Source organism: Nelumbo lutea, chromosome 2 (genome assembly GCF_056320005.1).
Source record: "Nelumbo lutea isolate HS-2025 chromosome 2, American lotus-T2T, whole genome shotgun sequence".
Classification (NCBI taxonomy): Eukaryota; Viridiplantae; Streptophyta; class Magnoliopsida; order Proteales; family Nelumbonaceae; genus Nelumbo; species Nelumbo lutea.
This window is the reverse complement of record NC_142685.1, coordinates 23612239-23730969: the sequence shown is the minus strand read 5'-3', so window position 1 is coordinate 23730969 and position 118731 is coordinate 23612239. Positions and strand designations below refer to the sequence as shown.

Genomic DNA, 118731 nt, shown 5'->3' with positions numbered 1-118731 from the left:
AAACTAATCTAATAAGCAAAAAACCACCAAATTTTGAATTAGGAGCTAAGTAGATCTTGAAAGTATAAGAAATAGTTTTTGCTCCGCGCCTGCAAGTCGGGTTTACTTTTTGACCCAACCCATTGACATCCCTAATCATTGTTTTAAAAAGCATAATCATAACTCACAAACACTTCAATTCCAAAAACATAGCCCAAAATCGAGGATTTGTTCTCTTAGGCTACAAGATAAACAAGTGAGGATGCATTTGTATATCATCTCATTTTGAGATCTCTCTTTAAAAGAGCTGTTAGGGGATGATCATATTATTATTCATGGTTTTGAAAACCGGGCCAGATCGGATGGTTGGACTGATTGACCCGGGAACCGTTGATTTGGTCAATAACCCGCTGGTCTTAGCAGTTGTAACATCAGCCCGTTGACCTGAACAACAATTTTTGACTTTTTTTATTTTATTTATCTTAGTTTTTTAAAATTAAAATGGACCATCCATTCGAATCGGATAGTTGGACCATTTGGAACTGGTCTCCAAAATGGTTTCATGTCCGATTTAGTTTTTAAAACCTTATTATTATGTTTGTAAAGGATAGAGTGATTGTCATCATCATCATCATCATCATTATGTATAAGATTAGGATGGAATATGCCAATTCTCTCTTTTTTTCCTTTATCATATAATAGATGAAATTAGTTTTTTTAGAATAAAATATTTTAACTCTACCTTGCCTCATTTATGGAAATTTTTGTTTCCTATGATCAATTTACATGAAAACAAATCAAATGGGGCAGAAAATTAAGTTTTCACCTTAAAAAAAGGAAGAGATAATAGCTAAAAATATATCAATATCACCAAATGCATGTCATCCCTTCTACTGTTCTATATGACTTGCTAATCCAACCACACACTCTTTCAAGGTTAATGAATTATTAAAATATAAAATTTCAGATAATATCTGAAATTCACCCAAAATGTTGAATTACTATATTATGGTCACGCCATCAGATTATTAGAGAGCTCAAGATCATGTTTGGGAGGGGTTCTGCAGTAAATGAGCTATGATGATAGAGCCACTTCTGCAGCAAAATGGCTGCGTGAAAGCCAACCAAACAGGTACCAATTATGTCAAATGAAATCTACGATAACTATAAAAAATATACATCACTTTTGATAATGGCACTCGAATTGATTGATTACTGTTTAGTTAATCTACATAATTAATAAAAAATATACACCCTAAACCTGTTGATTTGGGCGGTCGTACTGTTTATTTTACTTATTTTCTTTTATTAAAATGAGCCGTTTATTCGAACTGAACGATTGAATCGTCAATCCAGAAACCAATGGCCAAAATAGTTCTGATTCTGAATCAGTTTTTAAAACATTGCTGACTAAGGACTTTAGCCTTGGTGGAACACTTGAGTATTGATCTATGGTGTTGCTGTTCTATTTTCTATCCATGAAATCTCAGGGCTGATGGGTAGGGGTGCAACCTGAGCGGATTGGGTTAAGTATTTGTTAAATTTTGAATGGACTAGAACCTTGAGGCTTGAGACGAGCCCAATATAGCTTTTTCTGGGTCTCAAGCCCAATGTATTTGAAGTTTCTCAATTTGGGCCACTGGACTTGCACCCCAACAGATGGGAGGTGCATATATAAGGGGGGCAAATCTGCTCAAAATACTTTTCCAACAACTACCAACATGATCGGTATCCACACATCATGGGAAGATTTGTGAACACACATCATGTTGGAACTTATTGGAAAAGTATTCTGTTGTAAGCAAATCCTAGCTCATATATAAGCTCTCATTCCTCTGCCTGTTCAAATAATTTCATTCCTTCCATGAAGTATGTATTTCCGCTTTTCATGGTAGATGACAAGGCCATGTCAAGAAAACGTTGATGTTGGATAAGATGGCTTTTAACATCCACTGTGATAAAACGGAATGGAAGGAGCCAAGTAAAGCTCCTACCTTTTGTTAGGGGCATTCAGCTGATCGGGTTTGGCTTTGATCAATCGGGGCAATGCCCATTTGAACAGTTTTTACAGTCTTGCATTGGATATATTTCTGTATTTATATATTTTAGTTCATGGAGATATATTCCTGATGCAAGGTTGTAAGAGGTTGTTGAGACGGTGTGAGCACTATCTTATCCTGACCGAAGCTGATCTTTGTTTTGCGTTCACCTTAGTTAAGTAAGTTTGACATGTTCAAATGATCGAATTTGCTCCCAACAAGATTTTCCAAGTTCCAACTATCCTTAAGATGTTCCCAATATGCGGCTGTAGCGTCTTGTTAGAAGCATTTGTTAGGAGTATATCCGGTTTCCAAAAATTGTCGAAATAGAAGTTGGTTGGGCATGAACCCTGGTTTGGCCTTGTCTTTTTGGTGCTTGCTTTTACTGTGAATATTGTAAGTGGTTGTTCAATTGAAGAATTTCAGTTGCATCAGATCGGGTCGATTAAAAATGACAAATTTAAAACCCGACCCGACCAATGTCACCCCTACCTCCAAGAAGGCCAAAGTTTTAGTTTATCTACCTTCACCCATCATAAGGAGGCCTAGATTGGTGAATGAGATTGAATTTGGACCATCTTAGTATAGAAGTTGTGAAGATCTATAGGCATGTTCGAAGGGAAGGATTATTGATCAAGGGTGCAAAGCCTTAAATACTCCCCTCTCAGTGTTGAATTCCATAGTTACTGGTTCACAGCTTATCCTTCAGCAAAAGGACAAACTCATAGGCAATTCAGCGCAGCCATTATCAAATGGCCCCTCAACTGTAGTAGTTGAACTGAAAGACTTACTCCCATTTGGTGCATCTTTTTACGTGAATTGTCAGATTTTTAGAAATCTGGTAGTTTGCGGTTTTGTTTTTTTTCATTTGGTTGGGAAAAAATCTAATCATCGAAAGATGTAGTCTCAAAAAAATGTGAGAAGCCCGTTTTGGAATATTTTCAGGAAGCTTCAAATGGAGCTTTTCGACTTATTTCATCTCGTTTTCACATGGAATGATGTGGCTCCAACCAAACAGGCCGTGGGCTGCCAAGATCTTTGTGTAAAAGGCCACTACATCTTTTGACTGCTACATTTTCCAAAAAATCTTTCAAAAAAGACTTACCAAACAACACCTTAATGCTTTGTCATTTGGTATATAAGTTTTTAAGGAGATTACCTCCTTAGTGGTGGAAGATGCAGTTGGGTTGATTACTATATCTTTAATTATTTATTATTTAATAGTTTATCCACTAAAAGATAAAATAATAAGTCATTCAGTTCAGCGAATTCAGCTGCTATAAAACTGCCCCTAATCTTCGACTTGGTATTCTAATGAAAATCCTATATATATACGAGACTTGTCCTTAACTTATAAGGCTTTTCAACTACTAAGCCGGCCTTGTCCTTAATTTACTTACTTGGACATGAACCTCAAAGTTGAGCTTTTAACACGCTTTCTTTTAGCCTCACTTAGGCGTGAGTAGACCTGTTCATGGGCTAGGTAGTCCGACGGGTTGGCCCATCTTGACCCGTAATAAGTCAGGCTTGGTCATAATTTTAGGCTTACAAGCTCAAACTTGGTCCTAAAGCATTGGGCCCGACTTGATACTATATATTAAATAATAAAAATATATTTTATTTAATAAAAAATATATATACAATATTATTTCTTTGTTCTTCTTTTGTTTTTTCTAAATAATAGTGAGATATTTATTAACTTTGAGTTTTGAAGGTTTCTAATATAAATAAAACACTTTTTTATTGAATAAAAAAAGAAAAAAAATCTTTTTAAATTTCTGGCCGGGCTCAAGCTCGGGCCTGAACTTTGGGCTTTATATGAGGGCCGGGCTCGGGCCTGAGTGTATTCTATTGATACATATACAAAACCTAGCCCGAACCCGGCCCAGTACTGCCCATGAACAGGTCTAGGCATAAGCCTCAAGGCCTAGTCACACAGACCTTTTGGAACACTGATTACTAGTAAAGGTCAGCCCAGCTTCTATATATAAAATTCCTTTTGTTTGCACTACAAAATTTGCATTGGTGTAAATGCATGAGTATAAATGGGTTGAGTGTAAGATTTTGTTTATTTTTACTTTAGGGTTGACTTTATTTTGTTTATTTATGAAAGTAAAATGCTATTTTTGTAATGGATATGACATTAAACAAAATGGAATGGCGAAATAGGATTCTTATAGATGATGACGAAAATGAGAAGTGAAATGATGTTATCCTTACAACAAAGGCAGGAAGAAGATTGTTTGTTTTGGAGTAGAGTAAAAATTAAAACAATGTGGCCTCCATTTTATATGAGAAAGAAGTAAGGTAGGAAGAAGATAATGCAAATTTTGGAATTTGGACTAGCAACTTAAGCTTTGGAAAAAAAAACTCATGTTGTTAAAGCTCGGGGTGTTGATTGGACTGGATTTAGTCCAATCCGATTTAGTCCAATGTGAGTCCATTACAAATGGATTAGGTCCAATCCAATCCAATGAATAATTTGGACCATTTTGGACGGTCATTCGGACCGTCCAATTTGGTCAAATTCATTTTAATCCAAACCCGGTCCATTGACACCTATATTCTTATCTTATATCAATGGACCAGATATTGATTTAATCCAACCAAATCCAATATAAATTTATTATGGACGGATTAGGTCCAGTCCAATCTAATCAATATTTTGGACCAGATTGGTCCAATCCACTGTCTTTTTGGTCCGTTCAATCCATTCAAATTGATTTTGGACTGGACGGGGTCCAGTCCAAAAACTGGTCCATTGACACCCTTAGCTAAAGCACTGCGCGATTAGTATTATTTCTAAGGCCAATCCATGAATGACAATGGAAAAGGTTTGGGGTGAGAATCATATTTCTCATCCCCGATCCCAGGGAGAAAAATGAATTTCCATCCCCAATCCTTGATGGAGATGGGTTTCTCATTAGGGACTTGAATCCCCGAATTATTTTTGTTTTTAATTAAAAGCTTGCTTTGGGCTTAAAGGGCATAGGAACCCATATATAATTGTGAAAAATATTTACTTAAAAGAAAGAAAAAAAATCATTAATCTAAATTGGTTTACAACTTAACTTACATCATTAATTACCAAGATAATACAGAAATTGAAATTTGCTCACTATACATGGTGGTATTATTGTAATTATACAAAACTATTTTCAAATTTAAAATATGAATAATATCTTAAAAACATTAAATATTACATTCCGGACTGGGGTGGGGCAGGGGCTTCACTCCCCATCCTCACCCTGTCTCCATCAGAGTAATCTCCACCATCTAGGTTGGGGAGGGTGGGTAATGAGCAGAGATGAGGAAAATTGTCAGATGGGTTTTGTTTCTAAAGCTTTGTAGTAGATTTGTAATCAAATGCAAAATTTGTATTATTAAAGAGTGCAAATGAAATAAAATGGCAAATTTTGCACCAGGTAGGAGTGCAAATTGAGATCGGATTAGTATGCGACCAATCATTTTTTCCCATGACGTCCATAAATGCAAGTTAGAGATTGAATGGTTGTATGCCATATACACTTTATAGATGACGTGGGGCAAAATTATTAGTTCCACAGCCCATAAAATAGAGCTAATCTGTTTTTGTTTAAATGATGATTACAAGCAAATGGATGCAAACCTGAATTGAATATAAAAAATTTATATTACAAACAAACAAAACCTAAATGAACTGAATGCCAACAGGAGCATCATTTCAAAATCATCATTAGTGAATTCACCATTGGTTAGAGAAAACTTTAAAATACATAATTATTATAATGTAACCCCAACTATTGTTCTACATCACTTCGCACGAAACGCGTTACAACAGCTTCGAATTTGATAGAAAATTCAACACATTATATGTACTACCATACTTAATGCAAAAATTAGTGAGGGCCAATAACTAGAGACATAAGTGGGTAAACTAGGAATAAGATAGAAATCATTTTCCTTCCTTTTTATAATGACTTGACACCAACAAACATTCATGATTAAGATAACTGAGCTGGCATGTTGGAACCTATTGAACTTTAACCCATTTTTGTGTGAAAACTGATATTTGATGGGCCCAAAATTAGAGAGTTAAATGCTCTTAATAAAGACACTTGGGCTATGTTTTTGATTTGATAGGAGAAACAGAAAGTTGGGGAAAGAACTTGCATAAAATTCCTTAGTGTGAATCTGAATAATGATAGAAATTTTGCACATGCTTCAGTTTTGTAGTCATTTTGTTTGAAATTATCATTTATACTCCTAATTGATGCAAAATTTGTATTTTTTGTCTCATTTGTACTCATGGCAATGCAAATTTTGCATTACCACCTTCTTCATTCTCTCCCATATAAAATGGGGACCACATCATCTTGCTTCTTGTCTCACCTCAAGCAATTCTATTCTACTTTATATAAGGTGGGAACTACATCATTCTATTTCCTATTTTACTTCTAACAAACAAACAAGACAGTCAAATCTGAAGCAAAAGTAAATCAGAATTTACACTCTACCTATTTGAATACCCACGTGTTTACACCAGTACAAATGAAATTCAACCTTTAAGAACTTTCCCACATCTTTCTATTTCTCTCTTATCTTCTATCAAACTAAAAACAGCGTTAGAAAACTCAAATTATGAATGAAAGTAAGAGGTGGGTAAGCTAAAATAAACATCATCTCCCATCTTTTTAGATTACAAACTAAGATCCAACAATCAGTAATAAGACGATGAAAAACCCGGTATGAACATGATGAAGAGACATTTAGGATCAGTTTGGTAGTACAAATATAAATATGTACAGTGCAAATACATATTTATATTTGTATTTCTTCCAAACAGAGTCTGAATAATACAAAATACTAGGTTTTGCACTCTACATGTTTGTATTTAAACTCCTTGGAAACTAAGCCTAAATAACATCCGGTAACATACCAAACTGTTGGGAAAACGAAGTAAGCTGAGCACCGGGACTGCACCTAGAGTGAGAAGAAAGACCACCATGTAAGCTTAATTTACTGGATTTGTGAATCTGATAATCCTGAATGTAAGCATCTTGTTTATTTGGTCCTAGAAAGTCGATTGGTTGATCAGAGTATGTCAAGTGAAATCTACCTTACATAAAAAAATTAGAACTAATGTTCATATAAAGAGGGAAATGTTGTACCTGCCCCAGAACCTGGACAATGTACAGTAGCAAGGGTCCCTCCTAATCTACCAAAATCAGCATCAGCATAACTAAATTATTCTTCACTTTAATAGAGTCTTTTTCACTGCCCAGTGGATCATTTTAAATTTTAAGCACACTTCTGCAATCATTTCATCTTGTTAATTTTCTATGCAAGTGTGAATGATACTTCCCAATATCCCTGATGATCACTGCACCTCCATTGGAGAGAACTTATCTAAAAATGTACATATCCGATCACTCTTTGTTGTTTATATAATCTATATGAAAAAACACTGATATAGGAGATATGGAGAATATAAGATTTCCCAAAGCACAAACAATGGCATATAATTTTCTTTTTCTCCAACAGGTTCCCTTCGCTATAAGTAATTAAGAAATTAATACGATCTATCTACTTTCATTCATATTCTGCAAGACTGCAACAGTACTGTTTTATGCAAAATGGATAACCAAATAACCACTTGCCATGTCAAGGAACCAACAGAAACTCAGCATCGGAAACCACCCATGATTCTCCAGCATCTAATTTTCTTTCCAAGGTGAAAAACAACCTTGTTTTCCAGAACTCGAAATGGTTGGAGTTGAATGGAGCCATGGGAACATACAAATTCCTATAGTCATGGCCTTGGCACTAGCCAAGAACCTTGACCTTGGTGTAACACTAGTTTTCACTGGTATCTACAACATTGTCACCGGTGTGATCTATGGTGTTCCTATGCCCGTGCAACCCATGAAATCAATCGCAGCTGTTGCTATTTCGAATGGTTCATACTTTGGTATCCCAGGGATTTTCGCAGCACGCGGCAATGCTTCTCCTTGTGGGTGTCACGGGTTTGATGGAACTTGTGTATAAACTCATTCCTCTGCCTGTTGTTAGAGGAGTTCAGCTCTCACAAGATCTGTCATTTGCCTTCACTGCAGTGAAGTATGTCCGGGATGAACAGAACTTTGTGAAGGGGAAGTCTGCCGGGGTTAGGCCCTGGTTAGGATTGGATGGTTTGGTTTTGTCTCCTGTCTGTGCCTGCTTTATTGTGATTGTAAGTGGTGCAGGCGAGGAACAGAAAACAGAAGCTGAAGTTGATGATGCTTTGGCCAGTGAATCAAGGCTTCCCCTGCAGCCCCAACCCCAAGAAGGAGAGGACGACTATGGAGAACTTTAGTATCTCTACCTTCAGCTTTGATTGTTTTTCTGTTGGGTGGGTGTGGTCTTGGCCATAATAGGGAGGCCTAGATTGGTGGATCGGTTCAAATTTGGGCCATCTAGAGTAGGAGTTGTCAGGATATCTGGGCATTCATGGAAGCAAGGACTGATTAAGGGTGCAATCCCTCAAATACCACTCTCAGTGTTGAATTCAGTAATTGCAGTCTGTAAGCTTTCGTCGGATCTCTTCCCGGGGAAGCACTTCTCGGTGACTTCAGTTTCTGTAAGCATGGATTTGATGAACCTGGTGGGATGTTGGGTGCTATATCTATTGTTAAATTATGAGTCTTGAGCCTTTAAATCATTTCAACCCATTAATTTACTGTTGGGTCTAGTCTACGCCTAGCTCTTCTAACCCTTTTCAACTTGTAGATATAATGGTCATTTTCTATGTGCGATCAAACCATCTTAGCTTATTCTCCATTAAAAACATTCAAAGGACAAAGTAACCTACCTACGTCATCTTTAGCCATTAAGGGATTGGCAGCCTTCTTAAAAACTTGTTCACTAAAAGCAAATCAAATAAGTTTTTCAGTTCAACAACTTCAGTTTTCTCAAGAGAGGCAAATTAAACAAGTTCATTATAAAGAAAAATAAATAAAACAAATAAAACAAAATCATCATAGAATGACTATTGAATCTCATATTGCCATCCAAATTAACAGCAAGCAAACAAAAATGATAGCTTGATAAGAGATTATCAGAGATGTAATTAGCCTTCACAGATTAACGTTGTTGGACTGTGTGATTAGAGGTAAAATTGGAAAGTTCATCGGCTGATAGGTTCACAAACCAATGTTTATGATCATGTAGTCAATTGGTAGTGAACATGTAGTCATTTGAACGAGTTATAATAGGCAATTTAATAGTGGGTACAAATTTAGGAATAATTTCTGTCTAACGGAACAAAAATGTTTGGATGAAAGACACATTAATTGGGACATGTGTCACATTGTTTTTACGTGCTTACTCATTGTGCTTACCTAACGTGCCTACTACATCTAGACCCGTCTACTACTTTCTATTCATTTACTAAAACACCCCTATAATTTGCAAATTGTAACCAATTTACTTAATCAACCTTCTATTGGATGAAAGTGGAAAATGACAATTGTAACACTAGCATACATTAAACAAATTTAATCAAAAGAAACTAAAAACTAAAATGACATTTTTGCCTTTGGTAAAACACAGACAACCAATATTTTTCTCTATTTGGTCAATTCTGTTTTTCACACAAAAAAGTGCTAGGGATACTTTTGGAATAAACAACTATGGACCCATACCCTTGAACATTTTTCACTTAGTTTAGGTGATCATGTTACTATTTTCATGTGTCAAAACAAATAGTTCTTAATGAAAGGTCAATTAAATATCTAGGTTGCAAACTATAAGAGGTGTTTTAGTAAAATGCAAACTATAGGATAGGTTTAAGTAAATCTGTCAAACTATAGGGGGTATTTTAGTAAATGACCCAATTGTTTATTAACCATCTCAATTCTCAATTGAATTCACACCTAATTTGCAGTTCGGATCAGGTAGGCACAATGTTGTGAGCACGTTTAATTAGTACTTGAAATTTTTTTTTGACACCTGTCCTTTAAAATACCCTCAGCCCACTCTTGAAAAAGATTGAAACCCACTTTTGACAGTTGTCAAAATATTTATCAAGTTACTTATATCCAGCTTACCCTCAAGTCAAGAAAGAAGTACTCATCTCATATGCTTACCCTCGAGTCAAGAAAGAATTTGACTGGATTAGATGCTTTATTGCCAAACTTCTGTCGGAGTAATGATCCGTTGTCAATGAAACCAGTTTTAAAAGAAGTAGTGTCTTAGTGCCCGTTTGGAAGAACTTTCGCGTAGCAGCTTCTGCCGTTGCATGAGCCAGAAATATCTGGAAAGCCCTAAGCTATGTTTGGTAAATATTCAAAGAGTCTAGAATAAGGCTTATATGAGCCAAAAATTTCACTTTTCCATGAAGCTATCATTTTTTAGAAGCGGCTCAGTCGATGCAACCAATGTTTGAAGTATTGATACATCTGATATCATGGTTTTAAAACCAGAATGGATCTAGGAATCAGTCAAGCAGCCAGTTCTGTTTCACCCTAAAACAATTCTTGGGCCAAAAACCGTTGGCTTGGTTAGCGACCTGCTGACCCAGGTTTTTGGTCCTTTTATATATATATATATATATATATATATATATATATATATATATATATATGTATATATGTTTTTAAATCAAAACAGATTATCTGTTAGAGTCAGACAGTGGGACGTTTGACTCAAAAACTGATGGCCAAAATGGTTCCATGTCCTGTCCAATACACACAAAAGAGTTAAGTAATCAAAGATGAAGCAACTTACTGTTAAATGACATATTGTATAAAAAATTCAAGGGTTTAATACATGGCGCATGTGGAATATCGGAGTATTTATGTAATTCCACTTGTCTTGGACAATGTTAGTTGGTTTTCCAAGTATATTAATTATGCATACATTACTTGTCCATAATCTCCTGATGTTTCTTTAGTGTATAATCTTGGTTCTAAATTCACATAAACTATTAAAATATACTTTTCTTGTGCTTTTATACTTCATTTATGATCATTTAAGACTTATTGTTATTGATGATTGTGTAAAATTTTATATCACATATATTCTCATCACTCCGCCATATCCATGCATTTCCTAAACATATCCTAATATGCTTAAAATTGTCTTTCCGATACTGAGAAGAGTGCAAATACAAATATGCACCGTTTGTGTTCGACAATATGTGTATTTGTATTGAATGTATTTTTTGCAATTTTTTCAAATGGAGCTTTTGAGCCTTACTTGAATGCTTGTAGTTATCAATATGGAAAAAAAGAACTTTTGCTAGAAATGTTGTATAATTAGCAATGTAATGTTGCACCTCATCAGAAGTGCAATGTTAGAGCATCAATATTGCAAATTACATGAGGTGTGACATCACAATGCTCATGTTGCAACAGTTGTAGCTCGAGATGCATATACCAAGCTTATGGTTGTACTGCAGAATTCACAAATATTTATTATATTTTACATATCTAGTCTATATATATTATTTATTGTTAACCTAAAAGCTTAAGTTATTAGGTGTGAAGTTCCTGAATAAGTTTTTATTCTCTAACACGCCCCTTCATAGAAAAGCCTATTGGACCTGAAGAGCGGACAGGCATAGACCCATCCACACCTTGTTCTGAAATTTAATTAATTATAATGGGGGAGATGAGGGTTAAACACTAGGCCACTCCATTAAATAGATTTGTTAATTAAGTTGTTAGGTGAAATCTCCTGAATAAGTTTTTATTTTCTAACAATCATATATGTAATTTTGTTTTTTTCAATGTAGAGTTTCATAAACAAAATGTATTGACAATGAACAAAAAAATTGACTGAAATCGAACTGAAAATCCGGTTAACCGAACCGGTCGTTTGGTATTTCTAAAAAATTGAAGGTATCAGTTTAGTTTTGGTTAACCAATGTAGAAAACCAGTGGTTAACCAAACCAGCTAGTATACATATATTTCTTTATATATTATAAATTAATAGATATGCATTATATATAAAGGTATATATTTAAAATATATAATACATTATTTATTATTTATATTATAAATATAAAAAACTGATGAACCGAACCAATGGTTAACCAAGCCGTTCAATCGGTTAACCAATCGACTTGAATTCGGTTTTGATTACCGGTTTTCCATAAACCGATAAAACCGATTTGATTTCAAAAATAAGCCCACGGTTCGATTACTAGAACTTTGTCTTTGTATGATATTTTCTGATCACATTTGCTTCATAGTGATTTTTTTTTTACTCTTGTTCTCGCCCAAAAGGCAGGTGGTCTATAGGGCATATTTCATACAAATTGGATTTGTTGATTTTTTTTTTTTTTTCTCCCTGAAAGTTCTAAGCTGATTCCAACAAATCAGTTACATCACCCTTCTAATAGTATTCTCAAGAAAATGATAAAAAGGGAAGACCAAGGAATTGTGTGATTACAAGAAGTAGCAAACTTAGCAACAGCATGTGCAGCAATATTGAAATTTCTTGGAGCAAAACTGACAGTAGTGCATGATAATTGAACGACGAATGAGATCTCTGCAGAGTGCAAACATCATTCTGATGTACCACCATGGTGGTTCTAGCTGCTCCACCAATAGAAATCAATAATGATTTTTGCATCACCCTCAATCATGGTTTTCAAACCATATGGTCAATTAGTTCTGTTTCACCCTTTAATCTGTTCTTTGGTAAAAAATTATTGATTTTGTCAGCAACCAGTCTGATTCAGGTGGTTGAATCGTCAGCCCATTTACCTCAAATAATGATTTTTGGTTATTTTTATTTTTTTCTAAATTAAAACGGGCCATTCATTCAAACAGGATGGTTGAATGCTGATTCAAAAACTGATGACTAAAACAGTTCCGATTCCGAGTCAGTTTTTAAGACATTGCCCTCAATTATAATTTGACGAAGACCAATATCTAAAGACATTCTAAGGCCTTCATAAAAAGTTCTTGTGTCAGAAACAATGGCCCAGAATCAAAAGTAATTGGATTTGGACCAGAAAAAAAAAATAAAAGAAGAAGAGAACCGAGCTCATCTCCAATAACCACTCCAACTCCAGAATTGAGATTAGATAGAGTCCCATCAACAATCGCCTTTACAATCCATGGCTGGGATTTTTCCATCTATTTTGGATGGTATTCTTGTTCAAAAGAAGAGGGAAAGCTAAACTTGATAAATTAATTAACACTTGGTTGGTGCATTACATGATAAACATTGTATTAGTATGACTAAGACTGTCGGTGGACTTGCTTCACAATGGGCCACCTCTACAGGAGCCCATGAAATTAGTTGCCGTTATATATTCCTTCACATACATAATTCCATGTTGTACCTAGTGTCTTGTTTCTATATGTTTGTCTTCTTGTTGGATCAATCCTTCAAAATCTGAATAGTCTTTGATAGAAATTTCTAAGAACCCATTTGGGAGTGCTTTTGCGTTGATTGAGCTGAGTTGACTGAATGGTTTCTGAGAAGCTACCAAAACTAGTTTTACTAGAAAGTCAATTTCTCAACTCATCAATTGTATATTTTGGCTTTCCAGGGTTTTCACCAAATGGCTTTCCGTGTGGAGCCCATCCTGCAATGTCAGCCGTCGTCGCTGCAGGAAAGTCCTCCCAAACAGGCACTAAGGTTTTAATATGCCTTAATGGGGTCAATGTCATTTCTACCTTTAATACTGTATATGCTTTTAATATGATTGACCTCAGTAAAGGATTTGATTTGGGCCTCTAACAAATGATATGCTTTGGTTCCTATTCACACTAATAAAAGCAAGTCAACTTCCTGCATTAAAATCTATAATGAAAATAATATAAACCCTAACAGCCCATGTGGGTGCAGTTAGTAAGGGTCCACACTCTTACATCATTGTCTTGTTTGCTTGGTAATGATATAGGCCTTGGTATCAAATCATTCATCAAAGAGAAGCAAGAAGAAAAAAAGACAAGTCGAGAGTATGTGAATGAAAAACGAGAATTACAAAAAAGGTTTATCAAGTCTAGAATTTTAAGAACTCTAACCAGTTTCTGTAAGTTTAAAAAAGAAACACAAAGAGAACAACTTTATAAGCTTTACATTTTCTTTTTGAATGAAGCTGACTCAAATTGTGGTACAAGGTTTCAATTTCTATCATATGGAGTTATCCTTCTTACAAGCATCTGATGTTATTTTTCCCACATTACAAGTAGATAGACCACTAGTTTTGAAAACTTGGGTGTTATTATGTGCCTATTTTCTAAATCTTATTAATATTTTATCTCTTTTGCTTTACACATAAGCAAACTAAAAGTTTAGGGTTTATGTATTCTATTCTACCTTATATTTTAGCTTGGATCTTTTACCACAAGCATCTTTTCATGAATGACAAGAGACATTTTCAATGCATGAATGTAGTGCAGCAGTAATGTCTTGTGGGTATAAATGTGGGAACAGGTAATGGGTAGGAGATCCACAGTGTCATGTATTGACATTGAGATGCCATTTGATAACAGCTGAAATGGCTGAACTGAATGACTTATTGTTTTGTCTTTTAAGGAATAAATAAAGGTTGTAAGCTCCTTAATGGCTACAGCTGAAGTTGTATTGATTACTACACCCTACAATATTTTATAATTTGATTTTTTTATTCATGAAAAGACAGAGCAATAAGTCATTCAATTTAGCTACTTTAGACATTATATATGAGCTAAATTTTGGCTTTATTTTTGGAAGGGGAAAAACACGTTTGAGCCTAGGATTTAAGATGGACAAAATTGTAAATATCTCTTTGATGTTTGATGTTTGATGATTGATTATTGATGATCATATAATTCTAATTAACTGATTAGTGTTGACACATGAGAATGCCCTCCACACAATAGCTCCCTTATATATCAGTCATTGGCTCAAAATTTAAGAAGTTAATTATATTTTATATAGTTAAATTTTCATAGATACAAATTGCTCAGAGATAATCATTCTCATCTGATCATCATTCTGGTATTTCATTCTTCCTTTTGGTTGCATGTGAAGAGGAGTAGAATTTAGAAATTTAACCTAAAAGTTTCTTCACCCTTTTACAATTAGAGGCTGTGTTGGTCTCACATAAAATGAAGGAAAGCAATGTTTTTCCTCAAAATTGATGTTTTTTCATGCTTGATTGCTCACAAATTATTCATAAAAAATGAATGTTGTTAAAAAAAAGAGTAGGAGTAGGGAAAATAACATTCAAAATTTTGATTTTTGGTGAACCATTTTCCCAACAGAGAGGTGGTCCTGGTCCTTTGTTTTCTAAGTTACATCAAATGTCAGAAAAATCAGAAAAAAAAATATTCATTTTGCAATTGAATGTCATTGTCTTTTTCTTTCTTTCTTTTACATGTACTCCTACAGACTGAAACAATGGACCCCTTGACAAACAACTTAGTTGTTTGGTCTGGAGGTTTAGAACCACAAATCATTCTGACTTTCAATATTCATTATTTTGGGAAAACAGCATAGTCCTTCATCAAAGTGACAGTGATTTGGGAAACAAAAATTGGAAGAGCCAAAAAGCAAAAGATTAATGAGAACTTGTTATATGTTTTCAAGACAAGTAGTTAATGTCTTTCAGTCTTTAGGTCAAGTTAAGTTTGGTTTATTCAAATAAAATATTTTGATCTTTTGAAGTAAAGAATCAAGAACCGACCAGATTTGCTATTGTTTAATTAAGCTTTGAGAGAAGCTAAATGACTTAGCTTTTGGACAGTGTGTGAACCTTCTATGAGGATTCTTGCTAATATGGATTTGCACGCAACATAGTTTCACTTTCACAAGTATAAGAAAGAGGCAAAATCTTCTCAAGTCCACGCCAGCAGATTGCCAACTATCACTCTATCAGGGCTGAAACAGAAAGCTGAGAAGTGTGTTTGGATCAGGGTGGAATTAGAATTGGGGGCAGATTTGTGGTGAAGCCAATTCAGCAAGCTTCCTCATTCTGCTCTTGGGTTCAATTCCATAGTGGAGCAGAATTCATGATTTTATCAATTGGCTGGTCCATTAAATCATTCAGCCTGTAGGGAACCATCAAATAATCAGGACCCAGAAAGCTTACTTGTTCACCGGTTCAACCTTCTGGTCTGATCCAAGTCTGACAACACTGCTTCAATTATGCCCTTTTATCAGATTCAGATTTTGTAAGCTAGTGGGGCTAGTCATCTGATAGATGATTCATTTCCACTACCACATCAGAATGACTGATGAATTTTTTTTCTCTCTTCCTAGTGAGAGAAAGAAATGGCCTTAGTTGGAGAGGATGCATACTTGAACATTATTTTTTTTTTCAGTTTTTTTTCTCAAATCAATACTCAGTGGAACAAGAAAAAGAAAAGATTTCTTAATTGGGTCTATTTCTGGCCCATCCATGCCCTAATCAATTATTTGACAAGACTTTGAGGCCAAAATTTGTTTGTTGCATTAACACAAGGCTGAGAGACAAACATGTGAGACCCCGTTATCACAAACATTGCCACGTGGAAGATTTCTGGGTGGTTAGAACTCTAACCCTAAACAAGTAAAGAAAGGCACCGACTGAAAACACCATACAATCTCTCTCTCTCTCTCCACTACATGCAATTGAGAACCAAGGGTTGTGATCAACCACTGTGTAGGTCCCACATATATTAGATTGCGTTACAGTCAAAACCAACATGAGCAGGTCAGCAGCTGCATATTTCCAGTGTACTACTATACTCTATTTGGGCTGGGGTGGGAGTGGGGGTATAAAATTATCTATAGACCGAGTCAAATTCTACGGCTCTCTGGAGTTGGACTCGTTTAAACAGTGGGCCCCACTCCAGTGTGCATTAGACACGTGGCATAAGAAGAAACTACCAGAGCTCTTAGTTGGAGGGTACGCCTAAATTGCCACGTCACTCAATATGAGAAGATTCGACCCATCCAGAGCAGCCCTTCAGGCTTTCAACCGGTCCCGTTAGGATGGGCATGGCTGATATAAGATAGGGGGATGTATGTGTCAACTGGATTCCAATCTAACGGCAACAAGGCAACATGCAGGCACCATGCACCACACACCATCATGGAATCAAAGTCCAGTAAATAGTAAAAACGTGAATATGGGTGGGGCATGGTGTGTCTCACAAAAGAAAAGCAATAAAGTGGGAGAAGCCAACTTTTGTCAGAGGCAGGTTTAGGGTTGTGAACAACTTGTGATTCTTGTGAATGGATGGATCACCTATGACCTATCAGGGCCAAGAAGCGTGGGACTGCTGACCCAGGAAACTAGCCACGTGGCACGGTCAAATAATTTTCACAACTTAATTTAATCCATCACCAGTACGTAGCCTTGAACGTGATAGGGGCTCTCGTTACCCTATGCAGTCATGCTTGGCACAGATAGCAGCCACAAAGCATGTATTCTGTGAGTTGTGAACCCTCGGTTGGAATCCAAGTGTTCACCGAGTCCTTACGGTTACGAAGGCTTGTTTTGTATATTGTAAGGCCGTGTTAATGATCAAGATTCAACAATGAATGGCTATTTATGGCAGGGGTGGTATGGTAGGTTGCAATTCAAGGTACACTTTGGTGTATGAAATTGGTGAGGGACATAGGGGCAGGTTTAGAATTGATGTTTAACACTGCACGGCACACCCCCACATCTTCAATTCAATTGCTCTAATTAAACAACGTGGCAAGTTATTGGTTGGATGTGGACACATTCCACGTGGCAAATTTAAAATAAAGCGCTTCAGGTATTAACGTTATCGCCACTCACTCAGCAATGCCTCAATGGGTCCATCTCAATCAGCAATTGATCGATCTAATTCCACTACCGAGTGGTCTCATTTCAAAGAAAGTGATATTGAGTTTAGGAAATTTGGCCCTAGCAGTGTATTACTGTATTTGTCAAACGTTTGGTTGGAGACTTAGAGATGAGCGTGGTTTACATCCCTGATATCCCCATCCCCAGCGTGGGTTCTTCTATTATTTTAAACTTAAAGTGATGGGCTGATTGTTCAATGAACAAATTCTCCTCGTGTGCTACCCCAATCTTCTTCTTTAAAATAACAATAAACAAACCCCCAGAAAGCAAAAGCAATGAATAGGCTTTTAGTTTTATATACAAGTATAAAACTAAATGGTTCATCTTCATCATCATCATCATCACAAAGAGATTGGATCTTCTGCTGATTGATGACTTGAAATTAAAGAAATCTAAAGAGGTTTAATTTCAAGGGTTGACCGTCTTTATCATGTATATTTTCTACTTTACCAGAGGAAGCAGTCAGATTATTCATGACCAAACAACCCCGTTGATCTTAACTTCAATATATATTGAAGTCAAGACTATATGTAAGCACGCATAAATTAACAAATGGGTTACATACAAACAAAGAAAAACTTGCCTCCAGGCTCAAATATATATAACTGAGATTAGATATGAAACTTTTAAGGTCGCTTGACTGAAATTGAAATACATTTTCCAGAGAATCGGTTGAAGGAACAGAAATAACATGTCCCAAGCATGCAAGTGCAAGCATCCGCTAGATGTAGATGATGCCATCTCTCCCCACCAAACCAGAAAATCCCGACTGAGGTGTCATGGTTTGATGACAGGAGTATGTAGCTTGTACAAGATTTTAATTTAAAGGTATGACCAACCCACACCAAATCACACAAAATACAGACACCTACTTATGTAGTATGTAGTATGTAGTTTGTACAGGAGTATGTAGTTTGTAGAGTCTTCTTAAATCTTAATTTGGTGTATTTGAAACACAAACACAAAGATGATGAACAAACAACAGTTATTAAGAAGAAAGAATGATCTGAAAATCAAATAATATATCAAGTAAATGTTCCTGATCATACTATAACAATGGAAAAAGAAAAAGAAGCCAGGTGTGATGAAAGAGAGACAATAATAACAATAAACCCACAAAGCAGCAGCAAGCAGGCAGGTAACAGAGATGCAACCGGCTCTCAGACCTGCTGCTTATAATTATAATCACCATTCATCCATTACTTCTTTTTCATGAAATCTCATCCCTATACATTACCTTTCCCTGCAACCTACTCTTTTTCTCTTATCTCTAACAATTTATTCACAACTCAAATTATCCATAACAATTCAAATAAATATGGAGACTTTCTCCTCTGCTCTTCTGTTCTCTTCTCTGTCTCTTCTTTGTTACAAACGAATTCCCCCAATCAAGAACGCACCCATTGCTGCAACCCATGGAACACTGCACCCAATTTTCTGTTTCTGTTCTTTGTTCGTTGTTCTTCCTCCGAAAACGAGGATCGTCCAGAGAGAAATTACAAGAATTGACAGAAAAGGAGTAAAAGAAGAGGAAGAAGACGCAACGGTAGCTAAGATAAATGAAAAGTTCGAAATGTTTCTTTTTTGTCTACATGAGGGGAAGGAGGAAAATGCTCAAAAGAATCAATAGAAAGGAGGCGGCGGCGGAGATGCGTATGGTACCCCAAAAATTGGCGGCATTGGGCCCTCATATACCGGTGGTGGGCTCTCATAAACAGGTGGTAATGGAGGAAGTGACGGAGGATTTTCACATGCAACTGGAGGAGGTGGCGGCGGTGGTGGTGGTGGTGAAGGAGAGTTTTCACAAGGAACCGGAGGTGGTGACGAAGGTGGTGGAGAATGATAAACCGGTGGGGGAGGAGGAGGGGGAGACTCGTAGTGAACAGGAGGTGAAGGTGAAGGTGAAGGTGGAGGTGGAGAAGGTGGAGGTGGGGATGCATAATAAACTGGAGAAGGTGGTGGTGGTGAAGGCGGGGGCGGAGAATTATAAACTGGCGGGGGTGGTGGTGATGGTGATGGGGGAGGAAGGTAAGGAATTGATGGAGGAGAGTACTCCGGAGGAGGTTCTATGCATGGGGGTGGTGATGGCGGTGGAGGTGGTTCTATACATGGAGGTGGTGGTGGTGAACCGGGTGGTGGTGGTGGAGAATAGACAGGGGGTGGTGGTGGTGGAGAAGCATAGTGTGGTGGAGGCGGTGAATGATGCGGCGGAGGTGGTGAATGATGCGGCGGAGGTGGTGAGTGATGCGGCGGAGGTGGTGAGTGATGCGGCGGTGGAGGTGAATTATAAACCGGTGGTGGTGGAGAATACGTGGGCGGTGGTGGTGAATTAGGTGGAGGTGAAGGCGGAGTTCTAACACAATAAATTGGAGGTGGCGGGGATGGTGGGGGTGGTGACGGTGGTGGTGGGGATGGAGACGGGGGTGGGGGAGAAGGTGGTGGTGGGGAGGGTGGCGGAGGCGGGGGTGAGTAAACTGGTGGAGGTGGGGGAGGCGAATAAACTGGTGGAGGTGGCGAGTAAACTGGAGGGGGTGGCGGAGGTGAATAAACTGGGGGTGGTGGTGAGTAAACTGGAGGGGGTGGTGGTGAGTAAACCGGAGGGGGTGGTGGAGGCGAGTAAACTGGTGGTGGTGGTGGTGAGTAAACTGGAGGGGGTGGTGGAGGCGAGTATACCGGTGGTGGAGGTGATGATACAACAACAGGAGGAGAGGGCACCGGGATGGGAGGTGAAGGTGGAGGTGGAGCTGGCAGAGATGGAACAAAAGGTGTACATCTGAAAGCACTACAATGCACAGGGCGAGACAAGAACGACTTACATTGCGACGCTGACCTCTGTGCTGGCCTCTCCGGTAAACAATTCTTCTGATCATCGAAATCCGGAAGACTCAAGCACACTGGCGGCTCGCCTGTGAAGTAATTATACGAATAAGTGAAGTTCTTCAAGTTGGGAAGCGAACAGATCTTGGCTGGTATCGTTCCCGAGAGCATGTTGCGAGCCACATTCAGCTGTTCCAAGCTCAGCATCCCTCCAATAGTATCAGGCAATGGCCCCATTAGCTGGTTGAAACTCAAATCCAACACGGTCAGTTCCTTCAATAATCCGATCTCCGTCGGCACGCAGGACCGGAACCGGTTGTTCATCAAAATGATTTCGTTGAGCGTCTTGGACATGTTACCCAAGCTGGCGGGAACACATCCGTGGAACTTATTGTTCGCCAGAACAATCACCGAAACAGGCGAGTTCCCCAAATTATCCGGCAGATCGAAGGCAAACCAATTGTGGTTTATGAAAATGGCATCAAGATCCTTATCAAAGAGTTCTCTAGGAACCTTACCTTCGAACTCATTAAAACGAATGTCCAGATACTTCAGCTTAGGCAACCGGAGAACAACATCCGGGAACTTCCCGGCGAACCGATTATTACTGAGATCCAACTCGAACAACAACTTGAGGTTCACGAACTTGTGAGGCACGGTGCCGCAGAACCGGTTGGAGTTGATGTGGAACAATGCAATGTCGGTAAGCAACCCTAGCTCCTCCGGCAGGTAACCGGCGATATCGCCATGATTGAGATCAATGCCGGCGACGGTCTTGATGGACGGATCATCGAGCGCACTAGTGCAGAAAACGCCAGTGTAGTTACAGACATTAGATCCGACCCAGTTACTAGTCAGATTCAGCGGATCGGAGATGATAGCTTGTTTCCAAGCTTGCAACGCAATGTAGGCGTTCTTTTGTCTAGGGTTTTCGAAGACGAGGGAAGGATCAATTCTCGCATGCTCTCCCCTGTCACAGAACTCGTCTCTGTAGTACAAGAGCTGCCTCTGTCGAATGTACCTAGCTTCGGCGTCCGTGAGGCCGCCATTGCTAGAAATGACTACTCTCTCGGAAGAGCTAGACTGAACAAGCGAAGAAAGAGCAAGAAAAGTAGAGAAGAAGAGGAGAAAATCCAGAGGCAGATGACAAAGATGGAGGTAGCTCTTCTCCTTCATCTCACCACATTGAGCATTTGATGATCTTTTTCTCCTTTTTCCTTTTCCTGATTTTTGTCTTTCTTGCTTCACAAATGCAGAGAGAGAGAGAGAACAGGAGGATGAGAAGAGGAGGAAGAGAGACGGTGTGCGCGTTGAGCTTGAGGAGAGAGAGAGGGGAGAGGGAGGGTTTTTTCTAGGGATTTTGGGGAAAGTGAAATAACATCAAAACAGCTAAATCACAGCTCAAAGCCGACGAGATTCTTTCTTTCTCTTTCCCTCATTATCCCTATCTATTTGTTTTCTATTATTTTCTTTTCGTTTCTCTCTCCCTCTCTCCTCTCGGAATCCAACTTTTTTTATTCTCCCTCTCTCCTCTCGGAATCCAACTTTTTTTATTCTCCCTCTCTTTGAATCGCCTTCCCACCCGGCCCAACTATCTAAAGCTTCGAGCATTAAACCAGTATTATCCTAATTAATCTTTCTTTAATGAAACTCCGAACTGGTCGGACCGAAATCGTGAGATTTTGGAATCGTTTTTCACTTTTTGTTTTTTCTTTTACTCGATAATTTGAAATTTTCCGGCAAGAGAGAGAGAGATGGACGTCTTTTAAGACCACTGGAGTTGTTTTGTCTCTTTGTAACGGGTGTCGGTCCGGATGACTTCGAACAGTAAATGCAGCGCGGTTTAAAATACCGATATTGTCCTCCGATCGTATTTTGTTTCTTTCTTACCGTAGTCGGGATAAGCGGGGATATTCCCGCGGTTGTAGGCGTGACAGCGTGAGGAATTGTGATTAGGAATTGTGATTGACGTGGGTAGAGTTTTCTTGTGGACAGGAGATCTCGAGTTAAATAAAGGGTAAATCGGTCAATTAGGAGGACGGAACAGGGTAGGATGTGGGTAAGGGTAGACAGTGATTAACGAAGTAAAGGGTCTAGGTTTTGGGTCGGGTACAGTAGTACCGGAGGGAGCATGTATGGGTCGCTACATGCAATGCGATGCATGGGATAGGACATTGAAATTTATGATGACGTTGATGTCTCGGTTCGAGCCGGGGTGGGTCCCGCCCAATCACTCCTCTCCTCAGAGAATGCGACATCATGCATGCATGTGAGTGGGCCCACGTGTCACGTCATGCCCGGCTGGATCGTCGGCGCAATGGCCCGAGGGTCTATCCTATTGGTCAGATACATCGCGTCCCGTGACCGCCACGACCTCCTGCCACGTCACCATAACGGATTTGCATACGATCGGACGACACGGTTTGTTTATTTCTTTTGATGATGCTTTCAGTGCTCTGTATGCCTCAGAGTTCACACACAGTTCAGCGTTACCAAACGCGTTTCGTGTTTCGTAGCTATCACGGATGGACTGAATTGCCCTTTCGCTTTCAACTGGATCTTCACAACCATCGTCGGGTTAGTTACGTAATTTAGCCATGGGAATGCTGAGGGGATGTCTTTTTCCCTTGCCACGTGGCTACTATGAAGTCACAGTCAGGCAATATAGCTGTATTCCTTATTGCATTCCACGTGGCTCTCCTCTATGGGAACGAGCCAATAGTAACCGACGACTCGTCCGAAGTCTCGACTATGACTGGTTGGAAGTTTCAACAGATCACCACGTGTTAATTCCTGTCATATGGCATGAGGAATTCATTCTGAGTTCTCTCAATGGCATGTGCTTTGCTTGTGCTCTCGCCTTCTTCTCCGTCCGGTCTGGTCTGTGTAAGGGTAGTTCGGGTCCCAAACCGATAAAAAACCAGCGTATCCAATCAATAATCGGGTCAGGTTCCAGTATATAATTGAGTCTGGTTACGATATATTTCAAAATTTTTATGCACTCTAACATTGCATCAATTTACATGAAATGCATCATAGGTTTTGCCTTAGTTAATAATATATAGCGATCTCATAATCAATTTTATTATATTTTATACATATGAAAGTGTAAATTTGATGACGGTACAAGATGATATAGTTAAAAACATTTGTTTTAACATATAAATAGTTTACTATTTAACAAGGTTTTGAAAATCGGATCTGATTGGACGGTTAGACGGATTCACCCTAAAACCATTCTTTTGTCAGCAACCTGTTGATCAAGTGATCAAACTCTCGGCTTGTTAAATTGGACAACATTTTAGTCATTTTTTATTTTAATTATTGTTTTATTTTATTTTTAATTATATTAGGTCATTCATTTGAACTGGGATGGTCCAACCATTGACTCAAAGATCGGTCGCCAAAGCAATTCTAGTTTTAAATCAGTTTTTAAAACATTGAGTCTATAGTGTCAAAAACGAAATTCCAAGTTGTTATTTATCAAGGCTATAGTAGATGTCGAGTATTATTGAGTCTAATTGGATCAGACCCGAATATCCTAATTGATAATTTGATAATTGATTCAATTTGGAGCCCATTTTATGGAAGCAAATAATAGGGGTGCTCATGGTTTAATCAACTGAACTGTAGGCCTTTTTTTTTTGTAACCGAATCGATACTACCAGTTTTTTGATAATTGGTAACTGAGATCAAACCAAAATATATAAAATATATAGAAATATATGTATATGATCGGTTCGATTAACTACCAGTTTTCTATATTAGTTAACTGAAATCAAATCGGACGGGTTTGATTAACCAATTTTTTGGTTTGATTTTGATCGATTTTTTTTAGTCAATTAAGTTTTTCAGTTTTTTTGCTCACCCCACCCATCCTAAATCAAACCTGACCGGTTGGCAGCTATGCTCCAATTCGGTCTTTTAGGTAAGAAACCTAGAACCAACCGGATTGCTGATCAAATTGGAACAAATAAATTATGCTACAATGGGGACTCGAAATCAAGAAATGACATTTAATTCCAATGACCAACCAGAACCAAACACTCATCCGACTTTTATATAAAATGACAGAAATGCCCTTGAACGGTCAAACACAAATTACCCCCCCCCCTCCCCCTCCCCCCTCTTTGTTCAAGATCAAACAGTTGTGTTTGGATGATGGAAATTAAGCGGTCAAAAGTTGGCCCATTCATCTGCTGCACCTGTGAACTTCCAGCCAGTCCTTAGCAGGTATCCCATTGCATAAACAGGGCTACTGGAAAGTGCAGGTAAAAAAGTGAAGCAGATTTGGCGTCATTTCAAATTCCATTTCCACCATTCGAGTGTCAATTCCAAGGAGAACAAAAAAAGTGGATCAATTCTCATGAATCTTAAATGAGACATGAAAATGTTGCAGTCCAAACCTGAGATCCTCATGTTCCATATAAACTTTGATGGGTTTGGGTCATTACAAAAGATCCGTATTCCAATGGCATGGTTTGTTTTATACCATTACTAGCAATGATTTGTTGATGAAAAATGCTTATTAGGTGGCAGTGTTTTCTTGGAGAAATGGCATCGGGGTTTCCAAACAGGTGCTAAACCAACCAAACCCAAATGCATACCTGATTGCGAGAAATAGATATCAATACGAGATTGATCCTCTCATCCATTCTGGATCCGACAATGAATTTATATTTATATCCTATTCAAATTCGAAATTAGATTCTATGGAGGTTCGGTTCTACGCACATTAACATTTTGGGGACACGGAATGACCATCACAACTAACTAAAGGGTGATGGACCACAGAATTCCAACTTAATGGTAGGCATATTGAAGGGGTCTCCATTTGGGGAGATGGAGGGGTTTTGCTTTTACAGGGCACATGGGAATGGGTCAGGTTCCAGAGTTCCACTAAGAAGTAAGAACCCACTTTGCCCCAGAATCGGGTTTTGGTCCCTCTCAAATGGGAAGGGGAATGAATCACTTGGATGAGTCCAAATTGGCTGGACCAGCTCAAGAAAATGATTTGGGAATTAAGGATATATTTGTAAAATGCAAAGAACTCAGCAACTTCATTTAGTAAACAAGTGGCAGGAACTGGGAAAGGGAGGAGCGTTTTGTGGTCACGGATCTCTCTCTCTCTCTCTGTAACTGTAAGTGGAGGATGCGGAGATTGAGAGAGAAAGGCGAAAAATAAAGAAAGCAAAAGATGAAACGCGTGGGAGGAGCGGAGAAAAAAGGGAACGTTTTCACTCTAAATATTCACTACTTTCTTTTTCTTTACAGTTTACATCAATAACTATTCAATGTTGTCTTTCTAATATTAAATGTGGAAGGGGTATTAACTATTAACCATGAGGGGAAGCCCAGAAGGAAGAAGATCCTGGTAACGCAATTTGCGGGTAAATTTTCCTCTCTTGTTAATTCTATTTTATATATTTATATATTCGATGGTCCCTACTTCTGAGTTCTGAGTCTGAACTCTGACCCTCTTCTTCTCTTGACCACTTAATCTTACACTTAAGACCTCTTTCTTACCTTTTTACTAAAACCTATTTTATAGCTTGTGTTTTACTAAAACACCTCATCTACTTTGCAAATAATTTACTTGATTAACCTATTATGTTAGATGAAATTCATGAAAGTGAAAATGACAATTTTGACCAAGATTTTAAAAACTGACTGGATATGAAACTGTTTTGGTCATCATTTCTTGGTGAAATGATTCGATTGTTTGGTTCAAATGAATAGTCTGTTCTGATACATTCTTTTTTCTTTTCCTAAAAGCTTGATATGAAGAGGATACTTTCGGAATAAAGAACTAAGGGTTCATACCCTTAAAACAATTTCCACTCCATTTAGGTGATCACGTGACCATTTTCACAATACAAACAGCCCTCACTAGAATGTCAGTTAAGTAGATTGGTTGCAAACCACAAAATAAGTTTTAGTAAATCTGTGAAATTATAGGGAGTGTTTTAGTAAATAAATTTTTTTAAACCCTTCTTCGTTTGGATTTTCTCCTTTAAGCCCATCATTCTTCTGAGTTACCGGGAGGTCCAGTATTCGGTGACCAGCATCAGCGGTCAGGAGGAGGATGGAAAAGTAAAACGAGGCAACTGGGTGCAATATGCAAGTGGACCCCAATTCCGAAACAAAACAAGGAAAGAAGCAAAGATCTATGCCGTGGCATACACGCTCATGTGTGGGCTCGTATGCTTACATCCATCATATTTTATCATCCCATTTGGTTATCATGCGGAACATCCATCATTCATTCATCCGTCATGGTGCATGAATCCCCCCTCCCCCCATCCCTCGGTTCTAGGCTACTAAATACTCCACCAATTGTCTTTGAACTACTACAACTCCACTACCCAATTTTATTATCTACCTTCATCTGTCTGACTCTGTGGTTTTAAACCTTGTCATCAACACATTAATCTTCTAATATCAACCTCATCAGGTTCCGGGACCACCTTCCAAAATCCAATCTCCAATTGATTTAGTTTGTAGAAAAGAGGACCAGAGAGCAAGGGGACTTGTGATAGGATGCGCCATTGGACTACGGAGCTCCTGCTACCTAAATTTAAGCCAGAAATTGGGGGTCTAAGGCCCCACTAACACGGGCAAGAAAGCAACGCTACTTGCTTGTCACCATTAAATACGTGGTGCTCATTAATGGATGGGTTAAAAAATTGGTGATCCCCAAGTCAATCCAGGCCGTCCAATTCAACGGAGAAAAAAAAAGTGTGTATTAATAATATATAAGTGTATTACCAAACGGGTCCTCAATGAAATGTCGTTTACTCAAACATGAAGACATCAGAACAGATGAATCATTCCATATATAAATTTACGAACACAGAGAGAGAGAGTTCCTCTACAAGTATCAAACCATGAATTTGTCTGAACGTGAGAGCAGTGTTGGGTCACTTGGAAGGGGGAAGGTCAGAGGTGGGGCGGCGAGCGTAGTTCATTAAAACGCGTGGCGTCCGGAATCCGTTCAAACCACCAAAGGCACCAACCAACCAACCAACCCAATTATCTACGATTCAACGGATTCGTACCCATTTAAGAAGCTGAAGCCAGCTCAATCATCCCAAATTCCTCAGACGAATATATTCACTTCATTTCTAATATAATTTATTTTACACCAAATTCAGGCAGCAATACAGATTTTTCTTAAATCATGAGAAAAAAGAGAAATAAATGAGATGGACATGGACCCACTTTTGATGCTGCCGGAAATCATGCACCGTTAAAAAAAAGGAATAAACGTATGATTGGCATGGTTGAATTCGGTAGGTAGCATCCAGATTGAATCACTTAAAACCTTATTTTGTACATCGAAACATAAAATGCAGACAAAAGTTCCATTAAATTCTCCTGATAAATCAGAAATGTAGAGAAAAAAGGGATCAACCGACAGATTTTTTTACTCGCTATTGCTCACAATGGTACAAATAGACAAAAAAAAAAAAAAACCTCTAAGAATCTGCCAAAATATAAAAAAAAGTAAAAAAGAAAATAATTGAAGTTGGGAAAGTTTTTATAATATATATATATATATATATATATATATATATATATATATATATATATATATTATATATATATGTGGCCAAAGGCAAAAAAATTCCATCCGCCGCGAGTTCACCAGCTACCTGAAACAACCGGCTCCTTCTCCCCTCTCTGTCCTCGTAAATAAAGGTCAACTTGATCAAAGGCAAAGCTGAATGAGGACAAAACGAAAATAAGTTAAAAAGAAAGAGACGGTGCTTTATCCACAAATGACTAGAGAATCGTTCTCTTTTCCCTTTTCCTCCTTCGACTTTATTTTGGAGAATGTCGTAAGGGAATACTCTTCCTTGAGAACGATCCAGTTGTATACTTGGAATCTTTAAATAAATATATGCATTGGAGCCTTGACAAAGAGAGAGAGAGTAAACAAACAAACGAGAAACAACTAGAGGCAAACGTGGAATCGCTACAACCCTAATCAAACTTATAATCACTGCAGAAAAACAATTAAGATGGGTCCACCGTGACACCTATCCCAGGTCCCACCGAGAATCCTTGTCCTACGCCATGTATTAATCCAGCTGTAATCCTCAAGTGGAAGTAATCCTATTCGAATGAGACAACTAGAGAGCAAGGAATTGAAGTCAACAACCAGGGGGGCCATGGGATGGAAGGAAGTTCAACCACTCGAGAGGCAACTAAGACACAATCCCTGGCATTTTGAATAACTTCATCCCTTCTAATTCAAGCAAATTTGATACCTCAGAATAAATGGAGATAAATCAACAACCTTGAACATCTGAAGTGATCCAAAAGTTATCAATGACATAAAAATCCTAAAGCCATCCAAACGCCCCCAAGAAGGGTAAGAAAATTTCAATCCCCCCATCCTACACAGCACAAGAAAAATTAATGGCCTTATCTCGTAGGTGCACGGTGCAGCACCTGGGTGGTCATCATCAACAAGACACACACCAGGCATTTGCAAATAACGTTGGCTACCACACTTTAGTTGTCAAAGATCTGTCTGTATCACAGCTCTCCAAGCAGCCACTATAACCATCGAGCAACAGAATTAAGAACTACCTATTATCATTATATTAAACGATTGGCAAGAGAAATTAATGGCTGTGAATCAATTAATCCTGTAGCAATGACAGCATTCACTTATTTAAGTTCATTCTAGATGCATCTTTTTTTCTCAAACCAACCACTGAAATACTATGCTTTACCAAATTACTGAGAAAGTAGCATCAAGCATGACCGCTGCAAGATTTATCATGTTTTCGTTTTTAAGATTTCCTGTGTTATGACAATGTTTTCCTTGTTTCAATGATAAACATACCACAGAAATGTATATGGATCCCCACCAATGAGTTCCATCAATGGCATCACTTTGATAAAAAAAAAAAAAGAAGAAAAAAAAAACAAATTAGACACAAATAATCCAGGAAATAAGTTTCTTTTTGTAAGTTATCTGTTCTCATGGATAACTTTATTAATATGCCACCAGGGAATATTAGATTAGGAGAATCTTCTCAGTTCCCTTAGTGAGGTCAATCAAATATGGGGGTGGTTTCGGGCCAAGGAGCATTACATTGAATGTAATCCACTCCAATAAAAAAGTAAAAAATAATTTTACAAAACTAGGATGAGGTCACTGAATTCTCCCAATGCCATAATTCTTAAAGAAGATCAACATAACTGATCTAGCGAGAAAATAGAAGATTAAAGACAAATTTAGTTTATATGAGACTTTTCTCACCTTCAGAAGAGGGTGGATAACAGCTGGAACCGGCTGTCTTGATGAGATGAGACCTCTAGTGGCATGGCGCAAGTACTGTCATCTCAACAAGAACAAACTTAGTCATACACATGAAACATCATTAAATCCAAATTGCCATATAAAATTGTTTCAATTGTGAGAAAATAAAGTCAAATATTAAGTTCAAGTTAAGATGCTTAGATCAGCACAAGTTCTACATCAAAACAAAATCAGAAAATTAACACAAATGCCACAAATAATTCCAGATTTCACTGTTGAGGTTAATAATTGTAACAAACAAAATGAGAAGAATGGGCAAAACAGATAATATAGTATTTTTACTTTATTATTCTTCCTATGAGAAAATGACCAAAGCTGACCATGATTAAAAAGCACACAAGGTAAATTATTTACACAATTTCCTGGAAGTAAAAGTCGGCCAAAAGAAGAGTGGCCTTCAGAAATGATCGTAACATCGTGGGCATTTTTATATGACAGCATTGATCCTAAACAGCTATTACTTGTCTCATCAGACCTGCTTGGAACTCATCTATGGCACAGAGTTTTAAATTAATTTAGGGCTCAGGAGGGACACTCCATGATGAGAACACAATAGTGCAAATCAACAGTGGTACAAAGTCAAATGACATGTGGAAAGTCAGCCTCTCCCATCATTCACATGTTGAAGAAGGCTCTAATTAGAACCATAGAACATGTAAGCTAATAGCAAGAAAATTATTAACTTCAAAGGTTGGGAGCTCTCCTTAATCTCCTTTTCAGAGGAAACTCAGCTAGAGTAAATTGCTCAATCAAGGGGTTTTGGATAAAGCTTTTAATCTGAAGCTGATTATTAAGCTTGTAACCTGGAAACCATGTTTAAATACTACTAGATTTTGTCTATCAATATCAAGTACCCCCTGTAATGACTACAACTCTGTTTGATCGCTTTAGAGAAGAGCAGACAATTACACACTCTGGTTTTGACATTCCAAAGTTTAGCTTTGGTAAAACTCACAACTCCTAGAATCGTTATCCATAACCATTACAATCTGGTAGCATATATTAATACAATAGGGTGATGTACTGAACTACTGATCAAAATGGGAGTTATTCTGATTATTATTATTATTATTATTATTATTATTATTATTATTATTATTATTATTATTATTGATAATAGGGTGCTGTGTTACATTAGGCAACAGGTTTTCCACTGTAAAAGGGGTCAATCCTCTAAAAGTAAGAAGAACTTCCATCGGGTTTCTCTGTGGTGGACAACTTGCCAACCAATGAACTGCAGCACTGTATCACAGGTATGTCCATGATAAAAAGAAAAGAGGACATGAGCAGATAATAGATAATGATAATAACAAAAATAATAAGAATAAAATTAGTGGGTGAAAATGAGAGTTATGTGCTTCAGCAGAAAAAGAAGAAAGTAGGATTAACATGAGGGCACATTGAAGAAAATCAATTAATCACCAGAGACAATTTTTGGATTTTCACACTTGCCCAACCAAATAGCTTTTAGGCTGATGGAGTACCCCACTCGTCGTCAACCTCGTTACCATTAACAAGGACGGCACCATCTGTAGAATCAGCATCCATTTCGACAGGTTCTTCTTGGCCTTCTCCATTTTCTTTCACAACCTGGAATAGAAAAGAACAAATAAACAAATCATGCATTGTCTGAAGTATAAAAATTAGAGATACCTGATTTACATTTACAATTTACAAATCATGAATTTGTGCTTGAAAAGGGTATGTAGATCATACCACATGACCAGAATCTCCATTTTCTTCAAGTTGTGATTCTTCCTCTTCAATTTGCATGCTCTTGAAAGCTTCCACAAGGTTGATATTTGATTTCTCAGTATAGCTTAGATAGTTCTCAGCAGGAGGATACGCGCCCCTTAAACAATGACAACAAATCAATCAAAATGGTAAAAGTGCTACTTAGCATGCACTCAACACATTCAGACACTTATCCAAGATATATCCACTACCATATAAAACAAATAAATAAATAAATAAAATTGCTCTACATGCTTTTGAAAGTGCAGAAACAATCATTTGTCTTTAAGAAAATTACAAAAAAATGACATAGATTCATATTTTTGCAGACAAAAATGATGAAAAAGTTCTCGAGGAAAAACAACCTGCAAAGGTGGTCGTATATGTCTAGCGGGAAAATTTTAAGAGATAAACCTAAACAAGTAAAGATTTAGACTTCTGCAAGAAGAATAAAGCTTTCCTGTACAGTATCTGGCACTTGAGATGACCATTGAGATTTTACTATCGCTTGCATTTTTTTATAGTGAAAAATCCTTTTGGCACAAACTTGAAAGTTGAAACCCATAACCAAACCCCTCAATTTGAAAGCTACTTCATGTGAACATGCATTAATAGATACCCTTCATAAACTCATTAGTCCCATACAAAAGCTGAATACCTTCTTGTTCTTCTTATGAGAAACCATGAAGACTTGATTGGAGATGAAATTATGGCACAACTTACAATTTGGGAAGAACTTAAAAAAAGTATCTAAAATAAAATCAATAGCTGGAAAAGTTGCACATATATACGGACCCCGTGGACAGCAAACAACATGGCTGCTGGCTTTGCCAAGTTAGGGGCAAATAGAAATGAATTGTTTTGGGAATTGTAAACCAGGATTATGGGCTTCATAAATTGTATCTGTAAGAAGGTTACCTCTCTTAGTGGGTGTTACCTAGGATAAGTATATTTCACTGAAATTATTCATAAATGAATTTCAACAGTAACTGATAAAAAAAAGTTGTACATATTTTTGGTGTTCATCCATTTACAGCACCTATTAGAAAAAGTGGTCTGTTACAAATTGAAGGGGCTAGAATGGCCAGGGGCACATCAAAAAGTACTTGGGTAGAAGTAATAAGTGTTGTCAGTCCATTATTAGTCTTATTTTTCTTGTTTTTATTATTAGATAGATAGTGCCACAGGGGTATATTTGTAATTCTTCTTATTTTTTATTATGTTTGCTATCACATACCTATAAATGCTATTGGGGTTGCCACCAGCCCTGATTTTTGGCTCTCCAATCTTTCTCCTCTTCTCCCCTCTTCCTCTTCTATTCTTCTACTGAATCCAAGTGAAAACATGGAATCAGAGTGGCAATCTAGTGATCTGGGATGTAAAAAATTGCAGATCGACTTTTTTTCTTGCGTTTTTTTTCCCATTTTTTTGGACTGTAAAGGAGAAAGAACCTACATCGGACTGGTTTAGACTTTTGTCTCTTTGTGTTTCCTCGAGGTGTGTGCTTCGTTTATGGTTCTGCAGTGGATCGTAGATTCCTGGTTTAGCAGGTAGTTGCTGTCTGTCACTACCAGATGTATTCTGTGGGTTGGTAGTGGTCTGTTCATGGTGTGATTGAGCTGTGTGGCCTGCATAGTAACAGTTACAGCAGTTTGGCTAGGGTTTCTTTGCGATCGATTGTTAGTGTGGGTGATCACTGCAATGGAAACTGAATATTCAACTTCCTCCAGGGTTCTTTCTTTTCAAAGGAACATCCAGTATGGGACTTGACAGCATGAGTTTTCCTATGCCCAATTGTCCATTGCTCTGAATGGGTTAAATTATTTGGAATGGTCTAAGGGTGTGAAGCTTTATGTTACATTTAGGGCAAAGGCTGGTTACATCAATGGTAAAGTGAAAGAACCTAAATCCGGAACTGCTGAACATGATAGTTGGACCAGGAGAATAGTATGGTTATGTCCTGGTTTCTTGTTGCTATGGAACTGGAGGTGAGGAAGAATTTCTTGTGAGTTGATACCGCATGTGAGATTTAGGAGCAAGCAAAATCCATCTATTCTGAGCAGAGGTATTATGCCAATATTTATCTGTTACAGGCTGAATCCTCCACCTGAAAGTAGGGTGATCATAGCTTCCCTGCTTTCTATTTAGCCCTTATCTCGGTTTGGAAGGAGTTGGACCACAATCAAACTATCGAGTGGAAGAATGATGATGATGCAATGGCTTACAAAAAGTTGATTTGTCAACAAAGACTTTTTGCATTCCTATTAGGTCTGAATCCAGTGCATGAGCCTCTCCGTGTTCAGATTTTGGGTAGTAAAGATCTCCTGTCAATTTAGGAAGTATATACCACTATACAGTCAGAGAGTAGGACTAAGGAGTGTGATGGTTACAACCAAGGGGGAGCAGGAGATTGCTCTAGCAGTGAAGGGTGATAATAATGGTGTCAAAAGGTGATTATAAGAGGAATGATGACAAGGACAAGTTGTGGTGCACCCATTGTCGTCATCCCAAACACACATGGGAAACTTGTTGGGATCTTGTTGGGAAGCCCAAGTGGGCAACTAAGAACCAGGAGCCAAATAAGGGGGAAATACAGTGCGGCAAATGTTGCGGCTAATTACTCTCAAACTGAAGTGTAACTACTAGTAATTCTCAGTAGCATCAAACTGGTTTTGAGCCTAAGGAGGACATCATCAAATCTTTTAGGGATCATCTGGAATCCTAATGTAAGGCATTACATCAGATGGATAGTACAGTTGGTACCCCTACTCTTCTTTTGTGCCTACAATAAATAATGCAGCCTCTACTTTCCATGTTTCTACTTCTGCCTTTGATTCTCCCTGGATTATTGACTCAAGGGCCTCACATGACCGGTACATCCAATTTATTCCAATCCTATAGCCTTCTGTCTAGGAGCTATAAAGTGAGACTTGCAGATGGTTCACTCTCTTTCATTGCAGGTCAGGGATTGATATCTCTCCCCCACGACTTGACCCTTTTTAATGTGTTTGTTAAAAGCATTTTTTTAATCCAAATAATATTTAAATAAATTATAACTCAAATAAGTGGGTTGGCTATTCTGCTAGCAGCTAGCCAAATCATCAAAACTATAAAAAAGTATCCCATATGGGAGTTCCCTCTCTTTAAATGGGAGGGACAGGTATCCTTCACCTAGGAGGAGGAGGTAGTTACATAACTAACCCACTCCCTATTTAAGCTCCTTTTAAGGGGAAGTTAGAGAGGAACAGAGACACTCTTCGGGGAAAATTATCTCAAGAGGTCCTTAAGAAAAGCAAAGATAAAGAGAGAAGAAAAGAGAAGTTCTCAAGGGAAGGCGGGGAAGGAAAAGTCTCACTAATACAAGTAGAAAAAGGAAAGCCCTCTGTGAATACTTCCTATATATGTCTCCTGCTATGTATCCTTCTTTCTCTCTCTTTTATTTTAACTTTGGAGAAAGAAAATAGAGGGAAATAAACCATCTACAACCAGGTGCTTCTACTTGGTTGATTATGGTCCCTTTTTCGAGACAAAGTTAGGGATTAAACCATCTACAATCTAATTCTCAAGGCTGATTATGGTTCCCTCCAAATGAAAATGAAGATCATAGGGATAAAAACCGTCTACAATCAAATATTCAGTTTTATTGACTACAGTTCCCTTTTTATATGCAAAAATCCAAGGATTAAGGCTGTCTACAGTCGGAATTTCATCTGACTGCAGCTTATTGTGAAGAAAGGAGTGAGAAGGAAATTTCCATTGTATCAAAAAGAAAAGAGAAATATATTGTTGTATAGTTTCTCAATTGTATTTTCTTTTTCCTTCTTCTCATTCTTGTACACTTGATGTAAAAGAAACGCAAATGAAAAGTTCTTTGTAAGTACCCTATTGTTCTTTTCTTTTGTTCTATGCATTCATTTCTCCAAGTCAGAATCAAAAAGTGCTCTCTACTTTCATGTGGAGATGTAATAAAGGGGAACAATCTGTATGATTCCCTGAATGGGCCTTACCTAAAATAATAAAAACTCAATCACTTGATGAGTGAATTATGTTGCATGAGAATTTATTAAAATTTTCACACCAGCAGTGTTTCATGTTCTTAAGCTTCCTCTGAACTTGCTTTCCATTAGTAGTATCACTCACTCTTTAAATTGCAATGTAACTTTCTTTCCTTGCTCATGTGTTTTTTAGGATCTAACCCCCACAAAGACAATTGGTAGAGAAAGCATGGTGGATGGCCTTTACATTCTTAAGAATAAAGCTAGTCTCTCGGCTTCTACATTCGATTCAAGTAGGCAATTGAGTCAAGATAATAAGAGCCATGTGTTTTTGTGGCACAATCGCCTGGGTCATGTTTCTTTTGAATTGCTAAAGTACTTGTTTCCTAACTTGGTCAAGTCTTGTCTAGTGCCCAACTTTCAGTGTCAAACATGCCAACTTAGCAAACATTGTAGAAACTCTTTTTCTTATAGTAATAAAAGATCAGAATTTCCTTCTCATATTGTGCATCCATATGTTTGGGTACCCACTACTATAACCTTTGAGGGTGATTATAGATATTTTATAAGTTTAATTGATGATTTTTCTCGTTACGCACGAATATTTCCTATGCTTACTAGAGATGAAGTTCCGAAAATTGTAAAAGATTTTCAATAGATGGTGTTTTACATAGTTTCATGTGGAGGTTCTAATGTTTCAATCTGATAATGCAAAAGAATGCTTCCACAATGATCTGAGTTTTTTTGCATCACACGGTTCCTTGCACTGTAGCTCTTATGCCAAGACACCACAACAAAACGGTTTCGTAGAAAGGAAGAACCACCACCTTCTTGAAGTGGTTAGTGGTATGATGATGCACATGAATGTTCCAAAACGTTTTTGGATGGATGTTGTACTTGTGGTTGCCTATGTCATTAACCATATGCTCTCCAAAGTGTTAAATTGTAAGCCCCCTACATCAACTACTCTATCCTCAGTCTCCCTTGTTCTCCATTCCTATTTGTGTCAATCCTTTGTTCATGATATGTCCTCTTCTCGTGGTAAGTTGGAAACCCAAGTCTATTCCTTGTATTTTCCTTAGGTATCCTTCTACTCATAAGGGTAATAAGTGCTTTGACCTAGTTACTTGTCGGTATTTTATCTCCATGGATGTCTCCTTTGAGTTTGAGCCTTTCTATCCCACTTCTTAAGGGGAGAGTTGTGTAGAGGAGAAGTAACTTCAATAGATGCATCTTCCATCCCAGACCATGTTCCTTTTCGTGTTTTCCTTTGGAAGCATTGTAGAAAAGGATATGGAGCTCCCAAATATTTTGCATCCAACGCCATCATATTCTCAAGAGGTAAGCCCTCAGCTAGGTACTTTCATCCCCGTTGACTCTTCTATTCCCATTGCTGTTGATGATGATGTGGATGACCTTGACATTCCCATTTCCCATAGAAAGGGTGTCAGGTCATGCACTACTAAGCACCCCATTACCCACTATGTCTTATGATCATGTTTCACCCTCTTATTATGCCTTCTTGTTTGTCGTTGATAGTATCTCCATCCCTAAAAGTGTTGCAAAAGCCTTGTCTTACCCTGAATGGACAGATGCTATGGAGGAGGAAATTAATGCCCTCCATAAGAATAATACATGGGAATTGGTGGATCTTCCAAAAGGGAAGGAGCCAATATGATGCAAATGGGTGTTTCCCGTGAAGCAAAAGGTAGATGGGACTATAGAAAGGTACAAGGCAAGGTTGGTGGCAAAAGGCTACACACAGGTGTATGGCATTGATTACGTAGAGACCTTCGTGTCAGTTGCAAAGATGAATTCTATGCGTTTCTCCTATCTCTAGTTGTTAGTTTTGATTGGGAATTGCATCAGGTTGACATGAAGAATGCTTTCTTGAATGGTGATCTGGAGGAGGTGTATATGGTTCAGCCACTTGACTTTCGAGCCAAAGGCAACAGTGAGGACAAGGTATGTAGACTAAAGAAATCTCTATATGTGTTGAAGAATTTCCCTAGAGCTTGGTTTAGCAGGTTTCATATTGTTATTCAACAAATTGGCTATAGACAATGCCAGTTTAACCAAACTCTTTTTGTCAAGAGGAATCAAGGAAAGGTTGCAATGTTGATAGTCTATGGTAGATGATATCACAATTACAAGTGATTAGAACTCTAAGATAAAAGGGTATCTTTGTGTCTCAAAGGAAGTACATCCCAGACCTCTTGCAAGACACAGGAAAATTAGGTGCAAAACCAGTCGATACTCCTATCGATGTGAAACAGTTCCAAGAGTTGGTGGGAAGGTTGGTGTACTTGTCAATAACACGCCTTGATATTGCATATGTTGTGTGGGTGTTGAGCCAATTTACGCACTCTCCAAAAGTACCACACTTGGAAGTTGTTGAAAGGGTACTTAGGTATTTGAAAAAGTTTCTAGGGGCTAGGTCGTTAGGTTGTTCAAAAAACATAGTCATACAGGTTGAAGCTTACACAGATGTAGATTGAGTAGGTGTTGTGGATGATAGAAAGTCTACTAGTGGATATTCCACAACTTGTTGATGTTCTTACAAGGGACTTCGACATTTGCCGCATGAGTTGTGTGACAAGTTGGGCATGATTGACACTTACAGCCCAACTTGAGGGGGAGTGTTGCCAATCCATTATTAGTCTTATTTTTCTTGTTTTTATTATTAGATAGTGTTATAGGGGTATATTTGCAATTCTAACATTTTATTATGTTTGCTGTCACGTACCTATAAATGCTATTGGGGGCACCACCAGCCCTAATTTTTGGCTCTTCAATCTTCCTCCTCTCTTCTCTTATCCCCTCCTTCTCTTTTATTCCTCTATTGAATCTAAGTGAAAACAAAAACTATTTAAGCACCCATAATTTAACAATGGATATGGCACTGAAAAGAACTGAATGGCAAAATAGGATTCATGTAGCTGAGCATAGTTGCGACAAGGCTTAGATGATGATGATGATGATGATAATGCATGGTGTTCATATTGTTAATGAATTCAGCGCTCAAGCTAGAAATCCTAGTTTATGTAAATTTGTAATATACTTGCATGTTAATTAGAGATGCAACTTGGGTGGGCCCAACCCAACTAAAGCCTAATCTAACCCATCCAAGATTTTGCACAGGTTGGCCTTTGGATTTTTAGGCTCTTGGTTAGGCCCAGTCCTGAAAACTCATACTTGACCTCTATTTAGGGCCCTCAGGCAGCCCGAGTCTGAACCACGCCCAGCGCAACCCAACCCAAGTACACCCAACTTCCCATAATATATTTATCCCGTGTCTTTTGCAGTCACTATGCATGCCATGTGCCATTTGTGTAAAAAAACTGAGAGCAGCCACTTTGTCTGAAAAAAAAGGCAAAATTTATGTCCTTACAGTCCCCCTTCCAGGACCCCAGATAGCTAAGACCAAAATTGGGCAATGGCCTTTTTGTAAAACCATATCTGTACATAAACACACGTGTATGTGTGCATTGTCTAATGAAATACATGTATATTTTATTTCTACTCTAGTTCTAGTTATAAAACCCAAATGAAATAAGTACAAAACATGAAGACATTCAAATCTGACCAACCTGCCCAGGTTCAAACCTAGCCTGAGTTCTGTGGTGTTTAGCTTAGGATGGGCTTGGACTGAACAACTCAGGTTTTCACCTTGGGTTCCAGACTTAGGCCCATGCTCCAGGGCTCGGTGCTAGGCCCTGGTTTGCCCTAAATCCAGACCAACGCACCCAAGTTTCACCCCCTAATGTTGATAAGTTCCGGTGTTAAATATAAAAGGCTTAGTTCTTTGCTAAACATTGAATAAGAGTAAATCAATTAAATATTTGTTCTTGGGACCCTTGGTAAGAATAAACCAAGAACAATGGCAAAGTCTTCCAACTCTAGCAAAAAAGGGAGTTGCACTATTATTAAGACATGATTTACATGAAAGAAAACACATGGCATGCAAATGCAAAGCAGCTAGAAAAACTGCAAATCAAAACATTAAGTGAGAAAGAAAGGTAAATGGAACTACAGAAATGTACCTTTTCTCTGCAATCATAGATTCAACAGCAAGAGCAATCTGCCAATCCTCAAACAAATTAGGGTACTCTTGAGGGTCCGCCAAAGACTCTGCAGCTTTTTGGTTAACCTGTTAACAAGGTCAAATGATCAAAACAAGTCAAATGGGATATAATTGACATCTTTCCAGTAACAAGATTCAAAGTGCCCTTTATCCTTCCTGATCAGATTCACTTAACAGAAAATATTTAAAATTAAAAACATAGAGATAAACATATTAATATCAGGATAACCTTATTGAGGTCATTTCTCCAGAGTGCAATTATCTCTGAGACCTTGCTTGGAAGATAGGAACGGGCCATAAGAGCAGCCTCAGGTATCCGGTTACTGCAAGGGATCTCAAGTAAGGATATCATCCAAGAAGTCAAACAAATATAATTGCAAAAATATTTCCTTTTCAAGGCAATAAAAATGACCTAAAGAATTACCTCTCCACTAGCAGCTGGAGGCACTCTTCCAATTTCCCTAGAATGAATAAACAAACAAATGCAACATTGTTCTTTCCTTGATCTTTAGCAAGAGATGCAAGTTTTGATATTCCTTGAGCATCTCCAAGAGAGGAGTAGAGAAGCAATAAACCACTTAGGTCCATTGCATGCTGTAGGCATTCCTCAGCCATTTCTAACTGCATCAAGAAACCCAGTACCTAAGTAAATGTAGCAAACAATAAATTGCATCGAGGAATCTCATGTTCAATTCACATCACTTTTTTTCAGGCAAAGGTAAATTTCACTGAAGAAATACACCAATTGCATCATCAAGAAAGATCTTCTACTAGTCAAGATCATTTCAAAGAATGTGTGCGAGGAAAAAAGTAGTTTGCACACAAGAAATGAAGCAATATGAGAACCAGGAAGTGAAATCAGATTGAATGAGCATCAACTGACAGACATACATTGTTTACATAAATCATCAGTACACTAACATTATTAAGTACTTTGGAATTTCCCTTCATCAAGTTTAGATCCAATTATTGTTGAAAATTTTCTACTTCCTTTGGATAAGGAGGAAAAGAATACATTGTGACCATAGACTAGAAGCAAGAACAGCATTTCTGTCTATTTTCAGATTTTGTGAACAAATTATTTGGCCATTTATCACTTTTAAGAAGGCACAAAAATCCAATTGTCTGTGTGAAAATGCACATATGTGAGTGTGCACATGTGGTGCGGGAGAAAGAAATGCTTAAAATCTACTAATTGAAATTTTTAAGAATATATATATATATATATATATAATCACTCAAGGGAATTAGAATACCTTTCCAGTGGACATAGCTAATTCTCCTAGCTTCTTCCATTTGGCTTCACTCTGTAATTCTGTGGCAATTGCCTGCAAAGAAAGAACCAAAGAAGTTAAACATCAAGCAGGAAGCAAATGAATGCAGTGGTACCCAATGGCTCCAGAGGCATAGCCGCATAAGATTAAATAGAACCTACCTTTGCAACTTCTAGTTTCCCAAGCTGAATGGCCAGATCAAATCTGTAATTAGGATCTGTAGCTACTTCCAGTGCATCCTCCAGCATACCTCGAGATTCCAAGAAACGAGACACACTAGAAAAGAAAAGTATATGCACATCAGAGTCTAAGAGAAATTTCATAAATAAGGTTCTTACAGCAAAATAAAACCTCAACATTTTTTTTTGATAGGAAAATAAAATAAAACCTCAACATCAGAATCAGAATACAAAATGGAAAGACAAAAATGAAACATAGAACACATCTAGAGAAATTTAACTGAGGATGTTAAACCATGTATGAATACTCCAAGAAAAAATATTATAAATTCAGAATGAATTCTAGATTTTGCATTATAATTTTAGTATTAGCATGGTTCACGCCACAATTTTAATGTGGCAAATGAAGTTGTTGACTCTAACAAAAAACAAAAGAAACCATTATGTATCAGCAAAATCATGACCACAAATAGCTTGCACTTTTTAAAACATGGGTTCAAGGAAATCGTTTGAAGGAACCTAGGAGTAGCTCCAACAGGTGAGAAAATGAGGGTAGTCTAAGATGGTTTGGTCAAGCGTGGAGAAGACCATTTACAGCACCAGTCACCAGGGAAGAACTTATCCATTACAAGTTAAAGGGTCTAGAAGAGCTGAGAGCCATTCAAAAAGGACATGGATCATGTAGTGAGAAATGACTTAATAGCCCATAATTTAACAATGAATATGACACCGAACAGAGCAGAACATTGGTATAGGATTCATGTAGCCAACTCCATATAGTTGGGACAAGGCTTAGTTTAGTTGAGCCTGCACTCAACGAACTAGACAGCAACAAAAGAGGGAACCTGGCAACATGGTAGTTGAACTGTAGAAACAAGCTGAACTGGTTTTAACATCATAGTGGTTAAAATTGGAGAGTTTGCACTACAAGAAAATCCATAAGCTCAGAATAACACCTGCATTTATCAGAATTAATTCTTTATTTCCCCTTAATAATAATGCCATCAAACAACTCTATGATTCGGGAAGCCCTATCATAACTTCATAAGCATTAATGACAGAAATGTAATCTTCTCCATAGGTTCACATAGACTTAACAGCATTCTCTCCGTGCACATCATATAAATGGAAAGGGAAAGGAGGAGAGATCCAGCTGGCAAGATAGCTCTTGCCAAGAAGCAAAGTTGAAAATAGTGAATATAATGCAGATAAATATATGCTAACTCAGTATAAGGAAATACAACAGAGATTACCAAATGAAAGAATGAACATTGAAATAGCTACCAAGAATCTCTGAGCTATCAAGTTTGATAACCACAATTGTTTATGTTTCATTTTCAATCACACGAACAGGAACTACATTTGGCACACAATCATTTGATACCTATTGTATTGCTCCTTTGGAATTGAGGGTAAAATTTCATTTGCTCGTTCTAGGTCTCCACGCATCACAAGAGTTTTATATTCAATCAAACTGAGAAGTAAGGTGTATCCCATAACACTGCATTGGAAAGAGTTACAAACTATGAGAGATCAATAATAAAAAAAAATGGCAGTATAACCAACTTTGCAAGGGAAATTTTTCAAGCCCCGCATACTTGAATTCTTTGTCTATAAGATACACCCGACTTTGACTTGCAAGATATCCCAACAAATACATAGGCCTGTCCAAGTGGAACATGGTAGTCACCTAAATCATTGGAAGAAAAACAAAAGATAATTATCATCCATGAAATACATTGCAAAGTTATTGGAAACTAGGAAGTTAGATATCCAGTATACCTCACCACCAACACAGTAGTTTAATCTCCAAGAAGAGTTATTGTAAATGAAACAATCCCCAACCCATATTCCAGTCCGGACTCGCTCATTTGTCTCATGGAGGAGCTCAAAAGAATCCTCAACCCCCTCTTCATCTACTGGTCTTCCACTATCTAAATAAGACGACACAGTATCCCGCTGCCAATATTAAATAATTAACTTCAGTTTCTGTAACGCAAAGCACCTATGCTAACATATTTGGATATAAAGTCACCAAAGCAAAACAAAATAACTGTGCTGCAATCATTCCTACATTATACTTCAAGATGTAAAAGGATGTATCACTGGCAATTGCCACTAAATCACCACTGTCAGCCCAATAGAGATTCTGAAATGATGAAACCAACAATAGAAAAAATTACCACCATAGGCAGGTATAAAGGGAGAAAAAGAAACCAAGTAATCTATTAGATTGAAATTAACAATTACCTTCACATTAACATCAATTCGGCGAATCAATCTGCACTCAGCCCAATCATAAAAGCAAATAAAATCATTTGAGCACATTGCAAGTAAAGTTCCACCAAAAATGTGCTCAGCAGAGAATGTAGGTCGTATACTCTTTTTCTCCTGAAATATCACCTCAGTCAGCTACTACCCAAATTAGCAAAAGGCAGAATAATTAGATTTGCATATAACCATGCACTAAGTTGGACTTTTTGCAATAAATGAACATTGCCATTTGAGTAACTGCTCAAGGAAGCTCCATTCATAAAAAATTAGAAACCAAGATAGTAACTGAACCTGGAAGTTTTTACTGAAAATCTTAATCCTTGATGTACTTTCTCTAACAGCATATTCTCCTTCTGATGACCACACAAATTCCAATGCTGATCCAAAGGACCTGTTCCTCCATGCTAGAGCTGTGTATATGATGTACTCACCATCCCCACAAACAACAACGAATCTCCCGTTGGGATTATGTTTTAAACTCTGAAATCAAAAATTTTTAAATAAAAAAAGAAAACCAATTAGCAGTTGTACCAGAAAGCTATGACTACAATTCACCTTGTACGTTTCTTGTCATGCATTTAGATCAACTGTAGATGGAAAACAATGGAAAGAGTATATAGGAAGTTGAATAATAAGTTAGGCATCTAATTACATGGACATTATGGTGGATAAGCTATGAGTACAGTTCACCTTGTACGTTTCTTGTCATGCATTTAGATCAATTGTAGATGGATAAACAATGAAAAAGTGTATAAGAAGTTGAATAATAAGTTAGGCATCTAATTACATGGACATTATGATAGCTAGAAACACCCCCAACCTCACATCCAACAACCACATACAGACCTAATGTTGACAGTATAAATAGTTGGGAAGCTCACATATTTCAGACAAAATAATGAGATGTCTAGAAATGTTAATAAATCACTATGGACAATATCATCTTTCCTTGTTAGCGATCACAAAGCTTTTGGGAACCCCAAATAAATTATCTTCGTTTAAGAATAAAAACATATAAAATATGAAATATGTCTGACTCAAACATTTAAAATCATTTTGGATGTCATCATTTTTCCTTGTTAATGATTATAAAGCTTTTGAAACCCCACTGACCATTCACAGCAGCAGATATTCAAAACAAACTTTTGCTGAGAAATAAAACCTTGTATGACATAAATGTTCTTCATTTCAGAATAAAATGTACAAAATATGAAATATGCCTGACTCGATGTTTAAAATCATTTTGAACATCATTATTTTTCCTTGTTAATGATTACAAGGCTTTTGGAACCCCACTAACCATCCACAATAGCAGACATTTAAACAATCTTTTGGTCAGAAATAAAACCTTGTATGACACAAAAACATCATTAATTTCTTATTAATTTGATTTTTATCATGTCACAACTCACAAGAACTGTTACATACCATACATTGTGATCCATGGGACTGATCATGGGATATCATGGAATGGCATATATTGTAATTTTAGTAATATTATGGGTAAATGGGCAGTGAGTAGGATTAGGAGTTCAGTATGGATGATAGAAAGATAATAGGAAGTGATTACATCTTACGTGAAGGGCAAGCATGTGTAGTTGTGTGCAATGTGGGAGGTTATTGAGTGGTAGTGGACTAGTGAGATTTGAATCCCAATGCGTTGGGTCTCTTGAGTCTTTGTATCTATTTAAATGTTTTATTATGAATGAAATAGCAATCTGAAGTATTTTGAGAATTTGCAAAAAAAAAAGTATTTTGAAAAATTGGATTCCACTAGGAGACTTGGAGACAGACTTCCCTCAAAGAAACCCAAGTTCATACATTCAAAACTCAATTTTCCAAATGAATCTCAACTCCAATCTTTAATATATGCCAGGAAGAGAAAAAAAAATGTGAAACAGAATAGGCCATACCACATGCAGTGAGCAATACATTGAGCATACTCCCTTTTTTATTGGTTTGAGAAAATTCTCTTTATTCCTATTTTCTTTTCCAGATTGGTAGAACAAATGCTATCTAATGTACAAAACATGGAAAACCCTATAGAACAGTGGAAATAGTAGTTTGAAAAAAGAGGGTTTTCAGATTTTCAAACTAAGGAAAGTACCACTGAACTTATTTTCACACAAGGGGATTTACATGCTTTGGATTCCTTCCAGAAAACACTACTTTGAACAGAAAAAGCATGCAAGGCAGAAAGTCATGCAGAGGAAACGAAACCACAATAAAGTCATGTTTTAGATTTTCACAGAAAATTTTGCATAATGCATGGCCAACTCCTTACTTGAGGATAAAGATCACAGGTTCCCAACTCCTTCACAGCCAAAGGTAATCTCTCTCCATCTGTAACCTGAGAAAAAGAAAGGGTGCCATAGCTAGCAAATCAAGTTTACCAATGAAGCTCATTACCTTTTGAGTCCCATACTCCATGCAACAAATGATAAAGGTAGGAATGCAAACCTCAAAATCTGCTCCCACACTTTTAATGTTCACAGTTTGAATTTCATTGTGCTTAGCCCATATGATTTTCCCACTACTGTCCATGCTAGCAACTGGAACTTCTTTACCAAGCTTTATCATTATTGTTCCTTCGTCATACCCAATCACGACACTGTAAATGATGAAAGAGATGTCAGGTGAACTTTGAAATAAAATGTGAAGTTATAAGGATGCAACTACCACAGAATATGCTTAATCCAATCTATGCATTTTTTCCTATGATTCCAAATTGAAAAAGAAAGGAAGATAAAGGAAAACACTCACCGGCGGGACCCTTTTATGTAGCCAATGGCCCATACTCGTTCAAGACCATAATTCAATGTGTTCTCAAGCCTGTAAGTTGAACAAAAAGATCAGATAATCAGATTAGATGTTGTTTTATAAATAAATAGAGCTCATTAGATTAAGTTATTGTTTGCAGGCTAATAAAACTTTTGTTGGGGATCATGGAGAGTACAAGAATGACAAGAATAACATGATAGGAACAGTATTTAAAACCAAATATTTATAGCACAGTTGACAGTGAAGTATAAATTTGGAAAATAGATAGATATTTGAACAATAGATTCACACTCTAATCTTGGAAAACTAGATGACTTTAAAGCAATACAAAGACTTCCTACCACTGAAAGCCTATCACCAATAACTCATTAAAAAACTACTAAGTGCTCATAATGAGTGTATATAACCATTAATAAACTCATCAATTTCCATGAAGTAATCCTACTTGATAAATTGCCATTGTATTAGAAAAGCCAGTTTACTCCATTACTCCCAAAAAAAAACCAAATTATTTAAAATTAAATAAATTAAAGAGTACTAAGAAGAAAAACTATAGAAGCAAAAAGATATAAAAGAAAATAAAATGAATATGATAACAAATTGAAGATTTAAGAAAATATAAAAGATTTAAGATTGAAGTTTCAATTGACCAAAAGCTATCAAGAACAACAAAACAAAGGCAGATTATAGGTAAAAAAAACAATAAAAAAGGACCATATGGAACATCTCAAAGCTCCTCTTCAGATAGAAATAGTTTCACGGAAAGCAAGAATTATCACTATAGAAAGAAATGAAAGACCTAGAGTAATGCATACACCTTGTTCATAAAAAATTGTTATGAAAGATTTCTCTTTTTAAATGAAATTTCATACTAATCTACCAAATCACTGCAATTAAATACTGGATTTACCTATAAGTCGTTGAATGCCATATTCGAACAGTCCCATCCTCAGAACCTGTGATTATTATTGGAAGATCAGGATGGAAACAAACTGCTGAAACATTATGTGTGTGACCTTCTAGTGTTTGGACGCAACTTTTTGTTTGGTAGTCCCACACCTGTTTCAGTAGATTGTACACACAAGACATCATCAAAATATCATCAAATTAATCTTACCTATAAATAAGAATATAAGATATGCATAGCTCTAGACAAAGAATCATAAGGCAGACCTTAGCAGTATGATCGTCAGAACCAGTGATCAGGTATGGCTTATCACCACCAGTGAAGTAATCAACACAATTGACCCCTTTTGCATGCGCATCCAATGTAAAATTTGGGTCAGGGGAGCCAAGATTCCAAATCTAGAGAATGATAAATTTATCCAAACCACAATAGCAAGTCAATTAATAGTATTTTTAATGTTCAATGAAACAAAATCTATATGACACCATCAACAAAAGATTACAGTCAAACCTTTATTGTACGATCAAGAGAAGCACTTGCAAAAGTATTGGTATCCTTGGGGTTAAATGTCACTTGCATCACATAGTGGGAATGCCCCTCAAAAATCTGGGTACACATCCAACCCTTCTCCCAATCCCATAACTTTATAAGCATGTCATCAGATGATGACAACACATATGGAAGGGTAGGATGGACTGCCACACACCTGATGTAGTCCGTGTGTGCTTCAAATACTTTCACCTTATCCATTGTATTGTAATTGTATACACGGATAAACATGTCATCAGCTCCAGCAACAACCCACTGCTTCCTGGCTATAAATTTTGCTGACCGAACTACAAAAATACAATATAAACAAAAGAAAATTAGAGACCATTGCAAATCTGCAAGAACAGAACGGTCAAAAACAAGAATGTGGTACCTGGTAATTCAGTGACCTCAAAAGACTTTGCCATTGTCTGGAGAATCAGAAAACTGAGTTAATACCATCTAGCATTTTCATTAAGTGAACATTCAAACAAAACAAAGCTGACATACATGGTTCAAAGTATCAATACTCATGATACACAAAAAAAAAAGCGTATCATAAGGTTTCAAACTTCGATACTCCCTTTTTTGTTTTTTCGGTTTAATGTTTTCACAGTAGATATACAAGGGGTTCTACTATTTAAACCTATAGAGACCCCCCTGATTCCTAGTATTTAATATTTTGATGACCCTAAAAACGTCACATATTGTACAATATGCTACAATACGAATCAATACTTTGAACCTTCCCTGCATACTTGCATGATAACTTACAACTACAAAAACAGGTAAACAAATTTATGAAAAAAAAAAAGAATAGATAGATGGAAGAGACGTGCAAATAAATTATTCTAAGAAAATCATGCTTTGGTACTGAGCATAAGGAACCACCTAACCCATGAAATGGTGGTGGTTCTAGAAATGGGTTTGTTCGGTCAAATCTTTCTATGAGACTTTGTCAAGGTCAAATGGAGAATGTTCAGAATTGAAAGGTATCTAGGGAAACCCTGTCCCCCCAAGGGTGGAAGCTTTTGCTTAGCTAGTGGTGTTAGATAGCATTTTGACTTTGAACCATCTTCAAAATAGAAGTTTTCACTTAGCTAGAAGATTCTATCTTTGTGAGAATGCAGAGGAGATCATTTGCTTGTTGAATGTCTTTTCTCCAAGTTCATTTGGGGCTTCTACTTGGGCTTTTCAAGAATAATGAGTGGTCTCCTAATTCAGTGGAGGAGATTTTCTCCAAGGGGCCAAATGTTAGGGGAAATGTCAAGGCAAAGATCGCCTGGAGCTCCATTTCTTTTGTTGTCTGTTGAGAACTTTGGAAAGAAAGAAAGAAATAGAAGAACATTTGAAGAGAAGGCTTGACCAAGGGAGCATATCACATTACTATGTGGAAAAAGAACTATGAACTAGGTTCTCATTCTCACAGAGTTTGAATGAATCACAAAAGAAGATCTCGGTTTTGGTTTTTGGAACACTCTGGAGTTGGCTTAAATGTTTCCCTTTTGTTTGGATTATGTACCACTCTTTTTTCTATCGAGTGTCTCCTTTTTGTTTGTTACGCTCTCTTTTGTAGCTTTGTTTTCTGGTGATATCTCATCACTATCAGATGTACTACCTTCTTTTATTAATAAATTTTCTTTTTTATTTATTACCAAAAAAATGAAATGATGGAGTGGAAAAGAAACCTGTTCTCGCACCAAAAATAAATAATACTAGAGGGAAGAAAAGAAAGAAAGAGACAATTTTTTTGTTAACACATATTTTTTAAAAATAAGCTTTAAAATCTCTCTCTCTAATATATAATCCATTGAACAACTTATCAAAGTAAGTTCCCCCCCAAGAAGTCAATATGATGCACAGGGTGAGAGATTGGTTCTCCTTGTCTCCCATAAAAGGAGCATTTGTTGGCCATATTTCTCCTTTGAGAAATAGTGAGCTAAACTGTTGCCTAAGGCAACCACCTAGGCATTTCGACACTTTATTGCCTAGGCAAGCAACTAGGCATGTCATATGGATGTAAACATTTTAGTTGTGACAAATAAGTAACTTTGGCCCTTTTATATATCGATATGTTTGCCATAACCCTTTTTTTGGGTTGATATGAGTGCATATAGAGCTAAACATTAGGGCCTTAATCCCTCTGTGTCTATATGTACCTTCTACTTTGAACTAAGGAGATTGTTCAAATATCCTGTCATTCTTTCTCCAAATCAGGATTAAGTTGTTGTGTTTAATGATTTATTGATTTACTTTGTAGTTTTAATAGTTTATAATTAACAAGTAATTCTGTAATACTAATTATTAAATATATAAAGGGCAGCCTAGTGCATGAGATTCCCGCTAATGACTAAAATTAAATAAATATGTATTTATTTATTTTATTTATTTATGAAACCAAGGCAATGCCCAGTTGTCACCTAGGTTTTGACTTATCTTGCCAGCCCAAAATGTGTAGGCCTGCCAATCTTTTTTTATCAATAACCGCAGCTTTCATTAATGTTAAATAGAGAAAAAAGAGTACAATAAGAAAAAAGTCAGTGAGAGATAAACCTTCTTATCTTTCCCCTCAATACACCTAGGCCTGTCAATCTTAACTATATAATTCATGCTGGTAAATAAAAAGATCTAAATGTTGTGAATCACACAGAACAAAATCTTCAGCAGTAGGTAGATTTTCCCCAACCTTAGGAGCCCACCTTGCTGTAAGACCCCAGACTGCTTGCCTGGTCTAAATGTTGTGAATCACACAGAACAAAATCTTCAGCAGTAGGTAGATTTTCCCCAACCTTAGGAGCCCACCTTGCTGTAAGACCCCAGACTGCTTGCCTGGTCAAGGTAAGGCAGCCACAGTCAATCCTTTTTTTTCGGATCAATAACTGCAGCTTTCCACTAATGTTAAATAGAGAAAAAAGAGTTCAATAAGAAAAAAGTCGGTAAGAGATAAACCCTCTTATCTCTCCCCTCAATACACCTAAACCTGTCAATCTTAACTACATAATTCATGCTAAAAAATAACAAGGTATAAATGTTAATGTTGTGAATCACACAAAACAAAATCTTCAGCAGTAGGTGAATCTTCCCCAACCTTAGGAGCCCACCTTGCTGTAAGACCTCAGATTGTCTGCCTAGTCAAGGCAAGGCAACCATCTTATGATATGTAAGACCTCAAACTTATGAATTATAATCATATCATCTTCAAATAGGTAGGTCTTTTGTTTGTTTTTTCCTTCCGCATACCATGCAGCCATGTTGCCTTGCTTTTTCGGTTCAGATCTTTCTAAATATAAATAAATTTGGTTTCGATCAATGTTGCAATGACATGAAAACAGGAATTGGAAGCTGAAGCATGTCTAAGTGACCGACACAACAAGACAAGAAAGTGTGGACCCACAGACACGTCTATATAAAAGTATATACTATTAAAACCGTTCATATTTATGAATCATAACATTATATACCAACAAAAAATGGGGGTAAAATGTTGCCTTTGTTACTAAATAACATTTTACAGGGAAAATGACACTCATCTCATACATTTTCTGTTCATTTATGCAGGAGAAGAGGAAATATTACCTAGAGTGTCCCTCAAGAATCCATACAGTGTTGGAATTTGATGCGTGTTCGACATGGACACATTGTCCATTTAGGAGAGTCCACATAAAACTGGTTTCAATATGCTATTGCATTGCAGGTCTACTTGCATCCATGCTAATAATGGAAGTGATTTTATTGTATATAATAGGTGTTAAATATAAGTTTCATAATGCCTTGAGAGTGACATTTTGGAGGGGATCCATGGTGCAATGACTGCTTACTGATGGATTTTTCCCCAACAGTACTTACAGCAGAAACTGATAGAAATGCTTTGGTAATTGACTGCTTTGAAATTTTGAATTAACAGGTGATATGGAACCCTAGGATGAGAAGATATTTAAATGATTGAGAAATTGAAGAAATGGCAGCAATGCTAATGAAAATCCACTTTTTATCGGAAAATCCATTAAGAGAAGCCTTGCTTAAATCTGAGTGACAGAAGGATTTGGATGTGGGCTGGATAAGGCTCTATCATGTCTAAATCCTTCTTGAAGAGACTAAGTTCTTCAGCCTACAATAACAGCTCCCTTAGTACAAAAATCTGGGTACTCAGCAGTCCCTCAAAGGTTGTCTTTTGGTGTGGACAGCCGTTCTAAGAAAAATGTGTTAACTAGAGACAGCCTACAGAGGAAAAGTTTTTTCCCATACTGGTGTTTTCAAGCCATTGTTGACCCAGCTGGTCAGACCAGTGACCCATTCCATGTCAATCTAACCTATTTTGTTAGAAAAAACTGTTGACTCAGTCAACCTGTCAACCCAGACAGTTCAACCATTAACCTGTCTGACCCATTCAGTGGGTTACTGGGTTTTTGTCTTCAGACAATAAGACCTTTTGAAGAACAAGAGATTAAAGAAGCAGTTTTTAAGATGGATGGTGATAGAGCTCCTGGACCGGATGGGTTCCCTACTCTTTTCTACCAACTTTGCTGGGACCAATCAAGTCTGATCTAGTGGAGGTATTTGCAGACTTCTTACTATCAGCCATTGGGAACATGGGAAATAACTCAACATTCATCACACCCTAATGCCAAAGAAAGAGGGATCCTTAGAAGTTAAGGATTTCAGACCTATCAGTTTGGTGGGAAGCTTATACAAAATAGTAGCAAAGGTGTTGGCGACCAGACTAAAGGAGGTGCTGAATGATCTGATTCCAAACAACCAATTTGCTTTTGTGCAAGGAAGACAGATTACTGACAGCATTCTAGTGGCGAATGAATGTGTAGAAGAGAGAAGACAAAGCGGCAAGCCAGGGGTAGTAATCAAATTGGACCTTGAAAAGTCCTATGACAAAGTGGATTGGGATTGCTTGTTAGAGATTCTAAGCCTGAGAGGTTTCGGTAGAAGGTGGATGAGATGGATAAAAGGGTGTATTAGCTCTGCTTGGTTTTCAGTCCTAATTAATGGGGAACCTACTGGTTACTTTAATGCAAACAAGGGCTTGAGACAAGGGTGCCCTCTCTCCCCTCTACTCTTCACTTTGGTGGCGGATGTACTCAGTTACTTGATACAAGAAGCGAGGGAGTTAAATTTGCTGAAAGGCCTTGAGATAGGTATGGAGGCAGTTCCGGTTTCTCATTTGATGTTTGCAGATGACATTATTCTTTTTCTGGAGGAAGATTGGGAGAACATTTCCATCTTAAAGAGTGTGCTAAAGAGTTTTGAGATGGTGACTGGACTCAACATTAATTACTCTAAAAGCAGAATTGTGGGGCTGAATGTTGGTGACCCTCTATAAGAGAGGTTTAGGGAGCTGTTGGGGTGTAAGTTGGAGAGGCTCCCTATTGCCTATTTGGGAATGCCTCTTGGGGGGAACCCGAGAAGTCAAAGTTTTTGGGACCCGGTAGTGGAAAATGTGAGAAAAGATTGGCCACATGGAAGAAAAGCTTTCTTTCAAAAGGCGGAAGACTTACACTAATTAAGAGCCCGTTTGGCGCACCTTTTTGAGAAGATCTTCTTGTAGCTCTGATGGTCACAAGATGCATTGAGTTTTTGACATAAGATCTGGGCAATCCGAAGACCATTTGGCAGACGCACATCTTTCTGTGCGTTGTTTTGGGTCTTTCCACACAAGATTAAAACGCGGAAGACGCGGGGAGCTTCATTTGGAGCTTCCCGAAATCAGCCCAAAATGGGCTTCCCGCATCTTTTCAGCGCCCCGTCTTTTGGCGGCGAGATCTTCTGCGTGCCAAACGGGAATAGACCGATTTTCGGTCTTCCTGAATTGTAAGCAGTCGAAAGGCCGCGCGGAAAGACACACCAAACGGGGCCTAAGGCTTCCCTCGCCAACCTGCCAACCTACTTTCTATTGGTTTTCCAAATCCCATGCAAAGTAAAAAAGCAAGATTGAAAAACTACAATGGGATTTCCTTTGGGAAAGGGGTGGTGAAAACAAGTGTCATCTAGTAGGCTGAAAGCAGGTTTGTAAGCCAAAGGAAGTTGGTGGTTTGGGACTAGGACATATTAAAGAGAGGAACTTGGCCCTTCTTGGAAAATGGCTTTGGAGATATCCCTTGGAGATGGAAGCGTTGTGGACAAAAATCATCAAGAGCAAGTACGGGAAACATGCCAACGGTTGGGATAGCAAGGTCCACTTGAACCGAGTCAAAGCATCAAACCCTTGGAAAGGAATTACTTCTATCTATGATATTTTTCTTGATTTTGTTAGATACCAGGTGGGGGATGGTAATATAATCAAATTCTGGTCTGATTTGTGGTGGGGGGAGGACACCCTCGCTAACTCATATCCTAGAATCTATAGCTTGTCCCAATCCAAAGAAGCCACGGTAGCCCCTAGCCTCAACCCCTCACCCTCCGGAACAACCTGGAACCTAAACCTCAGAAGGCCTCTAAGGGAAATAGAAATTGCTAATATAGCTAGTTTGCTAAACTCTCTTAATGAGGTCTACATCTCTCCTACTACCCCTGACCAAAGAATCTGGAAACCTAACCCTGCTAGTAAGTTCTCTTCTAACTCCTTCTTCAAGGCTCTAGTGTCAGAAGATCCAAGGCCTACTTTTTCGGCTAAGAAAGTCTAGAGACCACACATCCCCCGTAGAGTCTCTTTCTTTGTGTGGGAAGCCTGTTTAAAGAGAATAAACACATGCGAGTTGATGCAGAAAAAGTTTAAAGGCAGATTCTGCATCTCTCCTCATGTTTGTCCTCTTTGTCTTGGCGATGAGGAGACAACTGATCATATCCTTCTCCACTGCCCGGTCACTAGAAAGGTTTGGTACTTCTTCTTAAACCTAGTGGGTTACAGCTGGGTGTTCCCGGAGAGGGTGGTGGACATCTTGTGGCAATGGCAATGGCAAGGCAGAGGGCTTGGAAAAAGAGGAAGATTTTACTGGAATACAGTGACTCATGCAGTCTTGTGGGGTATTTGGGAAGCAAGGAACATTAGAACCTTTGAAAATAAAGCTAGAAATATTGAAGATCTAACTTCCTACATCACACATCTCTGCAATCTTTGGGTAATTAACTCTGGAGTGTTCAAAGGGCTCTCCCTAAATGGTCTCCAGAGAAACCTACCAGAAATCCTACACTCCTCTCCAACATCTGAGTGGACTATAAGATAGGCTCCTAGAGAAGAAGGAGGAATGACTCTAAAGGTAGCGCCCAAGGTTCCACAGGTCAAGCAGGAATTGGGGGTATAATCCGAGAGGAAAGGGGGAATATTTGCTGGGCTTACAGTGGTCCGATTGGGAGGGCTGATGCCACAAAGGCTGAGGTTTTGGCTGCACTTACAGGAATTCACCTCGCCAAGCAGCTAGGATTATCCTCCTTAACAATTAAAGTGGATTCTGCAAATGCTATAGTTTGGTTACAGGATAAGGGAGGACCCTGGAGATTAGCCCACTTTTCAGCTGAAGCCAGGGACATCCTAGAGACTATGAATGTGAAGTTGGTCTAGATTCCTAGGGAGCAAAATTCTGTTGCTGATTTCCTAGCAAAATCAGGGGTCTCTAGAAATTTCTTGTTTAGTGACAGTTGTTTGCTTTTGTAATCTGGCCAAGCCTCTCTTGGCTTCAGTACATCCTCTCATGTACTTCTGTTTGATTCTTCTTTAATAAAAAGTTACCTTTGCTTCAAAAAAAAAAGTGGGTTACTGGGTTTTTATATTATTTTGTTTTTTTTTTTTTTTGAAATTCCTATATTGATGCAAAATAGGTTGACCCAGAGGGGGAAACAGTTCAACCTCGGAGCTGGGTTTTAAAGCACTGCCTTAGACACACTTAAAGCCCTCCTTTACAGTTGGAATCTGATAGGTCTCAGCAAGAGATGAAGAGTAATCTGGAAAACTATAGCAGCATGGTAAAAATGAGCTGGGTTTTAAAACACTGTCCTAGACACACTGAAAGCCCCCCTTTACAGTTGGAATCTGATAGGTCTCAGCAAGAGATGAAGAGTAATCTGGCAAGCTATACCAACATAGTAAACTGTACAGTGCCTTGGTAGGTATAAATGAGCTCTAAGCTTTGTATCTTTTTGTTGCAATGAATGAAATACCTTCTTTCCTTATTCAAACAATAATGATACTCCCTTAGGAAACGAATAATGTAATTTGCCTTGATTTCATTGTTATTAAATAGTATTTATTATTTTCAATAGAAATTAACAAGAAAATGAAAATATGTTATATATCAATATGGAAGATATCTGATGCATTATAGCTTTTAAATTTTTTTAATAACCACTGCCCAGACCATAACTAGGCAATGCCTTCATGGGCATCTCAGTGCTTAGGCTAGAAGGTACTTACCACCTTCATAACTACAGGGGAAGTTACAGATCCTGAATCAACTAATAAGTTCATCTTATTTGCAGGCTCCATTTTCGATATGAAAAGATGCCCACTACCTCTTGATTTTAGCCCATGATTTATGAGAGCAATGATTATGTTGAAATATATGTAATACATATAGCATATCTAGCATTAAATTGAAGAAATAATTATTAAAGGTCCATGCCTTTATGCTTGGTCAGATTCCATACCTTCCCTTGATGGCCAAACTCTATTATGGCCCTGTTGGAGTATTAGCAAGAACCTAACCGCAAGACTTCTTTTTCCTTTCTATTGATCTTTGAAACCCATTATACTCCACTCGCTTGAATATTAACTTTTCTCTCTTCTAAATTGAAACCTAGAGTCTTCCCTCTATTAAACTATCCTTATTTTTCTACTCTTGAAATCCCTGTTCCATCTCCTCTTAGCCAATTTGAACAAGTCTAAACACTAACTGTTTTCTTTTGAAATGTTGTAAGCATTCTAAGATTAACACTACCCAACATATTTCAATATCCACCAAATTTACTGAAAACCTCAGGGAAGGAAGTTTCAAGTTTCTTCAAGCTTGAAGTGTTGCCAACAAAATCCAATAAAATGACTATCCATTGACTGTTTTTCAACTAATGAAATTTAGTCACTAATTGATGCTTAGACCTGCAAAACCTAGTCCTGTGCAAGTTGGTCTATAGGCTGTTTCGATCACCATAACATAATCCTACATCGCATCATTGCCTGACACAGTGGCACCCCAGACCTCATAAAGTGTTTTCTATAAACACATGCTAAATTAGTAAATAGGCATCTTTCACTACTTGTATGAGTTTATAATATTCTAAAAATGCTGCCCCAATAATTGGAATGAACAATAAAAATTGGTTGGTATGATCTGAGCTTTTTTTTCTCCCTTCTTTTTTTTTTTTGGATTAGTGACACTGAGCATGCTTCCACCATTGACATAGGTATCAACCTCTATCTTATATGAATTAAGATCTGACACAGCAACATCCAATTTAGACCCAAAGACTGTAACCCAAGTACTCTATGTAGGAAGAATAACAAACAGGGGAGACGTTTTCTAATTAATGTTATAAATCATCTATCATCTTACCTAACCTTCAATATGAGAGTTATTTAGTACATGGAATGCATGAGAGTTAATGTCAGAAGACCAAAACTTGGTTTTAACGTAGAATTATATCCATAAATCATGCTATGGATATAAATTGCAAAGGAAATTGACACATAAGTTCTCCAAATACTGAACACAAATAATATGCTAAAAATGGGTCAATATAAAACTCGCTACCTGTGACTGGTAGTTCCAGATGCACACAGTTCCTGAGTAAAGACTTGCAAGAATCCTGCAGGAAAAAAGTTTGACGAAGGTTGTAGTTCAGTGAGTAAAGACTTAGCAGAACAGCATGGATTTCTTCTAGGAAGTAGTAATGATATTACTTTAGTGCAGTATCAATCAAGAAAGTGGAATGACATAAATTCAGCTATGCATATAAAGTACTAAGGTTTTCTATGCAGGATTGTATTTACCATGGTTCTGTGGGATGAAGATCCACGGATTTTACTCTTTCGGATCTTTGAGCAAGTTTTCTCTGATCCAGAAATTGATGACATTTGAGAACTAAAGCAATATGCAAAATAGAAATAGAAACTAACAGAATGAAACGTCGAAAATCAGGAATTTGAACGGACTGAAGAACATTACCTTGATTTCCAGTCTGAGAGGCTGTGCCATTACCCAAACGCGCAACAATTAAGAAAAAACAGATAAACACTAATCAGTCCTCACTCGAAAACCAGATCTCTGACAACTTCGAAGTCTTGACTAACTCTAGGTCTAGTATACAAATTAGTAACTCCGAACTAGCTTCATTTCGAGGTAAAACAATAACCAATTCAGGCAAATAATCGTCAAAGAGACTGTTTTGCATAAAATCAACGCAAATTTCGCTAGATCTAAGTTAGGTGTAAAATTATTGCATGAAAGTAGAAAAGTAATGAGCCCTACCATCTTTGCTGACGAATCGGTGAGAACAGATCCCTGATCGCAGGCGTATCAAGGAAACCACAGATCGAGAATCAAGAACACTGGAAATCCACGTGAGGTCGACAATGGAGAGATCAGAACAGAGATTCAATTAGCGAGCGAGTTCTGGCTGTGCTAGCAGAGAAGAACAGAGGATGGAGACAGCGAGAGAGAAGGAAAGGTTTTGTATCAAAGAGGTCACCGGTTCGTAATTACGATGTGGAGGAGAAGAAAATATTATGAAACATAGAAAATAATAAATTTGTTTACTTCGTAGTTACGAAAAAATATTCAACGTGTCAAAGATTTACAGAAGTGCCACTGCTTAATGGATAAGTATTTGAACAAGCGAATTAGTGAACCATAATTTCCGAGAAACGCACGACAAAGTGTGGGAAAATCACATATGCTGTCTGTGTGGTTAATTATGCGGATGCAAGCGCCACCGCTTGACAAAAAAAACGTATTCAGGGTTTGAGTGATTTACAAAAATGCCACTGCTTACTTGCTTAGTGCTTAATGCCTAAGGATTTGAATATCTGACATTCTGATCCAAAATTCCCGGGAAACGAACAAAAGACTCACGGCAAAGGGTGGGAAAAGCACATACCGTCTGTCAACTGTGTGGGGCCAATGCTAGCTTTCACCGTCCAACGATCGAAGTGATGTTGGAATCCTCTACGGGATTGAAGTATACGGCCATCATGATTAGCCATGTCAGCCCGAAGTGTGGGACCCATATGTTAATATGTACAGATTGACGTGGTTTATCATGAATGCTGCGGATAGAACCGTAGAGGATTTGTATACGTATTTTGATGGGAAAATCTATGATTCGGGAGGGAAAGACATGGTATAGGAAAAATTTTGAAGAATCTAAATTCACCCATGAATTTTGATAAATAACACCGTTGTTGTCAAATATGGAGTCGAGGGCAATAACAGAATTTTTAATATTTTAAGCCGATGGGTCCAACCTATTGAGAGAAAGAAAGAAGATGTTAGCAAAGGGCCCTGATGTGGTGGATGTGGAAGAGGCTGAGGCACCCACAGTCGAGGAGCGAGTTAAGGCGTGATGCTTGGGCGTTATCCTCGCTCTAACTTAGACAGTACTCTCAATAAGGTACAAGTTAGCGCATTGGCCGAGAAGTACTACATCCTAAGGAACTATATGGTTAGAGTCCCCTATGTGGGTAATAGGTTGTGGCTTGCTCCTGAAGGGTATGAGTGTGTCCATGAGCATTACCTTGACTTCGGACTACGGTTTCCCTTGCACCCCCTTGTTCTCGAGATTTTAAACCATTACAACCTCACCCTTAGCCAGTTCGCCCCCAATGCCTTTAGGACGATAGTGGTCGTATTGATGATGGCCCATCTTTGAGAGGTTACAGTGATGTTGAATATATTTCGGTGTCTGTTTGCACTAAGGAAGCACCCTGACGGGGAGAGCTTGTTTTACTTCCAAGACCAAAGGGGAAGGGCGGTGAACAACCTGACATTTGTCCGTAACTAAAAGAATAAATTTTCCTGTGTGAGTTGCCCCCGAGGTTGGTCATTTCGATCTAGTTGGGGGAAACCAGATATGTTGACCAAGAGGATTAAACCATGCAGCATCAATGAGGAGAAGGTCGTGACGACTCGACTTTGGTTGGGCGGGACAATTCATGCCAGACCCTTGGTGAAGGAGGAGGAGACCTTGGTGATGGTCGGCCTTAGTCCTACCCCCCTCGGTATGGACGCTCCTATTGTTCGCTAGTTTTGAAATTGCTTACATTTTCTTGACGTTCTTCTAATTGCAATTTGTGCCTTGTCTTTATAAAAGCCACTCAAGGCATTTGCTTGCCCGAAAGTAGAGCATAGCAAAGCAAAACAAAGAAAGACACACCTATCTTCATCATGAATCAAGGTGAAGGCAATGATATGGAGCAAAAGAAGGAGAACAATCATGGAAAGGGTTTCAACACAGCGATCATGCACCGCATGGCTATGCCCCACCTCGGGAACTTTGATTTTGGCCACTATAAGTTGTGTGATCCCTCTCCAAAGAAACAATCATCTTTGGCTTTGCAACAAGAACCCTCCACTAATTCCAATCCTAAGCCAAGAAACAAGAAGATCATGGTCAAGCCCACTAGAGCTCCATCTCAGGGCCACACCAATTCTATACCACCATATTCATTATAGCCCCAACATCATTCATTCTCAAAGATGATCTCATCTCTTGTGCCACCTTTCGACATGCTTTTTTTTTCCTAGCCCATCTAACACACCAAAGACCCCCATGGAAACAGAGATGTTGCCGTGAAAAACACCCAAGAAAAATGGTCGATGTCAAGAAACTACGACACTGGCCACCCCCTGCACTAATGGAGAATCTTGCTACGGAGGTAAACATTTGGATCCGGGAATAACCAATTCGGCACAAGATGGTGGGCTTAGTTCAATTTTGTTTGAATTAATTTTCTATCTGAGGTAGGAACTTTGTTTAATTATAGACACTGAACCATAAGAAATCAACTAATATAGTTGAGTGAACGGATGAACAAAATGTTGAAGGGAATGGAAGAAAAAATGGGTGATGGAACTAACAACATCGTCTCAAGCTCTATCATATATATCATTTTCCCTTGATTTGTTTAAATCGAATTTATTTGTTAATTAGTAATGTTTGAATTGCAAGAAATTTCAAAGATTAAGGAAGAAAGTGTGACATTATGGATTGAGGAAGAAGAACATTCCATTGTGTATTTCAATTATTTGTGTGGCAAAAAGTATCGTGTTACACCAAGCAATATTATCTAAGGAGAACTCCCCAATGTCCTCTAGGCGTATCGAACTACTAGTAGGACACCTAGCGGCGAGACTCCATTCAACCTAACATATGGAATTGAAGTCATTATCCCAACTAAAATCGAGGTACCAACCATTAGGTCTAAAACCTATGATGATGAAGGTAATGATGACGAATTGCACACCAACCTAGACCTGATGGAGGAAGTCTTTACTTGGCACAAATACAAACTGCCTTCTACTAGCAGAAGGTAGCTCGGTACCATAATGTCAAACTCAAGAGGTAGTGCTTCCGATCTGGGGACCTTGTGTTGAGCAAAGCCACGGTGCTCAATCTAGGAGTCAGGAAGCTTGGCCCGAACTAGGAAGGTCCTTACAAGGTGACCAAAGTACTTAGGTTGAGGACCTATGAGCTTGAACTATGGAGGGCAGGCAAGTCCCAAAACGTGGAACGTGGACAACTTAAGGATGTACTATGTCTAAAGTAGTTCTAAGCTCATAGGACTTGAAATTTTTCAAATTTTTTTTAAGTGCTAGCTACAACCAAACTTGTTCTTAAGACTAACCCGCTATGAGCACTATGGTTATCTGATGGGAAGCGAAGGCCAAATTGCTTTTAGCACATTGGTTCGCAATATTAAGAACAGACCTTTGGGGAGCACGTTGGCACAAAAGCACATTGGCAAACATTTTGGACTTAGTCGATTTTCGAGTAGTCTAAGGACTTAGAAAATAAGAATGGTGCAAAAAGTACATAAGACGTTGGCACAATAGATTTCCATTACTTATTAAAAGTTTAGTACATTGATACTAAAAAAACATAAAAAGCATAGAGAACAGAGCTCGAAGGCTCGGGATACATAGTATATATAGGGGGTCCAAAGAAAGAGGCAGAGAGTTCATTCTTCAGTGGGAGAAGGATCAACACCATCCCTTTGAATATCCTCCATGTTGATCAGTTGTTGTTGTCGTCATCATCCATCACGTTGTTGGGGCCGAGCTCGTCTCCCTCATGCTCAGAGTCCGGCTCCTCGCCAACCCGACCAAGCATCTCGTCAGGAATCTTGAAGTTGGTCAACCCACCGAAATCAACCTCCAAGAAGAGTGACTTGGCAAACATATGACAAATATTGAAGTCCTTCCAGAAGGTCGAGAGGGTGTACTCGTCCTTTGGCCACCTAGCATGCTAGCGAGACAAGGTAGTCTCGGACAACCTTCTCCTGCGCTTGATGGATCTCATTTGCAAACTTGGATTTGCGCTCTTTGAGCTCGGTCCTTGTTTGCTCTAGCTTGTCGAGAAGGTCTTCAACCCTCTTTGCTTACTTAGCCTGCTCGACCATCCCTCAAGCGACCTTAGCCCTTAAGTCCTTAATCTCGAAAATAGAGGCCTCAACCTCCTTCTCCAGGGCTTCGCATCGATAGTAGCTTGGCTCATGAGCATGGTCGCCAAAGTGTTAGCCTAAACCAAACAAAGAAAAGAAAAGAGGAAGTCAGTGAAGGGAAAATTGAAGAAGAGATCGGATCGTAAAAAGGAGAGCTCAAAAACTTACTGTCACTACGTAATGTAGAAGGACGTCGCCGATGACAACAAGGTGCTTCTTCTGGTATTTGACAACCTCCTCGAGGACCACGACCACCTTGCTCAGCTCTAGTGCTATGACCAGATCGAAGATAGAGAGTTTATTCGAAGTCCCGACCATTGGGAGAGTGGGCTTCCTACTACTTGTCGTCCCACTCTATTGACCCATGGGTGTCCGGCTCCCCGAGGGATCTTGTAGCTCATCCCCGATGACGACGATCGGGCTTCCCTCACCCTTGGCCAATTTGGTTGCCTCTGAGACCTTGGCTCAGCGGGGGGGGGGGGGGGGGGGCATCCTTCATGGCAACTTTTCTCTTCTTACTATTCTTCATCCTATAAAAGAGTCTGACAATGTTGACATCCACCATACCCTCTTCTACAAAGATGATATAAGATCAGTCAATATGGCCAAAAAAATGAAAGGCAACCTAAGTATTGCGGTGATGACCTACCTAGAGGACTAAGCCCAGTGTGGATCATCATCTCTTTTGCCAAAAACTCATTGATTAGGGATTTATGAGCTACCAAAACTTACACTCTCATCTGCAAGTGCTCATTTAGGTTGGACTCCCCGACGTCCCTAATGCCCTGCCTCCATTCAATGTAAGAGTAAGGGTGAGCATTATTTGGTTAAAACCAAAAATTTTGGTTTTAGTTTGTTTAGTCCAATTAAACTGGTTTTTAGAATTACAAATATGATTAATCGAATAAACAAAACTTTGGTATATAATATGTAATATATAAAATATAATATGTAAGATATAATATATAATATGCAACATATAATATATATTAATATATTGATTGATGTAGCACAATCCAGTCACTCCTAGCTGGCACTCACGTGGCTCTTGGAAGATACCTGAGATATGGAAGAAGAAGAATCCCCGGGGGGTTACCCTTCGGGAATACTCCAATGCTTAAGTTAGTACTCTATAGGAGAAGCAAGGAGAAGACGAAGGCTAAGAGTGCAGATAGCGCGAGTATAGAAGATGATACCTCATTCTTTGAGAATAGGCTCCTTAAAACAGAATTCCGTTGCATCAGGCCCACTGGCCTCTGACAGGACAGGTATAACCGCCACTGTCAGCCTGCCGCAGCCATTGCAGGCAGGGCTGAGGTGACATGCACGGGGCCGTCATTGCAGGGTACGTGCCTGTCAGGTGTAAGGCACCCTCTAAGGTGGCAGGCATGATGCTGTCTGACGAGAGATATGGCTGTTGTCCCCAGATTTGTCGGGTATGGTGGTCGGTTAGGAGGTCTTCCTGCGGTGTGCCGAACTTCCCTTCCGTGAGTTACCCTATGACGGGCTATCTCGTAAGCAGCAAGCTGCCCGTGGCAAGCTAAACTGAGCTATTTGACCCGAAGTGTCTTCACCTTGGGGTATTTATAGGCGAATCGGTGTGTTCCTATTTGGGAGTGGCCCGAGGTCCACTGGGAGAAGCTCGGGTATTAGAAAAGTTCAGGGGACCCCGAGCTCGGGGGCAGTTCGGGGTGCCTTAGCCCCGGGGAGGAGGTGCAGGCTAGGCGGCTCCTGGTGAGTAGTCTATCCCACTGAGTTGCCGGGCTGAATTCGGTGGGACCTTCCCTCCGTGTTGAGGCTACGCCTGTTGTGTTGTCACGCTGAGTCATCGTTTGAGCAAGGTCCCGCCCACATGTACCCAGGCTATGAGGTCGGGCCAAATCACCCTCCATCAATTGCCCCCCACTCCCTGTGTTGGCGGTGTTGACCCAACACGGGGAGTTCATATCGCGTCGGGTGGATTTGGCTTCGGTACTCATGCCGCTTTGTCATGTGTTTCGCCCAGCCGGACTGGTCTAGATCTTGGCTCAGTCAAAAGGGACTCGGGTCGCGTCTAGTTTACGCGTGGATGTCATGCGATTTGGACTTCGTGGACGCGAAGAAATGCGCTAAGTTGATTTCACCTCGAGGAACCCGTAGCCAGTGTTTCTGAAAGCCGTTGGATCGTTTTGATCATGACTGTTAACACTCGAACGCAACGGCTATAAATAGTGGGGGACCCTTGGCCATTTCTTCGCCACAAAGTCTCCAGCATCAAAGCTGAGCTCGCGTTTGAGGTTCCTAGCTCGGGTCTTCTAGCTCAGTTCATTCCTCTAGTCAATTTGCATTTCCTATAGTGAGTTCCCGAGATCCTCTTTCTTTTCCGAGCATTCTTTCCCTTCTGTCTCATAATGTCGTCTAGCGTAGATGCAGATAGTCTCACTGACGAGCCCGAGGTGGGTACCTCGGCTCAGGGTGGCTCCTCTGTCGCCCAACCATTCGATGTGCGTGTGGCTTCGGGTCATCTGACATCCACCTCCCACCGAGGTCGGATGCTAGATCAGTTCGGCCCTTCCACCATGACCCCGGAGAGGCTCCAGGACCTCATACAGAGGTTCAACCTCCCTGGGCAATATTCATACAGCCTTCTTATCGGCAACTTCCCATGGGAGCATGGTCCTGACAAGATCGTGGTCTTCATGGAGCAATTGATAGTCTGACTCCGACTTCCTCTTCACCCCCTGATTGTTGAGGTGCTAGTGCACTTTAACATCACTTTGGACCAACTTCACCCGAACTCCATACGGAATGTGGTGGGGACCATTTCCCTTTATTTTGACCGATCTCTTTCCATTGACCTCGACGTTATCAGTACAATCTTGGCCATAAAGAAGAGTGCTTCGGGCGCTCTCCCTGGGCATAGACGGTCTTACTATCTGTCTCCCCGCCCGGGTTTCAAACTCATGCACAGGCTCCCAAGTAAAGTCCCAGCCTGGAAGCGGGACTACTTAGTAGTTCGAAGCAGCATGAGGTGGCCCTTCCCTAATGACTGGAGGGTGGCCATTCAAGACCTCAGTGTCATTCTAAATGGGAAGACCAAGAAGGCACTCTAGTCGTTGGCTCAGCTCGGGTTAAATTACAAAGACTTCACAGCCGAGGAGAAGCTCATCTAGGCTGCTTGAGCCCGAGTAGGTTTTCCTTCACTTCGGCTTTTTGTTCACATATTTACTTCGGGGTTACTAATGCCGAGCTTCATTGCAGGTCCCATGGAGGCAGAGAAGATTGATGGTCAGAGGCTCTTCCGCCAAATGAAGAGGAAGAAGCGCGCGGCCAAGAAGGCATGTGTCGAGTCTCCGTCAGCCTCTACCGAGGCTCAGTCTTCACAGGCTCCAGCTCCGGAGCCTGAGCTCCCCTGTCCTCAACCCGTCATCAACCTGGAGGAGGGCATGGTGCCTCGAGGTCCCGAGATGGCGGCAGAGCCCACCACAGAGCTTGTTGAGACTGTCATCGAGGGGGGCTACAGAAGCCGCTCCTAAGGCACGCCTTGCTAGGGCTACAGCTGGGGCCTGTCCTGTTGATGCCACCGCTGAGGCTTCCAAGGAGTCCATCCATGCGGCAGAGATGATAGCATCTAGCTCAGAGAGCCAGGGGTGAAAGCATTATGAACCCCTGGTGTAGTCTCCAGAAGAGCAAGGAGGCCGCATACCCGGAGGAGGTCACATAATGGGCTAACCTCACTTCTGGTCAACTCGGTGGCCGGGTTGCTTCTCATGCCATGGTGGTGAGTTCCCTGTGAAAGACTCTCTTTTCTAGTCTGACCAGCACCTGAGACGGGCTCTGAAAGCCGAGAAGTCATCCCGTGAAGCCCATATTGAACTGAGGGCAGCTCGAGGTCAGATCCACCGCCTTCAGAATGATGCCTCAGCTCAAAAGAGCTTTATTGAGGTGCTGTTGGCGGAGAAGAATGAGCTGGCCTGGGACAAGGATAGACTGAGGGCCAAAGTGAACGGGTTTAAGGTTGTCCAAGAAGCCTTGAGGCTTGAGGTTGATAGTCTCAAGGCAGACCGGGATGGTCTCGAGGAAGACCGGGACTCCTTGAAGCTCGAGGTGCAGGGCCTCAAGGAAGCAAAAGGCAAACTAGAGCGCGAGGTGGAGTACCTTCGAGCCAACCTCAAGGAGAAGACAGAAGTCTTTGAGGACACTCTCCAGGAGACCAAGGTGCAGGCTATTATCGATTACGTCCAGTCGTTGAAGTTTGACGACATGATGACCAAGGCCTACCGCAAGGGCTTCAAGCTCAGCCGATGGCTGATCAGGCACCTCTACCCCAATCTGGACACAAGCGTTGTCACCACTTCTCGGATCACTGATGACATAGTGCGTCAGTCGGCGGATGATCCGGACTCTGAGGACGAAGGCGCCGACAATGAAGCAGAGGCTATTGGCCCAGTTACTACCCCCGAGGAGGTCCCTGGCAAAGACAGCGGGCCTCAAAATAGCTCGGTCCTTGTATTTGCAAGCTTAGTCTTCTCTTTTTCTTTTTCTTGTAACAAAACTTTTGTAATGAAATCTTCATAATGAGAAATTCTTCGCCAAACACTTTTGCAATTTTCTTTTACTTGCTAAAGTGGTTGTTAGTTCCGAACTTGTTAGGTTATCAAGCTAATTACCCGAAGTGAGGGTTCCTCAACTGTTGTGATCCCGAACTGTATTCCAATACTTAGTAGGGGTAGCCTTATGTACTCCGAGGTGAGCGGCATAGTAGGGCACATGCCTGACCTGTCTGCACCCGGGTTAAGTTGACATCAATTGTCCTTAACGGGTTCAACTTGTTGCATGCCGGGGCGGGCTATGCATCACAAGGTTCGTGCCCGCACCGCCTGCGCCTTAGGAATTATGAGTACTTAGCCTATGCCAATGAGGTGACTATGCTTTATATGGTGCCGATGTCTTTCATTAGCCCAACATCTTAGCCCTTAGGCTGGAGGTGCGGCTTATAGTCCGTTCTCCTGGAGTCCACCTGTTCTGAAGAGGCAACGGGGTCTTATAGTGCCGATACCATTTTAGCTTGGCATTTTGGCCCTTAGGCTCGGGGAGCGGCTCGTAGCCTACTTAATTATTACAGATAGTATTGTCTTAAGTTGACAATATTCCATGCCCGAGGTACTTGTTTCCCTTCGAGGGTCTCGAGCTCGTACGTTCATTCCCCGAGCACTCGTTTCACTCGATAAAGTCCTTCCCAGTTGGACCCGAGCTTGCCAGCACCGGGCTCAGGTACCATAACTTTACGAAGGACCAGGTCGCCAATGCGGAGGTTCCGCTTCTTGACCCTGGCATTATAGTACCGAGATACTCTTTGCTGGTAGGCTGTGGTCCTGATGTACACGAGGTCCTTTACTTCGTTGAGTAGATCGAGGTTGGTACGTAGCTCATCCTCATTTGTCTGGTCACTGTATGCTTCTAGTCGTAGCGTAGGTACTTCGATCTCTGTTGGGATAACTGCTTCGGTGCCGTAGGTGAGGTTGAAGGTCGTCTACCCACAACCCTTTAGCTCGGTCTAACCGTGCATTCAATCCGCAAAGGATGGCTCTGTTTGTGACTTTTGCCTGACCGTTTTATTGAGGGTGTGCGATTGAAGTAAAGTTCTGTCAGATCCCCATGTGTTGGCACCAGTCTTGGAATTTGATGTCCTCGAACTGCTTGTCGTTGTCAGAAATCAGTACTCGAGGTAATCCGAAGCGATACACGATGTTCTTCCAAAAGAAGTTTTGGACGTTCTGGGCTATGATCATTACAAGGGGTTCGACCTCTACCCACTTGGTGAAATAATCCACTGCTACTACTGAGAACTTCCTCCCACCCGTTGCTAGCGGGAATTGCCCAAGTAGATCGATGCTCCATTGTGCAAAGGGCCACGGGCTGGTGAGATACTTGAGGTCGGTAGCAGGTTGGTGGTGGATATTGGCATGCTTCTGGCATTTGTCACATTTTTTAACGAGCTCAATGGCATCTGCCTTCATTGTTGGCCAATAATACCCCTATCGAAGTGCCTTTTGGGCTAGGGCCCTACCCCCCAAGTGTCCGCTGCACAAACCAACATGAGTGTCGCGGAGTATGAGCTTGACTTTGGTAGGTCGCAAGAAACGTAGGTAGGGGAGCATGTAGGATTTCCGGTATATCCGTTCGTCTATCATGACGTATTTGGCTGCCTGGCGCTGCACCCTTCTGGCTGCATTGCGATCTGCAAGGAGGGTCCCGTGTAGCAAGAAGCCCGCGAGCAGGTCAATCCAGCTCGGCTCTGATTGAACGATGGGAGTAACCTCCTCCGCCCCCCCGAGAATGCTAGGACGAGGTAGGTCCTCTATGTACATGGTTCTCATGGTGACGTCGCTGGAGCTGGCTAATCTGGACAGGGCGTTGGCCTCAGTGTTCTCCGACCTAGGGATTTGCCTGATAAAGTGTGACTGAAAGTTGAGTAGGGCTTCTCTGACTTTGGCTAAGTAGGCGATCATGGTTGGCTCGCAAGCTTCGTATTTGCCAGTGACCTGGTTGACCACGAGTTGGGAATCGCTACAGATAATGATGTGCTTGACTTTTACTTCTCTGGCTAGAGCTAGTCCAGCTATCAACGCCTCGTACTCCGTTTCATGCCACTTGGGCCGTGCAGAACTATTTCGGCTCCACTGCCCTATTGGTTCGAGGTGCCGTCTAAGTGAAGGATCCAGGGCTCCTCATCCCAGCTCGCGCTTGACCGAACTAGGAGAGATGCCACACTGGCTGCTACCTCACGGGGCTCGAACTCGACCGGCTTGGGAGCTTCGGGCTCACCCGAGCTGGGAGCCTCGTGCTCAACCGGCCTGGGAACTTCAGAGCTGAATGTGCACTCGACAATGAAATCTGCTAAGGCTTGGGCCTTAGTGGCAGTTCGCAGCTTGTACTAGAGGTTGTACTCGCTGAGCTCAATGGCCCACTTCGTCAATTGACCAGAGACCTCGGGCTTAAATAAAACTTGCCTCAAAGGTTTGTTGGTGAGGACGATAACAGTGTGAGCCTAGAAGTATGGGCGAAGCTTCTGAGCTGCAATTACCAGTGCGTATGCTAGCTTTTCTATTTTTGGATATCCCATCTCTGCTCCCTACAATACTTTACTAACATAATAGATGGGTCGTTGAACCTGATCTACTTCCTTTATTAGTACCAAACTGACCACTTTGTCGCTTGCCGAGAGGTACAGTTCTAAAATATTGCCCCCTGGGGATGGATTAAGATCGACACACTAGCGAGGTATTTCTTGAGCTCATCAAACGTGAGCTGACAGTCTTGGGTCCATTCGAACCCTTTGCTCTTGATTGCCTTAAAGAACGGCAAACAGCAGCCCGCCAATTTGGACATGAAGCGGCTCAGGGTGGCTATGCGGCCATTCAACCTCTGAACCTCCTTCAACTTCCGGGGTGGTCTCATATCTAAGATGGCCTTGATCTTATCCGGGTTGCATTCAATGCCGCACCGGTTAACGATGTATCCTAGGAACTTTTCTAAGGTCACACCGAATACACACTTGTTTGGGTTCAATCTCATATTAAACTTGTGCAAAATTTTGAAAATAGAATGTAAGTCTTGTATTAATTCATGCAAAAATTGAGTTTTGACGACCATGTCGTCTACATAGCATTCTACTTTTATGCCAATTAACGGCGCAAACAACTTATTTACAAGCCTTTGAAAGGTTGCCCCTGCGTTTTTCAACCCGAAGGGCATAACCTTGTAACAGTATAGATCGAACTTTGTGATGAAGGCAGTCTTTTCTTCGTCCGCCGGATCCATCTTGATTTGGTTATAGCTCGAATAGGCATCCAAGAAACTTAGCAACTCGTGCCCTGAGGTTGCGTCTACCAAGGGGTCAATTATGGGGAGCGGGAAGCAGTCTTTTGGGCAAGCACGGTTTATGTTGGTGTAGTCGACGCACATGTGCCACTTGCCGTTGGCCTTCTTTACCAAGATGGGGTTGGCTACCCAACTTGGGTAATGGACTTCCCTTATGAAGCCAACTACGAGAAGCTTCTCAACCTCCTCGTCGATCGCTTTCCACTGCTCTGGGGCTAGGTTGTGTTTTTTCTGTCTAACGGGCCTAACTACAGGATCAATATTCAGCTTGTGAGTTATAAGGTCAGGGTCTATACCGGGCATCTCTGCCGCGGACCATGCAAAAATATCCAGATTTTGAAGTAAGAAACTTACCAGTTTGGATCGTAGAGGTTATTGGATGGAAGCACCGATCTGAAGTGTCCAAGCTGGGTCTGTTGTTAAGGTCGGGACTACGACTGTTTCTTCCATGGGCGCGGTTCGTTCTTCGCCTTGCTCCGTAGGCTGCTCCAATTCGAGGTCGTCGGCCACCATGGTCTTTCCTTCAGGGCGGCGATATAGCACTTGCGGAACTCGAGCTGGTAGCCCCACGCTACCCTCACACCGAAGTCTATTGGGAACTTCATAGCCAAATGATAGGTGGAGACCACCGCCCGTAGGATATGGGTGATCGGTCGACCTATTATGGCATTGTATGGGGAGGGGGTTGCGACCACCAAGAAGTCGTGGTTGAGTCTGACTACGCAGGGCCATGTGCCGATTTCCACAGGTACTGTTATTTTCCCAAGGGGCCAGACTTCTTCTCCACTGAAGCCCACCAAAGGAGTGTCCGCGGGCTTCGAGTCACTTTTCTGCAACTGAAGCTGGTCGAACGCAGCTTTGAAGAGGATATCGGTTGAGCTACCCGAGTCAACAAGTACATGCCTGACCTCGAAGTCGTTGACCCTCAACTTTATCACGAGTGCATCATCATGGGGGTAGTGGACCCCTCGCGCATCATCTTCCGTGAAGAAAATTGGCTTTTCTGTCCTCGGTTGCTTTGGAGGATTCTGTTCTTCCCGGGCGGCTTCATGAACTGACGTCCGAGCTGCTGCTGAAGTACAACCCGTGACGATTGATCCTCCCACTATCACGTTGATGGTGCCCCGAACTGGCCTCTCTTCCGGAAGCTGCCTTTGTGGCTATTTGGTCGGCCTGCTGCTGGACTCGGGAGCATCCTTACCGTGCTTCCCTTGCTAACATTTATTATTATTATTATTATTTTGTACAAAGTTCCTTAAATATCCGTGACGGATGAGCTCCTCAATCTCGTTGCAGAGGTTTTTACAATTTTCGGTACTATGACCGTGATCTCTATGAAAACTGAAGTACAAATTCTTATTTCTTTCATTGGGATTTCCCCTCAAACGGGGTGGCCACTTCACATACGGGGCGTCCTTGATTGCCATCAGGATTTCAGCCCGCTTCGCGTTCAGTGGGGTGTAATTAGTTCGGTCAGCTACTGGAGCTCGGAACGGCTAACCCGGCTTTGCTCCCCGAGCTGCATCTTTTTTCTTTCGGCTGTCCCCTTGGTTGGAAGGCTCTCCTTCCCTTTTCCTCTTCTCGAGTGCACCCTCGCCCTTCTGGTTGATCTCTTCCTCCGTGGCTATAAACTTGTCCGCGAGCTTAAGAAATTCAGCTATGGTCATCGGTTGGTTGACGACCATGTGCCATTTGAACTCTTTATGCATCACGCCTTTCTTGGCTGCTGCGAGGAGCACAACGGGGTCAAGGCGCGGTATCTACATGCACACATCGTTGAACTGCTTGATATAGCTTTGGATGGATTCTCCCTCTCTCTGCACTATGTTGAGAAGGCTTTCTTCAGTCCTCGTTCTTTGAGAATAGGCTCCTTAAAACAGAATTCTATTGCATCAGGCCCACTGGCCTCTGACAGGGCAGGTATAACCGCCACTATCAGCTTGCCGCAGCCGTTGTAGGCAGGGCTGAGGTGACATATGCGGGGCCGTCATTGCAGGGTACGTGCCTGTCAGGTGTAAGGCACCCTCTAAGGTGGCAGGCATGGTGCTGTTTGACGAGAGATATAGTTGTTGTCCCCAGATTTGTCGGGTACGGTGGTCGGGCAGGAGGTCTTCCTGCGGTATGCCGAACTTCCCTTCCGCGAGTTACCCTATGCCGGGCTATCTCGTAAGCGGCAAGCTGCCCGTGGCAAGCTAAACCAAATTGTCTGACCCGAGGTGTCTTCACCTTGGGGTATTTATAGGCGAATCGGTGTATTCCTGTCTGGGAGTGGCCCGAGGTCCATTGGGAGGAGCGTGAGTATTAGAAAAGGTCAGGGGACCCCGAGCTCGGGGGCAGCTCGGGGTGCCTTAGCCCTGGGGAGGAGGTGCAGGCTAGGCGGCTCCCGACGAGTAGTCTATCCCGCCGAATTGTTGGGCTGAACTTGGTGGGACCTTCCCTCTGAGTTGAGGCTACGCCTGCTGTGCTGTCACGCTGAGTGATCATTTGAGCAAGGTCACACCCACGTATACCTAGGCTACGAGGTCGGGCCAAATCACCCTCCATCATTAATATAATAAAATTTGATTTCATAATATATATTTTATAATATATAATATAAAATGTATGTTATAATATATGTAATATAGTAAATATTATTAAAATTTGGTTTTAATCAAAATAACCGAAAACTTAACCGAATAAACCAAATGTTCACCCCCTAGTTAAGAGGCCACCCGCCATCCTTAGCCATGAAGAAAATTTTCTTCTTCTAGGCCATCACCTTAGAAGGAAAGCTACCCAACAACTTACATCCAGATCAGAAGGATAGGTAGAAACAATACTGCTCGTCGACCAACTTCTTCATTTAACATAGTCCGGAGAAGGTCTCTAGGGTCAAAGGAAACTCAAAGTGATGGTGGACGGAGATGGTCTTAACTAGGGTCCTAATAGAGTTTGAGGTAAGTTGACCCCGTAATAATCTAGGACCTTAGGAATGAATAAGTGAAGTGGGAACCTGAGGCTAGCCACCAAGGCCTCTTGAAAGAAGTAGAGCTTGTTTCTTCTATGATTCTAAGGGAGCTGATTGTCTCTAGGAAGGATGAGGTTGAACTCATTCGGGATCCTAAAGATGTGGGCTAAGTTCAGGACATCGTCGTTTGTAAGCTCGATAGGACCGAACTTTGACCTCCGACCTCGTCCGAGGCTACCTATGGCCCCTTTATGGGAACCCTACTACTCTTGAGCCGAGGACCCTTCCTCGGCATGAGTGCCCTTCTGGTCCTCTCCATTAGAGAAACCACCCGACATGGTATTAAGTTAAAAGAAGAAAAGGAAAGAAAGGAGGGCGGAAGACTCACCGAAGTGGGAAAGGAAGTGACTAGGACCGACCTGGCTGGGCAAATCACCGAGCTGCTCAAGGATGTGAGACCTCTAACTTCACTTGGGAATTTAGAATAGGTGCAAATGGTCCCCCTAGGGGCCCCTAATTTATAGGCGAAGGGATTGTGCTATCAACGACTGATATTGATTTGATCTGATGGTTTAGAGAGGTGCAACAGTTCCGATTTCAACGTGAAAAATAATTGAGCACATTTTTTACATCTGTAAAGTTTAATCTCCATGCAATGTCTTTGCATCCACGAAATGTGACCCACCAGTTAGCCCCGAGCAGACTGGACTGGACTAGTTATGAACCGATGACCTAACGACAATCTGATATCAGGATTTAGGTTGGAATTACCCCTCATTACTTCCCAACAATATGTAGGTTGGGGAGGGTAGGGTTTAACTAAATACTATATCCTACTTGTACCCATATGGGTTGTAGAATCCCCAAACCCATCACTGCCCCAAAATCCATCATTTAACCAAAAAAAGCCTTGCCACATTGAGGCAGATACCCACTGGATAGAGTTTAAATTGCCATCCCTAAGAAGAAGAAGAAGAAGAAGTCTAGTACAACTCTGAAACAACATTGTCATCGCTAAATGGAGTTTGTAGAGGCAGAGAAGAGAGGAAGGGAAGAAAAAGGAGGAGGAGAGTCTGGATGCTTTGAAAATTTAATGAATAGTCAATGTCTCTTTGGTCCTTTTAAGTCTCATTTGGTAGACTTAAATTCCAACAAGGTACATGTAAGCAAGGATATAAGGTATTGATACGATACGCCTCAATCCATATCCATGGTCATGGACATGGGATACGCCATGACTAGATATGTATCCACGAGTTGTGTGTATCGGCATGATACGTCTTCGTATCTGGCCGTATCTATGGATACAATTTGATACACACTGATACAGAGTCGTATCCGTGCCTAGTTTGAGAAAACTGTATATTGACTACTTTTGGGTTGTTTTTCATCTTTAATAAAAATTAAAAAATAGTATTATGAAAACTAAAATAAATAATTTAAGATTTAATTTTCCCAAAAAATTTAATAAAAACTAAAAATTATAAAAATAATATATTTTATCTACCTTAGATGATTTATATATTTTATTTTACACATAATTATATTTTTAGAATGAAAACATAGTTATTATTAAAAAAAAATAGTTATTATATAAAAATACTAAATAATAAAATTTCCCAATAAAATTAATGGAAAATAGAAAATTATAATTATAAAAACTGAAATGAATAATTTAAGATTTAATTTCCCCAAAAAATTATAAATAATTTATTTTATCTACCTTAAATGATTTAATTGTTTTATTTTACAATTACATGTAAAATACAAGCATTATGTGTTAAAAATGAAAATATATTTATTATTTAAAAAATAGTTGTTATTTAAATAAAATACTAAATTAATAAATACTCCCAAAAATTAATAAAAATTGAAAATTATATTTGCAAAAATAGAAAGTGTAATAATTATTCTATGATGTTTGAATGTTCTAGAGTCCCGGTATTATTTATTGTAATATTTCTCCTCATATAACCTATTGAAATATGCATTTCTCATGTGTTTATATCTTATTCATAATACTAAGGGAAAAATCCCAATTAGTACCTTGTACTTTGGTCTAGTGCCACTTTGGTCCCCAAACTTTAAAACGCGACAATTCAGTACCCGAACTTTTAAAACATGCCAATCTAATACTTGTTGTTAACCAACCTATTAACCAACAGTTAAGTGGCATTTGAAAAAAAACATAAATGCCCTTTGAGTGTCTTCTAATTTTCTTTATAAACCATCCAAATGTTGACAAAAAAATGAACAGTTTCAAATCCTTGCCTCTTTTATTCAAGAAAGTTAGGGTCACATCTTTGTGGGCATTGTAGTGACCCCAACTTTCATAAGCAAAAGATGCAAGGATTTGGGACTGTTCATTTTTTATCAATGTTTGGATGGTTGATAAAGAAAATTAAAAGACACTCGAAGGGCATTCATGTCTTTTTTCAACCTACTTAACGGTTGGTTAATGGACTGGTTAACAATAGGTACATGATTGGCACATTTTGAAAGTTCGGGTACCGAATTGGCACTAAGCCTAAAGTATAGGCTTAGTATTATTAATGTATTTATGTGATATGTATGCATTTTCCTAACGTATCCAAGCGTTTCTATATCTTTCATTCATATCCATGCATTTTCAAAGTGCATCTGTATCCGCATCCTACTTATTTGATACGATATCCGATACTGATACTTTGATTATTGCATGTAAGTAGTTTTTGAAAATTAAAGGATACATATAAGTGGTTTCCTCAAATCTCACGAGGTCCTTTTAAGTATTATTATCTCTAACAACAACAACAATGGTGGCGGTAGTGATGATGATGATGATAGTGACTTTATAGGACATTCCTAAATTTTATTCCATATTCGAAAATCCATGTTATTCATGTATTATACATTCATGAGAAAGTCTTGTATCCTTCCATATAATTGAATATTTTAGAATTTAATATGTTCTTAAAATATGTACTAAAGAATTATGTAACATAGGTGAAATCAACTAGCACCATAAAAGTAGTAACCAATCGGGGGGTTTTCATCAAAACTCCCAAGGGTTGTGATTGGTCAAAGCCTTTTTGGTATCATGTCTTTTTGACATCGTAGATTTTCCCTTACATATTTATACTATATTTTAAAGTGTGGATGTGGAGTGAAAGTTTTTCTGAACTAAAATTACTCTCTATTTCTTTGTCTAAGAAAGGATATAAAAGTAATTTTATTATAGTTTTAATGGCAACTAAAATACCCATATTTGTGTATTTAATTTATCTCTATTTGTAAAGTTTGAAAATGTAACTTCAATTATTATTTTACACCTCTTTTAATCCCCTCTCATTAACTCTTATACATAAGGCAATAACTCCCATTTTCTCTTATTAAATGTTATTTTAAGTTATTATTTTACTAATAAATGATACTAATTAGATCTATGCCAATATTTTTAATAATATTAAACTATATTTTAAAATTGACTCAAAAAACAAAGCCATTCTTTATCCAAGTGGTGGCTAAGCAATTCAACCATCTAAATCAAATCAATGAATCTATGAACTCATAGTTAGGTAATAAAAATTTTAAAATAAAAATAAATATAGTAAATTATAAAAATGTAGAAAAATTAACACATTTATGATATTTTATTAATCAAGTTAAAAAATAAGTGCAATAAAAAAGAATTATTTGTTGAGAAATGGTGAATTATATTGAAGGATAAGAAAGATACAAAGCTGCCAAGGGAGAGGTTCCCTCAAAACAACCATAGAGTAAAAAGATAAACCAGAGCTACCCCTTACAAGACAAACTCCTCATCCCAAATTAAAGAGTTTTAGTGATTAACAAACATCCTAAAATTGACATTTCTGAAGCTGTTGTTTATAACACTCCAATTTACTAGCGTCTTCTCCACAGCTACACAAACTTTCATTGGCTGCTTGGCTTTGTCTTCAAAAATATTGTTTCTCTTTCCAGAGACACCGATAGATCACCAAAGGAATATCTTTCCAGAGTATCTTACCCCACTTGGCAAAAACCTTAATCCTCCATTGAGTCAATAGAGATTCCAGATTTGTAGGGTAACCCAGCTCACATTGAACAGATTTAGCACATGGGACCATACTTGACGCAAAAAACTACAGAAAATCAGAAGATGGTTGGCGGTTTTATTAATGATGAAAATGATATACATAATTTAGAACTAATAAAAAATGAAACTATTTTATTATTTGGCAAAGATCAATAGTTCAACCTTTGGGTTAAATGTGTTAACCTTTAATATCATAAATAAATAATAAAAAATAATAAAATTAAAAAATTAAAAAATACATAAACTTTGCAAAAAAAAAAACATTTAGGCACATTATAATATTGTATATTTATCATATTAAACAAAAAGTAAGTGTAGCATATAAAATTATTTTTACACACATAAATACAAATATATATATATATATATAAAATTGAACACATCTATAATTTTATATTTACACTACTATTAAAAGTATGCATAAGATTGTGAAACTTTCTTTTAACTAAAATACTCATTTTTGGATCTAGCCAATATTTAATTGTGATGTTTAAATTATAAATTGAACTAGTACTTTTCACCTCATTCAATTCCCTCTATTTAATTGTTATGTTTTTTTTTTTTTCTAAATGAACACAAAAACATACACCGAAAAGATAAAACATTACAAAAAGAAGAGTTTAATCAAGCAAGTAGGCCTGCCAATGATACTTGAAACTTCAATAACTCAATTCAATTATCACATATTTGAATGAGGTGTTTATATAATTAAATTTGGATTTGGCAATTTGCATCCAATTAATAATTGAAAATAAAAAATAAAAAAATACATAAAGTTTGTAGAAAATTTTGATTATATTATAAATATCATTATCATCATCTAGAATTGTCATGTGGAAAGCACATGCTCACTTACTAGTTATGTAAAATAAATGAAAATGTGTTATAAAGACCATGGCACCTATTAGAAAAAGCGATATATTACAAATTAAATGGCTAAAAGAGCAAGGATATACCCAAGGACTTGAGTGGAAATACCAAAAAATGATTTAAGCTCCCATAATTTAATGACGGATGTGACACTAAACACAATGAAATGGCCAAACATGATTCATGTAACCAAATCCATATATTTGGGAAAAGGCTTTAGAAGAAGATGACAAAGTGAAAATAAAAATACTTGTACTAGATTTTATCATTACCTTAGTTTATAGCTGACCTAATAGTCGAGATGGTCACTCAGTGTTCCATAGCCACCCTTAAGTCCTTTTGTACCATTTAATATGTGGTGCCCGTTAGGGAGGGCTTTCGGGCAGTGGCTTGTGGTGTTCTAAGGGGGCACCACATGAAAAGCCCCAAGGCTTTGTTTGCTTTTCATAAGTTATTTACCCTTGTTCTTTTGTTTTTTAGGTAAATAAGTCAATGACCATTTTAGCCATAAAAATCCATTATTAAAATGGACATTTTTGTCCTATCCAAGTGTTGTTATCTTCCCCCAGGTGGGAAAGTTATTAACAGATGGGTATCACTTAACAGTGGGGTAAGTTGGTCAATGGGTATCCCATTGACCAACTTACCCCACTTTCAAAATCCAAAAAAAAACGAATGCCCCCCAAAAGTAATGCTTGGTAAAAATTTGGAAAGCCAACAAACCACTTTCGTTAAGCCAGTTAAGTGACTCTCCCATGAAGCTACTTTGATTTGCTTATCTGGAATTCACATAAACAGCTAATCTAAAGCTGGGCCCTCCCAAACGGGTATAGAGATCTCAATGAAATTACAGTACAAAAAGCTTTTGTCTACCGGGGTCCAGTATTAATTGAGCTAGACAAACTGAACCAAATCCAAACCTGAAGGACCATAATATCACTTGTTGGCCCTTGTTTTGCCTAGTTCAGCTCAAATATAAGCTAGTTATAAATTGATAGATAATCGTGGACTGTGAGACAATGTTATTGCATTCATGTTTTTCTTTTTTCCAATGATATCTCCCAATGGAAATAGAACACACTCAACATGTGTTTTAGATTTCCAACAACCATAATAATTTCATCATTTTCTTTATCTTGTTTTACACTACCAGTCCCAAGCTATTTCGGGATTACCTGAATGCGATGGCTATAAAGCAGGCTGTGGAATCAATGTTAACGTCCAACACTATTTTGGGGCCACAGTGAGAGAGGTTGAATGGCTATAGGCCAATGTACTTTATGACCAGTCCGGATGAGCTGGAGACAAAATTTTATACACCCGGCTGAATTATTCATTACAGTTGAACACAACAGTGCTTACTGTGGGCCTCATCTGAGACCCAGCTGTATTGAACACTGGCATGTCCAACCGTGATAGTTAATTCAGCTGGATGTGTATGTTTTTGTCTCCAGCTAATCCACCCCCCTTTGTGACTGGTGTGAAATACTATTATTGGTTCATAGCCTATTTATAACAGCTATTGTGTTCAGCTAATCCTGTCCAAATGAAAGAGGATTGTGTCAAGCTGGCAGTATATCTGCTCATGGGCGAGGCTCGGGCTTGGCTTTTGCCAAAATGATAATGGGCCTGGGTCAAATCCCAAGCCCAAAACAGCATAGAATTGAGCCCGAAGCTCAGCCCGTGAACAGGTCAAGCTATCAGCCAATGCTGAATCAATTATCCAAGTAATTTCTATATGAACTTCGAATTGTATGTTGAAACATTTTATTTTCTGGCCCTTTGTTACTTATTGCCTTCTCTAATATACAATCTCTTCTACATCCTTGTTCACCTCTCTGTCTCTCTCTCTCAGCTGTATTTTTTTTCAAGATGTTGAGCACTCACTCATTAAAAGAGAATTACAAATTTAAAGAATATTCGATAGATCCAAGTAACTTGGGAGATTTAGCACAACCCAATCTCTAGAATCATCAAGGAGCATTGAAACTAGTGATATCCTTCTCTCTTTCAACTAGTGTTTGATACCATTATTGTTGTTTTCTACCTAAAATGTTTCTGGGTTCATCAATACAAATTGTTGTTTCTACTAGAAATGTCTAATTTCACTTTCAACCATAAATGTCAATGATCATGTTGAAACCTCAAATTAGTTGAAGTATTATTGATATTATCATGTTGGTTCTACTTGTACATATTTGTTGAAACCTCCCCCTAACAAAGTGGTTATTTATACAACCGTTGCTTTCAGGTTGGCATGAAACTGGGAAGTACATGAAGTAGCTTAAAACTGATGCACTGGAAAAACTTTGGATTAGTGCGTTAATTCATCTATTGGGGTTTGAGCTAATTTCAACATACAAGAAGGATACAAGAAATGAGGAATCAGCCAGAAAACCACCCTGGCTGAACCACTATGGCACTATCATCTTGACTGGAGCATAGTTACAGATAGATCATCAAAAATGAGGTTTCTTGATTCATCTCTTGAGATAATCAGCTTAGCCATTTACCTATTGGTTCATACTTCCAAGACTATATCATCAACTTCATTGACTTTCCATCTGTGGCATCAGAGGTTGCCATGGACTAATTCTTCTGCTTTGATTCATTAAGAAGGAAATGGCATGCATCAGTTGCCTCTTTGATTGATAAGAAGACTGAATCTTTTCCAATGGAGTCTATGAATCTCGATAATGTCAGCTTCTCTAGCACCTCTCTCCTGGGGTTTACTATTGCCATCTGAATAGATGATACAATCACATAATTTAGTTCATCTTATTTGGAGGAAAAAAAAAAAGATAATCAAGAGATGTGGTTTTACCTTAATTCCCCTTCTTTCCATGTTCCTATAGACTTCAGATAACATTTCAATGCCAGTCATGTCAATAGAAGTAACTCCTATTGTGACAAAACCACATTTACATTGATATTAGTTGCCAAACAATTTAAGGCTCCGTTTGGTTCGTGGGAATAGGGGTTTGGAATCGGAATAGGAATAGCCGACTGTTTGATTGGACGGAATCAAAATTCCATTTTCATTCATGCTGAAATAGAATTCTTCCATTTGGGGGAATGGCCATTCCCTGTCCCTCCCTTGAGAATGAAACCTCAATTCCTATTAATTTTAATTCACATTCTCATTTCTGTCTGAACCATGATTATAAGAATGAATCATTATGATTCCGATTCCAATTCCGACTACAAACCAAAGGACCCTAATATTTTTCCTTGCAAGAGTACATATGTTCAGAGTAAAATCTTTTTTTAAACCCAACATGAATGTATATCCTTTTTGTTTTAATGGGCTGAAGTTTATATGGCCAACCAGGGGTGGGACCAACATTGGGTAATGGCCTTTAAGTTTAGATGGAACCGACCCAAAAACCTGAAATTTGAGATATATCAAAATTTCCAAAAATTCCAATAGGATCAGTTTGTTTGCAGTATAAATTTCATGTTACATTGAGAGCTTTGCAGCATTAGAACTTTCCATGGATGCACTGGTTCTTACCAAGCAACTCTCTAGTTAGCAGCCAAGTGGTTGTGATCAATTTTATTTATTGCCCTCCATAATCCATAGGAAATTCCATTGTATAATTACTACAGCTTAATCTATTGCACAAACCTTCCCTTAGGCTTCATTTGTGTGCAGCGATTTTGCACCTAGTTTGGGTTTGTAGCAATTTGTTCATAACAAAGATTTGCACCCCCACCTGGGGCAAAATTTGCACTTTTAGCCTTATTTGCACTCAATTTTGTGTAAATTTTGCATCCCAAAAACAGATGCAAAATTTGCACCACCTTAGCTTGCCCCAATACAAAATAGGAACTGCGTCATTTTACCTATTCCAAACAAACAAAACAAAGTGAAACCTGAAACAAATTTGTATTTCCCCATTTATACTCCAGTGCTTTTTTTTTTTTTGGGGGGGGGGGTGGGTATGCTTATGAGATTCATACTTTAGATTTATGAATTTGTTTATGCTTACCTCCTAAATCAAGTATAAGATGGTCAAGGTCATTGCTGCTGGAGTTCAAAGTTTCCTTTTCATCTTCAACCCACCTCGAAATCCTAGTTAGTGCAAAAAAATTCAGTAAGACCCTCTAGTAAATGCCATACATATATTTTTGTTCAAATTAGGGTCGATTACTTGGTGTAATGGTAAAATCTTAGGCTGGCAAGTGTGAGAACGCGGGTTTGAGTCTGAGAGTGGTTACTTTGGTTCTAAACAAAAAGCCAAAGCCCAAAGGTTAGGACTGTATCCGGTCTACCCCTCCCAAGACCCTATATAACTGCCACCAAATTGAAAAAGCAAAATAAAATAAGTGCTTTATGGGTGATTCTCACTATTGATTCATACCTTTCTCTAATGTAGGTACAATTGGCAAAGTAAATTGGGGATCCCAATTGCAGGATTAGAATGCCTTGGATCCCAGTTGCAGAGGGACACTGCTCTACATCAACATACATTGTTGAGCTAGGTAAGTTCCCAAGCTTGGATGTAGAAGGCCTAGCCACATACAGAAGTGCTCTGAGTACTGAAATTCCCACCTGAAACAAACATAACAAATTAAATGGGAATCAAACAGAACTAGTGTTATTAACAAAGAACTTAAAATCTGATGCTGTATGTGAGCAAAGAGATCCTTACTGACAAGAGGAGGCCAATGTCCATGCTAATAAAAATGACTCCCAAGAAGGCAGCCATACAGATGCAGAAATCAAATTTGTCAACCTTGAAGAAGTGATAAGCCTTTTCATACTCGATGAGACCCAGCATTGCAGACATGATGATGGCTGAGAGAGCCACAAGAGGGGTGAATTTGAAGAGAGGAGCCAAGAACAGAAGAGTTAACATCAAGCACACAGACATCACAACGTTCGACATTGCCGTCTTGCATCCCGCATTGTAGTTCACTGCAGATTTCGAAAATGGCCCTGCATTTGGAGCAGCCATACATGTCAAAGAGAAGCATTCACAGACTGATTTATTGAATTGGTAGATCAAAAACAAATTAAAACTTGGTTCAGTCCAAGAGACCTGTAGTCAAGTAGCAGGAAGTAAAGGAACCAACAATGTTCATCATTCCAAAAGCTATCATTTCCTTATTCCCATCAACTTGGTCATTTTTCACCATTGCAAAGCTCCTCCCTACTGCTATTCCCTCCTGTAGAGAGAATCAAAAGAAAAACAAAACCATCATAAGCTTAGGCAATCTGGAGGGAGATTTATTTCAAGAAAAGATGATTTGATGCTAGTGGTCTTACAGCCAGAGCCAAGATGCCTGTAATGATCCCAGCTTTTATGGTTGATGGCAGGTACCTAGAGTCAAAATTCAGAGCTTTAATTGAAAGAGGATTCAATCCTTTACTCAAGTCACCCACCTGTCTCACATAACGTAGTAATGTCAGCTAAATTCAAGAACATTGAAGTACAATCAAAAGGACAGAAGAGGAACAGAACTCCTGTCTCCCATTGAAGATGTAGTCCATATTTTAACACTACAAATATTGGTAGTCTCATCAGGGTCAGATATTGGTACCCTTGATTCTTGAACCATGGAAACCTGAGGTTCGGGTTGCAGCCTTCTGGGTTTGGATCAAAATGGGCCAGCCCAATTTTAAGATTAGCCCATGACAGAGTGCCTGGAGTGAGCACGTAAGGCCCACTGATCTGTCTGTGCAACTTGGGCGGGCTAAGATTGGGCTTTCGTCAAAATTGAATGGGTCCGGCCCAAAGCCTGAAACAGTGTAAAGTGCTAATGGCTACCAAGACCCTTGATAGTTGGGTTTGTTGAATCTCCGGCCCACATTTTTTCTACTACAAGGAATTGGAAAAAAAAGAGGAAAAATTAAGAACTTAACGATCTGGATCCCGTGCTTCTCTGCATGAACCAAATAAGCGAAAACACAGCCCACTACCACGGTCACCATTGGAGCTATTGCTGCTACCCAAAACAGTTTTTCCTTCTTCTTCTTCTGCAATTTTTTTTTTTATGAATTAATATAATTTTCATATCTATAACTAAAAAAAGAAGGAAAATCAAAAATTAAAAAACGAAAAGAAGAATGTTTTGTGGTCTTACCAGGAACCTAGTGAAGAGGATGAAAACGAGGAAGCATAAACCTACAACTGCACTTTCCCATCTCCACTGCAACAATATAAATAAGTAAAAATAAATAAATAATTATAAAAAAAAAATTCAAGCTTTAGTTGATGGGGATAGTGTTTTCGAATGGCCATTGACTCAGGACTCAGATGGTTGGACCATTTGACTTGGAAACCATTCAGGCAATCGGTTCCGCTTCATCTTTATCCCGGGTCCTTGGCAAAAAAGCCATTGATTTGATCGGCCCGCTGACCTGGGCAGGCAAACCGTTGATCCGTTCAACATTTTTAGCTGTTTTTTATTTTAATCACTTTTTTAATTTTAAAAATTTTAATTTGGAATGGGCCGTCCATTCAAACCAGACAGACAAACCGTTGACCCAAAAACCGGTGGCCAGAAGGGTTCCGGTTACAGGTCGGTTTTTAGAACCTTGATGAGGATAAGACCAGAGTCACCAGACCTCGTGTCTTTGGCTGAAGACTGCACGCATGACTGAAACTACATCGGTTTTAGACGTAAAATGCGTCAAACCAAACATGCCCTTCAACTGTTGCAGACAGATTATCGTCGCTGCTCCTCCCATAAAGCCAGTGATTGTGGAATGTGGTAAAAAGTCTACCAAGATCCCGAGTCTGCAAATATAGATTACAGAATAAGGAAAAGAACAGTGGAACTCTCTCTCTCTCTCTCTCTCTCTCTCTCTGATCAGAGTCTCACCTGAAGAGACCAAGAGCTGCCTGAAAGACACCGGTGAAGAAGGTAGCAGTGAATATTAGATGAAGATACAATGTTGGGTCGTCTTTGGGTGATACTACCCCTCCTACAATCGAAAACAAAAGCAATGACGCGGCCGCTACAGTCCCGACGGCGAGATCCTTCGAGCTACCGAAAATGGTGTATACTAGAGGCGGTACAAAGCTTGAATCTGCAACAAATTGCCAGTGATTCATCATCAAGCTATTCGGAGAGAAATTACATTGAAATATGAATGGAGAGGGATGGAAGAAACTGCTTACATAGGCCGATTATTGATGGTATGTTTGCAAGCTTAGCGTAGCTGATGCCTTGAGGGATTGCCAGGCTAGCAATGGTGATTCCAGAGAGCAGGTCGTATCGAAATAGACGGAAGTTGTATTTTGGCAGCCATTCGAAGACCGGAAAGAAGTACTGGGCTGCCTTCTTTGCTTTCCGAAGCGGTGGCTCATTCTTGAATTGCCGGAAAGGGTCGTCTGGGAAGAAAGTCTCCTTCAGATCAGATTTGAATGAGGTCGTGAAGTTTCTTGGGGTGGTGAAGTTCACCTTGTGAACTACCTCACCAGTGCTTCTCATGGCTCTGCAGTTTGGAGAGAGAGAGAGAGAGAGGTGTTACAGCTTACCAGTAAAGGATTCCTATATATAGAGGATGACAGTGGAGGACTCAGACGTGGAAGGATGGGATTGAATGGGCGGAGTCTCTGCTTGTAATAGTAAACGCGGTTAGTCTGGCTTTATGGCTTTATCCAAATCTGCACGTTAAAACTTAGGGAAAATCTAAGTAAACGGTGCTGTGTTGTAAGCGTCATTTTCTTAATTTAGCAACGGTAGAACGTTTTCCCAGCAGAAAACAGCACCGCCTTCTGTTTGATATCAATGCCTCATGTCCGTTTTCTACACCGGTACCCATTATCTAGTGTGTATATATTATAAAGGTGTAGGAGAATCCCATATTCATCATACGGTCTCTTGTGTGTATTAACATATTCAGAAAAAACAAAATCAGAAAAAAAAAGACAATGACAAAAAAATTGAAAATGACAAATAATTCATAAAAAATATGTCTAGACTAAAAAATGCATAAATATTAACTTGCATAAATTGATGGTATGGTTTGATGGTTCAACAGATGAACCCTCTCATCTGTTGAATAAGTCTGTAGCTGCAATACAAACCTCTTTCAACCACCTACACTCCCTCGACCTCACGACAATGCAACTTTTTATTTACCGTAAAATCTTCTATGTCCCAAGAGAAAGAAATATAATAGATCATATAGCAGCCTATATATAGTCCATAGAAAAAGAAATCCTCCTCCTTGGCTGACGTCCTACTTCTCTAACAATGGCCAGGAGCAACGTTTATTGGTGATACTGAAATAACCATAACATAAACTCAGGTCCTGTGATTTCTTAATCATAAATAGGGGTGGATTCGAGCCGAGTTAAACCCAACCGAATAGTATGAGGTTTAGAGCTCGGCTTGCTAAGATTGTATAAGGGTTGAGTTCGAACTCGGTTCAAGCTAAAACAGTGAATATGAGTTTGGCTCAAGTCAAAAACTCATAAGTTTGAGTTCAAGCTCAATTTAAGGAAAAATATTTTATAAAAATAAAAAATATTTTTTATTTAATATTTAAAAATAAGAATTATAATATTTTTATTATATATATATCCAAGCTTAACTCGCAAGCCTAACAATCCGAGCTCTATTAAGCTTAAGCTGACTTAGAACCAAGCCGAGCCGTGCTCGAGCAGCTCAAGAAAAACTTGGCACATTGCCACCCCTAACCATAACCATAACAGAAATAACTATTACAGATCCAATTATTCATAAGAAAAAAAAAACAAAATTGATGATTACACGAATACTAATAAGATCTGATGATTCATACATCAAAAAATAAATAAATAAATAAATAAGAGTTTAAAGGCACACCTGTGGCGGTTCTGAAGAGAAGACAAATGGTCTGAACACAGCAGCCTGACCTGTGGTGGCTGAAAATGAAGATATCCGGTCTCCAGTGGCTGAAAACAAGAAGTCCGGCCTCCAGCGAAAACAAACTGTGTTAGGATTTGTTTAACAGAAACAAATTTTGTGGTGCATTGTGATGCACCATATCAGTTCAAAGTTGTGCCACATTGGATGCCATGTAACTGCCACATCATGTTACTATTGGCAGCAATGGTAAGTAATCTGGGAAAACATTAATTTTATCGTTGCTTCTGACCATGTTTTCCCGAATTCCAAAGTATGGTTGTTTTTTTCCCATTTTTTGGAAAAGTGGAACCAAACAACCATCCGTTGTTCCCATCACTGTTTTTTCTTGGCACATTTTCTCAAAAAATGGCATCGATGACTCCCATTTGTGTTATTCTTATGGTTTATTTGATTTAAGTGACTGAATTGAATCACTTATTTCTTTGTTTTTAACTGGATAAACTGATTAATTATAAAATATTCATGTGTAAAGTAATTAACTCAACTTTAGTTTATGCCATTAAGGAGATCACAATCTTTTAAATAAAATGTAATTATTCACTAAAAAAAAATAAGCCATTGAGTTTACCCACTTCAGTTGTTATCAAACTGCCCCCTTAAAAAAAATTAGATGATATAGTTGTTCTTGAAAATAGAAGGAAAAAAAGTAGAAAATCAGATTTTCTTGGTGGAAAACAAGGAAATTAGAGCAAGCTTGATACATTTGTTTTGATATATATATATATATATATATATATATATATCAAAATTTGGCTATAAATTTTATCGTATAAAAACAGCTCTAAAAAGTTTGCAATACAATTAGGGTTATTTTCAGGTGGTTCACTTCATTAGCTCCAGTGCAATAGAAAGAGATAAAAAACAGGCCAGTAATATTATTCCACATTGGAATTTGATTTGCGTATATTGAGTATAATTTCATCAGATGTTTGTTTGACAACACATATGATTTTGCTTTTCAAAAGAAAAGGCGACTATCACATTTCACATCAGCAAAACAATATGAAGTTATTGTAGTGGCAATTAATTGTTTTTGTTTTGGAAAAACAAAATCAGATATTTTGGCGAACACCCTCTCTTTGACGAGTTGGGATCTGCTGATCACAAAACTCTGACTACATCCTGTGCACAAGACACCACAGCCACACGTCGGATCATATACCCATGAATTAATGACAATAAAAGTATAAAACGTTTAAGAGATGTCCTTAATGTGTGGTTGTAGGCTGTTGTGGCTTGTGGTCAGCAGATATTAATTCATAATGTTCCCAAATATGAGTAAGATTTTGTGGCCAACATCTTATGGTCAGCAGATCCGTATTCAGTTAGTAATTTTCTTTTTGGATGCGTGTTTGGGATGTTTTTGGATTTTCTGTGTAGGGAAGTTTTATTAAGAGAACCCACATTACCACTTTAGTAATGGCGTAAACTAGTAAAAGTAGTGTTTAATTTCGAACTGCAGAAAGATTAAAGAAGTTGCTAGCAACTAGAAATATGAATCGTTACTTATGAACTGGACAATCAGAACCAGTGGGCATATAATTAACAGGCAATACTTCAAATGTTATAAAAACCTTAAAATCTGCTCTTTTTAAAAACTCTCTCCAGGATGGAAGATGGTAATATAATGAATATAGGAGATGGTCATTTGACACCCCTCCAAAATAGGAGGTGTAGAATCAAACCTATGGAACTATAGGCTTTCTGTGACATGGTTAATGGACATTACTTGCATCTTTTATTTCCAAATAAAAGGCCTATTAATTAGAGATCACATATGCGCCTCACAAAACGCACCCTAAAAATGTCCACACATGCACATCTCAACATGCATTGAGAATATCTCTTGTACTTGGGAGGTGTTTTCAATACACAATTGCAATGTGCTGTGAGATGTTTTTGGGGCGCATTCTGTAAAAGGCAGATGTGACTTCCATTAATTAAACTCTAACATTTTGAAAATCAGATCAGACATCAAACTGGAGATAGGATCTATTCCTGATGTTTTTCACAGTTTTAACTAAAAATCACAGAAGTCAGCTGGTTTCTATTGAACCAGTTCCTAATTTTCCTGGTTCAAAATGCAGTCTGATCTTAATTTGTAGGGTTCAATACAATAATATGGATTGTCATATCTCCAACAATATGACTTGGTTACTATTGGATGCACCATTCTCGATGTATGTGACAATCAAGGGCACAACATTTTTTGACGAAAAAACTACCTAGGTATATGCTAATTATATATGAAATTTTTATTAGTCTCAGTTTGGGAAGAGTGCAAATGCAGATATGTGGAGTATCAAGGTTCAAATTTTGTCATGTATCAGGCCATATTGGTTAATACATGTCTTATAAGTAGGTTATTAATAAGCCAAATATGAACCTTTTGGGATTTTGACCTGTTTCAAGGGCTGGGCAGGCCTAGACCTGTTCATGGGCTGGGTAGCCCGGTGGGATGGCTTGGCCTGATTCATTTTAAATCGGGCTTGGACAAAATTTTAAGCATGTGGATTGGGGTCGGGCTCGGACTCTAAAAATTGGGCCCGATTATTTTTTGAATTGGGCTCAGGCTTTCTCAAATAAGTTCAACCCGATAATATTAAATATATAACAGAAATATAATATATATGTTAATAATGCATAATATATATTATATAATAATAAAACTAATAGCAAAAAAGTATTACATATATTAAATGTATAAAATATTATATAATATATTATTAATATGCTATAAAATATCTATCAAAATCAGGCTTTCGGCTCGGGTCTGGGCTTTGGGCTTTATATAGGGCTGGGCTCGGGCTTGGGCTTGGGCTTGAGCCTAGTAGTTTTCTGTTTATAAAGAGGCAAAGTGCGGCCCAAACCTGCCCCCCGGCGCATGAACAAGTCTAGGCAAGCCTAAGACCAACCCCTCTTCCCTATTTTTGAAAAAAATAAATTAGAAAAGAAGATGTGTGTGGTACAAAGTATCAATTCACCCCTTCAGCCATGATGGGGTGTACAAATGCTTTCAAACTAGTATAATACAAAACCTTATGAATGGTATTTCTAAACCTTATATTTGCATTTTACATATATAAATATTGTATTTGCATTCTTCCCAAACCAAGCTTCAATAACTAAAAGTTAAAACGCATTTGTTTGAAACTATAGTATTGGCCATTTTTTGGCTCCTTACTGCAGTACATCTACATTTAAATCTTTACATATTTGCATTTATACTCCACCCAAACTCAGCCTTAAGCTCTATTTAGTTTATCAAAAAACAGAAAGTTGAGGAAAAGTTCTTCAAGAATTTTATAAAATTAAGAGAAAACGAGTACTGCATTTCTATTCATGTTCACACTAGCTTTCAATTTCAAAATTATTTTCATGGAATGACATATAAACTATTGAATATTGATGATTGAATTCAATTCTTCAAGATATGGGGGTCCAAACGCTAGGAATTTATGACATAGTTTATAGAGAATAAAAGGTAGAAAAGATGATATCAAATAGAGTATTAGAAAAAGCATCTGTTAAATGGGTTTCCACTTTCAGGTAATTAAGACTTGAATCCTGCTCAAATATTTGTGTTTGGGTCATCGAAGTCATGCGTTAACTTTCTTTTTGCAGCTTCAAATAAACCTTCCTCAGCTGACCACTCCAAATGTAGTGTTTAATGTGTTGGTGGGGTTAGTTCAAGTTTGACAAGTAATCCAATTGTTAGAATTAATTGTCCTCTGGAGGGTGGAAGTTGAAGACAACCTTTTTATTGTTTCAATGCCTTTAATCATGGCTTTCCAACTCAGCAGAGAAAGGATGAAAACAACTCTAAGTGATCAGAAGGGATGAGTCATGCTCTCAAAGTATCGATATGCTCAATATTGAATTTAAGTTAGAAGAGATGAGCCAATAAAAGCAACAACACTCTCTGCTGATTTAAGTTTCAGTCAACCACCATGTTGCTACCATTATTGCACACTTAATGCTGTATTTTAAACTTCACAGATGTCCCAAAATCTCTGTGTTTAGTGTATCTCAAAGTTCAAAAAAAAAAAAAAAAAGAGAAAAAACGTATGTGCTATACATTGTGTTATGTTATTTTAAACAATGTATAAGATTTTTACACACGAACCACAAGTTATTACTTCCAAGGCTAAAAATTTAGATACTTTGGTGCACCTTATGTAGGGCTTTTGGGTTTTAAACCATTTCTAACAATTATAAAAATAAAAAAAAGTTATATGGATTTGAAACACTTGATATGCATGTGTGTACATATTGGCTGGGTGTATCTAAGTTTTAAAAAATCGACACGTATCAGCTGATATATATCGTATCAGGAGTACTCTGCCAATACATTTTTACAGAGGATGTATCAAGATTTTGACCGATTCTAGGGGTGGAGAAACTTTAAACCGGCTTCCTAAACTGAATTTAAAAAAAAAGTACCGATACTGTCTGATGCACCCCTATCAGTGTATCAGGCATATCGGTATTTAGAACCTTAGATATATTAATACTTTAAACCTTAATAACTCTAAAGTAAATTGTAAAATAATACAGGATTACTAATGATATTCTTTGATTATAAGTAAGGTGGTAGGTAGATGAAATGAGATTACTGATAGTCTGATTACGTGATGATGATGATCAGATATATATATATATATATATATATATATATACTCGGCACACGTAGATAAGAATAGAGAATTCTAAAAGCAAGAGACTAATGAAAGCTTTGAAAGAGTAAAAAATGAGATCAATGTTTTAAATTCAAAGAAAGTTGGAAAATGTTGAGATATCATTATGATTTGGACCAATTTTAAATAAATAGATGGCTTATATTGTTAAACATGCACCCTTCTAGTATTTAGATGAAGTTGGAAATTTTCTTTTTCTTTTATCCTATTCTTTAGTTTAAAAAAGTAGTGAAAACTACGTCCAAATTGAGGAACAACCCCAAGAGCTTAGATACCTTCGATTTATATGAAATTCTTTCTTACCCTCACGAGGCCTTCTCAGTAGACTCATTAATTTTCAGGAATTTAGAGCATTGTTAGTGATGGAAACAGAAAACAAAGAGGTAGGACTATAGGGTGGAGTAGGGAATGAATGAATACAAATGTAGGGTTGCATTTTCCTGCTGCATGCAATCCATCTTTTGCTTAATTTCAGCCTGTCTGAAGGCTATGTGAACTCAAAATAATTTCATTACATCTTCCTATGGAATTTTAATTTATTCATATTTGCAGTGCATGGAATGTTTTAAAAACCTATCCGAAACCACTTTGGCCACCGGTTTGATTATTTGATTTGAACGGATCGCCCATTTTGATTAAAAAATAAAAAAAACAAAAAATAATTAAAATAAAAAATGACTAAAAACTATTATTCGAATTAATAATTTGACTGCCTGGGTCGGGTTATTGATCAAATCAACAGTTTTTGGCCCCAGAATGGTTTTACGGGGAAACAGAACTGATTGCCTGGATGGTCACCAGGTCAATCGGTCTGACTGTCCAGTCTAGTCCAGTTTTCAAAACTTTGCTTGCATGCATGCACAAAGTGTAAATTTGTACTGGTCACTTTTACTTGAGGAGTAAAAAGGAAAGTAAAATGATGTTGTCTCTATTATATAAGAAAGAGAATGAAGGTAAGACATAAAGGAAGGGTTATTTATTTCATTATTTGAGAGGAGTGAAATAAGAAGAAAACTGATGTATTTCCCCATTTATATGACAGAGAGTTAAGGTTAAGAGGAAAGTGGTGGAAATTTTGCACCAGACACCATCAATCAAGTCAAATTTTGCATTGAATAAGAGTGCAAACCATAGATTCAATTCAAAATTTGTATCTAGTTCGGATTTACACTGCCAGCAAACAGAGCTTTAGTCTCCATTTAGGAAGAGTTCTAAAACAAATGTGTTCTTGTAAATACAAGTGGAGCCTACGTGTAGAACTATGCATATTTAATTGTATTTAAAGGTGTCAATGGACCAGTTTTGGATTGGACCCCATCTAGTCCAAAATCAAATTGGATAGATTGGACGGACCAATAAGACATATTGGATTAGACCGATCCGATCCAAAATATTTATTAGATTGGATGGGACTTGGTCCATCCGTAACAAATTTATATTGGATTGGGTTGGATTAAGCCAATATCTAGTCTATTGATATAAGATAAGAATATATGTATCAATAGACCAGATTTGGATTGAAACCAATATAAATCAAAATGAATTTGAACAGATTGAATGGTCCAAAAATTGAATTGGACCAGTCCAAATTGATAAAAAACATTCATTGGAATAGATTGGACCTGATCCATTTATAATGGACTCACATTGGACTGGATCGGGTTGGACCAAATCCAGTCCAATTGACACCCATAGTTGTATTTTCACTCTTCCCTCATTTTGGAAGGAGTACAAATAACAAATATATAGAGAGCAAAACTTTGTATTTTTTATGCATTTATACTTCACATATTTGTATTTACACTTTACCTATTTGTCCAAATTCATGAGCGTTAAAAGAAAATTTTGAAACAGATTCACTTTAACATGATCTGAATCTCTTATTAACAAAATTGGAAATGACTTGATCTTGAAGGCCAACTTGTACTCTAAAATTAACAGAAGAAATAACTACAGATGATGAAATATCACTTGTCTTTTCTTCTTTTTTTTCCTCTTTCTTTTAATATGAATTTTATTTATCCTACTCAAGCTTTATACGACCTCCTCCACTATACCCAAAAAAGAAAATTTTCTATGTATGCAGTAACAATCCCACCTCGATTGCATAGTCTCCGACCTTTTTCTCTTTCAAAGAAAAGTTTAACTTCTTTATTTAAGCCTGGTTAAAGAAGCTAATATGAAAACAATCGTGGAGGAATTGAAATATAGTAAAGCAGGAGGGAAAGAAGACTAACTAAGCCATATTTTACTTAATTTACAACTCCTCGCAATCTTTTTAAGTGTCAGGCATTTGGTAAGTGAAGTTTTCTATTTTTGTTTATCTTTTCAATAGAGTGATCGTTTTGGCACAGAAAGGGGGAGGAGAAATTTGCTGCGACTGTAATCGTATGTTGTAAGGCTATCCTCTGAACCATGGCCTGATCCGATACACCCCACATATTGAAAAGCCCCAATACAATATGTATAGATTAATATGTAATAATATTTTGAACCTTGATCATTTACGACCTCCAATAAATAGCACATTCAAGTGTTTGAAATTAAAAAAAAAAATCTGATTTAATACCTTAAATTTAATTCAGAACTCGTGTATTTGGACTCGAGTCTACTACCCACAAACTGTTCCTTTATTTCTACAGGACATTATAGCTGCAACATTGGGAATATCCCCCTTATCATTCACGGGGAGATGTTCCAAATGTGCCACTAATGTTCGATGGATAGAGATGTGGGTAGCAGATGAGTGGGTGTATTTTCCATTCATTGGTGGTTGCATGCCACCAATATATGTAGCAGCAGATTTTAATTTGACCAACCCGTCAGTTTGGTAGGAGTCTAGGAGACCATTACGATTGAAGGCAAAAACTGTTTCTTGCTGTCACTGTGGTTGCAGGACTTCTTTGTGACCCGCCAATGAAACAAGGATACGTCAGCTATTGAAATAAAAAAAAAAATTCAGTTTCCTTGAACCTCTCATGATGTGGTGGAACCCACCACTTCAAATGGCGAATGAGTAGGTAATAGCAACCCAGCAACATTTAGAATGGCGAGAAACATAATGCAGCCAGCGTGTGGTCTACTCTTTGCCAAATTATTTGTACTCGCCAATCAATCAAAATGACGGTTCAGCACAGGGCCAGAATTTTTAGATCCAAAATACAGTTGGGTGGGTGTTAGTTCCGAATTGATGTTAATTTATGGGCGAGTATTGGTGTATAGAATGAAAATTTTTGACATTTTAAATATTTATAACTTTACAGTGAAAATCAGAAATCTGCATTGAACCTGTCCATACTTCTCCATTGAACCTCAAAACATTCATTGTGGGACACATTGGAAGGTCACCGATAAGATAATCATTGGCCGATATGCCCCAATATGTTGTGACCCACACCAAACCGAATCCATTGATCGATATAATGACATTGTAATAACCTTAGCTAACAATGGCAGTACTGTTATTGAACCTGACCTGATGACATCCCTACTACCACCTACCTGTCTCTGATCCATTTCCCTTTATTCAACAACCTATCTGATGGTTGAACAACAAGGACTAAAAATAAAACTCTCAAGCAAGGAAATTGGTGACACTCCTTTAATGCATTCTTTGCACGTTATAATGAAAAAAAGGCCACTACTCAAAGTTGAATCAGGTATATGGGGTCTTGGGAGGAATAGAGTGGATATGATCCTAACCTTTGGCAGACTTAAACGGGTATTTTCACACGTGCCAATCTTATACATTATAATAGCATCTGATCAGTTGCATCGTGAGTTCTTCATATCTAATTTTTAATTTTCTTCTAAAACCTTTTTCAAACAGAACTCTCCATTCAAGTATATAATAAAGAAAATGAGAGCAAGATACTAATTTGATATGAATGGAGATCTACATGGCCTCCATTTCCTTATCACAGACGTGGATATATGTATATATATACTAATGAGATAAAAAGATTGTACCACCTACCAACTAAATAGTAGAAATTCGTTCACACATGAGACCATTGACATTACCATCTCTGACGTTAAACGACTGTGGGAATCAAATCAAATAGTTGAAACTTAAAGAGGTTGATACATTCAGCATTGTGCATTGTGTGATTGAGAGTCGCCAATATTGAACCATACATAAATGTTATAGGCCAAGGGTCTCTCACCATACATCTCACATAGAATCTCCCATTCTCTCTTTCATTCATACATGTGAAGTATTAAAATAGAGAATTTATCAAAATAATAATAAAACTTTTAAATTAACTATTTTAATCTCCCATCATATAAAAAACCTTATAAATCTCGATATACAATATATCTCCTAAAAAATCCTTGTATATATTTCTTAATTTTCTTTATTTAAAATTTACCATTACTCTTCTCTCATTCTTAGATCTCCCTCCGTCCTCTCCTTAATAGTTGGGTGGTGTTAAGGGCCAATCCCACACTAACCTTTGTTGGAAAAATAATGTAAATAAGGTAGAATGAAATTTATCAGTAAATGCTTTCTAAACCAAATGTCGGTAATGTTGCAAAACTATGAAAATGAAACAGAGAATTGCACGGAATGGAGGGTTGAGTCGTGCCACTTGGTCATTCTCCTTAAAACCGCATTTGTCCCTTACGATGCAGTCGGGTGATTGCAAATTGATCGCCAAGATAAAACAACCCACATACCACTTGTAAATATGCATTCGCTTACTAGACCTCTTGAACCACTCAGAGATGATACTCAATAAAGAAACAAACAAAGAACTATGAACATGTTGTCCTTTAACACTGGGTCGAACACCACTCTATTTATAGAGTGTTCTTAGTCACCCAACTGGACACAAATGTGTCTTTTTAGAGAGAAGTGCCTCTCTAGAACAGTGCAACAAGGCACCTATTCGTAGAGACACAGAGACACAAAACAAACAGGAAGAAGAATACAAAACATTTCAAACTAACTTTGAAATTAAAAGTAAAAAACGGGTTAAACTAATCAAAGCCAAAAAATGATTTGGTGTTGTCTCCAACACTTGTAGTTGGTTCCATTGAAAGGTTCAATCTTAGAGAAATTGGGAACTGTTGACAATATCTGATTCCTCATGATGGGGTTAGTAGAGATAGGTTCCATAAATGTGGTTTTAAGATTGTTGAAAAAATAATGTAACTAAGACAGAATAGAACTTATCGATAAACACTTTTCAAACCAAATGTCGGCAATGTTGCAGAACTACGAAGACGAAACAGAGAATTGCAGAGAAGGGAAGGCTGAGTCATGCCACTTGGTCACACTCCTTAAAACTACATTTGCTTCCTACGGTCAATGTTCAAAGTATCGACACAAGCTGATACGCCGATAGGGTGTATCAGCATGTATCGGTGTTTTTTTTTTAAGTTTTATTTATTTTTTTCAAAATCGGTTCAGAGAGGTCGGTTTAAGTCCCAAATACCCTTTAAACCATGGTCTAACCCGATACAACCCATGGAGGGGTGTATCATCTGATACATGTCGATACTTTGAACCTTGCTACGGTGCAACCATGTGATTGCAAATCGGTCGCCAAGATAAAACATCATACAGGCCACTGGTAGATGTGCACTCACTTACTAGACCTCTATAAACCACTTAGAGATGATGCTTAGGAAATAAACAAACAAAGAACTATGAACTTGTTGTTTTGTAACACTAGGTCGATCACCAATCTATTTATAGAGTGTTCTTAATCACCCGAATGTAGAGGTGTAAAGTGGGTGGCGGCCTGCGCAAAGTGTGGGTTGCCACGGGTCGTGCTGCCCTCCCCGGTGAAAAATTTGGGGGTCGGCCTAGCACGGTTCATGGCCCAGACCTGTGCGGTGCTGCGGGCCTGGGCCAAACTGGGCTAGATTGATTTTTTTGACTTTTTTTTGTTTTTTTTTTAATTTTGATTTATTTTCTAAGTAAAAGTGTAAAACTAAAATATTTAACTTTCCTTTGAACTTTGGGAACTATTTGAAAAATTAAGAAATGAGAAATCCAAGTTATCTAACACATAAATGAAAAAAAATACTTAACCAAATTGAAATAAGAATGGTGGAATAACAAATTGGAAAAAAATAGGAATTTTATTTCATTTAAATTTGAACGATACAAATTACAAATACAATGATTGGATCATTGGATACTTGGATGAATGAAATATGAAAATGGAATAAATTAATAAAATATAAAAAATACAATATAATTACAAATTAAAAATACAAAATTACATTGTTAAAAATTTAAAAATATCAAATAAAGTAAATAAAATTAAAAAAATTACAATAATTTGAAAAAAAATAAAAAATTCTATACAGCTAGTCAACTTAATGAATCATGACTTTCATCATCCGCTTCAAGCGAAATATCCGGTGTAGTATCATGCCCTCCTTTGTCTTGTAATCTATCTTCGATATCTAGCCAATCCTTGAAATAGATGCACATCTCTATGCTTTCATCGTTCATACAACTTTTCTTGTCGTCCAACACCCTAGTACCTACACTAAAACAAGACTCCGATGGAACTATAGACACCGGAGGGGTTAGTAGATCACGTGCCATGACGACGAGAACTGGATAATTTTTTGAATATTCACTCTATCAGGCTAAAATATCAAAATTATTTGTCCCCTCACCTAAATTAGAAAACTTTGCTTGTAAATAAAAATTAAGTTCAATAAATGAACTTGTTGTAGAATTATTAGATTTCTGCTTTCTACTTATTAAATAAAAAAAATTCTCTTCTATTACTGGGCTCAAGATCAGAAGTAGAAGATGATGTACAAGTTGTAGGAAACTTCAGATTCATATAAATTGTACATTACAAATAACAAATTATTAAGTTCTTTTTTTTATTTCCTATTTCAATATTCATGTTTTCACAATATGATTTAAGTAAAATATCTAAACCATCTTTCATAATCCTAAGGTCTAATATTGTAGCTAAACAATAAAGGGGAGGAATGTTCTCCCAATATTTTTTAAACTTATTTTCCATTATTTCAACAATACATTGAAATTGTGGATTATTTCTATATTTTGCAAAACAATCACTAATTATCATTAATTGATAAGGTAAATTACAACTAGTTGGATAATAAATTCCTGATAATTCATTAATTGCATCATAAAAATGCTTTAAAAAAATCTCTTATACAGATTGCCATTTCCTAGTCTTCCTCAAATATCATATCATTAAGCATTTTTGAATTACAAAAATCAAGAAGAATTTGTTTATGAGAAATACAACTTTCTAACATAGCATAGGTAGAATTCCACTTATGTTTTACATCTAATATAAAATGTTTATATTTTAAACCATAATTTGACATAAATATTTAAATTATTGTTTTCTTGCCCCTGAACTTTATATATATATATATATATAATACAATTTCTAATTTTAGAAATATGAGTATAAATAATATTCAAGGCATCTTGAATACATAAATTTAAGGTGTGACATGCACATCTGATATGAAATAATTTACCATTTAAACATGGTCTTAATTGAGATTTTAAAATATTTGTTGCAGAATCATTATTGTTGGCATTATCAAAATGAATTATTTTCTATTCCATAAGCATGCAAAGTATTTAAAATACTTACAACAATATCTTAGCAAGTATGTGGCCATTCAAGCCTAATAAAACTTAAAAATTCTTTTATTTAAAAGCCAATTTTCATCAATGAAATGGCCATTAACACAAATATAACTTATATTAAATTTAGATGTCCAAACATTAGAAGTAATTGCAACTTTAGAATTAAGATTTGATAACAAAGAAATTAAATTTTGTTTATATGAATAAAAATTTTTTAAAGCATCCGATCTAATAGTATTCCTAGAAGCATTTTTATATTGTAGGTTTATAGAATTACGCAACCATTTTTCAAGTTTTAGATCTTCAGCTGATATAAATGGTTGTTCTGCATGTACACTATACTTAGCTAATTCTTGTCTCATTTTTTCTTGTGAATATTTAAATGTACCAAAACTACTCCCCCTCCCAATTTGTGTTTGTGTTGTTTCTCTCCCTTCATCTTCTTACTTCTCATGTGTGAAAAAATGTTTGCTCAAATGACTTGTACACCCTTGCTACAAGCTTACAATAACTAAAGTCTTTTCTACATTTTTGGCAAACTGCCTTTTTCCCTTCCCCTCAATATCCTCTACTTTGAAAACTTTCCAAACCAAGCTACTCAACTTAGAGGTCCTCATTTTTTTCCCTAGTATCAATACCAGGGGTGAAAGTTCCACTTCCATCAATATTAATCGCATTTGTGCTAACACTATCAGGAGGCAATTGAATATCATCAATGGTGAACATGTTGGGGAATCAGTTTTCGGAAGAGCTAGCCATTTTTTTTTTAAATTAAAAAGATAAAATTTGATTTAATTGGACTTACCCATATTGCCAGTTCAAAATCCCAACATGATTTCAACGAGTGAAGCCTTTCAACTTCCAAGTCTCACAAATTGAGATACTTGAGCTAGTTGAGCAAGCCTTCTTCTTGTTGAAAGTTGAAACTTCAATAAAGTTGAGGCTTGAGAATTGGAGAATGGAGAACTAGACAATCAACCAATCAGAATTACTTAGATTTTAGAGAACTGAGAATGTATGAGTATGAGAGAGAGAAGAGATTGAGACAATTATTGAATTGGTGTGATGAGAATGGTGAAGGATAGGCCTATTTATAGGAACTGAGAATATATGTCAATTTTCTCCCCCATAAGCAAAATACGTAAATACGCCCCTAATAAGGTTGTTTATAGCTGATGGGGGTATTTATGTAAAAAACCCCCAAAAAGCTGAAACTAGCCATTAGGGGGGCAACGACTAGTTTCCGGATGGGTTGCGCTCGGCTCGCTACGAGCCCCATGGGCAGCATGACATGAACAGTCGTGCCATGCCATGTTGGCCTGTGGACCTCGAATCCTCGGCCCAACACGACATTGACCATCGTGTTGGGCCTGGCACGGCCTGTGGACTGTCGTGCCGTGCTGGGTTGTGCCGAACCATGAGCGGTCCATCTCGATTTACACCTCTACCCAAATGGGTACATGTGCGCCCTTTCAGAGACAAGTGTCTCTCTAGAACAATGCAACAAGGCACATGTTCACAGAGACACAGAGACACAAAATTCATTGAGTGTTCTAAGTCACCCGAATGGACACCCGTGCCCGTGCCTGTGTGTGAAAAGCACCCCCAACCCTCCTCACATGCATGTAGAGATATGTATTTCTCTCCTATGGACTAGGATTGTGTTTGGCACCATTGCTGTTTTTACCCACAATGTTTTGGGTTCATCAATACAAATTGGCATGCAATTGTTTTTTAAGTATGCTTTGTTGAAACATATATACCTTAAAAATGTATTTATGGGACTTATCATTGACGTTTCTTGTTTCAAGGGGATGAAGTCTGTCATACTAGCTGAAGTGAATCTATATGTGATATGGTCATACCTTAAAAATGCTCTTTAGTCTATCACTATTTTGTCTTAACTCTATGTTTCAGGTAAAATCATCAATAGTACCAAACGCAACTTATGTCAATGGGTTCACTAGGGGGTTTTAAAATTAATAATGGTTAAACTGTAGGTTGAATTAATATGGTTGCTTACACAATGGAAATAATTATAGGACATTTTAAATAACCCCTAACTTTAAACAAAAAATAGAGACCAATTTTAGGGATGTATGAATTTGGTTTCAAATTTGATCTAGTTAAGAATTATCTGAATTCAATATGTTTTTTAATTAGATTTAATATGGATCTACACCAACCCGATTTGATTCAATTTAAATATACATGTTTGTATATTGTTTTACTATGATAACAAAAAGACATAACACATGGTTTGATTGGTCAAAGTCCTTTTGGTATTATGCTTTTATGGTAAAATAGATTTTTCTCTTTGTATATACTTAAAATTTATATTGTATCTATTATTAAAATCAGTATAAATGTTGAATTTTTTAAGGGCTATAGGTTAAAGTTTCATATGAATTATTTTGAGTTCTTTTGTTCATGAAGTCATTTTTAGTTTATTTTATTAATAATATAATATTTTGATCTTTTTTAATTTAATTTAAGGGACAATTCCCGATCAGTAGTACTTTGTACTTTGGCTCTAGTGACAATTTGATCCCTAAACTTAAAATGTGGCAATCTAGTGCTCAAACTTTCGAAACACGACAATCTAGTACCTGATGCTAATGGACTGTTAGTTATGTATATCACATGACCTCATGTGCGATTTAAGACTTTGAAAATGTCAAAATTACCCTTGAAAATAAAACATATCGTTCATTATCTTCTTCCTCAAGAATATGAAACAGAGCCCAAGCTCTCTATCATAAACACCACAAACGTGATCTTTTCTAATAGACCCACTCATTGGATGGTTAGAATTGCTCCTGATCATTCTTGTTTTTAAGATCCCGGATTTAGGTAAGATCAATTCACCTGGTATGATTCCTAATCAAAACCACTTGTCCAGAATGATCTAGAGCAATATCGAACATGAAGATGCGAAGCTGAGGTGGATGTTTTTTGTCGCGATCTACTTGATCATTTCCATACCTTTTGTCATCTGGTTTGTCATGGGTTGGGTGGTAATACCATTACGGAATAAATCTACAGACTACAGACAAGGATTAAGGTATCAATACTATACTCCCGATATGGGGCGAATCACATCCGTATCCATTATCATGGATACAAGATACACTACGACTAGATATGTATCCTACGAGTCATGCGTATTGGTACAATACACCTCCGTATCAGGCCATTTCGCATCGTATCGGTAGATACGGTTTAATACACACCGATATGGAGGTGTATTCGTGCCTAGTTTGACAAAATTGTACAGTGAGTACTTTTGGATTGCTTTTCATCTTTAATACGAATTAAAAAATAGTATTATGAAAACTGAAATAAATAATTTAAGATTTAATTTTTTCAAAAGAAATAATAAAAACTAAAAATTATAAAAATAATATATTTCATCTACCTTAGATGATTTATATATTTTATTTTACACATAATTATATGTTAAAAATGAGAATATAGTTATTATTTGAAAAAATAGAGTTATTATATAAAAATACTAAATAAATAAAATTTTCCAACAAAATTAATGGATAACAGAAAATTATAATTATAAAAACTGAAACGAATAATTTAAGATTTAATTTTCCTCAAAATTTTAATAAAAACTGAAAATTAAATATAATTTATTTTATCTACCTTAAATGATTTATTTGTTTCATTTTACAATTATGTGTAAAATAAAAACATTAAATGTTAAAAATGAAGACATATTTATTATTTAAAAAATAGTTGTTATTTAAATAAAATACTAAATTAATAAATATTCCCAAAAATTAATAAAAATTTAATATTATAATTACAAAATTGAAAGAGTGATAATTATTGTACAATGTTTGAATGTTCTGGAGTCAAAGTATTGTTTATTGTAATATTTCTCTTCATATAACTTATTAAAGTATGCATTTCTCATGTGTTTATATTTTATTCATAGATAATTCAACTTTTGGTTTAGTATGATTAATGTATTTATGTGATTTGTATGCATTTCATTAGCATATTCAAGTGTTTCTATATCTTTCGTTGGTATCCATGCGTTTCCAAAGTGTATCCGTATCCGCATCCATATCTGTATCCAATTTATCCGATACGATATTAAATACCGATACTTTCATCCGGTACAATTAAAGAATCCCGTTGAGATTAGAATATATAAAGGGCTTCATTTTTCCTTTTTTATTTAAGGTAGAAGAAAATGAGAGGGAGAGAGATTCCATTTGGGTGTGTGGTTTGTGTTAGATTCTGTTACATCTTTTGTTCTGTATCAGTCATGCAATAAGTCTTGCAGCAATTATAGTTCGTCTTTTCTCTACTCACTTCTCTGCCACTTCATCATCTCTCATGTTTAGAGACCACTTGAGGGTCTTATCCTCGAAAAAAACCCAAAAAAAGCTGTTTTCTCTGTTCTTGATTCAGGGTTACTGTCGTGATCGTTGTGATCCAAGCGATAACAAAAGAAAGTCTTACTTCCTCATTTTTGTCCTACGGAAGAAGCGTGTTCTTTAGTTGTAACCCATAGAAAAGATCCAGAAAAGCTTTTCCATTTGGGTACTGTAGAGCAGCGTGTTTCCTCTATCCGAATCCATATCAAAGTCCAAAAACTTGTATTTGACTGTTGGTTCTAAATTTAGTGGATGATTAATAAAGAAATTTAGATAATACTTAAAGGTTATTTCTGTCTTTTCACATGCTATTTAATGGCTGACTAATGATAGATACTAGATTATTGCATGTCGAAAATTTAAATACTGGATTATCGCATTTTAAAGTTCAAAAACCAAAGTATCACTCGAGCCAAAGCACAGGATACTGATAGAGAAATTTCTCTTAATTTAATATACTATTCAAAATCTTACTACAATCCAAATTCAATTTGAACCCAATTTAAATCCAATGAATAAAATTCATTTGGAATCCGTACAATTTGCATCTCTACTACTTTCTGTAGACTCAACGACTCAACTGAACTCAACTTATAAGCCTTGTCCCAACTATAAACATATTATAAAATATATTATAAATACTATATATATATATATATATATATAATATTTATAGTATATATTTTATTAGGGGAGGACTACCCTGTTAGTAAATATTTTAATAAAATATATTAATTCCCTTCCAAGATGTCAAGATAGGTAGGGAGGCATTGCAGGCCCAATTAAAAAAATGATTTGGGTGGACTTGCATCGAGCTTTCACGTGGCTGAGAATTGCAATTCTAGTTAAAACTTGGGCTCCACTGGGCTTAGTTAACTCATGGCAGCCCACTATCTTGACCAATTAAAATATTCGTATTAGTTAAGGATCTTATGGGTTGGGTTAAGTGGTAAATTTGCATTTGCCAGATCCTATCGGGTTAGAATGGGGTTTGGGTTGAGGTAAACCCATGTCAGACCCAGCCAATTAATATTGTACCAGTGACACATTTGTATGTGGGCCATGTGGCCTTGGTTAAACATGTAGGATGGGTTGGGTCAGGTTTGATATCCCATGATTCCATCTCTGTTTAATCATGCCGGTTTGGGTTTGGGGTCGTGGGTTTTTCAAGAGCTTGGGTTTGAAGGTGGGCCAAATTTCACCAAGTCTCTCGTGTATTAGAGCGATCTGCTGGTCTGGTAGTTTAGAGAAGCCCGACGACATTGTAATTTAGGGGTGTAATAAAGCCAAATTGAGTCAATTAGTGGGAATTCGATTCAAGCACAATCGAATTTCAAGTTTTTTACTGGAACTCAACTCTAATCGATACTTGCGAGCTATTCTAACTCAGCTCAACTCGAACAAATATTTGTGCATTATTTGATTAGACTAACGAGTTACTTAAACTGGGTATTGCAAAGCTTGAACTTGACTTGATTAATCTACTTAACCCAAACTCGTTTGTCTTCAAGTCAAATTTGAGTATTTAGCTAGCTGAGCTCCACTAGCCCAGAAATAGCTCAGTTTGGTTGCACCTGTGTCGTAAGTCTGTAGGTGGAAAGAGAAAAATAAATGGAATAAAGTTTTCGACTATCCATGAAATGGGATTACAAGCATTTGGACCATTAAAATGTAGGCTAATGGGTTTACAAGCATTTTGGACCATAAAATGTAGGCTTTAGAACATGAATTAAAGCCCATTCAAGAGGGTCGCCATAAGCAGTTCAACCTAGTGGCTCTAGCTTTTATGCCAGTTTTCGGCAAAAGCATCAATTCTGATGTTTATCTTTTAAGCACGTATTTTGGCTTTAATAGCTTTACCAGAAGCAGAGTGGGCTTTCTGCGTTTTCCCACCAAGCACAGCTAGTCATCTTTCTAGATGGGTCTAATTCATGGTACAAAATAAATAAAGCATCAGAATATATTCTCTGAGCTTGATTTGCTGATGACCCAAAACTACTTAGCTGGAAGCTTAGGCACGATGCCTTGAGAATAGGCAGACAGTGAGTCTGGGCTTAGTCAATTCTGAGAAATAGTCCATTATCACTTGAAATTGATTGAAGTCCATCTCAAGACCCAACCCATTATCTTTCTCTCATGAAAGAACCCATTTAATCTTAGGAAAACATGTCAACAAGAGCAGAATTTGAATATCTGCATCTGCAGATTCAGTGACCTTAACATTGGATATTTTGATATCTACTTTCAGTAGCATTTCTAAGAACTTAATGTGGAGAGGGAGGGATTATATGTGTTTCTGAAGAAACCCAAGCAATGTTTTAAAAATTGACCCAGGACCGAAATTGTTCAGGCCACCGGTTTTTGAGTCAACAGTTCAACCATCTAGTTCAAACTGACGGCCTGTTCTGACTAAAAGTTAAAAAATAAAAAATAGTTAAAACAAAAAAGGCCAAAACCATTGAACGGGTTGATATTTCAACCACCCAAGTCAATGGGTACCAATTTAACAATTTTTGACAAGAGACTGGGTTTAGAATAAAACAGAACCGATTACTTAATGGTTTCCAGGCCAAATGGTCTGACTGTCCAGGTCAATAGCAGTTCAAAAACATTGAACCCAAGTAGTCTCTTGGACATGAAAATCACTAATTAGAAATCACTTTTGGAAACATTGAACCCAAGGGTACGCTGTATGGTGTATGCTTTTAAAACCAAGAAGCAATACTTATTCCGGGCTTTCAAACACCAGAACAGCTTTCTGCAGCAAACTTAACCTAGGCGAGAAATGGATTACTAAGATAATATATTCATTTGAGATAGGTCTGCCAAGGGAGTCAGTTCCAAGTATTGTAATAAGTATCAAAAAAGCTTTCTGCAGTTGCTGCTTCTTCTTCTTCTTTTTTTTTGTGTGTGTAATAAGCATTTTAATGGGTTAGACTATATTGGAAATTCACTTGACAACAGTTTAGGTTTTTAGGTTGAATGATTTCTTGACAACATATTGTCACTCCATTATAATTAATTAAATTTTAGCACAAATATGAGTGGGCCTGCGCTTATCCATATTTCAAGCATGATAAGGTTTCGTGTGAAGGGATGTGCAAAATAATGAAAACCCATTCAGGAACCTCACCTAACATCTTAAACTTTTAGGTCGAACTTTTCCTTGGACACAGCAATTGAGCAACCATATGAAAGATAATACAACCCGCCCAGCATCAAGGTTCAAAATATCGATACACCCGATATGTCGGTATGAGCATATCGGGCAAATCGATACTGTTTTTTTTTTAGTTTTTATTTATTTATTTTCTGAAACCGCTTCAGGGGGCTGGTTTAGGTCTCCTCCACCCCCTGAACCGGCCGGACCCCCAATACACCCACTATATTATAGGGACATATCGGAAGGGTCCTGGAACAATACATATCGACCAGTACGGGGCGACATGTATCGATACTTTGAACCTTGCCCAGCATATATTCCGTAATTTGATATGAATGCAATTAAGTAGCGAGGCTGGATTAGGATGTCTAAATAGCTAGAGTAGCCGAGTTGGTTAGAGGCTCAGAGCTTCTGGCTGTTTAATTCAAGGGAAGCCCTCTCTCTAGCTTACTAATACCAAGAAGTATTCTGCGCCACATTACCATGCAATTACCATCAATTCAGTCTTTGCTTTTGCACCACAGTTGCTTTATGCACTAGCCAGTACAACCGTACTGGTGTTGAACGACTGACACAGGAATTTGATGCCATCTCAAACATGGAACCAGTCTGTTTGATTTCTCTGTCTCTCTTTCAGTTGTGAAGTAACCAAGTTGAGAAGAATATCCAAGGAATCACCATAACTTATCTCATACAAAAGCATATCTTTTTTTCCTAAAAGAGGGAAGGAAAGCCCTCCATAGCTTCAGAGGAAAGAAAAAGGAAGAGCAATAAGGGCCATTTGTAATCATAACGAGAAAGCTCATTTGTGGTTCTTATAGACTTTGTAATTTATCTGGCTTTATATAATTACCTAAACCAGCTCTGTTGTCAAAATTTGTGGGTGTTCTAGAGAGAGAGAGACAGTAGCACAAAGCATATTGAAAGAATATCCAAAGGAATCACCAAGTACACTATCACCATTTTAAACCATAGAGACAAAAGCATAGCCCGCAGAAGCCCTCAAAACTAGTAGAGGAAGAAGATCAAATTGTCATCATAATAAAAGATCCCATTAGTGGAACTCATGAACTAAAAGAAAATAGAATATATAATCAACCTCACATGTTCAGCACTCATCTTAAGCAAATTACATTATTATTTTCAATGGGGTTTGATCAAATGTTTCAGGTTCCACCTCGGCGTAAATCGGTCATCTATTGGAGATCCGGCGTCAGGACATGGAAGGATGCTTACTGATACTACAGTAAAGATTGTTCATGGGAATGCACACCCATTTGGAATAACCCAGTCAATTTGATTGTATGATCAAGCTTGATGAAATTAGAATTAATCAGCCCAATTAAGCCAATGTTATGTAGAGTTTTAGTGCTTTTTTTTTGCACCGGAACAATAAGAAGATCCTTGTGTTGATCAGAAGATGGGTTCATGAATAGATCTGAGCCTGCATTCACTATTTGAAAGAAAGTCTTAGTGCTCTCACCACTAGGCTTAAGTGGAGCAATACTTGATTGCATTTCCAATATACAAGAAGGCTCTGATGTCCTTTGAAGCTCGCTCGCTCTCTCTCTCTCTCTCTCTGCTGCCAGTTGACTTGAATAGGAAGACTAGGGTCATGAAGCTAGGTCAATTTAAGCATGATTCAACCCTGCAAACTAATTGGTTATTACTTGTTACTGAAGTGCACCAAGTTCTTCACAATGATGGATGAGAGAATATCCTATGGAATAAACCGGTGCACTCAAGAACCACCATCAACCCGTTCAAAAGGCCTCCCAGTAGGGTTAGGCCCTTGTCTTACCGGCCAGCCTGTAAAAATATCAACACGTTGCTTACTGGCTAACCTACCTCCTTGGACTAATTGGGTGGGTCTTTTAGACTTTGGGCTGGCCAAGTTCCAGCCAGCTTCCTAGATTGATCCGAGAGACCCTGACCCGATTCAATTGTCCAAAGCATTTACCCGCATCTAAAGCCAACTTCGCCGGTGTAAATTTGTCTTACACCACTTGTCCCAAGCCGGAAAGGAGGCGGCTTGTGTATTTCTTGTTAAATTCTCATAGTTATAGACCTGATTTGTCTTTTTGTGCATATATTAGAGTATCTCCCGAAAATGACACGCTACGCCTTATCTCAAATATAGTGTTAAATGGGCAAGAATTTGTTAAGGTGGCTCCAATACACACAAGGTAACGGTGAAGGAGTTAATGTAGCAAAACCTAGATAGTTGGAAATAGGGGTGTTAATTGGATTGGATTTGATTTAATTCGGTTCAGTCTAATGTGAATCCATTGTAAATGGATCAGGTTTAATTCAATGTCTGGAGCGTTTAATTTATTCAAATTTGTTTTGTTTTCGATTGGTTTTAATCCAAATCAGGTCCATTGACACCTATATTTTTATCTTATATTAATGAACTAGATATTGATTTAATCCAATCCAATCCAATATAATTTTATTACGGATGGATCGGGTCCAATTCAATCTAATAAATATTTTGGACCGTATTGATCCAATCCAATATGTCTTGTTGGTCTATCCAATCCATCCAAATTGATTTTGGATTAGACAAGATCCAATCCAAAACTGATCCATTGACACTCTTAATTGGAATAAGGCTTAGATGATGAATAATGACAACTTATTCACATAAAACCTGAATTTACATATCATTGTCTAATCCAAATCGTATAAATTTGTCTTACACCACTAGTCCCGAGCCTGGACGAAGGAAGATGATTGTGTATTCTTGCTAAATTCTCATAATTATAGATCTTGATTTATCTTTTTTGTGCATATATTAAACGATTCCTTGAACTTAACTCAAATATAGTGTTACTGGACAAGAACTTTTAAGGTGGCGCCCGACACATAAAAGATAACGGTGAAAGAATGAATATAGCGAACCCCATAGTTGGGATAAGAAGCTTAAGCTTAGATGATAGATCGATGGTGGTGATTTATTCATCTAAAACCTAAATTTGCAAGTCAAGGTCTAATCCAAATCAAAAGTCGGGTCTGTGGCATTTTATGCAAAACGGAGAGAATCTTGAACCGACCCATTTCAGGCTTCAGCCTCTGCTTCTACCCATTAAAATGAGATATTGCACAATTTAAGTCAATTCATTCAGTAAATGAATGAGGATTCATGTAGGTGGAAGTGATATTTGGTGAATGGAATCCACTCAAATTTTATTGTAAATTCCGGTTCCATTTAATCAATTTATTGTACAAAATAAAAAAAAGAGACTGGTTTTGTGATTTTGAATGAGTGGTCCAACTTGTCACTAAGGTGATGAGATTTACTTCTCACATAGCGCTCGTTACACCAAATTTACAGTCACATTACACCGTATATTGAAAATATTTTTCTAATATAATAAATATAAATAGAGGAGATGTTTTGTGAGGAGGATATCCGGATTCATCAATTTGGTGCATTGTTGCCGGTTCGGGTCAAATCAGTACCAACGGCTCAATCTCGGACTGTCTGACTTGGAAGTGGTTAAATCCCATCAGGCTACTCAAAACTCAACGAAAACATGCATCTAGCACGTGGAAAATGGGACCCAAAGAAGAAGTTCTGATTGAATCCTGACCATCAATTGTGCGTACCAAGTGACATGACGTACATAAGTTGGACTCTGCCTGCAGAGTTCATAGAGTAGCTGGCGGTGGGAGGGCATCTACCACTCGCCGCGTAATATAAAAAGTGATTTTGTAGAAAGAGAAAGGGACGGCTCAGCCTCAGCCTCACTCTCTCAGGATTCACACTTTCACAGTAGAAGATTAGAGGTCCAACAGACATAAGTCAAAGAAATTCTTTTGCCGGTCGAATGTCGGGCTTTCGTGTTTCGGGTCGCCACCTTATATATCGTATCGCGAGAAAATGATTTTATACTGTTGACAGTTGACACGTAGAAAGTATAGATGTTACCAGTGATTCTCTTCCGTTGATTAAATAGATGAGCTTGAATTCAACAAACAAAAAAAAAAAAAAAATATATATATATAAAAAATATGGAATCGAATTACGTGGGAGATGGAAAAATGGGCGAATGGGAATTGGAATTTGGGAAAATATTTTCTAATACGAAACATCTATGTCCCGTGACGTATCGGGAAAAGATGAGATGAAAAATCAAACCGGAAATTACTTGATTTCACAATTAAAACATTAAACCTTGTTGTTTTGTTAATGTAACCAAGTCCAACTAGTCCAACAAGCTGTTTGGTAAATAGTTCAGCGTATTAGGTCTTTAGAAGATATTTATCACACAGAAAGACTAAAAAGTTTCGTTGCATGAAAGGAATAGAAATTTACAAAAAACCCCACACTCGATGAATTGTGTATATTGAATATATATTGTATTTATTACAGGTTTGAGTATAACTATGACTTATTACATTATCTTATTGTTACAACATATTGGACTTCTCACGAGAATTGAATTCTATCTTATCTAGACTCTTTAAATCTGATCAGATGAGGTTTCAAATACAGGCCTAAACTTGGACGGACTGTATTTATCCTCAATATTGAAAGCTTCTTGAAATTCGACAATTTCGAGTCATTTGTGCACGCATCTTCTGGTCAAATACCCCTTGTAATATTTCAAAGCCTTTAATTTTATGTTCAGATTGAAAACACCAGATTGTTTAAGGCACCTCTAATTGATAATTGATAATTGAGAAAGAGAGAGATCTACTTTTAAGCTGTAAAGGCTTATCGTTGTTCATATTATTAAACCTTGCTGGGATTAAACCCAGGCTTTTGGGATTATTTAAAGCAATAAGAGCCAAAATGGTTATTATATTTTTGTAACTAGGAGGAGGACCAAAACGCCACCCTAGTTGGGCGAATTGGTTTGTCAAATTGTTAGATATTGACCCTTTGGATTGATTAGCCGCTTAATCAATGGATTAGTTTGGGTTGTTTTTTAATTATAAGGATTCTTAATCGGAGGAGCAACCTCTGCTACTTCCTACTCGTGTCTTCTAGTGTCTCCCCAGCAACCTACTCCCGATCGACGGTGGTGTAGATTATCAGAATCAGATCAATCCATCCACTCATTCAAAATATAATAATGTTATCAAAAAATAAAATGCGATAGAAGGGGATTATTTTTGCCGCATTTTCAGATTAGTATTGGGCTTTTGTTGTTTTTTCTGTCTTTATTTGGTGGGGTGCAAGTATATTCAATTAACCCGATTTGAAGATTCTCACTAAGCTTTGTCCTAAGCAAATGTGACCAATTCTGTTTCATGATGATCATAAAGATCATGTTTCTTTATTTTTGTGAAAACAAATTGAATATTGAATGAGGTGACTTTTATCAGTGTTTTAAGACTCGACTCGATTTAGATTATGGTTTTGACTGTTATTCACGGGCTAAGTGGGTGAACCCATGGGACATTCCAGTCTCTAGTTTAGGAGCCAAAGTTCTCTCAATGGTTTTTAAAACTGAACCGGTAATTGGACCGTCAGCCCCTTCTGATAAAATCAAACGGTTAATCGGCCGGTTCAGCAGTTTGTTAACTAAAATCAACAGCTTTGGGAGAAAAAGTGGGTTTGGAGAAAAATAGAACCGGTCAAGTGACCGATTCCCAATTTTCCGGTCCAACCATCCGGTCTGGCTGATTTTGAAAACCATGACTTTCTCATCACATCATCAACCACTTCTGGCCACTTTTTAACATGGTCTTAGCTCTTGTAGACCCTTAAAATTAGGCTCATTTGGGAGGGTTTATACGTTGCTTGAGCCATTCCGAAAAAACTAATTGAGATTGCTTTACTAGAAAGATGATTGTTCGGCTCATGTAAGCTTATTTTTGGCTTTCTGATTTTCAAGATTTTTAAAACTGAACGTTCAGGGGTTCGGTTCTCAGGTCAAATGGCCCAATTATTTGAATCGAATGGACAACCTGTTCTGATAAAAAATAAAAAATAAAAAAATAGTTAAAAACCGTTAAAACAGTTCGAACATTTCAATCATCTGCGTCAGCGGTTTGCTGATCAAATCAACATTTTTTGGCCAAAATGACGGTTCTGAGACAAAATAAAACCGTGACTGACTCTCGATTTTTCTGATCCAACCATCCGATCCGATCCAATTTTGAAAACCATGTGATTTTTTTACCAAACATGGTCCCATGGCATTTTGAGTTTCACATCTCATGTAACACTAAAAATTGTTGCGTGAAAGCCCTACCAAACATGCACTTAGCGCCACATTGCTTCTTCTCACCTCAATTTGTTAAAGTAACTACCACTTAAAATATCATCTTAAGCTTTATTGTTTCTCATGAAAATCAAATTCTTACTTAGCAGTTAACATCCAAAAAGTGTTCCTTATATTCAAATTGTAGAGATGTGCTATATCAGAAGACAGTTTGATTGGATGTCTCTCACCATAATAAACGGGATGGTGCATGCATGTCTACCAAAGAATACAGTCTCTTTTTCTGACCATTCAGAAAAAAAAAAAAAAAAATCCATCTTGACATCTTATGGTTGTTAAATTCATCCAATTGGGTTTATTATTATTTTGATGTGAAAATCTCTACAATAGTCCAAGAACTATCCAATACATGCCCAATTTTTGAAATGCGATGGATATCCAATAAGGGGGAACAAATTAAAGGGTAATATCTTGGTGGGTCCCAAACAAGAATCAGTGTCATTTTTGCCAGAAATCCCTGCTGTTGTCCTACTACATTCATGAAAGAAAGGCACGATATAAGGCTCAAAATAGGGGTACATTTATTCTTGATTAGATGTTGATTAATATTTGATTCATCTGTGACATTAGAATGTGAACAAGTGTGCTGCTATTTAGTCATCAATTGCTCACTTGAAGAGAATGGTGGGGGCAGAGGCATCTGCTTTCAGAGGCTGACTAGGTAATGAATATATATATCTTTTCTTTATTTTTTAAGTGTTGCAGAACATTCTAGATCACCTTTCTCATTGAGGAAGTGGGAAGGGAAATAGCACTCCCATATTATGGGTTCCACTCAGCAAGGAAAAAAGAAAGGTAGCTTAATCTATTTTTCACTACTTGGGTGATGGTTGTTCAATTTAAAGAATCGATACATTTGATACACAAAATACATCATATTCATGGTTTAAAATATCGATACACTTGATATGCATCAAGATCGGGTGTTTTGATTGATTATAACTTTTTATAGATTTAAAGAATCGATACATTTGATACACAAAATACATCATATTCATGGTTTAAAATATGATACACTTGACATGCATCAACATCGGGTGTTTTGATTGATTATAACTTTTTATAGATTTTTTTTTTCAAAAATGACTCAGGCCAGTCTTAGCCCGGCTCTCAAAACCCCAAATGCCTTTGATTTCTTTTTGAACCTTAATTGCATTTCATAATAAGGATTATAACCCATTTGCACAATCCTATATATTGGAATTTTCTATCCTAATTGCCAAAGGCTACACTCTTCATGGTAGAGTCTCAAAACATTGCATCATTCTCATTGGCTGAACTGAATTACTACTTTATCATGAATATAATATTTCACCATAAGACTATTTTATCTACTAAAGTACAAATGATAAGTAATTCAATTTAACTAATTTGATAGTTGGTCCTTCAGTTCTGGGTGTTCGTGTTCTCAAATGCAATGGGAAACCTTGCATAATGAAATGGTTGATAATCCATTTAGTATGCTCTTATTAGTAAACTGTGAATACAAATCACATTAATTAGCCAAAAATCCACACGGCAAAACATGTATTCTTTTTTTTTTTTTTTCATTTCCAGGCTCATGAATGACAAAAGTGGTAGGATAGGTGAAATTACTTGCTGTTATGAGGAAACCATATGAAGATTGCTCATTGCTTCCTTTTTCTTTTGACACAATGAAGATTGTTTGCCTTGGGAGCAAGTTAAATGTCAGTACCAATGTTTTAAAAACTGAGCCAAACCATTTTTGCCTTCGGGTTGTGGGTCATTGGTTTGACCGGCTGGGTCGAATGATTCAGACTGTGCTACGTAAGCGCATATATGTATTAAGTATATGTATATATATATATGTGTGTGTGTGTGTGTGTGTGTGCATATAAATATGTTTTATATATGTTATATGTATTATTTTATATTTAATTTAATTTTTTAATTTTTTATTTATAAAAATATTAAGAATTGCAATTTGAGGCCAAAAGGGTTTTTTTTCACGAAAATATTAGGGCGATAGGTGCCTTGGAACTCATAGATCTCGAAAAGTTCCCCCTCAAAAAAAAAATTCACCCCAATCAAACATTGGAGTGCAAAGTTATAGCCTTCAAAAGTTTGCATATATTGAGTCTGCAACCCGCGACCCGGTCACCAGGTCGAACCAACCAAGCAAATGGTTCTTGACCAAGTAACAGTTTTGACCATCTGACGGATCTTGACTGAACTGGACCTAAAATCTTATACAGGTGACAGTTCGAATGATTCAACTGGCTGAATCAATGGCAGATTGAAAACATTAATTAAATTTGATTCTCCATATTTAACATTTCTTTTAAGCTTTTTAGGTGAATCACACCTCTCCATCACTGACCCGTAAGACTTAAATACAAGAGTTGAACAACTCTTTAATGCAAGAGTTTTAAGTCATAAAGTTGTATGCTAATTTTTGTATATAAGTTACATTCTTTTCTTTTTTTCAATGGGGGGTTTTTCACTTTATACACTCACATGTGAATTCATTGGGAACTGCAAGAAAATGCTGCAGCCATGGTCACAACAGATGTACTCTCCAAAGCCAAAAGCCAGTGTGAAAGCCCTCTCAAATGGGCACTAAGATGTAAGTGTTTAGGGCATACCATGAAGTGTTTTAAATTATAAAATAGTGAGATAACATAAGTTATTCACTAGCAGGATTTGATTGATTTTGAATGGCTGGAAATAAAAGATAGCACTCCTCATATAAAGATTTATATTTATGGTGGGTAGAAGCATCTAGCTAAAATATAGATATTTTTTACACGTGGCAGCTACTACTTCTACGGTTCACATCAAAATGATTATCTACCAAATTGTCTCACAATAACTGAGTATTTTGGTATTTATAGTAATAAATGGACTATTGAATTCTAATCATAAAAAAATAAAAATAAAAGCAATTTTATGTAACCAGTTTAAGTAAAAGGTATCTTTGGCTAAAGAAAATGTGCTGCATTATAAACAACTATGAGGAATCTTGCAAAAAGTTTGTTCTGGAATGAAGAACTTCTTGCCCAAATACTAAACCATAATTTAATAAATTAAATAGATGATCAAGACCCACCATTCAGGGTGCATTCAGTTCATAGTTGAATTCGAATTTTATTTGGTCCACAAACAAGCTGCGACCAAAACTAGTGTGATTTCAAAATCAGCAAAATATATAGAACACAACTTTTTATAGAAACGGCCTCTTTTGCATTGTCTAGTTTAAAGAAAATAAAAGAAAAAGAACAATGTCATTTTAAAAAATAAATAAATGAATAAATGGTATGACTCTGAAATCAATCAACCCTTTTTCAAACCCACCAATCTAACACAACCTTAATGGGTCTTATTTGGAATGTTATCCCATGAGAAAATTTATTTTCTTTGGATAATTGCAGTAAAGAGGTTGATGATTTTAGTTTGGCTTGTGGGAAAATTTTGTCAAAAATTTTTTGCATATATATATATATATATATATATATATATATATTCACTTCTTTTATATATTGTAGAATTTGTTTGATCTTTAATTTAAAGTGTAAAAAGAAACAAATCGAACAGAATGAAAGTTAAGCTAACATGACTTCAAGAATTCAATATACTAGATATTTTATCATCCTTTCAAATTTAATAGCTGATGTAGGCACAGATGGCACAGGCCAATGGCAAGACTCACACGTGTCAAGTGGCGCCAGTGAAGGCTGAGACAATAAGCTAACATGCATTATCCAGTTCGGCGGAAAGCGCGGAACCAAGGGCATGGGTCACCAGGAGGCCTAGGATGGTCATGCACCCCACGTATGGACTCAATCCCCACCATTCGAATTCACCTATCTTCAGGCGGTTTCTAAGTATAAATATGGGGTGATTCCCCTCTAAGTAAATGATCAAATACTTGAGCTCTTCCACTAGTACTTTAGATTCATTGCTCTCTAGTGACTTCGTCTGAGTGCCCGCACTTGGACCTTGTCCACCTCATATTACAATACTAACTTGAATGTTAGAGTCCTTGCCTCGGGTCTTCACTGGAGGTCTCTGACATCACTCTTCTTGCAGGACAGACCTCAGGATCCTTGCCTACTTCAGATATCAGACACCGTGGACCTTGGATCTCCCTCACCTCGGCCACAAGTCCTCGGCCATATCAGTCTTGGACCTCGGGTACCTTAATCCTGTTTGGTCTTAGGAATGAATTGATAGTATTGTCCTCGGCCAATCCAAGTATCAACAATAGCAAAACTAAAGTGGAAAAAAAATAATTAACTTTGATTAGGAGGATGATAAAAATCAACTCAACCTTAACCCTAAATGTTTGGCAAAACACAAGCAATGTGATCCTACTCCTTATACATTTGCACTAGCAAGAGTCACATTTTTCTTACTTCATCCAATGTTTTCTTTGATCTTCCACTTATTATTTTTTGTTGGTGGCATATACATATGATCGGTGGCCGAGCCAGGAATTTTCTTTTGGGGGACCAAGTTAAATAAGAAAATGACATTGAGTGTAGAAGTAGGGTTTCAAAAGAAATGGGACAGGAAGGTCTCGATTTATTACAGATTTTTTAAAAGAAAAATAAATAAATACGGCAACACTATATACAAATTTTTGTTTGGCAAGATGTTTCTACTACCATTTTCATAGAAAATGACATTGTTATTGCCATGTCGATATTCGACATTAATTCAATTGTTGCAAGTAATGGTGAGCCATGGCAAGAAATATCATGAAAGATGTGTGACAAAAAACTCAAACTTTCTCGAGTTCTAAGGTGATGCATTTTTTAGTGTGTTTTTTGATAAACAACTTATCAAATTGAAGATTTATTGGACCGTTTAACCGAAAATGCTAAGTTGGCACCCATGTGGCAACTTTTTTATTTTTTTCTGGGAAACGGCAATAATACCAAACATCCCCTTAGTCTACTTTTTCTCAATTGTTATCAATTGGAGCAACTCTTAAACCTGGATTCTCTTGTGCTTTTATGTACTTGTGTTAGAAAAAGTCCTAAAAGATAGTAAGTATTCTAACATTGATTCCACTTTCAACGTAAGATTTTTTAGTTGAGTTAGATCCAAAACACAAGCCAAACCACAAAAATTAGACAACTTTTTAGCCTCAAAACTTTACTTTACTTGGAGGGGTGGTCGCTTTGAAAATTTATTAATCATTATCAAAAGGAAGAAATAAAATTACAGGAGAAGACTTGGCCCATCTTGCCCCAAACTCAAAACACAAGAATCTCTCCTTTACCCACTCAACCCTACTTAGTTTGAAAAGAGCACAAATATGAATATATACAATACAAATACATAAAAATAATATAAAATACAAGGTTTTGCACTCCATATTTGTACTATTTCCAAACTGAGCTTAAAGAAAATCAGCACTACTGTTTTATAAGAGTTCATAGAGTAATTGGCGGTGGACTGGTCCACACCACACTCTATGGTAGGGATCAATCTACACTACACCACAATCCACAATTGTTCCGAACTGTAGATAGATTATGTAGACTGAATCAATCCACACCACACTTTTTTATTTAATGTATCTCACATACATTTTATAAATGATGTACACAGTTGATTATAAATGTCTAATTTTTGCATTTTATATGATAAATATATTGAAAAAGACATCGATAAATTAATATTAACCAATAAATATTAATCTTACTAAAAATGATAGTA

The 118731-nt window shown here is 37.9% G+C and overlaps 2 protein-coding genes and 2 pseudogenes across 8 annotated transcripts; 1 reads left to right on the top strand and 3 right to left on the bottom strand.

Moving 5' to 3' along the window:
* Positions 1-7770: 7770 nt before the first annotated feature.
* On the top strand, positions 7771-8685 carry LOC148869226 (molybdate transporter 1 pseudogene; annotated as a pseudogene).
* Positions 8686-18802: 10117 nt separating this feature from the next.
* Positions 18803-22221, bottom strand: LOC148869225 (leucine-rich repeat extensin-like protein 5 pseudogene; annotated as a pseudogene). Its single transcript, XR_016107154.1, has one exon. The product of XR_016107154.1 is annotated as a leucine-rich repeat extensin-like protein 5 pseudogene (transcript).
* Positions 22222-27945: 5724 nt separating this feature from the next.
* On the bottom strand, positions 27946-58370 carry LOC148869224 (coatomer subunit beta'-1-like). Of its 3 annotated transcripts, none has more exons than XM_088972999.1 (26): positions 58117-58370; positions 57814-57834; positions 57639-57700; positions 57400-57454; positions 48105-48141; positions 47693-48018; positions 47449-47580; positions 47186-47334; positions 46258-46326; positions 45955-46105; positions 45779-45844; positions 43786-43974; positions 43471-43611; positions 43295-43369; positions 43003-43179; positions 42819-42910; positions 42605-42721; positions 41203-41317; positions 41024-41095; positions 40192-40388; positions 39997-40090; positions 39727-39833; positions 31671-31806; positions 31407-31544; positions 29895-29969; positions 27946-28340 (listed from the first exon to the last, which is right to left on the bottom strand). In XM_088972999.1, exons 1-24 carry the CDS (start codon positions 58117-58119, stop codon positions 31422-31424), a joined length of 2706 nt encoding a protein of 901 aa, XP_088829125.1. In that variant the 5' UTR covers positions 58120-58370; the 3' UTR covers positions 27946-28340; positions 29895-29969; positions 31407-31421. The 3 variants fall into 3 exon arrangements, with proteins under 3 accessions (XP_088829125.1, XP_088829124.1, XP_088829123.1); XM_088972998.1 differs by having other exon boundaries at positions 31377-31544; positions 58117-58365; XM_088972997.1 differs by having other exon boundaries at positions 31439-31544; positions 58117-58362.
* A 21988-nt stretch (positions 58371-80358) lies between these two features.
* LOC148869223 (putative sulfate transporter 3.5) lies at positions 80359-85544 on the bottom strand. 4 transcript variants are annotated; one of them, XM_088973001.1, is made up of 12 exons: positions 85198-85544; positions 84899-85106; positions 84642-84813; positions 84158-84223; positions 83937-84050; positions 83340-83456; positions 83113-83239; positions 82723-83009; positions 82432-82622; positions 82060-82142; positions 80892-80968; positions 80359-80809 (listed from the first exon to the last, which is right to left on the bottom strand). In XM_088973001.1, the coding sequence occupies exons 1-12, from the start codon at positions 85508-85510 to the stop codon at positions 80657-80659; spliced, it is 1908 nt and encodes a 635-aa protein (XP_088829127.1). In that variant the 5' UTR covers positions 85511-85544; the 3' UTR covers positions 80359-80656. The 4 variants fall into 4 exon arrangements, 3 of the variants coding, with proteins under 3 accessions (XP_088829127.1, XP_088829128.1, XP_088829129.1); XR_016107970.1 differs by lacking the exon at positions 82060-82142; XM_088973002.1 differs by lacking the exon at positions 80892-80968.
* Positions 85545-118731: the final 33187 nt, after the last annotated feature.

Coding starts and splice junctions, on each gene's coding strand:
- LOC148869224 (XM_088972997.1), bottom strand. Junction 47,335..47,448: donor CTGACGATCATACTGCTAAG/GTCTGCCTTATG, acceptor CTACTGAAACAG/GTGTGGGACTACCAAACAAA. Junction 29,970..31,438: donor CGAGGTTGACGACGAGTGGG/GTACTCCATCAG, acceptor TTGAGATGACAG/TACTTGCGCCATGCCACTAG.
- LOC148869223 (XM_088973001.1), bottom strand. CDS start 85,510: ATGAGAAGCACTGGTGAGGTAGTTCACAAGGTGAACTTCACCACCCCA. Junction 84,814..84,898: donor GCAGCTCTTGGTCTCTTCAG/GTGAGACTCTGA, acceptor CTATATTTGCAG/ACTCGGGATCTTGGTAGACT. Junction 84,224..84,641: donor TCTTCAGCCAAAGACACGAG/GTCTGGTGACTC, acceptor ATATTGTTGCAG/TGGAGATGGGAAAGTGCAGT.